This window comes from Morchella importuna (genome assembly GCF_003444635.1).
Source record: "Morchella importuna strain M04M26 chromosome Unknown Morimp01GS006, whole genome shotgun sequence".
In the NCBI taxonomy this organism is placed as follows: domain Eukaryota; kingdom Fungi; phylum Ascomycota; class Pezizomycetes; order Pezizales; family Morchellaceae; genus Morchella; species Morchella importuna.
The window spans coordinates 873,877-988,858 of NW_025763403.1; the positions used below are offsets into that span (position 1 = coordinate 873,877).

Below are 114,982 nucleotides of genomic sequence, written 5' to 3' on the forward strand. Positions count from 1 at the left end.
CACTCATGTAGTTATCACCGAAAATACTACATGTAGTATCCACCCCAAATTACAATTCAAAGCCCACGCCATATATTCCCCCAACCCAGAAGCAAAACGCACCGAACAACTACCCCCTTAGCTTCTCCTCTCTAGACCTTAGCATAGAGTAGAGTAGAAAAACCCGCCTATATACAAGCAGGATACATACACCAGGTCTCACTACAAATTAAAGTATCCAATACAATACAGTAGTATAATATGGTCGGAACGTCACATACACGCAGTGTGCTACCACTTGTATTTAGATACGTATAATTTTACTCATATCCACCGTACTTGATTAATTTGGAATGGCAAACGATATGCTACTATCGATAAGATTATCAGTATATAAAGGAAAATCACTAACTACTAAGTAGTGCTCGCTACAAATCAAAATTGTTTTTTCAATCCTCAAATCAACAAATCACTTACTCTCTGGGCGTAGAATATACATGTAGACACACCCACATATAAACTAGTAGTATCGATACTTAAGCCCCCCCCCCCCCCCCAGCCCTGCTGTGCCTAAGCCAAAAAACAAAAGCCACTAACCAACTAACCCCCACCAACTCCATACCCCAGCCTAGTGCCATTCCTACTGCACCCCTCCCTCCCAACCCAAACCAAACCAAGAACAAAAAAGAAGGACCTCCGATGCGGGGAATCGAACCCCGATCTGCTCGGTGAAAGCGAGCGATGCTAACCGTTACACCACATCGGATGTGCTGGTTGTTGAACTTTGGTCCTACCTAAGGCAATGGGGGGGATGATGATGGTGGTGGTTGGAAATGATCGCTGTGCAACATTTCACGTCAACGCTGTCTGGGAGTCATATGGCACTGGCAATCAAACGGGGGACTGAGTTTTAGTTGCGTAGTTCCGAGACATCACTCGTCCCGACAAGGGCAGATTTCCCTTCAAAATCAATAGAAATATATACTTGGACTTAAGTAGCACTAACAAGTAATATATACTGATCCCCATGCAAAAGACCGAATATAGCCACTTTAAGTAGTAAATTTTTCCATCCATACCACATCATATATATGCCCATAGATCATAGTACCTTTCAAAAATCGAATATAGAACCAATAGCGCACATGCAGTGTGGTCCACGAGGACGAGCGTCCTTGTGTCCTTGCCTCGAGGACAGGTCCTCGATGACACGCAAGGACAGTGGTCCAAAAGGACAAGGAACCTCGAGGACAATATCTGACCTCGCCTCGAGGACTTCCAAGGACAATTCTTGGCTATAATACACACTTAATATGCCCTAATCGGATGAGGTCATGAATAAAGTATACCTTCATTTTGAGAAATATCACCATTTTGGTTTACCGGATCATCGCTTTATCGTCCTCGAGGACACCCCCAAACCTCGCCTCGAGCGTCCTCGTGGACCACACTACGCACATGGAGATAAAAAGTACTGTTATCTAAAGACGATCTATAACTTAATTCTCCCTTAAACTCATAATGCTCAAAAAATCATAGCACAGGTTTTCCTCTCCGCCCAAGATACGCGCCACTCCCGTTGCTGAAGCAAACATCCCAACAACAACCCCATCCGCAATTCCGCCCGACTCAAGCAAGTAACCCCGCCAGAGCACGAAGTAATATCCGTCCAAATTTATCGATAGCCGTAAAATCCACGCCACTGTTGATCTTGCTAGAAACACGGTTAAGCGCGATATACCGGTAAGGCCCGTAAAACAACGCCCTAACAAAACTCACACCCCCCTTTAAGACCGCAGTGTAAAGTAGGGTGTACTCAGGGTCATCGCGAACTATCAAACCTGGAACCTTTTCAAGCAACAAAAGACTATCGCCGGATTCCCCCCAGAAGCTATTAGACTACCTAATACACTGAGTCCTCCCGCCATTGCGCTGTAATCAGTACCATTTTCAAGTAACAATGCGACAATTTCTTTGTCCTGTCCCGCTAATGCCGCGTGAAGGGGTATCCATCCATCTGCATCTTGTGCTAATGGATTAGCACCTTGTATGAGCAGTAAAGAGACTACTCTAGCGTGACGATTCTCTACTGCTAAGTGGAGCACACCCGTTCCTCTGGCGGCCCGATCCAGGATATCAGCACCGTTTGCAATCAGAAGATCAATAATCTCCTCGTGGCCAGCTGCCGATGCAACATGTATTGCGCTGAGTCCGTGTTCATTGGCAACCGATATAGTACTGGGGTCCTCTTCTAAAAGACGGCGGGCTGCAGCATGATGCCCCCAAGCACATGCTAACTGCAGTGGTATGTTTTGCATATATCTACCTTGTAGTTCGTTGTACCACTGAATTGCTCCTGGTTTCTTAAGAAAATTAAGTAGGATATCAACTGTCGAGCTCTCTTCGTAATTTTTTAGGTGGGAATCCATGTATCGTGCTGGGTATCCCGAAAAAGGATGTAACTGGAACATATCCGTGGGTTTGTCCAGTTGTGCAAAATCAAGCGATAGGAACGTAAGGCACCCCGCTGCTAAAAGATATTCCGCTTCATTGTCAAGGATGATCCGATTCCGCAATAGGTACTCTTGAACAGTGTAATGAGCCAATCCCAGAGTTTTACTGTTCTGGTCAATTATTACTAGACTGGCGCATACATCAAGTAATGTTGACACGTCCGGTAAATCGGTCTCGTCAATGTAGTCCTGATCTAACTCTATAGATACAGCCTCTTACAGTTCATTGATTATAAGAATTCTTCTAGCCTTCACGAGCCATGAAAGGGTTTTCATAGCTAGTTGATTGCAAACTCTCGGTTGTTTGCGGATTCGATCCATGACTCGGTCATAAGTAGGGTCCAATGGCCTCTCCCTGGATGATGCGCTATTGAGATTCGAAAGTTCAGACAGAATCTGCTTCAAGGTTGTCTGCTGGCATATGTGCTCGATATGGAAGCGTACAAGGAGAAACCTTCATAGGATCAAGGTCAGTTGAGGAAAGGTGATCATTGTCACATCTATGATATATGTACTTACATCCCCTTGGCGCAATCTGTAAGCTCAGAGATTATCTTTTCTTCACAACCCTCTTTCCGCACCAGGCGCCTCGCACGTGGATTGTCTTCGATCTTCTGCCGGATATACACTCCGATATCTTCTACTTGGGCTAAAATTTCCAGCTTTACAGCATTTTCAAAAGAAAGTTGAATATCTTCTGGGTATGGCCGACTTGTTATGAATAGACTGAGCCCATCCTCTTTGAGCCTGTGAAATAAAGGCAAGAGGCCCTTCCTCTGATACTTCTGATCGCATTCGTCCAATGCATCAAAGACTAAGAACGTTCGTCTAAAACGACTAGAAACTTCGATAAATGCTGAATATACATCTTCAAAGCTTGGATTATCCTGTTTGGGATAATGGGTATCATACAGCAGTTCGAGGGCTGCTGGCAAGTGATCCATTTGGCGGGCGAGTTGTCTAACAAGGCTGCGGAGAATGTCAATTGGTCTTTGCTGGTCTCTCTCGACGTATTCGAAATATATGTACGATACCCCGTAATTCCCGCCTGATTTCTGAGTCTTTAGATAGTCGATTATTGAAGAGCTGTGGATAAATGTCATCCAACTAGACTTCTTGAATAACTAGAAACCAAAATGATAACCTCGACAGAGTCTAGGGGGAGAAGTACACCTTGGTAGATATTAATTACCAAACCAAACCGCACTACTCTCAGGCCACGAGAGGCCGTTGATCTCATCACATATCTCTCATGATAAATTTAGACCAAATTGGAGATATGAGAAATTCATCAATACCTTATAAATGTTTTTCCTGCACCAGCTACCCAACGTGTTTGTGGTTAGTTCTACTTTGACCCGAAGTTAATAAAAACCATAATGACTCGAACATACGAATTCCATAGCCCCAAAGCATCAAATAATCAGGCTGATCTTTGAACCAATTTTTTGAATTCTGCTGTCCCAAAAATCCAACCCGTCGTGTGTTTTTGTCTCCTTCCACTAATTTCGACATGTTTTTGGTCGAAGTTTCCGGGATATAGCCAATTAAGTATCTTGTTTCGCTTTTCCGCTAAGAATCGGTCGATGGATTAGCCCAAAGGGAGTTTCAAATTTTTGAATTATTCGACAGGAGTGTACCTACCAGTCAACATTCTATCCACATGAGAGGTCAGCACCGATGATTCGTTCCGGAGCTCGTGCATAATTTGGTTCGTATCTCGGACGCATCCGTCAATAGTTCTTGATAAGGCACTAACTTATACATGCCTATCAGCGAGACATATAAACTCCTCGGAATAAGATTTAACCCACAAATGATCCGTTGTCAGCGCTAAATTGAACAAGCTCTTATACCGTTCTATACTATCAATATATTGAAGGGTTTCTTTCTCCTTGAGCGGCCACAAAAGATACTTCACCATTCCCCGCAGCCCCAGTTTAGGTTCCAATTTCCCCTGTAGTGTTTTTAGTTCCAATGCGCATCGTGGAAGCGGTCCATTTTGGTCATTAAGTCTCTGTAGTGCTGTGGGCTGAAGTAATATGTCGTCACGAGCATGATCCCGTAAGACGAGAAGAACTTGGGCGAGGGAATGGAGCTCATCCACGAGCTTTCGGAGTTCGTTCGATACATCCCTAACCCCTCCCAGGTAGTTATAACCAAGAGAAACCAAGCTTCCGGTAATTTTAACAACTCCAATGATACTCGCTGCAAGACCTATGGCTTCTGCCATGACTCTGGGTGGTTCCCGGCAAGATCGATGTTAGGAAACGGGGTGGAAAGAAGGTGCTGATATAGAGACAAATACCTAGAGTACCTACATACACATAGAGTACTAGGGTGCGAAAAGTGATCAGAATCTGATAAGACAAATACATGTATTCACCGCAACATTCACTTATCAGATTCTGATCACTTACCCTCAACACCCGGTACTTGTATGGTGCGCGAGTCAAAAGTCGGGGCGGGTTGCGAGGTATTAGGTACTAAAATGAAGTACCAATCATATACTTCCACCTCATACCCCGCCCTGGCTTTTGACTTTTAACAGTAAAGGTGACACTCACTCGTGCAGACCAGCCAGCCGCGCATAAACCTGGTGTTCGTTTCGGCCGATTGCTGTTGACCTTTTCTGTGGTGCGCGACTGACTGAGTGTTCACGCGCGGTATTTTAAAACAGTAGTGTTTAAGGTTCCGTCTGGAAGCCACCCAAATCATGGTTGCAAGCCCCAAATCATGACCACTAAAACCCACACCACAGCCATCCCCAAAACGCCATCCAAGGTGACTGTTTGGATACCCAAACCGTAATTTGACCAAATTTTGATTTGCACTACTCAAAATATAATTGATGGGGATTGCGGTTGCGACGCTGCCGTTCCTCCAGACAGAACCTAAAAAGTCAAAAATATTTTTTGTTGCTCCGATGCGGGGAATCGAACCCCGATCTGCTCGGTGAAAGCGAGCGATGCTAACCGTTACACCACATCGGATACTGTGGTCTTAAACACTTTTAATGATATTTGAATATTTTAGCACATCTGACTGCAACAATTCACGGGATATCACTCGAGTTACATTATATCAACTAAACCCCTTCGAGTTCTTATTTTATTCTATCAAACATACTAATCGAGCGAGAAGCGATGGGAGATGAATATATCAACCTCAAAGGAATGTTCTTTGTAAAGTAGGAATTAGATAAAATGCCACTTTAGCCTACGTACTCTCGTCTCGTGCCCATCACTACATGTATGTACATAGCTACAGATGTAGACATTAGCATTCTTATGGTAGTAGATCCTCCACATATAGTTTATATAGATTGATTTGTTGAAACGCCGAAATTTACTTCACGCCTGTCCCACAGCTCCTCGAGTATTTTCTATGTACCTTGTATATGTACGTACTGAGTGTGAAGATGTATTTGCAATGTCATGCGTAGTAATTCGTTTCGTATTCCATGATAAAACAAGCGCCTGAACGAAGCAGAAAAAAAGACTTGGAATCAGGTGTCCCTGAGTGAGATATAAATGCAATGTATCAATATGCCTTACAATCTTTGTGCTACACAAAGAAAACCCACAATTCAAGACCTCTCCTCCCCTCGATCGGACCACAGCTTGCGGTACCATCAATCCACCACCAGGTATGTTCATTGCGCCCTCCAAATTGCCGATTCCGACCAGCATACCGCACCAACTTAGCCGCTCTTGCACAACGCGAAAAACAGCAGCTCCAGAGTCTCCGCCGGCACAAAATGGTTTATCTCCGATCGGCAAGATGAGTTCGAGCTTTGCTGGCCGTGAAAAGCTGCTTGGACGTGTGGAATTCGGGGCACCCCTCAAAAATCCTTCTCCACGTTGATACATATAAAAGCATGTACCATTCACTATTCCTCCAGTTATTCCTGTTGATGCTCCATCCTTACCAACGGTTTCACCCCCTCTCACACATGTGTTTGGCTCCAATCCTTCTTTTACCTTAGAGCCTCTCTTCATATTAAGAACTTTGGCGATTCCGTACGAATCAAGTTCACAGCAAGAGCCGTTTGCGCCTATCCAGCCATCTTTCATCTTTACCACTGCCCAATCCTCCACCCAACCACTGGGATCCGCACCAACTCCATACGCAGCGACACTGTTGAACCCGACTGGTCACTTTTATCCTCTGAATTGACCGCAATATGGCCTGCGGTTAAGCAATATCCAAATCCAGCGTCTGATGTAGGTTTCACAAATATCCCAACGCTCCCTCTTTCATTGGCCCCCGTTCTGCTGATATTGGAACCATGTACTAATGGTTTTTCCACGCTATGGTGAATAGGTCGAGGTATCCTGCATAAAGAGTGGACCCTTTCATCTCTTTCAAAGATCTCTGTCAAGTCCAAACCACCGGACAATCGCCCGTTCGCTCCCCCGCTGTGTTCCCACGTCACCAATATAACCTTTGGCCGTAAGGATTGGTTTCTCCGGATCCATACACCATATATCGAAAATCTCATCAAAGACTACGAGGACTACCCTGATGGCAAGGGCCGAAGAGAAGCCAATATCCACCACCGTGATACCGATAAAAGAAGGGCCAGCCCTCTCGGGGAATTTTTGATTCTCGATTTGCCACTTCACCGCCTGGAAATCTGGATCCGTCGTTTTGTCTTCTGTAATTGGTAAGAATCGTGGTATCCATTCTACCGTACAGCCTCCTTGGAAAGGAAATGGATCTTGGACCTTGACTGGTTTGATTTCGTAAGACGACCAGATGCTAGGTGTAGGTTCGGGTTTTAAAACACTAACAACAACACCACATGCTTGATTAGATTACCAGAGTATAAACCATCTGACCAGTAGAGGTATCCGGGGGGGAGTGGAGGTTTTCGTCGCTACCTTGCGCCCGTTAAAACATGATCTATTACTAAAAGACTTCTAAAGTAGATATGTCCTTTTTTAAAATCGCACAAAAACCTCTTCACACCTCTTAAGGAGCGAACAGACCGCGTCTCGATAATCTTGCGAAGCATTGAATATAACACCGGAGGCCAGTTTCGAGGGATCATATTGTGATATGAGTACTTTCGCCAGAGAGAAAACCGTCGAGCAAAATTGAGCGCCTTCGGATATCGATTTTAAGAATTCCATCGGCTGCGTGTAAAAATGATCCATATCCGGTTGACTCAAGTCCGGCGGAGGAGAAATGCGAGAGAGTGATTTCTTTGCTGCTTCGCCTATGCGGTGCCAGGTTGCGGCCATGTCGCGATTCCAGATCTGAACACTGAAGACGGGTGAATAAGGTTGCGAGTTGGCTTCCACGAACTCCCAGTAGCTATATTCTCTAGATATTCTCAGAGGCGGCATTTATAGGTTTGCACGTGCTTTCGCGGTTTAGCGAGTGACTCTCTAATGATGCAATCTAGATCTAGGGCATCAGCGGCCGAGGAGCCCTCGTCGGGAATAGTATCCAGATAATAAGCTTAATTTTGTGGCCAAGCGAGCGAAACTAAACCCCCCGATAAGCCAGGGAAAATCTCATTTGCCTCCCTTGAAGTCATGATTCATGCTGGGTAAAGGCTCGACTGTGGGTACAGGGTGGAACCTTAACAACGGTACATAATTGGGAACCGAAAGCGCGGTTATGTACGGGGCCGTGATCTCGTGATTTAAAATAGACGAATGTGAAGTCTCTGTCGGAGCTAGCCATTATCCACTGTAAACAAACACCCATGGGCCTATCATCCCTGATTTTCTTAATCTCAGATCAGCTTTGGAGAGGATGAACATGGTGGGGCACCGAGTTCTACTTACGACTATCTTCACAACCACTGCTTCCTGCTCATCGCAAAACACACTGGGAGAAAAAAGATCTCTACCTTTTATTCACTGTATTTCCGATCGGTCAATGTTAACCATCCTTTAGGGCATAGCTGTTTCTATGAGATAGGTTATGCTTATTATTGGATGGTCCGATCGGGGTGGCGAATGGTTCCGTAGATAACACAACTCTTAAGCTTATGATATCGTGTCAGAAGCAAGAAAAAGAGCTGCGCTTCAGTGTAGGGGAAGGAGCAATTCATGAAAAAGCCTAGTAAATAATGAGTGCGATGGGGGATATCAATGAAGTTGGCGGCGAAAATGTTAGGGATTCTCTGAAGCTGTATTGAGGGAAGAAGTGATGAGAACAAGTGCGAGGAGGTGGGGAGTACATTTTAAAATATAGCCCATACCTTCCTATGTGACACCACTGGGGTTGGAGTTTTCTGGATCCCTATCGCTTGTTAATAGTTGTTCAACGTCTTCTCCGGGCCTCCGGTGTGCATTTACAATATCCATTGGAAATGAAATTAAACTCAGGTCGAATTATAGTATGCAGGTTTATCCAATTGCCAATCTCCAGAGTTTGTAAGCATATAGCTGAGGATCTTTTTCTGATTAACTATACGTACAGACAGTAATCATACGAAGACAAAAATCTATCCCCTGGGAACTAACGCTGTGTTCATTCCTCAATAGCAAACTTAGTTGAGTATATAGTTACAACAAATTACAGTAAAGCAGGTCCCACGCTTTCAACGTATACCTACAAGTATCCTAGCGGCATTGAGATAGAAAACTCGATGCCAATCTCTTTCTTCAGCACCCCACCCAGCGTGGACCCATCCCTCGTCGAAATCCATTTATAGTTTATCGGGTCCCAGTCGAATCTATTAGGGCCAGTAATAGGTGATGAGATCCATATCTGCCGGTTCGGGGGCTGTTTATTGATCACATATGTTCCCTGCGGCAGTGTAATAGTAAGGACCCCGGCCTAGTAATTCAAGTTTGTTAGCTAAGTTTTTCGGAGGAGCAGAGGGAGAACAAACGCTGTACTCAACGTCCACATCTGTACGTTTCTCTGCAATCGCTTCAACACTCTCGAGAATACCTTCGAGTGTGCCCTCTGAGACCTTGTGGAAGTCTTCGAGGGAGAAACCACCCTTATTGTATGCAACAGCCTGTGTTTGCGAGAATGCCCGTTTGGCGGCGACGATCCCGGGGGCACGCGCTGGAACGATGAACCATTGAGAGGGGTTTGCGATGATTCGAGGCTGCTGTCGCAGCATAAGCCTGCGGAATGTAGTTCGGATCATTGGTGCGTGTGTGTGGTATTTTGAACTGGATGGGGTTGGAAATGTGAAGCTCTGTCGATAGGCTTGGCGGTGAGGCTTCGGGGTTACGGGATGTGCCGTTACAGGGTTCTAGGCATCGAAGATGACGAAAGGTTTGAACTTCGTGTATTATTGATCATGGATCAGTATTGACTTTGTGCAAAATTGCTCACATATATCGTCGTACAAAATTTGATAAGAAGATTGAAGGCTAACTCGACGCCCGAATTAAATAGAGTCTTCAGCACAGATAGGAATTTTCTTCCAGCACAAAATCAGGGCATAATAGCTTTTTTATTTGCGCATAATTCCTCGCATGCATAATTAAAGCCCGTGCATGCAATTCACATAGTTAGCTACATGTAGCTAACTATAATGCAATCTATAAAATGCCTTACATAAATCCTACAGCTATAGCGTGACCTCAAGTAGCTCAAGGAAAGCGCTATCAACCCCCCTCGAAATAAAACGCCTCGATTATCCATTCAGCCCATACAGACTCGACAAAGTCAAATGAATCAGTCATTTAGTACGTATAGACGCATATATATATATGCATGCATGTGCCAGCTTGAACTATTTTCTCTGGCACCATCCGCCAACGAGAGCAACTAAAACGGCGGATTATTTATCCACCACATCCACATATAGGAAGAATAGTGTTCTATCCCCTTACTCTCTCCAAAACACGCAATAAGTAAATCCAAATGATCGTGATTTGGACGATCCGATTTAGAATATACATCCAAGTCCAGTAATATCTTCTGCATCAGCGCGTCCGCCGAGGATCTTGTCATCCTATACGCCTCATTCAAATCAGCCATAGGCAAAGTATAGTTGTGTCTTTTCTCCCATATACTCAAGCCTTGGCCCTCACTGGCCTTAGTTACGGTCTCAAGTATCGATGGCCATGAGCGGATGTGGGCACAAAGATCTAAGAGCCCTTGCGCTCTTTGTAGTTAGTGACGGGTAGGGAGATATCCAGGTGTTCAATAGCATTGTTGAAGTCTTTTCTCATCCAGTAAAGGTCCCTTTTGAGGGATGTCACATCCATGTCATTCCAGGTCCATCCTTTCTCTACAGTGATATTGGCAGTATAACTCTCGGGCATCTTGGCCATGGGAATTGAAAGCCCCGAAGAGTTAAAAAGTCAATGGCTTTTCTCGTAACCGTAGTACAGTGGGCTAGAATTGCCTAGACTTTATAGTTAACTAAATGCGTACGAGAAACATCTAAGCATACATATTAAACCCTCACCACTTACTAGTACGTATCTCGAGCCCCGTTTAATTTCTTGGTGTAATGAACAGCTATGTATATTGGATGCAAAGTTTGTATCAATAAGGGATCGAAGCTAGGGTAGTGAAAGGTGTAGAAGTAACGGTACATCGGCCTGTGGTGTGCGACGGATAATTAACATGAGCTTGATTACAGCTGGCCTCATGAGCATTTTCATATAATATACATGTAGCTACAGATGTGTAACAGTTACCACTATCGAATTCGAAGTACGTACTCCATTCGTCCGTATACTGGGAATTAGGTGGTTCTAGGAACGAGTTTATATTTATAGATAAAACGCCTGATTAATTAGAGTCGTGTACTACTTCTCTAGATCTAGACTATGAAAAACAAACAGCTTGTGCTGCATGCTTTCGGTTCACTCTTTCTCCACTCATGTTATCACGATCACATTCAATAAAAACCTAATGTGTGTGGTTCAAGAGACCGTGTACTGCATGCATACATATATGTGCATGTACTTAGAATTTTGGCTCCCAATGTTTTTGGCACATGTATTATCTGTCTCAACCTATCTCTTACGTACTCGCGCTGTCGGATTGAGGCCGCTCAGACAAAAAGGCAATTGATCTGAATACTGCAAAAACATGAGCTCTTAGTTGTTGCCAGATCACTCGCCACAGTTCTTTGAGCGGCTTCGAACCGGCCGCGCGAGTACAATTGTAAATACATGTAGCTACATATATATACATATACATATCCTAGTAGATCATCATATGTATTATAACCCACTATAGACACTACACCTCAGACATAAATCATTTTTCGTAATACATATATGTACTTAAGACGACCTTAAACAGAGAATGAGGTTAATAGATGGAGACGTTTGGCGCGCTTCCCATTATGAGCCTTTCGTACGAATATCAGCAAGTAGGTACTCCCCGGTGTGATTTGTGGAAATTTTCGAGCTCCGCACTGAATTCACAATCTGACTATCCTCCAGCATTAGTGGCTGGTAATTACCACACTAAAATCAATGCGATCATCACGAATCACTCGTATCTGTTTCAGAGCGTCGTCATATTGTTCCCAGCGAAGGTAGTTCGTTTGGAGATCACCGGCCATCACTCGTGGCTTGGTATTAGGACAGGGTTAATTGATTGACATTCGTTTCGACAACCAACTCTGCCAACTCTTATTTATTCATGTGTATATTTGCATTCTCTACATACACATGGCACCAATGGTCATCAGCTTACTCAACGCCGCCCGCCTGCAGATATCTAGAGTAAAGATGCAGTGCCTTTTGCCCCGGACTAATGCAGAACTTTAAGCAGGCTGGATTTTTCGCGAGTCGGGTTGCGAATAACCGATAGATTCGATGCAGGAACTAGGTATATATCTCCTATCGGCGGATTTATGTAAACCATAATTCACAACTCCCGAAAATCTCAAACCTAATAACTAATCAAGGTTCTACTGACGAAAACTGTCGTGATGTGCCGCATTTAATTGATTATCAATATGCAGTGATCTTTGCTGCACTCCGCGCACGAGATGCATGCATTACAAACCCTACTAGGGAGCACCTCGAATTGAAGCCTTGAGATCAAGAACTTACGTCCTGGTCTAACAGCCGCTCAAACAACCGTCATACACCTTAGTACTCAGACCTATAAGAACTACCCGTGTCCCCTCCCATTCGCAAGTTCGTTGGGCCCTCCATTCACCACACAATGCTACACCTTCTCTCTATCCTAGCACTCACCGGAATTTCAACCGCTTCCGCCGCCTCCACTTGTAAATCCTACCCCAATACGCCCTCTTGGCCATCGCGAGCAAAGTGGGACTCCCTAAACAGTACCGTCTCCGGCCGCTTGATCGCTGCCATTCCACCGGCTGCGTCGTGTCATAAGAAGTTTAAGAATACTTCTACCTATGACCCCGTTAAATGTGAGCTTGTAACAGCAAATTGGGGAGAGCAGGATTCATCGTAAGTATTTCCCTGCAATTTACCAAAGTGTCTGATTCATAGCATTAACTTGAAGGGTCTCCACCCCGTGGTCAGGTTCAATCATCCAGTAGGGGTGCTTTGGGACTTCTGGACGAATATAACCTGTTTACCGACCACGAATCCGGAGGAGAGATGCTCCCTAGGGACATATCCAGAGTATGTGATTAATGCGACGACTGTAGAAGATGTGCAAGCTGGAGTGAACTTTGCGAGGTTAAATAACGTTAGACTGTGAGTGCAATTAATGGGATCTGAGAGTCAATTTATCTCAATAGAAGCTAAATTTTCCGCTTGGTGATAGGGTTATTAAGAATACAGGGTAGGTTGCAATTGTTCATAGGCTTGAATTGTTTGAAAAGACCTGCGTTGACATGTTATAGCCATGATTTCATGGGGAAGTCAACTGGTGCAGGCTCTCTTAGTATCTGGACTCACCATTTCAAGGAAATCGAGATCATTGATTCCTACTCTGACCCCTCTACAACCTATAATGGTAGCGCAGTAACTCTCGGGTCTGGTTGGCAAACAGCCAGTATCTATAATGCCCTGGATGTGGTTGGGAAGGTCATTGTTGGGGGCGAATGCGCTGTATGATTACAGTACCCTTCGCAGCTTCTGCCCAGACTACTAATTTTTCTTAGGGCGTTGGTTTCTCTGGAGGCTATATCCAAGGCGGCGGTCACGGTCCTCTGTCCCCTCTCCATGGAATGGCCGTAGACAATGTCCTCCAATTCAAGTTGGTAACTGCAGATGGTCTGTATAAAACTGCCGACGCCCACAACAATTCTGATCTCTTCTGGGCGCTACGTGGTGGTGGTGGCTCGTCCTGGGGTGTTGTGACCTCTGTCACCGTGAAAACCTTCCCTACTCCAATGGTCTCTGGTGCTGTAATAGAGCTCCACTACGATAAGACTACACCAGAAATCTTTTGGGAAGGCATTAATATTTTCCACTCCTTCGCACCACAATACGCCGAAGCCGGTATATACGGTTACTACGAAATTAATGCGAATTCATTCCTCTTGAAACCGCTTCTGGCAACGGGAAAGACGACGTCCGAACTTACTGAAATCCTTTCTCCTCTATTCACCTCTCTCGATACCCTCGGCGTACCATACACCGCAACCATAACCACCTATCCCACATTTCTCTCCGGCTACAATTCCCTCTTCGACGGTGAAGCTGCTGGCCTAAATATGTTCACAAGCTCTCGTCTCATTCTTCATGAGCACGTAATAGCTAACCATACGGCGGTAACGCAAGCCTTCCGTTTAACCACAGAGGCTGGATTAGGTATAATCGGTCACCTTGTAGCGCCCGGACAGTTTGGAGGGGTGCTAGAGGAGACATCAGTAAACCCCATTTGGAAAACGGGATTGTTGCTGCCGTTATATAATCACTTTTGGCTGGGTAACGAGACGGATAGCGACTTCTTGGAGGGTTTGGATCTGATTGCAGATGTTGACGCGGCTTTTAAAGAGGTGTCGCCAGGGTCAGGAACTTATGTAAATGAGGTCTGTAGTGAAATTCTCGTTCTTCCATGGGGAGTGCTGATGCTGATTACCATTGATTCTCCACTAGGCAAATGCATATGACCCGGATTGGGCAAAAGAGTACTATGGAGCCTCGTATGAGCGATTGTTGCGTATCAAAAAGAATGTGGATCCTCACGGTGTCTTTTATGCGAGAACGGCGGTTGGGAGTGAACTCTGGGCTGAGGCGAATGGAAGGCTGTGTAGAGCGTAGAGGCGTTCCATGGAGTTTGATATAACTATCTAGCGTTAAATCTATCTGCCAGCCTTTTCGAATTCAGCTACAACAATTCTCCATTCATAAATATTTAAACATTCTACGAGTTAGTTAGAACCGTGAGTGTACTGACATGAATATGCGCATACATTACCACACATATCAAAAAGTTCGGGATATTGCAGACTTTTTCTAGGGTGGTCCGTCGTTCACGGGCAATATGTCGAGCCAACCCATTAGTGGAGTGTGTTTAGGTGATATCTATTGGTGCTCTGCTTTGATTTATGGGGTGGCCAACACGTTCCGGTAGTGGTTTGGATATTGAATATTCACACTTGAAGTTCGCCTGTCTGCTACTGTGCTTTGATATGATTGATGGATGATAGAAAGATCGGGGAAGAAATAGTCTCGTACCCAGCCCGTTACTTGCAGCAAGCTGCCCAAACGGGTTGGGACGAGCCTAGGGAAGAAATGACGGGGGAGGTATAATGGATCCGCTAGGCTAGCGTGCAGCGTACATGTAGTCTTCTACATGTACATGTATGTACATGGTATATTGAATCTTGTCTCACAGGGGGGCTCAATTCCAACTGCACACACCACTTGTTCTCGATCGCCCTATAACACAACTCTCACAACTCACTAACCTCTACTTCTCACTTAAGTTGGAATCGTCAGTCCACTATTGATAAAACCGTACCTCTCCAACCTCCACAAAGCTTAAGTTCGAGCCCGCCATACCCCCCCCCAAACTCCTTTCTCAGTAGTGGAACCGCCTCTCAAAGAGAACTTTGTTTCCATATGATTTCATTTTCTCGAGACAAGTAATGACCTAATGGTCTCAGTGCAAGGACTGTGGGATGAGGATGGTTTCGGTGAGTATGCTGGTCATTCAGAATACTTATACTTGAATAAATGTTTTCGATTACTTGAACGAGGATCATATATGCTGTCTGATACTGCGCAAAACATCCTTTAGAGACTAGGTGCGAGTGATAGCGTGTGATTCGCATACCTCATTACATGTGATGAGGGCTTGTGATTGGCATACGCCTATCAGCTACATCTAATTCAAATTTATCCTAACCACCTACGGGGCTATAGGTAGGTTAACACCGCTTTGGGCCCTCAAACCCTGCGGAGACATGCCTACAGATATACACTTAAGTCCTTGTGAGTACATAAGTAAACTACTAAACACAAAAAGACAGACGAGTAGATACTTGTACATGTAGTCAAACTTTTGAATATTAATTTTGACACCGGACTATATTTGAATCATAGGCGCGCTCAACTGATACTTTAGACTAAATACATGTAGGATGGGAGAATGACTTACTCAAGAAGCCAAGAGAAAAGGAAATACGGCGCAGAGATAACAACGTCTTGTTAAGTGCCATCATGTGCGTTAACGTTCTTATACATCGTTTACCTCAGAAAAAGTTGGAGTGACTTCAGCTTTTCATACATACGACTCATACCTTGATCAACCACATGCAAAACATGTCTAAGCAGCATGATCTACAGAGGGTCTAACTAGGTTCTCAGCTCAGTCGTCATGCCGAACACTCTTCCAACGGCAGCAAAGATTCCCGGATTATTAGCTAAGCCTTCGACTGTACCCCTGCATTGGACCAAAGCTGTGGGTTTGAAATAAGTCTTCTTGGGATTTGCTGCCGATAGGCTACATGATTGTGCTATACCCGCGGCGGATAGGTGTTTGGAGTTGCGAGGCCATTCCCTGCCACGTGTGGCCCCATCATTTCCCCAAATGTTTGGTTTAAACGCGTGTGGTGTTACTGCCGTAAACCTCATTAGCTATACATTGTGGTACAGTACTTCATTCCTTATCGTCAGCCAGAGTTATTGGTCAGGAAGCAACGTCACGGTGTCAGGGTACTTAGCTGTTGGTCGTTTCCATCCATCATCTCCCCTAACTCTGGTTTAGCTGGTCCACTGAAGAGGCTTCGTTCTTGACATGACCCCACTATCCACAACCCCCTCCCCCGCAAACATATGTATATCTACATAGTTGACACTGTATTACTTTGATCACGGACCAGGCGAACGTGCGCGCGCCGAACGAGGAACTCGGGTACAGCTGATGCTAGCCCTAACCCTGACCGGACGCGGCCTTCGCATGAATCCTAAACCTCTGAAAGGTTGGTTTGGGATTTATCGAGCCTTAGTTATTATGGTCCAACCGCACTGGCGGTATTGGTGTTTGAGGTGGAAATGACACTGTAATATCTGTGTATGGTATATTACACGTAAATTATATCCCAAGAGCCTCATCTCGGAGAACCAGGTCTCCCATCCCATGATTTATAATGGACCGCCTTCGCACGAACAGGTCAAGCTCACGCGCTGATTTGTGACTGTACGCAGAGTCTATGACCATGTAGTTAAAACATCGTCATGATAGGACTGTATGTAGGTACACGAGTCGTACCGTGCAAAGTCAGCGGATCACGAACGCTCACTCGTGACACCCGTTACAACAACCCCTGGCAGGGATGGAAGACGAGCTTAAGATAAGTCCCTGGTTGATAAGACACCAGGACCACCACAACCCCAAATCGTCCAGTCATGTCGCGAGAACTGACCCCCAACGATTGATAGTTACACCACCACCACCACCACCACCACCATAACAAAACAAAAAAAAGAGATGCCTTGCTTTACAGATCTCATACAACAATCTGATTCGAGTCTTCCGTGGCACACTCGGGAAACCACACAGGGGAAGAGACCGGATATTGCGCACCACAAAGAAAAAGCCAAATTACTCGTGCTGATCATTTCGCCATAGTGTCCGAGCGCAGGAACCGTACTAACCAGAGGTATGGTAGCGGAGAAACCCCTCATAGGTAAGTGAATAATAGCATTATTATATTGCCATGTAGTTACCGGTGCTATGCGAAAAGGTACTGGTCAAGCCCGCCGAGGTATATATCCTACTGGGCCCTGAGTTTTGAATGAATTGGTACCTTGCCCCTTTTTTTACTTTTTTTTCCTTCTCATTCCCCCAGGAGGGAGGAGGGGTTAATGTTGTCCCTTCCTGGGTAAGGTCTGTCAACGAAGGGACATGCTAGCACCACCATGGGGCATCCAGTGCCTCAGGGTCCATCACCAACGCTCACGCGTGGGTTGATCCACTGATCAATTTCCACCCAGGGTCAAGTGCCGTAGAAAGAGAAAAAAATTGTAGACTACCCTTCTAGATATGCTACGAGTACCTAGTTTTGGGAGTTTTGGGGTGTGGTTATCAGTCAGTGTCACGGATGGACTAGCTGAAGTAGAGTAGAATATTATATACAGTGACCCACGGACGCGCTCTTCCTCCTGGTGTCTGTCTGTCTGTCTGCCTGCCTGTCTGTCTGTCTTCCTTCGAATCCTTTCCACTTGCCTTCTTCTCTTCCTTCTCTTTCCCCCTCATCCTATCGATTCCCCACCTGCTCACTCACCCCTTCTCATCGATCGTTTGCAGCTCTCTTGTTCCTTTCCCGCACATACCCGAAAGTTTTAGAACAAACGAACACGGCGGGGTGCAGCATTTAAGCAAGCAAGCAATCGATTCGGTTACGTTTCCGTCGCAAGGCTGCAAGTCACCATCTACACGAAGCATCGAGCCGGATAGATAAAACCTCATCTGTCCCCTCTTCATTCCCCCAATTGACATTATCACGACTAGCTATTTTACAAACCCATCACCAAATAATTTCATCATCATGTCCGGAACAGAAGAACAGAGCTCCACCAGGTTCACCTACAGGCCAACCTCGTATGTTTCCCCTCCACAGAAACATATCCCCCCCCCCTCTCCCCCGAGAACCTCCTTTCTAACACCACTGGAATAGGACAATCGCGCGGTCCTTCTCAGAGCAGCTGAACGACGCGTTTTTGATCGATGACAGCCTTGACAAGCTCGCCTCCACCGTTGAGCAAAAGTACTTTGCCCCCCCCCCCCCCCCAATGTTTCACACCGCTACCCCTGAACGCCGATCTCTAACGTTCGTCAACAGGAAGCAATCCGTCACTTTCCAGTCCTCAGAGCTGAAGCTCCTCGAGGAGTCTATTCGTCGCGCTGAGGCCCTCCTTGAAGAGAAGAAGAACAGGCTCTCGCAGCAGTTCCCCGGCAGTGTTCCCCGAGCTCTACCAGCCCCAACCCCAGGAAGGCAAGACCCCAATCCCGACCTACGACAGCAACGGGAATGAAAACAGTGCCAGTGGTACCGAGGAACCGCCGGCAAGGGCTGCCCCTAAGCCTCCAAGTGCTGACGGGTTCGTAGTAGTGCAGAAGACACCGAGTATGCTGAGTTCGACGGAGGGGAAGCGGTTCGATGAGCAGTACAAGGGACGACCGCGCCCTCCTGTGCCAACTGAGAGCTAGTCAACATGAGCTGCAGCTAATTTGGTTAATATTACTTTTCTTTTTTTATTTTATTATTTCTTTCTTTTGAGTTTAAAGACGCGGGCGCGGTGCGCGTCTAAAGCTTCCTAGATTTATCCCCTCCGCTTGTTTGCTTATTATGGTGTTCCTTTACTTCGGGTTGTATTTTTCTTTCTTTCTTGATTGTGGGGTCCGTTGGAACTGCATGTTATGGAGGAGAAAGAGAAGGGTTTTAGATTGACGGACTGACGGACTGGACTGGACTGGCGTAGTTAAGGATATTGGTAGATTGTGATGTGATGGGTGAAGGGTAGAAGGTCTCTTTTTTATAAGATAGCGATTTTTAACTCTGTTTCTGGAGGGGAGTTCGGTCCTGTTCTCATCCTCAATGTTTTTCCTTTTCATATTATTCTTTCTGCCTTCCACCCACCACTCTATGTTCCTTGGATGTTATCACACAAATACATGTAGGCACGGCACAATGCGGCTTTGATAACAACATGAATATTCTAAACAAGAAAAAAAGACATGATATCATTGATATGTAGGACAAGTGAATATTTCCCACCGATCTGACCCCATTGAAAAGGAAGCGCCGGAACTATGCATAAAATGTCGCGATATTCTCTCCCCTGGCGCTCAAATGAATGAGCAACCCCATACAGCCCGTCGAGTGTGTTGGGACAGCATGGGGGACGTGGGGAGGTAACAGTGATAAGAGAAAAAGAGAGAAAAGTAGCAGTCACCACCCCCTCTGATACCTCTATCAAAAAAAATGAAGGAAAAAACCAACAAGAAAACACCGGATGAAGTCAAAACCCACCATCACCACCGGTTAATACCCCAAACGGATAATACAATTCCACCCCCCCCCCCCCCGGCTACCACTTCAGATTAATACATACAAAAACCAAAAAAAAAAAAAAAAAAAACTTACCCACAAACCAGCACAAAAAAAAGCACCAGCACCTTCGGAACCGGACATGTTTTTCGGCTCGGACCCCGGTCACAGGATCAGCCCCAATTACGGACCGGTCTCTCTCATTGTAGCGGCGGGTTGGGCGCGCGCGCGAAAACAGGTGAGAATGTAAGAGAATTTTTTTTTTTTTTCAAATTTTTTTTTTCTTTCTGTCCTTCAGGTCGGTTGTTTTGAAGAGAGACTCGGACTGGAACGGGGGTGCTGGACGTGACCTGGGTCCGAGCGAACATGGGGGGGCCAGAACTGCTGTTGTGTGTTTTTTTGGTTGTTGAGAGGGGGAGAGGGAGAGGGAGAGGGAGAGGGGGAAGGAGTCTGCTTTTATCGTAGTATCATGGGGAGGAGGAGGATGGGGAAGACGGAGGAGGATGGGGAGGACGGGGGAGGATGGGGGGAACTCCGAGGGGAGGATGGGGGAACTCCGAGGGGAGGATGGGGGAACTCCGAGGGGAGGATGGGGGAACTCCGAGGGGAGGATGGGGGACTCCGAGGGGAGGGAACAAAGGATTAAGGGATTGGGGGATGGAGAGGGGAAATGGAAGAGAGGAGAGAGATGATGGTTGCAGACAGATGAGAGCCCCGAGTAAGAGCCAAGGAATGAAAGGCACCATGACAAAGCCCTGCGCCCCAGTGCCACTGCCACTGCCACACCACTAGCCACATGAGCAGTCACCAGGCTTAGGGCGAACTGATTAGGGCAATCTTACTGAGCCCACCCACACAAATCAGACCTCAACCAGCTGCTGGGGGGCACGATACTCACAAAAAAAAAAGAGAATACTGCTTCAACAAACCAAACCCCACCGCCCCATCCTCAATCGACAGTATCCAAAATGGTAAGCTCTAACGCCATCACCAACTTTGACGAAATTGGAGCTTTTTTGCTAATTCCGAGCTTTTGATCGAAAAAACAGCCGTTCACCAAGGTCGTCAAGAACCGTGCGTACTACTCACGCTACCAGACAAAGTACCGTCGTAGACGTGAGGGAAAGACCGATTACTATGCCCGTAAGAGGTTGATCACCCAGGCGAAGAACAAGTACAATGCGCCCAAGTACAGGCTCGTTGTCCGCTTCACCAACAAAGACGTACGTTTTTTTCCCCCCGAGATTTCCAGACCAGAAATTCGAGATACAGGAAGAAAAAAAACAGGAGAGCTGATTGTGTGGGGGAATCTTTGTTGGGGAATATAGATCATCATGCAGATCATCTCCTCCGAGATTGTCGGTGACAAGGTCCTAGCCGCCGCCTACTCGCACGAGCTCCCCCGCTACGGCATCAAGCACGGTCTCACCAACTGGGCCGCCGCCTACGCCACCGGTCTCCTCCTCGCCCGCCGCACGCTCACCAAGCTCGGCCTGAACGAGGAGTTCGAGGGTGTTGCCGAGGCCGACGGCGAGTACAAGCTCACCGAGGAGTCTGAGGAGGGCCGCCGCCCCTTCAAGGCCGTTCTCGATGTCGGTCTTAAGAGGACCTCCACTGGTGCCCGTGTTTTCGGTGCCATGAAGGGTGCCAGCGATGGTGGAATCCACATCCCCCACTCGGAGTCTAGGTTCCCTGGATTCGACATTGAGACCAAGGAGTTGGAGGCTGAGGTGCTGAGGAAGTACATCTTTGGCGGTCACGTTGCCGAGTACATGGAGACTCTTGCCGACGATGATGAGGAGCGCTACAAGTCCCAGTTCCAGCAGTACTTGGATGACGGTATCGAAGGTATGACTTCCCCCCCGGAGTTTAGTTCGAAAAAAAAAAAAACCCCACCCGTTCTTCAGGGTGGGTTTTGTGTCCCAACCACCGCACTAACGTAATGCACCCGCAGCCGATGGTCTCGAGGAGATGTACCAGGAGGCCCACTCCAAGATCCGCGAGAACCCCAACCTCGAGGACCCCGACAACAAGGACTCCAAGGGCAAGGACTACTGGAAGGGCGAGTCCAACAAGTACCGTCTCCGCAAGATCTCCCGCGAGGAGAGGCGGAAGAACGTCGAGAAGAAGATTGCCGAGAAGTCATCATAGATTTCTTGTCTTTCTTCTTCTTTGGGGTAATTGCGGGGGTTCTTTTTTTTTTCTAAAAAAATTTAACGGGTTTTTCATTTTTTTTTCTCGCTCTTTTTTTCTCCAATATTTCTTTTTCTTCTTCTCTTCCCTGATCCCCTTCTTCTACACTGTGGTTTTTGCGTGTGATGTGTGTGTGTGTGTTGATATTTGCACCCTACCATACCGTACCTACCGTTAAAGGCTCCAAAGAAAGAAATAACAGACCGCATACCCCGGGGAACCAATAATACCGCCTCGACTACGTCATTGCCAGATCTGGAATTTGACATTGCTCTGCTGTGCGATACAATGTTGGTTCTCTCTTTCTCCCATCCATCATTTCCCACCCAGTGAAACCTATGGGGGGAGCGCAGGGATTATGGCGCTCCTGTGATAATCTGCATCTTGCTATGCATGGTACTGTGGTGCGGGTTCTCGTAGCTGTTACTTTTGCCAGAAGGACGAGTTATTGTTATTATAATTGCCAATGGACAAGCGTTGTTTTGATTGCTGTTTTCGTCTTGTAACTGCTACCAACCTATGCCATAAGAAAAGAATTGTTTGCGAGATAAGCAAAAGAGGACGCCTGCTAAATGTCGGTATCCTGAAATCTACTTTTTCCATATCTTGCCCCCAGATTCCGTCTGTGAATATCTTGTTTTTGTCCCCAGCTTCCCTTCTTCTTCCCAGGAATCGAGCTGGGGACAAGACAAACAAAACCCCTTAACCACCCCCCTACGGTATCGCTGCTAGAGTAGAGTAGAGAGGAGGTGCGGGGACACAACGTAGGTACCCCGCAATGCCGCGCTAAAACAGACCCCAGCATCTGATTGGCCTGTCTGCTGGCGGACCGCCGATTGGACGAGATACAAGCGGCTAGCTAAGGCAGCAGCTCAGTTCAGGGTTGCGGGTGGATTATGCTTTTCAGCTTAGGTTGGCTGTGACCGTCGCGAGGGCTGGCGATGGGGGTTTAAGCTCGCTGGTCCTGGCCCACAGCGTGTCCAGGAGATGAGGACTGACTGGCAGCTGGACCTGCGGTGATTACTTTGCTACATGCGCAGTAACCTTCACAATCGACCGCACATGCGTGTAACTACATACAATAACCAACAACAGGTGGACAGGCTTGGATACGGTTCTCCAGAGTACAAGTAGATAAACATCCGAGACCCCTTCAAGGTCGATCGATTAAATAGCAAAAAAAAAAAAAAAAACTTATACCCGCGCATAAGCATATATACGTGTATCTTGTGCTGTTTCCCGGCATCACAAGACCCGGCCGAATCACAACCTCTCACTCGCACCCCAGCTCCGCCGGCCCACCATGGTCAACAGACAGTCGGACGGACAGATCCCCGCAAACTAACCCAGGGTCTACGCACCAATCCACGAATCCCCACGCCCCTGATCTCTATCCACTCTTCACAAACCCGCCCCAATTGCACCCCACCCAGCGCCCTCCCTGTAAATAGCAGTAATTCCTAGTGATATGATATTCCCATTCCATTGAAAGTCCCTCTCGATATATACACACAAAAAAACACAAAAACAAAAACAAAAAGTTCTCCGAAAGAAAAAAAAACAAACAAACCCATGACCATAACCATGCCCAACGCCCATTAACGCCGGCATCCCTCCCCCCTCCCTCCCTCCCTCCTTCCCGCGCTCTTCCGCCAGCTATCCCCGTTCCTGCCTCTTCGCCAAATCCCACGCCCCACAACCGCATCCTCGATCGGTCGGTCCAGGATTGCGGAATGTGGCACAGACCCGGCTGATCCCACAGACACTACCTACCCTAACCCTGATGATCCACAGCCCCCGCCCCTTTTAGCAAAAAGTGCAGAAGTAGCTTGGAGGGGGGAAAAAAAAAGTGCATATCGGTCGTGAGGTGGTGAGAAAAAAAAATTTGCGCGCATGTGTCGTTGTATCGTATTCGTTGGATGTTGTTTTTCGTTGCTTTGGGGGGGGGGGGGGGAGGAGGATGAGGATGAGTGGTATATATGTGTATATGACGAATTGTAGCGATAGTAGTAAAAATGAAATGAGAAGAGGTTCGTTCCGTATGGTGAAGATGTAGTAGTAGTAGTGGTAGTGGTACATAGCTGTAGCTGCCCACTCCCGTAATGACAATATGTTCCTACCCGCCTACATATGCCTCCAATCAACACACCAGCCTCCCTCCTCATACCACCCCCCCCCCCCCCCCCTCCCTCTCACCACCGCAACCGCCGCCAAAAGACCAGAGATCAACACGTACCCACAATGTAACCGCTCTGCAACCGCTCCCAGCCCTACGCTACCCCATCTACGGATTACACCCGCACTTCAAGCACTCCACGCAGCAGCTCTCGCAGCACTCAAAGCAACCCGTAAAGACCGCAAGGTACTCTCCGCAGCAGACAAAGATTGCGCCGCAGCAGGTGTTGAAGAAGCTCGTGCAGTCGGCGTTGGTGGCTGCGGGGCCGAGGTTCCAGCGCGCGGAGGAACTGGTGCCTCTGGGCTCCTCGTCCTCTGAGGTGGACGAGGTGGCGTCCATGGGTGGGGGGTTGGTGTAGCCGGACATTGTGCGTGAGGGTGTGAAGGGAGGAGAGGGAGGAGAGGGAGGAGGAGGAGGGGGGGGGGGGGGGTGCCTGTTTATAAATTCTAGGGAGTGAGGGAATGGGCGAGTGAGAGTGAGTGAGAGAGTGAGAGAAGAAGTGAATGAATGAGTGAGTGAGTGATCAGGTGTAAGGTGGGACGCCAGTAAGAGCTATTATACTGGTATAAGCACAAGCTACATACTTTGCTAGCATGGCATGCATACCGCTGTCTCATATTTCTAAAATTACATACAGCAAAAAAGCTTCACTCGCATGCCCAGCCGGCTAGCCAATTAGAGTACACACTCTAGAGAATGTAGAGTAGAGTACCCTGGCTGCAATAAACATCACGAATGAGGCTGAGATCCCACGCTGCACAGTCTGCACTGCACTGCGCTGCACTGCACCGTCTGCAGTGTGCAGGTTTCGAGTGAGATTCCGAATTCCAAGCAGTGGGTCGAGTAGAGTGGAGAGTGAGAGACTCGCAGTGAGAGTGAGAGACTCGAGTGAGAGTGAGAGAGACTCGAGTGACCTCAGCCAACCAACCCGGTTGGCACTCTCTTTTCTCCTTCCTCTGCAACACCTTACCTCTTCACGTTAGTAAGCCGATGTGTAGCTTCCCTGTCCTTAGTCACTCACTCCCCACGCCTCTTTAAAACAATTTTTTTCATGTTTCAACAACCCCACCGAACAGACAGACAGACAGCTCTCGAGATCTCTCTCTCTCTCTCTCTCTCTCTCTCATCATCACCCAACAACACAACACACTACCACACAAACCACCATGGCGGAGTCTATCTACGACCAGATCGAGATCGAGGACATGACCTTTGACCCAGCACTGCAGATCTACCACTACCCGTGCCCGTGCGGCGACCGCTTCGAGATCTCGATCGATGACCTGCGCGACGGCGAGAATGTCGCCGTCTGTCCCAGCTGCTCGCTCATGATTGAGGTTATCTTTGAGCCGGTTTGTCCCCCTTCTTCCCTCTATATCTCTTTCGACGGGGTTTTGCTAATACCATCCATCCGTCCAATAGGAGGACCTACCACCACCTGAGGGGATGATGGAGGCGGCCGGGAAGGGCGTTGCTATTGTAGTTTGAGCATGAGGATAGCTTGGTATTTTTTTTATTTTTGGTTTTTGGTTTTAGGCTTCTATGGAGTTTTTCGGGAGAAGGAAAAGAAAAATGGGTTTTGTTTGATCGATCGCCTGGGTTTTCCTTTTTGATGTAGGTAGCTATGTAGGTAGGATAAGCTTATAATAGCCCTCGGTTTACATATTGACTTGCATATAGAGAGTATTGTAGCCAGGGCTGCACTTCTGGATCATTCCGCACTTACATAAAAACTCTCGTAGCACTGCTGCGCCTTCGCGTAGGTAGGTTTAGAGTTTTTTTTTTTTTGATAGAGTACTTGTACTGCCCTGGCCCCCACGGTCAGCGCTAACCACTACTGCGGTGTTTGTTTGTCAGCCTATGAGCATTTAGAGTAGAGCTTCACGTGTGCAATTAGCCGGTTGATTGTGGCTGCGCGTGCAGTTTGTGGGTGTTGTTACATTTTTTTTTCGGTCGTGAGATCATTGGCGGGGCCGGCGGTTTAGTATTAGGTATTACCTACAGAGTCTGGTAGAATTATTGCGAAAGTCAGAACTAAAAGAGTGGGCTTCTTGGTCCGTGCTCACTGCAGAAATTCCTTTAAGGGCCAATAGGACTATCCGGTCACGGAAAACCCACTTTCGCAATAATTCTACCAGACTCTGTAGTGGGTTCTACTGGAAGAAAGAGGACCCGCTACCACCAGCCAAGAGCATAAAGTCTCGAAATCTTGAAGCAAATCAGACTTACTCGTTGCTAGTAGCTATTAGAGTACCTATATACAGCTTCCCTAGTAAATAGACGAAACTGGCCCAGAGACGAATTAACGGGGATGCTCATATATCAGTCCTCTAACCACTCCGCCAGCCAGTGGAGCCTCGGCCCGATCGAAAGCCTCAGACGCCATCATTGGCATAAAAGCTTATCCACCACCAACCCCACCCCACCTAGATAAGCACCCGTCACATGCACACAAAACCTACTCTACCCCAGACCCAATCCTAAGCCCTTAACGTTCCCTCCCAGACAGCCGCAGTTTCACGATCCCGCGCTACCGGGAGAGTTTAATCTCTTTCTGGGGTAAACTGGGGTGGTGGCGGTGGTGATGAGTGGACCCTGGCTATGGGTAGGGCAGGGTGTTCGGTTCGGTTCGTCCAGTACCGAGTTGAAGGGTGGGCGGCATGTGGTGGTTATGTATGGTCCCCGAACAGCTTATACCTGCAGCTAGCTAGCGGAGAGGGAGCTGGCCCGCGGTTGTGCAGTGGGGCTGTAGCATATGTTTGTATGTATGTAGCTAGACGCCCTACTGCCACCCAGTGATAACGGCCGTTGGAGGAGATGGTCACACTTGTGTTGAGTGTAGAGTAGAGTGCAATTTCTATTTCCATCTACATGTATCTATCAGGCGCTTTTTGCACTGGCCGAACAGGGTCTTGGCGGGGCAAAAGAAACACGAGTGATGCCCTATGAGGAACGGTCATCGATATGTCGGCTTACATGGGAATTCCAAATGCTGTGTTTCGGGGGACCTGTACGTCGGATTAATGATTCTTCTGTTGAGGTTGGTTTTTTTTTTGTTGGTGATATGGTTGTTCATGCGGGATGAAGCATGAGTTGGGTGATGAGGTTGAAAGATGATTGATGGATTGGAAAGTCTGCACGAGTGGGAGGTTTGCAAGCTTTGGAGGGTTGGTCTCAGATATAGCTACTTATCCTGTGTGATAGTCAGTCAGTATTTGAAAGACTGGATTACATACCATAGAGCTACATGTAGCGTATCAAAGGGACATTTCCACTCCTCTTCTCTCCGCACGGATGACTTGTAAAAAAAACAACTCTTCTGCATCTCCTCCACTCATTTTCAAGATCCTAAGAACTAACCCCCCATTCATCCCGAAACCGGAATCTAGCACAGGCTGAAACCAGCCAAGGTCCCACTACCAGCCCTATAAACGAATCTGGGGGCCGGGGGCGTTTGTGTCAAGATCAGACATTGTATTCAAGACACTCTTCCGCCGCGAGCATTCGATCCATCTCTAACCCACCCATCCATCTGGCGCCGCCAGAACCACGATGCATGATCTCATCCCGCCCGCCGTCCGTAGCGTGCCACGCGCTCACATCCGAAACCAACAAGGGCCTTCTTCTTTCAGGGTTAGGGTTGGACTGGACTGGGGGGGGGCCAAAAAAAGAACAGCAACGCTTCAATGTTACAGACCTCTTCGGAGGTGTATGCAGATGCGGCTCCACGATGACACTAGTTAGCTTCGTGGGCGGCGATTGTTTGGCTTGAATCTTGAAACAGGAGCGCGGCAGGGGGGGGGGGGGGGGAGGATTCCCACTATGCAGGTACAACAGCTAGCTAGACTTGCCTAGGATGATACCCCATAGTCTCGAGCTGGGCAACGAGGATGATCGATGATCGATGATGAGATGATGAGCTAGGTCGGTCTCTGTTTATTTCGGTTCATGTGATTTTGTGCCTGTAAACATACTGAAGTGGCAGCTGTGCAGCGATAAGTACGTGTATTTTCCCGTACTTCCTAGGTCAATGGCAAACCTACACAGGCCAGCAGCGAGTGAACGGGCCAGGACAAATGGTGCAAGTTAGATATCCTGCATTTAAACGATTACTTAAAAAAGCATGATTCTATCTTTTTTTTTTTCACCTGTTGGACTTTTCTACTTTGTTTTTTGTGAAGAATAAATTAATTGCATAAACCAGTTCACCATTGACCCAGAAAGGGTTATCTGCAGGTATGTACTCTACTCTATCAGTGCACCAAAACGGAAGACAAGGAACACTTATTACCCAGCGGATAATCACCATCTGTTGAATGTTCTCGTTAAGCGCCTGCCGTTGATTCGCCTGTTATTTGTGGAAAACCCGACAGACCACCACCTCAGCTAAAGTAGCTAAAGTAGTCGAAACAGATGCCCCAGCCCGCCCACAGTTTGCTATTGGCTATCTTTATATGATTGCTGGGGAGGCCGCCACTTTCTGCGCTTAAGGGGTAATAAAAGAAGAAGATGAAGAGAGCGATAGAAAAGATATAAGCTCTGCCTCCTTCATACTTACTTACTTTTGCTCTAGAACGTGTGTTTTTCATGTGAGTGCGTGCAGGTACCGGGTAAGATTTTTTTGGTGTGCCTGTAACTGCTCCCTGGTCCCTCCTGGTCCTTTATACTTAGTTTAATTCTCTTCCTTTAATTTCTTCTCTTCTCCGTTCGATATCGAGAATTTATATACACCACATTACTTGCTGCTGGACAGAAGACACCAATTTCACACAACATAATGAGTCAACGCACACGATCGGCATCAGCAGCGGCGGCCCACGCGGCCATGGAAGCCACAACCGCAACAACAACATCATCACCAAACCCTCAAGGAGTCGCGGAGCTCGAGATGGAGAAAGTGAGGGCTGTCGGAGATCTGTAATTACACACCCCTACTTGCTCACAAAGGAGAAGAAGAAAGTAACTAATTAAATACTTACCTCGTTGTAGAGAGCTCGAATACGTAGCATGGAGCTTGCCAAAAACCGAGCCGGGCGAGAAGCGGGGGCGGACAAAAAGCGCAGTGATAACACCACTGGCACTGTTTGAGCCCGGATCCTACTTCTTGAAGTCTTCTGGTGGATCCGAGAGTTCATGGTGTATGTGCGCCCGGGGGAAATTAAACTCAGAGGAGAGAATAGAATCAACAGAATGCTGACACCAGTTCCGCAACACAGTGAAGAAGCGTTGCTCCCAATTCCACAGTACCCTCTCAACCCGCTGCGTTCGCGATATTAAGCGCGACTTCTCCTGGAAGCTCTACGGCACATGCTGCAACCCGGACACCGGCGCCGAATCCCACTTTGTGCGCATCAAGTTCCTCACAGCAGCCGCCGATGAGTCTTTCTCCGCCATTATCGATTTGCTCAATGCCCTCGCCGCAAAACGGTTTCTCCAGTCCTCGCGCAAAGAAAAGGTGCATCCATTCGGCATCGGCTTCGACTGCGGCGTCCAAAAGTCAAAGGAGCGCCTTTACATCATTTCGAACTGTGCCAAACAAACGCCCTACCTGCGCCGCGTCGCTGTCGACTTTGAGGTCCTCATTGACAACGAGTGGAAGCGCCTCGATGCAACCGTCGACAGGATCGGCTTCGCGACATATAAGAGCGCGCCCAAGTCATCCGTTCTCGCCGCTAGTACGCTCGACGCAATCAGCTTTAAGGACGATGCATACCTGCGCTTCGCGCGGGTGACGCTGCGCTTCGGCGAACAAGCGGAGCGGACAGTGCTTGATATTGGTCGCGGCTTTGAACCAGCTCTCGTATATGGAAAGACCTCGACCATACTCACCATGAACCGCGCCCGAGTGAGAACTTGTGAAGGTAGTAAGGTATCCGTGCCCGTGCGGAGTCAGGTACGGCTGGTATTCACAGACATGAAGGAGAGTCGGAGCCGCAGCGGGACCTTTCGTCGGAATTCGGGGGGAAAGCACAGCGCGTCGGAAGCAGAGAAGGTACTAGCGCTACTGAAGAAGACGGTTGCGCTGGCGGGGGTAAATACGTTGGGGCTTGAGGACGACCTGGAGGATGATGCCATCTTCCAAATGAATATCCAGCGCTTGGTCACAGAGCCCGGATATGCGATCCGCGAGAAGGGAGAGGCACAGGCGGCGAGGATGAACTTGAGTAATCACTTCAAGAACTCGACACTGTTTCTTGTGCCGTGCTATGAGTCGAATGGTGTGAACTTGATCCTACAGAGCAGGAACGGGGAATATGTTCTGCGGCAGTACAGTGAGTACCGCCCTGTCCCTCACCCTCCCATACCTGATATCATACTGACATATAGCTCTGCAGTTAACGGCCCCGTCCGCTTCATCGGCTCCATAACATCAAACTGCTTCGCGGGCCCCAAGTTCAGCACGCTCGTCAAACACCAGCATGAATACTCAGGCATGGGAAAGGTCACCTACATGTTCGAAACCCAGGAAACCGACGCCACAAGCCTCGTCGAGATCCTCGTCTCGATAATCGAGAAACTGCACATGTTCCACACCACCGTCACCTCCTCCACACCAAACCACGTACCCTCCCTCCCCCCATCACTCCCGCGCATCCCCGCAATCCCCAGCATCCACCTCAGCCGCGCCGGCACAGTAGCAACCACACGAAACAACAGCACCCGCAAACCCCCGGCCCCGTCAGAGATCAGCATACCCCCAATACCAGTCCTTGCCCGAAGTGCGCAGCCGCCGCCGCCGGTTTCGGAACCAGAGCAGCCCGCACAGGCGCCGCAACCAGTATATAAAGTCCCCCGAAAGCCCGTCCCGACATCAGCACACTCGCGCAGCGTCTCGAGCAGCACATCAGGCAGTACATTAGGAAGCACATCAGTGGGCACATCAGGAAGCACCTCAATCACCTCAAGCAGCTCGCAGCCAGTCCGCACACTCGCGCCACAGCGCGATCCGTCCGCGCTCCCCGGGGGAAGGGTGTACGAGCTGCGGGCAGCGACACTCAAAAAAGTCATCACCACAGCGGGGCTGCAGGGAACTGTGCAAGCGGTCAGTACTACAGGGAGAGTTAGGTGAAAAACTGGGAACTTGTAGGGAGCTAGGAAATCATTATTATTAAATAGGAGCCTTTACACGCAGTCTGCCACTGCTTTTTTTTTTTTTATGTTTAATGCTTGGGACTTGGGACTCGTTTTTTTTCTTCTTTTCTTTTGTTTGGCTTGGTTTGGTTTGAGTGGTGAGGGAGAAAATGGGGATGGGATATTGGCGCCTACATTGTATCATATTGGCTGGCTAGATAGCTGGTACTTTCTTCCTCGTGCAGGATAGAACTACGTTCAATAAACGAGTTGACTCGGAATATTATTTTGTGTAATAGCTTCCCATGATTCCACCACTGCAGCAGCACGCCCCCCAAATGAATTGCAAACTTTAAGTAAATAGAAATAGAAGTGGCGAAACAGATAACCGAAAAAGTTGTCTCATCCTCATTTTTATTTGCCATTCACTGCAAAAGAAAAATAAAGGTGTGAAACTCCGATGCGGGGAATCGAACCCCGATCTGCTCGGTGAAAGCGAGCGATGCTAACCGTTACACCACATCGGATTGGTGTTCTGTACTATTTTTAAATATTTGTTCTCAATTCTACACTAGCACTGTAAGGATCGTTGATTACGTGATTCATCATAGGATATCACTCGGTTTCTACAGTCTGCCGCGATCCCCCCCCCCAAGGGCAAGGAACGACAACTGAGAAGCGAGTTATAATATTATGGTATGCTTGGAATTCTCGTCTTGTATAAGGTGAGCGAGCCACTGAGTTGATGGTTGACACCGGTAAAATGAATGACTTTTGGTCTGTCCATGGCCCAAGATAACGAAAGGTTAGCATGTTTAACGTAGATCACCAACTCATATGTGTACGTCTTCCGAATATTTCACAACGTACTTTTGTGGAGATTGGACTTTATGGGAGCCTCGTGCATTGTCTCAACTTGATATACATAGGGATCCCTTAGTCAGTCAGATACATATCGTGATGGAATTTCAGTTTGCTGCGGGAGGTCTCGGTTCCATTAAACTCCGCTCTCGTCAGTGATAGTGGGGAGAGCTTGCGCGAGAAAGCGAGGTTGTGTGCTTTCCAGAGACCGCACTAGCGCACTAGTGGATAAACGTGTAATGTTGGGACTTGGAAAAAGTTTATCTGGCTCTGAGCCCAACCTCACTTCCCGTGCGGACGAACCGACTACACCACATCATACCCCTCATTTTTTTTTTTTTTTAACCGACTAACACGAGTTTCTCACCAACTCATCGTCTCTAGACTCATGCCCTCCTCACATTCGATTGATGAGAGCCGCATCACCTCACTGCTGAATACACGCTCACCGCTTTCTACAGCAGGATGTCCTCACGACCTGGGGGAGAGGTCAACCGATACCGCGCTCTGAGGGTGGATATGGGCCACCACGCGCACAGCATGAACTATACAACTCGCAAGAAACGACAAGAGGCCACTGGCAGCTGGCTGTTCATCGGCTCCCTTGGCTGCTAGGTACAAGTCCCAACTGAGACCAATACCACCTCTCTACTCAATACTTGAAGGTTTCTCTCCCACAGAGGGGCAAGACCAGCGCACACGCATGTCCACATACTATCGCAGCATACCGCCCATTCAAAAGCTTCACGATGCCCAATTACAACCCAACTCGGGATGTCTCAAACCTCACACCCACTAGTAGTAGTGGTTCGTCGCCGCAACCAATGAGATCAGCGGACAGGGTCAACGCTAATCCCGACATGGCCACCTCTACTAATTCTCGGCACGTTTCTTGGCAAACTGAAAATTTTACCACCTCCATCCCATGCGAGAAAGGCTTCTTCGATGGTTTTCTCCTGCAGAGTGCTTACATGAAAACTTAACCTGAGTCATGCTGGCCTTAAGCATATTTCGGTCTTGTTTGGCTGGGAGATCATTCCATTATGCTCAAGACCGGCCGGCTATCAATATCAAGGACTTCATCCAGGGAGGCCTAATACCACAAATTCACAGCTGCCACTCTCCTTGTCTAGCCTCTCTGCGCCCCACTTTTCTCTCAAGGCTCACCACCCGCACTAGAACCCACATTGGCACCACACCCGGCCCTTTCCACAATGATAAATTCCTTGCAAGCCTCTCTCACCAACGGTCGCATGGCCCAATGGCAAGGCGCTTGACTACGATTAATATCCGAAATCAAGAGATTCCAGGTTCGACCCCTGGTGCGATCATTCAAGACCTCAAACCAATCATCCACAAGCATATGCGGATACCTCATATTTTTGGGGCGCCCGGGATTTACTTTTGGTCTCTGGGGCTCTGTTTTGTTTGAGTCAGTCACGCTGGAAATATACCTATTCTAATCTAGGACAATTATGTATGCACATGCGGGTATGTACACCATAGGCGGGACTGTGCATGAGGTTGGGCGGCAATGCAGGAACCCGCGCGGGAGTTTATCTAAGATCCGAACTGTGAAGGAGAAAGATCGTTTGACATGACTGGCCTAGGAGCTGTTGCACAGAACGGTAAAAAAAAAGGAAGATCGATCATTTCATGTCTCAATAAGGTATGTCCTAATCGGCGGGCGGGTACACACATGTACGGACATGAGCGCAATCTAGATGATGGTGCCGCAAACCCAAACCTAATCTTTGTTATAGATACAATACAGTATCAGTGCGACACAATATCAAACTATAAGGAGCGTAGCCTGCTGTTGGGGACCTAGGCATTATAACTGGTCCCGACAGTCACAAGGAACAAAAAAAAATTTAAAAAACTCAGATGATCTTTGTAATATTTTCACGTCAGATCAAACTATATACAACAAAATAAAGGTCTTTTCTCCTAGCTACCACCAACTACCTCCCAGTCCACGCTCCGCTCTGCCAGTACGCGCACCTCGTCTTATCCATATCTGGATCGTTGATTGTCGAGTATCCCGAAATGTTCACATCCAAAACCTTCACAGTATCGCCAGCATTCGTCACTGGGAAGGTTGCTGTCGGCGGGACTGACCCAGACTCCTTGTAGGTGTTTGGGTCTCCACTCCTCACGAAGCTTGTGATGTAGCTCTGGAATCCCGTCGCCAAGTTCTTTTGTGTAACGAAATCAAGGTCAAAATCAACCTGCAGAACCTGCCCGATGTTCAGATCGCTCCTCCAGAACGCAAGGATCAGATCAAAGCCATGAATTCCCGGGGGGACTGAGAATTGGTATCCCCATGATTTGGTTGGGAATGCTTGTGCAAGATAACGGAAGTTGCAAGTTACAACCCATTCGCCGATAATGGCGCTGAGACGGGCATAGTTGGTAAGGAACGTGCCAAAAAGACTGGGTTCGGGATAGAGTGTCTCGAGATCGGCCAGGTTCTGGGTAGTCGCGTTGGGGAAATTGTCTTTGAGAAGTGCATCGATCTGGCTATTAAGGATCTTTGTAGGGTCTGCGAATAAGAATCCTTCGTTGCTTGTGTGGCCGAGCATGATGGTAACATCCTTATAATAATTACCGGACGCCAGTTCAATCCCAGGTAGGTCCCTGACAAAATCATTATCCACTGCGGGACCATACCCGAATGTCCCGTAAGGAGAGTCATAAACCGTCGCGACATTCGCGGCTTGCAGGACGTCTGATGATACTGTACGCAGACATGCAAGACCAAGACCTTTACATCCAGCCTTGACTTCGAAAGTCTGATACTGTTTTTCAAGACGGCCAGGATCATAGAGTGGCTCAAAGGCCGGGGACATCAAGATTGCACGCTTGAACTGCGGGGTGAGAGTTCCGCCTTGGGCAGTGAGATGGTGCATGATTGAGCCGGCACCGGCAGATTCTCCCATAGCGGTGACTGCTGTCTTGTCACCTCCAAGGAGGGAAATATAGTCTTGGACCCATTGAAGTGCTGCCCTCTGATCCCAAAATGCAGCGTTTGGAGTACCTTGGGACTCCATGGTTGGTCCATTGAGAAATCCGAATGCACCGAGCTTTAGACAGAACGTCGTATCAGTCAAAATAGTCATGCTTAACTGAACAGATATTCAACTTACTCTGTAATTCGGTGCTACATAGATCAAGTTATTTCCGCTAGCCTTTAGGAACGGATTTCCATCGTAGAGAAAGAAGGATTTCGACCCCAATACTATCAATAAGCAATTAGTGATACATTTTTCCCAATTCTGGATTGAATTATCATTGTCGGGTAAACTAACCATATCCTCCACCAAAAATCCAAAATAGAATAGGCAGGTCTTTGACTTCTCCCCTCACAGCCGCGCCAGGAACCTGGATATCAAGGAATAAACAATCTTCCGATGCTGGTTCAAGAGATTGCAAGATCGGGTATGCAACTACACGGCTATATTAGAATATACAACATCAAAACCGACTACACTTCAACCACCCGGTGAACAAATTACATACCAAATAGCTGCTGCGGAGCTGCTTGCATACACTGATATCCTACTGTTCCATCTTGAACACCGCTCTGGGTCAATGGTGCGGCGGGTTTAGCCCACCGCAAGTTCCCGACAGGAGGAGCGGCGAACCGGATGTTCTTGAAGGTGTAATACTAAAATACAAACATGAGTATTCCAAAGAAGAACGAGATGTTCAAAAACTTACATCGTCCGTAACATCATATGAATACGCCTTATATGTCGCATATGGCAACGTCAATTCCGGCAACCCATCTGTGGACGAAAATGCGATTCCTAGGGATAAAGGAGCAGCAAGAACGCTGGGTAGCAATCCCGCCAGGAAGAAAAGTGCACCACGCATCTTGAGATAAGAAGCTATGAGGAGTGTAGCGAGGATATTGAGACTGCTCTATCCTTCGAGAAGCTGATTTTGAAAGGGAGATACAGCTGAATATATATATTCCCCCTTTTGATAGAGGGCGCAACTAAACGTCTTTTTTTTTTTTTTTTTATTATTATTATTACTGGGGGATATCTTCCAAAGATTTGGTTTAGTGATTATTCCTCTGGTAACGCACGGATATTTCATGGATGTTTAGCTCCGCTCGGCGGTCTGCTTGCGGGGTAGTTCGAAGAGGGCTTTTTTCTGGAGCGGATTTCGCTTTCGGCTTGATAGTTCCGAAGGAATTAGAAAGGGGGAAGCGGAAGATGAGGTGACCCTGACAGTAGCTCAATTGCTGCAGATTTCAATCAATGCGTTCCAGATTTGGGCGCGCGCTGTGGCTGTGTGCGGGCTCTATTGGTGATAGTGGGGGGGTGAATTCTACCCGGAGGAAGATGCTGAGAACGACCAGGCAAGGGCTTCATCCCAAGCATTTCATCCTCTTCCAAATTACACCCTATCTGGTCAGGTGGACGGCTGTAAATCCTTTAAATTGCAGATGCATACTGGGTAAAAAGTAAGAAAGGCAAGTACAGTTATTTTTGGCGGGCCGGGGGAGATTGAATTTGTGGGGTACCTTGTAGGTGCCAAAGACGGAAGTGTTTCTCTCGGTGTTGAGATCATGGCCAGTCAAAACATTCGACATCTGAAAGGGTCTCAGCTGGCTTGTGATGCCGAAAGGATACCTTTATAAGTGGTAAGGAGGGGTATCTTTTCTTTTTCTTTTCTTTGTTCAACACCCTCTCTTTTTCCCAAAAGTATTACGGGTGCGTAATAGTGCAGAGAGAGCTTCGCGCCCTAACAGGGGTAATGGGGAACCATGTGGGGAGAAAGTAGATTAATGGATGAACCGGAAACTAATCCGATATCCGGGGTAAAGCTTTGTACAACGTCGAGCACCGTATCTGCAGCATCTGGAAATGATTTTATACACACTTGTACCGTTCGGGGCGACCGAAGGAACTTGCCGGCGTAGATGCACCGCATTCGATGAGATGTTGCTTACTGCATAACGCGGGCAAGGCAAGGGATGGCTAAAATTCTATCCGTCGCTGTTGACAGGGCTGTTAGCTATGTGTGGCAACCAAGTGGCTGCAGCGTAAGCTGTCAGAACGGTCGATCGACAGGAACATTCAGGAACGAGAAGCTGAGACACTGGACGTTCAAATAAGATGTGGCGAGTCCCGCTTGTAGCGAAAAGCAAAAAAAAAAAAAAAAAAAAAAAGACGAGATTGAGAATTAAAACAAAAACATCATACTCAATCAAGAGCTTCACGGGGGAGCGCTCTTTCTCCACCTCCAATTGCATCGACGTCACATCGATATGGCTATAATGAACAGAATAATACTATAAGACTTCAAGGTTAATATCAGAGTACTTAGGGCGCCATCTTGCGTCGTGTTACCTGCATGCGGCAAGGCTTTCTCGCTTATTTGAGTAAATCTGTCGGTAATCGTGCCCAAGGCTACCTTCTAAAAACCAAAAGGTGGACACGGAGTAATTTTGGACCGTGAGATATGTTTTGCTTGGTCTGCGCCTGTGCACCCAAACCAGAGTCTATACGAGTGAGCTTCTATCGTGAGTCCCCCGCAGCTGAGCAGAATAAAAGGCCGAGAAGACATGTGAAAAACTGCGACTGCATATATTTGTTTCTGTCACTGGGTTTCATTCGAGCTTACTAGTGGTCAGTGTGATTGCACCCCACTTTGCGCCTCCATCGAGTGATTATCCGTGAAAACACCTCCACAACGTTAGCATGTCAGCTCAGCTCAGATATAAGGCTTTATGTGCCTACAGGAATTAACCTATAATTTGGAATGTCGTTATCTCAGCGCGGGGCCGGCACTAGGTGCGAATAACCAGCTTACTAGATGTAAAGGGCAGAAAGTAAAATACCGCAGTGATTCGGATAGATGGCCAGTCACACAAGATGTTGAAATTGCCCTTTCAAGCCAATCTGAGGAGAGATTCTTAGGGGCATATTCAGGACAAATAACCAAATACGGGAGACATCCATCTATTAGAATGCTGCGGCGCCTCACTGAAAACTATTAACCACTACCCATAGGAGAAAAACTTTAGATATGGGTACACTCACCCTCGCATCTGTCGCCTTTAAACACACCTCGTACGATTAAGGCTACAATTGCACAATTTCTCCAGTGAAAGCAAATTGAAGGTAGGGGTATTTCGATGCGAATAGCAGCCATTCGTCCGGACGACTTAAGGCTGAATTATATGGTGAGCGAATGTGTTGTGATTCTAGCATCTCGGAGGTGCCGACAAAATATGGAAGGGTTGTGAGTCTACGATATCGAAACTTATGTGAGGCACTAAACCAGTAATCGAAGCTAAATGGAGGGACACCTCCTAAGGCCACCCTGCACCTCAAATTTTTAGGTAAAAACTCGGAGAGATGTATCTAGATACACATATATAAAGTGGGCTCCCTCGATTTTTCTTGGGATTGAAAATTTTCTCAATTGAGCTCTTCATTTGGAAGTTAACAATTGCTCGTGTTTGTAAAGCTTTAATAAAGCCGGACGTCCAAACAAAGGATGTATAGTTGTACACCATGCCACAATTTCAGATCGAGCGTAGCCACTGTATCACCACCCGACTGGGCCATGGGGTCGGTACATCTAAGTATGTATTGACCCTCAAACCCAGTCTTTTCGTCCGAATTGAAGTTGATTAAGTTTGAGTTTTAACTTCTGATTATGCCTCAACCCGGAGGTTGACAGCTAGCCCTATATAAATACAAAAAAAAAAAGCCACGAGTTTCTAAACCATCAACCCTTCTACTCACACAATCCAGTCTACAGAAACATGTGGTTTGTATCTTCACCCTTGCACGTCATCCTAACGTATAAGGTGCCCACGATATACAGGGTTAGGGTTACTTGTTATTAACACCATGCTTCTCAACAAGAGGTCAGGCGACAATATCCCATCCCAAGAACATTCTGTGTACTTATCTGAAAACATAAAGTTTATTTGCTCGACGGTCATAAGAAATTTTCTTGTATAATTGCTTGGATCTGATTGGACATGAGGTTGAGTCATAGAACTCAGTTGCGGTATTACAATGAATGACCACTAGAAGATCAATATCGTTAAGTGATGGCTTGTGAGCTGCTCTGGTGTGAGGTAACTGGTTTTGCGCTAGGGGTGACCTTTGGCCGTGCGTGACTAAGGAAGTAAAACTATGCCGTGAAATTTGCTTAAGGATGAGGTTTGAGTATATATGTTAGATGGAAATACAATCTTTCGGGGGACTTTGAGGAATGATTATCAGGAGGAGTAATACTTATATGGAGAATCTGAAGGAAAGGGATTACTCGCATCTTCTGTCCCCTTCTTATATTTGAACGGGCTCAACAATCATATTTATACTACATACAAGCTAAATAATTCGTAGCAGGCAATGTTTGGAAGTTTCTCATGTGCTAGCTCGGCATGATTCGATCATACTTGTATTTGGTTATGTCTTGAGGTTCATCTGTAAACTTGGGAATGCAATGGAGTATCTTGTGTCATTTTCGATACCATGGGCAGGGGCCCATAAAACATAATATTGTTGAATTTTAACCCGTTGGCAGCAGTCTAAAACGGCGGTTACAAGGTTAAAAACTCCATTTCAATGACCTTCTTGTTAGGCGTTGACCTTTGAAAACTCCGTTTTGTCTTGTTCCCGAACGGGCCCTATGTTATACCATTTGATGCTTCGTTAAAAGTTTGAGAAACTAAGTGGCGTCACTAACAGTCAACAACTGATCATTAAGCACTGCTAATACTAAAAGCAAAACAAAAGCTCCTTCACCCATACTTGTGTTAATTAGGGAAATTTCTCATATTCATTTAATGCATTATAGTTACTTAGATCATAACGACAGAACTATATACAAAATAAGTACTTTACAAAAGGAACGAGAGGTGTATCCAGTACAACATGCCTTGAAACATGGAATAGTGTAAGAACTTGTAGCAGAGTGGAATGTTAAGAAAGAAACCAAATTCCGAACCAGAACACATGGAAACAAAATAACAGTGGACATTTGCTACGCCCTGCGTCAAGTGTTATCCAAGAGAAAAAGAGAGAGAGAGAAAGAGAGAGAGAGAGAGAGAGAGAGAGAGAGAGAGAGAGAGAGAGAGAGAGAGAGATAGAAAGTAGAAAAACTGAAAGAAATATAAAATGACATGTCCACCTGTGGACGAAGGAGAGGGCAAACCAAGCCGGCTCGACAAGGGCCCATCTGTGTATTCTGACAGAATGATCTATTTCACCATCTTGCAACCCATCCTCAGCTGTCAGGATCTGAATTATCGATATTATCCAGGTCCAAAATCCTCTCCATCACTGCCATTCTGTCTGGTCCAAATGAGGCATCCTCGAAATCAAAGTACGAGTTACCGTCCTCATCGATAGGTCGGGTATGGTAGCGCGGTTGAGGGTTATGCCAACTCATCTCTGCAGTGTTGTGAGCAGAGGTATGATGGGCCGATATGTTGCCTAGGTTGTTTTGCTGACCGCCAGTAGTATAGATCGTATCTGGCGTAGTTACGAACTCTGATTCTAAGATAGTTTGAACGAACCTTTGATCAGGAGTCTTGTTGTAGGAAGATCTGCCTGGCATTGAAAGATCTGCATCGTGAGGCCCACCGCCTTGTCCGTTGTTCGCCCACATTTGAGTCTCTAGCTCCCCTTCAGATCCAAACATGAACATATTAGCAAGTTCTGGATTATTACCGTGGAACTGGCTATTGCTGCTCGAGGAGTTGGCTTGGTGTGGATTATGAAGCCCGGGGTAAGTGTTCACTGTTGCGTGCCCAGCGTCCCGAAGACGGGGATCCACATTATCCATTCCTAATTGCTCTTGGGCGACAAACTCCTCCCCGAAATGCTCAGGTGAGACTTCTACCTGGACATTAAACTGCTGTAACTTCTTGAAATGCTGGTACTGCTGCTTCTGGCGCTTCCCGCTCTGGAGCTGCTTTGCACGTTTTGGGTCCACGCCAACCATTGGCGGGGGCTGCACCTGCGTAGTGGCCCGAAGAAGTGTATGAGTAGAGACTGGGGGAACAAAAACACCTTGAGAAGAGGTGGCACCAACGGTGGCCACGGCCTTCCCTTTTCCCTTTCCCAGTGACCTTTTTGGAGCGGTAGAAGAACTGGCCGTAGCAGTGGCTTTTCTTCTCTTTGCAGCAGATCTTGTGTTCGTACTTGGTGTTTCTGCTTCCGGGGCGGGTGTTTCTTCTTCATCCATAGATTCATCTTCAATTTCGGAAACAGCACGCTTGCTTTTATTGCCTTTGGCAGCACCGCGGAGTGCACGAGACTTTGATGGAGGGTCGACACCATGTTTAATGAAGAATTCTTGGGCACGACGAGCAGCAAGTTCACGATTGTCAAGCTTTTTCTTAGCGTTGTTTTTTTGATTGTCGGCAAATCTCTGTAAGAGGATATCAGGTTAAGAGCAGTTGGAGTTGGTTAGGGCGAGATTAGAAGGAAAGAAACTTACAAGTTCCATCATGTGGGGGTTTAAGAGAACGTCCTCATAGGTGGATGGGCGAGACATAAAATAGATAGTTCCCTTGCAGTTCTGTTTATTTGAGCAAGGCTTAATTAGCAAGGAGTAGAGTTTATTATGATCTACCCGCCATTGTTAATCAGAAAACTTACTTTTAGTAGGCTGACAAGACTGTTATATCTGTCCACATAGCGGAACCCTTCCACAAAGTCACGACCTTGATGAAGATCATTCAAATGTTTCTATACCCGTATCAGCCGGTATTGTCACTGGAAAAAGCGAGCTTATATTAAGGGGTGCATACAAACAAACTAACAGACAGATGCCAAAAATCCTTATCGGTCATTGAATGCCAGTGGTCTCTATATGGTTTCGTATCAAAGTAATCCAGGACATCGGTATTGTTCTTCATGGCAACGAACATTTCAAGGGTCATCCCTTCAGCGTCTGGGACCTTTCCTCTCGCCTGTTTTGGGATGTCCCATGGGCCTGGATTCGCGGGGTCTGTCGTAGCAGCGACTATTTTTGCGAGAACATGGTTGTAGCGGCGAATTTCCTTCTTTCCTTTGGAGGATTTTTCGGGGTTTTGTTCCACTAACCCACCAGAGCTCATGTCAAAACAACCGGCGAGCTGGCCCATGCCCATAACAAACTCCCAGAATTGCTAATAGAATTAGGAACAGCGCCCTTGAAGAGGTTAAAAGGACACAAGGGGTGGATGGGAAGCTTACATCAAGTAATAAATCATTTTGATCATCCAAAGCCTGCAATGCCTGGAAATCGAGCGTTTTCCCTTCCCTACTGGCGTCGAGCGAGGTATCAACCTTACTGTGATTTTTGTAGACTTCGCGAAACGCAGCGTAAAGTTCTACGAAATCGGCCTGAGACCCGTAGTTATTGGCGTCTATCCATGTACTGAAGTGGTTTCGGAAGAGGTAGATGAGCATGGGGTCGAAGAGCGAAATTTTGGTCGCTTTGAGGAAGTTGACAGGAGGCATCTCGGTGAGGACAGGTGTGGGAAGCGCGGCGACTTCCATTGTGGCAGACCTCGTCACGGACGGCATCGTTGGTGAATGGATGGTCAGTGTGTTATAAAATCGTTATGTAAAAGCTGTCGAGATGACGGGAAGTTGGATAAGGAGGAGTTGTGTGGCGGAGACGATTGTTCGGAAATAGAATTCGAGGAAGCTGCGGGAAGTAGAGGTAGAGCCAAACGATGGTGGTGCGAGGTTAGGTTAGGGTCCGAGTTGCGCGCTGGCGTTTGGGACCTTCTTGATGAGAAAAGGTTCTTTCGATGGTGTTGCAATGGTGATGATGGAGGAGAAATAGAAAAACAGAAGCAGAGTGAGAAGAGGGAGGATTTAAGCAAACACAGCCAGGGTATTGCCGGTATTCAATGGGGGTCAAACGCCTATTGAGCTTAGTGGGGCATAGACTGGTGGTGGTGGTAAGGGGCTCCATCGTGAGCCATTAAGGTACATGTAACTTTTATTCAATTGGGCAAAGTCACTTAGCTGAGCAAACCCATTCAATTTGCGAGCGTTGAGGGTGCAAGTCTGCATGTGTATAGAATGGGGAAACAAAGTTTACACGAGTGAGAAGTTATGACTGATCTAGTTTCACAGGAGCACAAGGTGGGGGGAGAAGTGGCTTGACTTCGTAATATGGGCAGTCATTTATACTTCGAAATGTGTGGTGGACGGGGTTCGGAGCTTTGATACATGTGTTCAGGGATTCAACAAGGACATTTTTTTTTTTAAATATAACCCATCCTCACCCAGTCAGATTTAGTCTTGACCTCGAGCTCGACAGAGATAACATTGCTACATCATGCGGGCCATTCCAAAGACGAGCTACATGTAGTAGATTACCCTTTTAACTTTATGTATACTTTACATGTGGCCCCATGTGTGGCCGGAGTCAGGTGCAGACATCCGAATCATTCAGTGGATCTATAGAGTTATAAGGCCAGTATAAAGTAACTCCCCGAAACTACATGTACTTATGACTGATGATAACTTTGATCAATTGATTGTAGCAAGCGATACCAATATGTATTTAATCGAACTCTTGTTTTGATCTACATGTAGGTACACGCAGCGCCCCATGAGGACTTTTGCTCAAGAAAGTTTCAATTATATAATACCGCGGTCCATGCCATACATTGGTGAGATCGCTGCTGTGTTTAGTAACGTTCATGAACTCACTTTTTATTATGATTTTTTGTTTGTAAGATAATCCAGTATTTTTCACTGATGTATGTACTGCAGCCGCAGTACATCTTATTGGCAACCATCAAGTCGCACCAAACTCGAGATTATCATTGGAACGAAGCCCGATCACACCAACAAGTAACTTGTAATAGCCTCAGCAAAAATGAACTATGTGCATATGAAGTAGCTACGCTATACACCCGGAAGCCAGTTTTTGACAATAACTACATTGTAGTTTTAGCCGTGTGTAGTTTTAGCCGTGGGTAGCTCTAGGGAAAATGCGTAGCCGCAAGTACATATTGTACTGTATGTACAGCGCCATGCCATAAGTCATGGGAAGGCGCGAGGTCGCAATGCCTGAACACAAAATCTTTCACCACCACCAATGGCGCCCAGAGACCATGTACCCCACCAGACAACTAGGAGGGAATGACCAGCCTCCCTGCTGTGGCAAAAAACCGGAGTCTTACAACTCTGGTTGGAGGAGAATAGGGTAGATGTTCTGGAGGACTGGCTTGCCTATTCCATCCCATTGAACATGTTTGGGTACACCTCAAGAAACTTTACCATCAACAGTACCCCCATTTGGCATATGGTACTAGATCACCTTAAGTATTAAAGCCCCTCGTGGAGGAAGGTCTAATTCATTGCTGGGAACTGTTACCTGATGATTTATTTGGTAGCTAGTTGAGAGCATGCCTAGGAGAATAGAGCTGTTATAAAGGCAAGGGGTTGGTATACAAGATATTAAATGTCAAATTATTTTTATTTAGCTACTATTGAATAACTATATAAAAAACCAGCTCTCCAAAGGATCAATTGTGGTTGCTGGGTGGGTAGTCGTGGTGGCCCGGGAGGTTGCTACGCCGCGCCTTCCCATGATTTATGGCCTAGAACTATACATACAGTAGCCTCTCGACATATAAAGATACGGTCGGGACCAAAAATCTGTGCTGAATATATTCTTATAAGGCGAGTATCACTATAAGAAGTAAGGAGATACTGGTAAAAGATATTTCGGCACCACTGATTGCTATCAGTATAACGAGAGCATTACTATGAAGTATACGTATCTATAACGAGAATCGACTGTACATACATGTACTTTCTGGTAACAATTATATGTACTATACTCTAAGCTTTACAGTACCAAAAAAGCAGGTGAACCCAGTACCACACCTAGTAGAATACTGCAAGGCTACGGTATTGCTACGGTATTGCTACAGCTCTACAGTATAATCGATTTAATTCGGAAGTTTGCACAATTCCGTACTAGTACAGCACCTAGTACATATTCCCCTTTTTGGTACTGTATCTAATATACATGTATATCTACATATTATGTAAGTACATGTACCTACATGATTAATTGGGAATCGGGCAGCTGGAATGGAAGCAGGTGATAGGGCTGAGATGCACCTTCTTTTGGTGCAAGTGGTTACAAATATGCTATTGGTTCACTCGACTACCACCACACTCCACTTTTGGATCTTCAGGTATCACTCGACCCCAGTAGAATAGACTTCATTAATTAGGGGATTCTGACGAATGAAGTGAGTTTTCCCAAAATTCGGTATTAATCATAAAACCTTCTGGACCTCAAAGCATAATACATTATTTTAGTTTAATAGAAAGGCCTGCAGTTTGTCCTATTATTAAAAGTCTCTAAGAAAAGCTCAAACAGGAAGTAGGAACTTAATTTTGATACTCAAGTACTCAACGGTATTAATAACCACATGTCGGTTGTTTTGGCGAGGTGTCTTCTTTTGTGTCTATCCATGAGGATCGCGACATCTTGGCATCTTAGTCATCGCCAAACTTCAACCTCACCTCCCGAAAGCTTGCCTCGTCATTCACCTACCGCCTCAAAGATCCACCCCCCACGCGTCATTTTCGCTCGTCGCCTATCGAAAATTCGTATTTGTCGCGTCTTCCGCTACCATTTCGATACCCACTTTACGCGTTTGTGACCCGGAAGGTCCCCGCGAGCCACCCCAGAAACCCCCGTCCATGAGCACCCCAGCACTTGAGATTACTGCCTACACGCCGCTGGAGACGTTATTGCTGTTTTACAACCTATCGACACATGGTATACACCCGACATCCTTTTCGCTGATCTCAAATATCTTGGTCAGAAACCCACTCGTCAAGAATGGGGACACATTCGACAGGAACAGGCTAGCGCCGGACGCGTTGAAGGAGTTCTATCTGTTACAATTGAGGGAAGCTGAGCTGGAACTTGGGAGTGGTGGAGATGGACAACCTAACGGTGATGGGGGTAGACAAGGCTCTCCAGCTACGTCACGGAAAAAGAAGGCTAAAACACCTCCGGCAGCTCTATCAAACCCCGACAAGACTGGTGTAGTCAAGATCTTGACGTCACGACTATACGAGAAATACCGAAACACTGTTTTTCAGCAGATACGTGATGATGAGAGGAGGTATGCAGAATTGGACCGGGACTTTAACGATATCTCGGCGGGATTATGGGATGAACGGTTACTGCGTGAAAACGCTGTCAAGGCAAGGAGTAGAAGTAGCTCAACGACGCCAAAGAGCTCTAAACAAAAGAGAGTCAGCTCTTCTCCAGGTTCGGACAGGCGGAATCCTACACCCAGTGTTAGTCCTATCGCTGAGGCGAGAGATGAACCATTGGCGACGAAGGTATCAGTAGAAGTCTCCCCGCGAGCATTGCCAGCTGCGCGAACACCCACTGCCCAGCACGCTGTCCCTCAGCTTGCAACTCAAAAAAGTCCTCAGCTTAAGTCTTCGTTACCACTACGCCCAAATAATCATTCCGGGAAACCAGAGCAGCAGAATACACCAAGAAATGCCACAGATCGCCCACCTCGGAATGTGCCGGCATCTACGCCTTTATCACAGCAATCACCGCCTCCCCATACCCAAGATCAAGAAGGGCAGAAAGAGAGCTACATGCCCCTTGCTCAAACCAAGCGCGATGTAATGAAAGTAGCTTCAACACCACCAAAGACCCAACCGACCGCGGTTTGGTCGAATCAAACTATTCAAACTGCATCTCCATCCCCGCGACAGACCCAAGCACATAGAGCCTTAGCTGCGCCTATTCCCTCTCCCCAAGTGCCACAAAAGATGGAAGCTGTTCCACCACCTCCTCCCTCGAGTACATCTTCGCCTATTGCTCCGCCATTATCACGTCCAGGTGTTAAAATTGAAGCACCAGTTCCTCCGCCAACAAGAACGCCCTTTCCTCCAATCACTCCAAGACCTATACAAGGCCCTTATCCACAACCACAGAATACACCCTCAAGACCATCCAGCGTTCCAGGTTCAGGGCAAGGTCCTCAAGGGTTAACTGGGTTGCAACAACTGGCAGATGTCGCAGATACACGATGGCAACAACAACACACGCCTCCGTTTGTGCAGCACGGAGCACCTCCGGGTCAACATATTGTGTATTCGTCGCCAGGGCAACCAGTTTCATATGGCCCAGCGCCTATCTCTCCCAGTGTTCAACAGGGCCATAGAACACCGACACCTTCAACCCCCGGGGCCACCGCGGGGTTTGGTGTTCTTTTCCCTACTCCGTTACCTACCACACCAGCCCCCCCAGTTCAACAGTACCCCCCACAGTTTTCTCCTCAGAATCAGGCAAGGCAAGCTGGCGTTCAGACACCCAACTTTCAGCACTATAACCCTCATGTAGCAGCACAGCAGCAGCAGCAGAGCTTTGAACAAGCCCCACCGGTACCTTCACCAACTGTCCAAAGAATCGCTCCGCGCCCTCCTCCTCTAGCTCCTCCCGCCCCTCCGCCACAGGTTCCAGCAACATCACAACAATCTAATCCGATATCCCCTTCAAAGACACGCCCTCCACCAATTGTAACCTCTACAGGCTCTGCAGATATACCGCCCTTCTCCCATTCGCCGGGGCACAAAGGAGAGCCTGGATCACCAATACCTCCACGGCCTGATGAAATCTCTCCTATTAGTACGCCCTCGCGCTCTCCTCCTCCGCCCCCCGAATCCCCAAAATTAGCTGTGAGCGTTGAGAAACCCCGTGGCAAAAAGCGTCTTTTCCAGGACGATGGAAAAAGTCCCCAAGAGAGACGGAAATCCGGCGGGAGCAAAGAAAATACTAAACAAGCGCGAGCAGATCGGGCGAAAGAAGACAAACCAGCACCCAAAAGGCAAAAGAAGCACGAAAAGACGCCTGCAAAGAGTCCAGTCGCCAGGAGAGGTTCAGTGGTTGAAAAAGAAGTGGGAGTTGTTTTAGCGGTTCCGGAAAGCAAAGTTAAAGATGAAGAGGCAGACGTTACAGAAATTGAGAGTGATGCGCCGGTCAGCATCGTTGACGAAGAAGAAAAGCCTCAAAAGCCGAGGGGAAGAGGAAGGCCGCGAGGTAAAGCGAAGCCTCCTCCGCCACCCGAAGAACAAGTGGAACCCCCGGTGAAGGAAAAGCGCACAAAGAGAAAAAGAACAGAAGTAAACGCACCTACCCCACAAACAGTTGACGACGACGAGGAGGAAAGTGAGGCTGAGGCAGCTTCTGTCTCTCCGACACCGCAACGACGACATTTCCCAAAACTTGAAAAACAAGGCTCGAATATGACAAATTCTGTACCCTCTCCATCACCACTCACAGTTTCGATTGGCCAGCAGCCTCTTGTTGTTGCGACGAAGAAGTTTTTGCAACTCAGCGCACCGCTACTTGGTGATATTAGCAGCCATAAGTTTGCGAATTTGTTCTCCCATGCTGTCAACGAACGAATGGCACCTGGTTATAGGAATCTAGTATTTAGGCCTCAGGATCTAAAAAGTACATCGCCAAGTATTATTCCATGTATAAAATGTCAGTGTTAACAATCCGCTCGAACAGGTATCAAGGCCGCGGTCAAATCCGGCACGGCGGCTATTACCAATACATCGACAGGCACTCCGGCTATGACACCTACCACTGATTTTGCCGCCGCCACCCCTCCCGCAAGTTCTTCAACCTTTGCTACGCTGCCTGCAACAACCTTGAATACCCCTCCAAAAGGGATAGTCAACTCCGTGCAGCTTGAGAAGGAGCTCTTTAGGATGTTTGCAAACGCAATTATGTACAACAAGTCTACCACTGAGATTGGGAAAGAGACTGTCATAATGGCGAGAGATGTTGAAGGAATGGTTGATAACTTTAGAACTGCTGAAGAGGCTGGAATGAAGAAGGCTCTTGGCGCGGCAGCCACAGGTGGCGGGTTTGGTTCTGCGAGAAAGGGCGGGGTGAGGGATAGAGAGCGGGAGACCACTGTTGGCACTGCGGGAGATGAGGAGCAAAGTATCAGTGGTGATAAAGAAGATGGGGATGAAGATAGCGTCATGGGTGATACTGATGGGGCTTCAGAGAAGGGCAAAGGGAAGGCGATAGTGAAGCGCAAAAGGCTAAAGCGTTAGATGTTTTCCCCCTTGCTTTTCCATCCCTTTAATTTAGACCTACGAATTCCTTTTGCCTACTACTACTAGGGCTCGGGTTGGATAATCTTACGCTCCCTCCTTTGGAATGTCCTGATATGCCCCTTTCATCCTATCTTTTCAGCTATAATTATCCTATCAGTGTTATAATCTGAGTTTTAGGTACACAAATACCTTATATTTTCTTCTATGGCTGCGTCATCGGTAGTGGGTACTTGAAAAGAACATCTACCAGTTACATTTATCCCCCCTTTTTTTCATTTTATCTTTGGGTGTTACTGTTTTTGTATTTTCTTATTATTTTTTTCTTGGCAGGACGGATGGTAAGGGGATCGTTGTACTAGTACTGATACCGCATGATTTTTTCGATTTTTATTTTTTTCTTGCTGTTTTTTGGTGTTTATACTTGAACTTGCACGTCAAGAAGCTGTTCTAGAATACTGTATGTGGTACTGCGCCCAGGTCTCGGCGTGTAGGCAGCGGAGGGTATTGGCCTTGAGTAATGGATTATTTGAAGATGGTGGTATAATTCAGTTGGATGTGGGGGAGATATGCGGGAGGAGGGCGGCGGAAACAGCTACCTGCTTTCCAAATTTACAACCGATGAATGTATGATACTATGCGTGGCCACATGGTTTTGTGTGGAATCAACGCAAATATTGTATCACTACAGCGTATTATGAGGCACAGAGGGTCTTTGGCGCAACAGCCCTGTTGATATTGAGGCTATTGTGTTGTGAACAATCGCCAACCACGCCTGCTAGATGGTACAGATAAGATCCCATCCAAAACGCTTGCTTCAAAGGCGCACAAAGAAATATTTGGGAATCAAAATATAGAGAGGTACAGCTCGATAGGGTTTCTACGCTCTGCTCGGGTAAGTCATATCACTCCTTCATAGGTTCTCACTCGTCTATTGGCTTGGCTTACTAGTACGGTTTGAGACGTACATGCATGTACATGTAGTCCCGATTTCAAATTGTAATTAATACAGTTGGAGAGAGTTGCATCATGGCCGATAACTCGGCACCTCAGTCGGCCTAGTTGACTACGGTATTTGAATAAAATGCTACTGATATATATCATTACAAAAACTATCCACAATTGAAGTATTCATAGCCATCGGCGCCCCGATGATCTAGATTCTCTACAAAGCCTTTTTTTTTTTTTTTGTTTATTCCTGGTGTCTCTTGACGTGACAATTAGAATTGCCCAATCTATTTATACCCGTGTAACCACGCCAATTTCGGGGCCGCCTGCCAAGCACAATGCCTTTCAGGAAGGTTCCGCACATCGCATAACCCATAATTCCTTCTTCAAAATGGCTTAATTCAGCCCGATATTTATCGTGTAAGATAAAGCTGTCCACTTGACATGCCATAGAATTTCCGTGGGGAAGACCTCTGGAGATTTGATGACAGCCGTTCTGCATGATCGTTATGTAGCTAGCCTTGAATATTGGAGTTGATTCCTACAGAGATTTGCGCTGGAACTGAACCCGCGGAAATTTGGTAATGCAGGTCCCACCTCTTCGATCTATGTCTTGTTGAGCTTGCTTTTTTCACTCCCACAACAAACAAAGCCTAAATGCGTTTTTTTTCCTCAGCTGTGGGGGAGGAGGAGGTGGATTGTGTTTATAAAATACAATCCCATCGCCGGCTCATTACTGCATTTCTAGGATCTACAAAGTCGGATTACTTCCTATCAATTGACAGCAGCGATGTTTCGGTCGCTTTACATTTTCGTTCTAGTTTTGTGCTTTTCGCTCCAGCTGTATGCACAGACTAGTGAACCGACCATCTTCGTCGAAAGTATCAACCCTACCGCGACTGTGTACGGAGGAAATGTAGTTGGTACATCTAATCAGACGACTTTATGGGTATCGAGTACGCCTACACCAACGGGGATAGTTTTGACCACGACAACGATCACTAGGAGTGGATCTGAGGAAGGTATGTCAATTGAACCTGTCGATAACGATACCGATAACGATAACGATACTGATATGGATATTGAGGAATATCAGTTTCGATATTTGCGGTATCAGATACCACAAATTCAAAAAGTTCAATTACACCAATAGAAGAACTGAGCGCAACCAGTACCCCCGAGTCAGTATTCAACACCACTGTAATTCCAGTCACTACACTTGAAACCACGACTACAATCCCTCCACCCGGGCCCGCACAGATAATCACCGAGACTAGCACTAGTCTCCTTACGACCACCACCCTCTCACCAACTGCTTCAACTGCCACCCCAATACCCTCTCCCGAGAAGGCTTCTCGTAAATTGCCACCTGCAATGATCGCAGCTGTTTCTGGCGGCGGCGGCGCAGTCGTTCTCTCTCTTTTAGGTCTTGGGCTTTTTGTGTGGATCCGCCGTCGCCAGGTAGAGGAACCAGAGTTTATTCCTGAACCTGTAAGGTCGCCAAGGTCGCCGCCGGCGATAGTGATGTATGTGGAGAAGAGAGAAGATGGGGGGTATATTGATATTGAGAAGGAGGAAGGGGAGACAGGATGGGACATGGATCCGATGTATGTTGGGAACTATGGGAGAGGGCGCGTTTAGGTATGAGGCCTATCCGAAAAGGATGCTTTTGGGAAACGGGGGGAGAGGAGGAGATTAATAATGTTAATGGATTGTAATGATCGTAAGTGGTGACGGACCATTCTGTAGTTAAGGAGGCAGTAATATCGTTTTTAGAAAGTTATTTATCCTTGGCTAGCCAACTTTTGTATGCCTAAGTACTATAGCTGATATTTCAGAAAAGTAATAACTATAGCTACCTGAAATGATTGACAGGGAAATAAATAATGGAAAACGCCTATTAAAATTATGAGTTAGCCTTATTTAGTAGGGAGCCGAATCATAATGTATGATGCAACATACCTGATCTTGGCACTTATTGACCTTTACTTGATTGGCCAAGAAGGCCAGACTCTTTGAAAGCTGTCAAATTGGCAGAGAAGTAATATTGCGGTAAAAGCCCGAGATATTACAGATGATTTGTGCTAGGAAAAAATGATTGTGAATTGATGGGATATATTTGTTTTCGCCGGGTATCTACGTCGGAGGCGCCGGCCGGGTTTGCACAGTTCATGCCATACCTGAGTGCGAACAATGATGTCTATTGTGCTGAGCTGTCAGAGAGCGTACGTATTTTTTTTTTTAAAAAAAAAAGAGGCAGAAATAGAAAAAGGCGATAGAAACATAATCACAAGAACCTAGACAATTTATATAGCTATGCCCTGTAAGGCCAGGCAAAAAAAGGTAATATTAAAAATTAAGCAACCCGTACTTTGATTTCAAGCCACCTCTACAAGTGATGGCTCAAAACCATTAATAGCCAGCTCTAAGGTCAACTATAAACTCCGCACAAAAAGAAATGTCAAATACCCACCCCAGTAGTGGAAGCTCATAGAGTGGACAGGCATAAAGGTCTACCTAATCATCTCCCCACCGTCCTTCTCGATGCCCTCCAAGCCTTCAAGGATATCACTCCCACCCAGTACACCTCTCCACCCTAATACCCCTCTTCTTGTTTCACTCCATACCTCGTGGAAGCGTACCGTCTCATCGCTAGCAGCGACGACAATACAGCCCTCGCTCTTTGGCCTATTCCTTCCAGGCCATCTAGGGAAACCGATGTTTCTACCGATGACACCAAATTCTTCCCTCAAAATATCGGCATCATCATTCCCGCTCTCAGTCCGCCCCATGTTCGATGCGTTTGTTGTAGCAGTGTCGCTGGCGAAGCTCGAGGGAGAGTCGTTGGGACCTCCAGGATATGCCACTGCGTACAGAGCTCTCATATCCTCTTGCCAAGGTATCTGCACAACTTGTTTACATTCTGGCCAGCTAAATACTGCAATCCTTATAGGATGATCAGGATTGGCATAGCCAAATGTTGCGGCGATTTCACGATGGTTGACAGACCACAACAAGGAGGTGACTTGGGCAGAAACGTTGATTGTTGCAAGTGCTGCACCGGAAAATGTGTGAAAGAAATGAATACAGCGATCGTTAGAGCCCCCGCCTACAAGCCTTGAGTATTAGGATATTTCTATTGTCTTAGAAAGGAGTAAACATACCAGTTGCAATCAAGCTCTTCTGCCAGGGACAAAATGCAATTGCCTTCACAGCAGCTCCATGCAACCACTTGTACTTTTCTCCGCCCTCAATCATATTTTCTCCTCCCGATGAATCTCGACGCCTATTCACAACCTCAGATGTATCGAATAAACAGGCCGCATTATCATTTCCACCAGTGGCAAACTGCTCACCATCTCCACTCCAAGCTAACCCGCAGATTTGCTGAGAGTGTACTACAATCCTCTTCAATAGGGTGATTGTTGCATTAGAGACCCTTTGACCCAGTTGTTCCCGCTTCCCATTCCACTGAATCGAGTAGTAATACACATTTCCAAACTCGTCACCCACAAGAAGCTCCTCAGTCTCTATTATTGCAGACGAGGGACGAGAACGATCTCCTGTACCATAGGGCTGAAAAAATGCCAACGGGCGATGAGAAAGCACTGGCTTCCAAGCCAAACAAGCAACTCCTGCGTTGTGAGGACGTTCAATCCTCGGAGTAAGCTCAATTGGATTCCACAAGCTAAGAGAACCATCAATTCTACCAATAGCAAGAATGTTATTTCCGCCTTGTGAACTTGAGAATGCAAGAGAGGTCACATGAGATGTAGACCATGGCTCAAAAGGACGAGCGCCTCCGGCTTCAGTCCAACTATACACATCACTATGAAGGCCTACAGCCAATGAGTGGGTGTGTGGTGAGTAAGCAATAAGGGAACAATAGTAATCGTCACGCAGACCTGGAGCATCTAGAACTCGGAATGGGGTAGTGGGTACAGTTCGTTTCTGGGCCTTACGGCAGGGGGAGCTTTGTGGCGTAGAGTCGCCTGTAAGGTTAAATTTAGAGAAAGTTTTCAAATAGACAGTAGGAATGACTCTTACGACTTCCAGCATCCAAAACATCATCCCAGAGCAAATCACTCAAGTTCTCACTCCGTGGACTCCCTAGAACGCCCCCTTTCCTGACCATCCCATCCTTTCTAGGCTCGTTTTCTCGAGTGAAGCTAAGTACTCGGGCACTTCTATCCACACCGAGTGCGGCAGAGAGTCTCCTCTCGTGTTTCTCCATTTCAGCTTCGGGAGTGGCCTTGTCACCGAATACATTGATGTGGACCTCTCTCCCCCTAGGAATGGGCTCCTGCCCTCTTGGTGCAGCACCGATACCTATCCCGAATATACCCACAGCACCAGCACTGATACGTCTGTTAATACCAGGTCGGAAAGGATTTGAAGATCCGGGACTAATTCTCACTGACGCAGATATATTTCTTGTATCGGGGGAAGCACTGCGACCTCTTACTGCTGTACCAACACTCCGACGTAGAAGTCTTTCCTCACTTGATAATAGATGGGCTGGACAATTCATGCGAAAACTTTGAATATTTGCCCGACTTGGAATAAACCTATCTGGAGACCTCCCAGACTGCCTAGAATTAGAACTGGACCTAGACCTAGTACGTCCGTTTCCAGGAGTCAAGAAAGGTGAAGTTAAATGGGACGAGGTGTAAGAAAATCTCATCTGCGAAAGAACATCAGCGGGAGAGGGAGAAGGATTATCTGCTCCATGAGGCGAAGCAGGGAGCGGGATATGGTTGTAGAGAAAAGAATCGTTCCTTCTCCTTCCTGTAGGGAGATTTAGAGATGTAGCTGGAGGATTTATTCGGGTGGACCTCGATGGTGGAGGGGTGAGTGTAGCTGGTAAATTGGTGGTAACTGGCGTTGACGGGACTGAGGGCATTTTGAACTCGAGTGATGTGAACCCTTATCGTTATCGTGATAGTACCACTCTCAAGAGCTAGTCAAGCTGTAGTTACTATTCCTGATGACTGTGATGTAGGGTTTAATCGACAGAGGGTTAAAGAATAGTATGAATGAATCTTCTTGTTCACGAATTAAAGATTTCTGTGTAAAAGAAGAGGATTGGTAGGTCTTGATTGGCTCGCCTGCAAAATGGTTTTGTCACACATGAGATGTCACATGCCTGGCTCGGTGTTGTCCCTTCAACCATGTGCGACGTAGGCACTTGCAATCCTTTCCTGGCCATAATAATATTAAAATGCCAAATTAGATAGATCTAGTGATAGTACCCTGGATGAAGCTAAGAGCAACTGGAATTGAAAGTCATCACGAACATTCAAATCAGCTGCTCAACTATGTCAATTTAACTCTCTTGGTAATCACCCTTCAATCAAGATTGTGTCAAAAGAGATAGATGTATGCAGTGAAAGGCTTTAGTTGAAATGTACAGATATCTTAATTACATGTACTTAATTGGCATCGAAATAATGGTATTGGTAATATCTAATGACATTTGTATCTCTACCTATTAGATTATGCCGAACCTATCAAGCAACACACATGTACATGTATGTACCTACATATAGTTGTACTTTAGGTCCCGGAAACATTAAAAATCCCAAGCCCAGGAATAGACACTCGTGTCAGCCATTTACCATCTGTGGCGAGCATTTTACACCGATTTAGGGTCAGTTTATTGTTGTATCCGACGCAGAATCATTAGGAGATTATGCCCGCGGTTCAGGAAGATTCAGATTAATGTTCATAAGGCGGTTTTATGATATGGCTCCAAAATGGGTGCAGAGAAATGCTTTCCACAACGCTGACGGGCCAGGCCGACGGGAAACTATTGATATCTATATAGCTTTAACCCTGACTCTACTCGAGTACTCATGCGTTTATTAAATGGTCGGAATTCCTAGTAGTGATTTGGTTGCAATGATATCCGCCCATTTAATGAACGCCTGAGTAGTGAATCTTGACAATGCCACAACACTACCACATACTTAACCACGTTAAAATACTATTCTCACAATTCCATATTGATATTGCGGTATCACTTTTGCCCTCATTTCTGGATATTCGGAGGAGATAGCATACCATATAGTTGGCACAGGCAGTTTCTGAGTGCAAGCGGTCTTCAAATCAGTATCATCATGTAGTGTCGGATAAAATCCTTCCCGGAGGTCCGCCACCAATAGGGCAAGCGTATCTGTACATGTACCCAAAAAATGTTTACTCTTCTGAATGCTATTGCGGCGCTATTGCGGGCAACTTCTTCGCTTGGAGATGAGACTTTCATTGCGTTGTCTGTGAGGTAAGCCCTAAAGCCAACCTATTGACCCAAGCCCCACTGGTGTTACTTTAACAAAGATCGATGATTTCACATTGTAGGAAACCCTAGAGTGCCATCCAGCTGTATAACCGACATGTTTTCGAGTTGAGGAACTCTAAATACCGCCATAACTCGAGAAGTTAGCTAGCTTCCAGGGGTCAGGTTTGCTTACATGACGCTATTCAATCAACCACTTGAGCAATATGTAATCCCTGGCCGGTGATGGTATTTCTAGTGCAACTCTTATTGTACGACTTCGGTGACGCATTACCATATCCAAGGCTATACTGAGCACATGCATGGGGTATGTGGATAAGCTTTTTGGCATGAACCTGAGAACGCTGTTTATTCGTTCGCTGGCTATTCCATTCAGCAAACCGCGTATCTCTAGATTCAACGTTATTGCGACTAGGTATTCGATACTCATTTAGGTACAAAAATTATTCCCCTTCATCCCCTTCATGTTCACCAAGCTAGATGATGGCTAATGCTATCAGGATTATAATTCACCTCTCGAATTCGCTATGGCTCTACGACCTCTTAGTTCGTGCGATTGATAACGTCTCTAAGCATTTCAACTTATCTATACAAGAATCTCGCTGGATAGACGGTCTGGCTTTGTATGCCCTACTGTTTAGTAATTAAGCATGCTCTCTCTATTCTTTAGAGTACATAGAGGCACTACAGGCAAGGCTGACCGCGCGGTGATAGTATCTATCGATTAACTTGGCAGCTAGGCGGTGACAATGCCGAAATCCGAGACCCAGCCTCGAAACCCACAGGGATATGTGCGCCTCCTGGCCCGTGGCTGTATCCTTGAACTTCAAGATATAACCTAGTCTCGTACCCAGCCCGTTACTTGCAGCAAGCTGCGGAAGCATGGAAGTAGACCGGTTGGGGACGAGCCTAGATGTAGCCTTAATTTTCAGTATTCGTTACACAAAGCCCTCTGGCCTTTAGTAACATAGATAGGGAGATATAGCTGTAGGTAGGGTAGCTATGTGATACTTTAGGACTTCAATACCCCATGTGAATTCCGTTTGACGTAAAAATGACATTTTTTTATCCTTCGCATACTCGTTCTATACTTTTTCTTACCCTCATCTGTGTTTCTTCGGTCGCAGCTGAAGATGCTGGGGATGAATTCTCAAATAATCTTTTTAGTGACTTGGCACCACTGCTCACTCTCTTTGGAGAGCAAGTTGCAAAGCAGTTTCTTGGGCAGTCGATGGGATGGGCGGATAACCTGATATTTTCTATGGCGCCATTAGGTATATATTCATTTGGCGCCCAGAGTCCTATACGTAGACACTAGCTTATATCAATCCAGGAATTATCACAGCAGTTGTAGCAGCTATCCGAGTTGGTGGACCGAGTTCGTAACACACATACCGTTTTTCCCAATATTTAACAAATGAATACTAAAGTTTCGCAGCTTGGCTACGGGCGATTATTGGTCGAGCCAAGGAAAGTCAGGGAGTGGCCGAGTTAGAACTCATGTCCTCAACCTCTGCGAGTGTCTGTGAACTATGGAACGGTCAAACTGTTGTCCGGGTTCTTGGATCTCCAGAGATAATCGAGCTAGTGTTCCTTGAGAAAGATCCTAGAGTCCAGGATCAAAACCCATCGACTGATGCCCCCTCGGTAGACGTCTATTCCTTCGAAGAGAGCAAATCATGCCCGTCGGAGTTCAGTCCTTTATATTGTCAAAAGCGGAAACGTCGTCACATTAGTAGTGATCATGGATACAGTAATGAATACGAACTACTTGCCATGCCATCGCCAGATATGGCCATGGATGGGTCTGCAGATGTCGAGGACCGAATTCCGAATCCATGCGCGCCAAACATTTCTCTTAATGCCCGAGGTGAGACTGCTAGCCAGAATGAATTATGGTCAGTAGCAATATTGGGAACTATTATTCAATCTGCTGTCATCGCATATTGGAGTTTAATCACAAAATATGAACCATGGCTTGCCACGGACAAATTTTTAAAAGGAGGGAGACCTACCCCACAGTATGCGTTTCCGATGACTACCGTCGGTACAGTTGCGGTTGTTATGGGGATGTTAATATGTTCCCACGTCGTTGATGCTGCTAGCGTGGAGGAGAAATGGAAGGCGAAGGAGGACGAAGAAGGGAAGGTGAGGTTCGCGTGGCTGCAGAGGGGACAGATAGTGAATGATGAGCATTTCGACTCGTATGCAATATTTTGTCTAAACGACAAGCAAACTATTATGACATCACGGGTAAAGAAGGATCTGAAGGGATTTCAGTCGTTAGTTTTGCTTGGTACCGTTATTAGCATATCGGGTTTTGTTGCTCAGTTTATGGGTCTTAGAGGTAATTTTGAAAGATCTTGTCCTTTTATATTAACTATCTGATATCTGATTAAGGGTGAATTTAGGGATGCATTGGTCGGCCACAATTGCACAGTTAGTTGCAACTGCAGTGATGTCCACTCTAAGAGCAGTTATCCGTCGACATCTTACTCGGAATCCAGCCGCCAAGAAAATCACCAAAAAGTAAACTCTATCGACAAAACCTTTTTATATATATATACACTTACTTACGTGTTTTAGTTTTGAGCTTGACTGTATGGCACGTGAGATTACTAAATGCGAACGATTCTCAATTCCAACCGGACTGCTTGAGGGCCTGAAATTCGCACCACTCGACCCTCTAATTCCAATACCAGATGGTCCTGGAAAGAGGTTAATTGAGACACGTGAAAAACTGAGAGGTATATCTGGATGGACTTCAAACTTTCACAAGGAAATGTCGGCCCTTTGCGACGCCATCGAACGAACTATGGAATACATATCAGATCCTAGCAATCGGATGACACAGGTCGAGAAATTTAAATCTGTTCCAGAACCTCCAAACGGAGCTCCCTCGTTAATCCAACGCGAACTAGATTTGGCAGAGTTCAAATGGCCTTTGGTAGTGGGTGTAAAGGGAGTTGGGCAAGATTCAGAAACCTTTGAAAAAACCGAGCTCCATCTGAGGCGGCGGAAGCCCAGAGAAGCAGGGGAGTTATGGGGAAAGTGGAAAGTTGATCGCTCCAGGATAGAAGCTGTATACTCTTTATGCATGCTTGATTTTCATGAACTACAAAGTAAAGATAGAAGAGGCCATAGCCACAGAGACCGTGAAGATTTCGAGTCGCAAGACAGCACACTACGGATATTAGGATTTAGCGGTAGCGATATAAGCCTTCCTTATGCCCGAAGTTTATACGACTGGTGGATAGCAAGGGAAACAAAATGTATCGAGGTTAAAAATACTACCGACGGAGCCAAGGAGAACGATATTCCTCACTTCCGAGTTATAGGAAACATTTCGGCCCCTCTCGATGGCAGTGACGGCATGCTCGCGGTTGTTACAAATACTCCTCTCGAAAAACTATGTGCTCAGCATATATTTTCGGTATTCCTTTCGTCAGCTTCGGAACTTATTTCGTCGATGCCAGGAAAGATGGCGGTCAGGAGATACAACAAACGAACCGTCGGAACCTTTGGGATTACACATAGCTCGGTAGATAAAATTGCCCAAATTGTTCAGGAAGTCGGCTTAGCAAACTTAGAGGAATCTTATATGACCATTATCCCACCTCTTTCTGGAAAGCTCCCGTCCATCACCGAAGCTCAACGCGATATCTTAAGTATTGCACGATATGACGGAAACCCGGCGATACAAGAAGAATTAAAAAACGACATGTTTTTCTGGCTTTCTTATACATGCCACATCACAGCAAGATCTCATACCAGAACTCGAAAAGACCTTACCAGTTACATGCAAGCTGCCAATGCCTACTTTAAAGCTGCTAAAGCCTGCGTCGAAATTCTTGGCAAGCGTGATCCTCGGGCTCGAATCGCGGTCAGAGAATTGTTACGAGCAGTCAAGATTGTGGTTTTCAAAGCAGAATCCCTTCAATTCTCCCTTCCGGAGGATGATCTTCCAGAACTAAGGGCATGGTACCTTAATATCCACCAATGGCTGCAGAAATCGCTCTCTCGTATGCCGCAAGTCACAGCCCCATTCAATATCGCACTTTTAAAGATTGTGGAATTACACCGAGATGTACTTGGACGCTGGGCTATAAGTAGCGACAGTAATCTGGGTGAACAATACTTCGTAGCCGCCCCAACACTACAGGACTGGGACATGGAACAGAAACATCTCAAGCAGACTCGGGAACATTTGGAGACAAATGTCATGGCAAATTATGATCATAAGCAATGGTCCGAGGCACTATCAATTGCGTTAAACAAAGGTTTAGATGCTGTTACGGAACTGTTATTGGAAAGTATACCTGATGCAATAACTTTGGACGTTTCAATGGGCTACAACAGCACGGAGTTGCTCTCTTATTCGGGCCCAAGCACCACATTAGACGGGGGTAAATGCCTTCTGGGCGAGTTCGCGATGCGTTCTGCCTCGTATACATTTAATATCGATTCTATAGATGAAAATGGACAAACAGCATTATGCCGTGCCGCATATTCCAATCATTATCACACTGCCGAGGCCCTTTTGGAAACCCACGGCGCAGATATCGACAAGAAAGATGAAAGCGAAAGATCACCAATATTTGCAGCAGCAGTTTTAGGCCATCACAATATATTTCGGCTTCTATATGAACGAGGGGCCGACATAAACGCCCATTATGAGCATGGAAATACTTGCCTACACGCCATTGCCAGCAAAGATTACTTAAATCTTCTCGATATCGTTCTCGATTCAGGACAAGGTGTGCGAAGAATCGAAATCGATTCTACCAATGATTTTGGCGAAACACCTCTCCATTTTGCAGCAAGGGAAGGATACTTGAAGATGGTCAATTCGCTTCTCGATATGGGGGCATCTGCAGATAAAGCAAATAATATCGGCCAGACACCACTCACATATGCCGCTGCTTCCGGACGCGTACCCGTGATAAACGCTCTAAAAGCACGAGGAGCAAGTCTCAACACTATCGACAAACATGGCTCAAGCATCGTCCAGACCGCAACACTTTACGGACATACGTACACAGTAGGAGAGCTACTCGATCAAGGGGTGCCACCTCAATGGGGATGCGTCCAAACAGCAGCCAACTTAGGGAATGATGGAATCGTCGAACTTGTGTTAGGCCACCTACTTTTACCTAAGCCTCTTCGACCGATAACGGAGCTTCCCCAGCAGAAGTTTTCCAAACTATTCAAGACCAAAGAATACGCAGAATTCCTCCAGCAACCAACACGGAGCTCGCTTCTCCGTATTGCTGTTAGAAGAAGATTGAGTCTGGATCGGATCAAGTTTTTCCTCGACTTGGATGCGGACCCCTGCCACCAAGACGGAGAAAACAATTCAGCACTTAGCTTGGCGGTCGAACAAGGGAATCGAGATCTAATATTCCTTTTACTTGCCAACTTGTCACCTATCATTATTTCCCAAGATATTAGAGAACCCTTACGTATTGCGATCGAGCAAGGAGATGAAAAAACACTGGATATATTGCTTCAAGTCGGGCCAGTAGAGGATAACGATCTTATTGTTCTCAGCACACGACTAGGAAATGGCTCCATCAGCGACAAGCTTTTTTCCCTCGGACTGCGTCTTGAAAGACAAAATGTCCTGGAGTTGTTGCGTTTTTCTGTAGTTAAAGGATTTACTGAAACGTTCTGGTTATTGAGACGTTTAGTTCCTGAGCTACCTGAAATAGCAAAACAGGAAGCTACATTGCATCTAGCAGCTGAGATGGGAAAAGACAATATTGTTTCAGCTCTGCTATCGATTGGTGTGAACGTCAATTTACGATCCCATGAATGGACCGCCCTCCAAGTTGCCGCTAAAGCCGGTCATCTTAGTACTGTTAAATTGTTAATCCAGTCTGGAGCGTGGATAAACTTCAAGAATCTATACCAATGGACTGCTCTCCCATTGGCACGGGCTCGAGGGTTCAGCGAAATCGAAGCATATATCAACTCTTTAGACCGCACAGATCCAAGCCTCAACTGGGACAATAGTAACGAGAGTCTTAGAAATCCTGGGGCTGAAGAGGATTATGATATAAATGACCCATGGAACAATATTTTTGAGTTGGATACCGGGCCATACATTGTACACGATCAACAGGCAGAACTGTCCCTTCAACTGTCTAGCGCTGTGGATGCATACCTAATGCAGAAGTTTGAGATGCCACTTATTGATGACGCCAGGAGCCGTTCTAATCAATTGATTCGTTCTTCCCGTGTGCCCATTGGGCTTGTACGTTTCCCCCTATCCTGGCTCCAGTTCTGCATGGCGCTAATAGATCAATTTTTAGACCGATGAGCCCGTGAACGGGCCAAATGCTCCTTCTTCGGATTCCTCAGATACAACCCTGGTCAATATTTCATCTGGAACGCCCCCACCTGTATAGTTTTCAGACTGGTACTGCCTGCCTTGAACGATATTTCCGCGCCGGCAAACGTTGAATACAATATATGTAAGATGAAACATTTCCACTCTTTCGACAAAGTTGTCGATTATTCAGTGGCTAACATACTTCTTCACACGTGCACAGATTTATTTCTCTCTGCTATACGTGTTCTAATTTACCGTCTTCTGGACGTTTTATATGCACCTTGTTTTAAAAAACAATACTCTACTCTAAACCGGATCGGAGAAACGTCAGATGACCTTTGTAATTAATTTTAAATAAACAAAGAAAGTTTCTCAAAAAGATGTTGGAAGGCGGAAAGTGATGCATGACAATGGACCTTTTTGGAGATTTGTTCAAAGTGTAGGAGAATGTCATAACATAGGAACTCTGAGAGCGGGAACTCTTGGTTTCCGATAGTCCACATGGCGTTTCTTCATAAGCCCTTGAATTGTTTTGGTTACCGATAAGGGCGCTGGGCGAAACGATTTTTCGTCAGTTGAAGCCACCTTCGTTTTAACCAGATCTCCTAGCATCACTCTACGAAAGAGCCCCCCAAACAACCTCTTGGACGGTCACTCCTTCTTCTGCTAAGCAATACTTTTCCTATCCATAAATGTCAACTAGTGACTAGAAGAAGGCTTAGAGGGAGTGCCCTAACTAAACTACATTTGTAGACGCAATAACCCACTTTTAGCTTAGCTCATGATCATTTATCGCGTTAGTGCGTCCGAGTGAGATCATATGATATCACTCGCTTTCTATAAACGCATTCTAACGGCATTCATCATGGCTCGAGGAGGCGTCGATAAAGCTTTCTTGTTTCTATTATTTCCTTTACTCTATCATGGGAATACATATCTTGATATGCTTTACATGCGTGGGGCGTAAATGACGATGCGAAAACGCCCAGCACAGAAATAAATGGCACAAAATGATAATTCTCATTGGTAAGCGCACTCATACGCGCGTGGTAGAGAAGCTAATTAATCAAGTGATATATATATATTATATATATATATCATGCTATATAAACCTTTTAGACCACATTACTTCAGATAGATGTCATAGTGATTACACGATGCGCTAGCTCAAATATTTCGCTAGGCACTGCGGAATTGGATATTGCGTCGTTGCTCATTCCGTGGTGTTTTCTATACGGGTATAAATATGTGCGGCTCCCCCACTCGTACCCTCAATTGAACTTCGTTTTAAATTTCTCTAGTCGGATCAGTATCATTTCTGCTCTGTGCTGTTTTTACAGGCTCAGTACTAGTTAGTTGTCTTGATTAAGGCTACCGGCAGCTTCGGGGGGGGTGTTTTATGGTCTCTGTCGTGTCGCGCCCGTTAATACGTACTGACGCTTAATTCTTCTTCTTCGTAAGATCTTCTCAGTTCGGAAATGACGATAATATTATCGCCCCTGTTAATACGTTAATCAATACTGGTACCGAGCCTTCAAGTCCGACGTGACACAAGCTGCGTCGGTGAGTTACACAGCAGGCCATCCAGTTACCCTGCCCAACAACACAATTTTCTCCAATCCGCAGAGCCTCCTCCAAAATCTCAAGTCTCAAAAACTCACCCACAAACCTCACAAGAAACACCAGAAACAACCCAACCATGCCCTCCACACACGACAAGGAAAAGCCATGGGACACCGAAGACATCGACAAATGGAAGGTCCGTCAATTGCTCCCCCTCCCCCTCCCCCTCCCCCTCCCCCACTCCCCCACCACCCCCAGTCCCTACCAATCCCCATCCCAATCCCCCAAGCTAAGAAATAACCTCTCACCTTCGTCCCACTACTCCTACAGATTGACGAATTCAAACCCGACGACAACAAAGCCGGCTCCTTCGCCGAAGAATCCTCCTTCGCCACGCTCTTCCCCAAATACCGCGAAGTGTACCTGCGCGAAGCCTGGCCACTCGTGACACGGGCGCTCGAGAAGCACCAGGTCGCATGCACGCTCGATCTCGTCGAGGGGTCCATGACGGTGCGCACGACGCGCAAGACGTACGACCCCGCGGCGATCCTGAAGGCGCGGGACCTGATCAAGCTTCTCGCGCGGTCGGTGCCGTTCCCGCAGGCGGTCAAGATCCTGGAGGACGGCGTGGCGGCGGACATCATCAAGGTCGGCAACCTGGTGGGCAACAAGCAGCGCTTTGTGAAGCGCAGGCAGAGGATATTGGGGCCGAATGGGAGCACGCTGAAGGCGCTGGAGCTGCTGACGGGGTGCTATATCCTCGTGCAGGGGAATACGGTGGCGGCGATGGGGGGGTATAAGGGGTTGAAGGAGGTGAGGAGGGTGGTGGAGGATTGTATGAAGAATATACATCCCATATACCACATCAAGGTTTGTTTTTCTTCTGGGCGTAGTTGGGCCTCCCGCGGCTCTGTGGGAGTGCGCAGGACTGGGCTAACGATGGTATGCTGCTGCTAGGAACTCATGATTAAGCGGGAGCTGCAGAAGGATCCAGAGCTCGTCAACGAGTCCTGGGACCGCTTCCTCCCGCACTTCAAGAAGCGCAACCTCAGCAAGCGCCGCAAGCCCCACAAGATCACCGACAAGACCAAGAAAGTCTACACCGTAAGCCTACCCTCTCTCCCTGCACACCTCCCTCCCTCCTTCCTCTCACTAACACATGTAAACAGGCCTTCCCCCCCGCGCCCGAAAAGTCAAAGATCGACCTACAGATCGAGTCCGGCGAGTACTTCCTCAGCAAGCAGAGCAAGGAGCGCGCCGCGCGCGAGGAGCGCGAAGCAAAGCGCCGCGAGAAGAAGGAGGAGAAGCAGAAGGAGCGCGAAAAGGACTTTGTGCCGCCTGTGGAGGCGGGCGATGACAGCGAGAAGGCGAAGAAGAAGAAGGAGAAGAGTAAGAAGCATGAGGGCGAGACGAAGGAGGAGAGGAAGGCGAGGAAGGAGGAGAAGAGGAGGAGGAAGGAGGAGAAGGCGGCGAGGAAGGCTGCCAAGGCGGCGGGGGAGAGTGGTGATGAGTAGAGGGATAGTAAGTAGGCGGGTGTAGGATAGTGGAGGGGGACTGGGATGGGATGGAATGGGATGGGATGGGATGGGATGGGATGGGATGGGAGCCGTGGGGACTGCTGCTGTAGATGGACGTATATAGTAATGCATCTGTACCAACTGGTTGTGTTTTGTGAGATTGGTGGTGGGGGGTGTCTTGTGACGGTGGTGGGGGTGGGGTCATCTTTTTTTTTATATTTCTTATTCTTGTGTAATATATCCGAATCAAAAGTTATCTTGCTAGTAATATGGGGTTTTTTTTTGTCCTCTACACTACAAGTTCAATCGAAAAGGGGTTTTAATCAATTGTAGAAACGAAAACCCGTTAATCACCGCGTTAGTATTAATGAATTAAACAAAAAATCAAAAAATCACCCCGTTAGTCGAATGTCATCAACGAGTGATACCTTGTGAAGAAAAACATCTCTCTCAATCATAACTGCTGTTACCTTACTAGATAGGTATGTAGCAAGTGGACCTGCTAAAATCATAATCCCAAGTTTTAATATCACTATTTTGGTCTCGCCATGAAGCGTCCTCATTTTATATTAAGTCTTTTTTAAAAAATCTTTTTCTCCTTGGCCAGCGCCAGGTTGGCTCACACTGGAAATGCAGGACCAATTGCGGTGACATACATACTTGTTGGGAGATAGCGCCCATGACTCTCATGTTGGAAAGCCTCTCAGCCTATTGATGGTATATGTTTTAACCAGGTCGTAGAACAGCCTCCTGCGCTGGCCAGTGTTGCAGGAGGAGATAGTCGGTCTGGGCGTTACCACTCCCGCTCTAAATATGCATGTACATACATAGATACGAGCAATATCTCCCGTGCGTACAAGATAGCCAGTGTGCAGTTTTATAATAGCTCTGTAACTATATGACAAGCCACTTTATCTAGCTCCAGTTATTCTGTAGAACCCTCTGAGCATTGATCAGCGACATTCATGGATTATCACTCGCTACACTGTTCCCCCCCCTCCTTGACTTAAGCCGAGGCTTTCAGATATTTGTAGGAAGGGATTTTTTGGATTTGATCACACCCGCGCCGCGGAATGGAGACGCATTGAAAAATGGGAAGTTCGTCTTCTTTATATACTCTCCCTGGATTATTATCTTATACACAGGGGGTGGGGGGGGTGTCAAAAGTCACCATCACTCTCATCCACTGTCTAGAGTATACGGCCCAGTCCAATTGCAAACACAACCCGCCCGATTAAAAATCTGCCAGATGATCATTGACCCTCTTACACACACTCTCTCTCTAGAATAACTAGCTAGAAAACGTCATCCCGGCAAGAAACGATCTTAATTTGGTTCACAGAGTAATAATATTGATGACTCCTTTTTAATTTTTTTTTCACAAAGGAAAAATAAAAAGGAAAAGAGAAGAAAGAAAAAAAAAAAGAAGAGGAATAGGAAATAAAAAAAAATGTAAAATAGATACACCAGCCACATATAACACAAGAAAAGAACAGAAAAGAGAAAAGAAACTTGCAGCCAGCAGCGGGCCGGAACAGCGGGGAAGAAGGCCTAGGGGTATAACCGTCGAAACGAAAAAAGAAGAGAAGAAACACTAGAAGATATAAAAAAAAGCCCACCCTCGTCCCCAATCTGCAATAATAATAATAATAATACCCGAACCCCCCCAAAGATCCCCGCTGAGCATGATTCAAAGAAGAGAAATGGACAAAGAAGAGATAAGATACATCCTGTCAGCGCAGCACGCGCGCGCTGAATAAACTTAGGGCGAAAGCTGGGTTTTCCCCCAGAGAGCACCCACTAACAAAAGAGATAGAGAGAGAAACAAATGAAATTGAGATCGATAGGAGGGAGGAGTGATCGGGGTATAAGAGAAGAAGAAGTAGAGAAGAGGAGATAAAACAAGGAAAGAAGGTTCTTGTTGCAGTTAGCCTAGTCAGCATAGTAAGTAGTTGGTCCCATAACATAAGAAAAACAAACAAAAACGAAAAAACAAATCGCAAAGACGCAAAGACGCAAAGAAAAAACAGCCCCCAAAGTTAACAGCGATAATGATATGTATATAATAAAAACAAAACAAAAAAACAGAACGGAAAACGACAAAAAAAAAAAAAAGACACCCCAATCAATAAACACCCGTACCAATAAACACAAAATAAACCCCCCGACCTCCTTTTGATCCCTGCATATCCGTTCCCTTCCCTTCCTTCTATCCATAAGTCCTGTCTATCAAGAAAAGAGAGAGAGCATGATTTGAACCGAATAAACTAACTACCTAGCCAGGACCCACCACTACTCCTCCTCAGCCACACTCCCCACCTCACTGACGCTCTCCCCAAACTTTGGATTCCCCTTCACATCACCCTTACTCCCCTTCCCCCTCAGCTTCAACATACTAAAGCGCTTCTTCACACTCCCCACCCCACGCTCCATCGAGTTCACCACGCCACTCCCGCTACTCCTCGGCGGCCGCGTGCTGCTCGTACTCGGCCGCCCCTTCCCACCGGGGCTCGACTCCACATCACACTGCTCATCCAGCGAGTCCGCCGTCGGCCTCCGCCTGCGCAGCGACTTACTCCTGTTCCTCCCCCTGCTCGTGCTCGTGTTGCGCGTCGACACCGACTCGCTCCTTGTCCTGCTGCGCGGCTCCTCCGGGATCGGCGGCGCCTTGGTGTAGTGGTATGTGCCGTTGCCGTTCATGGCTCCACCGGTTGTGGCGGTAGCGGTGACGCTCGCGACAATGCCGTCGCCCTTGCCGTGCCCGCCGCCAAAGATCATGCTGGCGAGGCGGCCGCGGTGCGTGCTGCCGACGACGCTGACGGCGTCCACGCTGACCGAGTCGACGCTCATGGTGTCGGCGTCTAGGAGGGTTGTTTGCAGCTGTGGGAGGGAGAAGGGGAGTGGCATGCCGTGGGAGGGGTTGGAGAGTGGGGTGGGGCGCTTGTGGTGCTGTTTGAGTGGTATTGGGGTCGGTGTTGAGGGCGAGTGGAGGGGTGCTTTCCATTGGCCGGGGCTGATTGGGGGTTTGATCTGGAGCGGGGGTGGTGCGAGGGCTGCGAGTTCACGCTTGTAGTTCTTCTCAAAGACTGTAATACCACGATGTCAGTATATAAACCCACCTCTGGCCCCGGAAATGATCAGATCAGCAACTTACATCGCAACAGCCCTTCATGCAAACCCTTCCCACCGCCTTGAGCACCTCCTCCGGACGCACCAACTAGCCGCCCATGCACCGCCAAACACTTCTTCAGCGTCGCCACATAATCCAGCATCGCCATCCTCAGCGCATTCCTCAGCGCAGGATCCACACTATCATCACCCAACAGCTCCCTATAGGAACTCACGCCGCCATCCACCTCGCCTGTCAAAATCATACTGAGCTGCGCCACTCCTCCGGCCCCATCACCACCGGCACTTCCAGTCCCGCTCTTAATCTCCGCGAAGCGCCTCTCCACCATACTCAGCTCCTTCGCCTTCATCATCACAGCCTGGATCGCATTCTCGACGGGCCCCACAGTGCACGTGGCCACGCCCACAATCTCGCTGCGCCGCAGTATCGTCGGGAAGCGCTCGGACGTGTTGTAGATTGTCTTCTCCGTCCACATGCCCACGCGGCCCGCGGCGCTGCTCGACAGCGGCACCGCAAAGCTAAAGCTCCTTGGCCGCCGCTGCAGCAGGAACTCGCGCGTGTTGGGCGGGACCTTGCAGCGCTGGAACACGGGGTGGCCGATGTCGTGTTCGGGCTCGACGGAGGTGATGTGGATGAACTGGCCCTCGACGGAGTCGATCGCGACGCTGCTTACAATCTTTGCGGCCGGGTGCTGCATCTGGATGCGGTCTGTGAACGCATCGAGACCCTCCCAGTGGTTGCCTTGTACAATAAACTGCCTATCCCGCAGCCCAAGTGGGAATCCAAGACCCAGATACGCAACCCTGAAGAATCTTGGATTGTATCCCTCGCCAGCCCCTTGTAGAATGTCTTCGTGGATCTTTGCCATAGCACGATGGCACTTGCCCAGCTTTGCATAGTCGTAGAGCACATTCTCGTACTGGTCTGCAAGCTCCTTGTAAGTATCCAGCGCATTCTCCCACGAGTACCCGTCCTCAAAATGCTTGATCATCTCCAGGAACAGCGCCTCCCTCCTCTCAAATGCAGTCTGCTCCGGGAAGGGTGGGTCGATGAGCGCAGGAACCTTCTCGTTTGTGTCCCATGCGTACAGGTCAGCATGTAGCTTTAGTGAGAGCCCAGCTTCTACGTAGTTTTGAGCGTCGAGCTGTATGATGACGAGCTGGTGAACGTAGCGGATAAACATATCCTCCTTCCGCATATCCTTCAGGAACTCCATCAACCGCAGTGTATCCATGATATGGTACGCCTCACCCAGCGGGGTGTTATGCACCGCCACCAGAAGGTCCAGGAACTCATCGATCGTGTGCAGCAGCGAGTGGACCTTGACTGTCAGTGGATCATCTGGGATTCGCGATAATGGCTGAAACAGATCAATCAAGTCGGCGATAAACAGCTTCTGCGTAATACTTTCCGTGAGGCGTTTCGACTTGAACAACCTATCCAGACTCTATTTTGCGGAACACGCGCATTAGCTTCTCACCGCATCACAAACTATCACTCGCACCATACTCACATCAATCATTTCCGCCTGAATCACGCTCAAATCCTGGCTCAGCGTCCACTCCGACACCACCATCGTCTGCAACACCTCCACCGCAACACTCCTCAGCCCTTCATGCACGCTCAAGCACAGCTCCACGATCGGCGCAACAAGCCCCGGCACATACTGCACCTGGTACCCGCCCATCTTCTCAATGCCGAAGCGCCTGCGATCCTCATCGCTCGTCTCCCAGCCAATACTCTCCCACGTCCGCCTCAGAAGATCCGCGCCCTGCTCCCGCACATCGCCAGCAACTTTCCACACCGCCCGGCGCTTCTGCTCCGGGAAGGTCTCGAGCGCCAACGCGTCCGAGCCCACGAGCGTCAGCAGCGTGTTAAAGAACCCTTGCCACAGCTCCGTGTTGAATCGTTCCGCATCGTCCGGATCAGGCAAAAACGTGTCCACCAGCACCCCCGCCAGCGTCTCAAGCGTCCGCAGCGTAGAGCGGTGCTGGTAGATGTGCACGCTCAGCCAGCTCTCCGGGAACGCCTCGCACGACAGGATGCTCAGATGCACCTGCAGATCGTCCATCAAGAACTTTGCCAGCTCCTCCTCCGAAAGGTCGAGATGCAGGCCCGTGGGGATGCTCGACACGGCTGCCAGTATCGCCGCAAGCTCGATCAGCGCCTCGTCGAACACAGGTCTGTCGGGGATGTTCTTCGTCGGGAATGGATACGTCCTTGGAAACAGCAGCGAGAACGTCTCTCTCTCGTGGCGGCCCGTGGCCTGGATGGCGCAGTACGAGTCAATGATCTTCGGGATATACTCCGAGACCTCCTCGCCGAGCTCCTCAACCTGGCATGCAAGCACGCTACAACACAGCCGCACCTGGTCCCTCCACTGCCTGCTCACGTCGTCCGTCGTCCCCCAGTGCGGCGCAAGCCACCTCACGGTGTTCAGCGTCAGTGCCCGCCGGTCCTCGGGCATGGAGAAGAGCTGCGAGCGCGAGTAGTTGATGATCAGCACGAGTTTGAACAGGATCAGCTTCCCCTTGACATCCGCACACGCATCCATAAAGTCGATAGCGAGCAGTAGGATCTCCTCGCGCGTCATCATTGTCGTCGCCAGCTCCGGCAGCCACAGATGGAAGTGCTGCACGGCGAGCGTCTGCGAGCCAACTAGCATGGGTGCGTTGTTGCGCATGAGGTTTTCCAGCAGCTTGAAGATGCCGTGGAGCTCTTTGATGAAGCCGCTGTTACCGTTGAGGCCGAGTCCTGCCTCTTTCGCGAGCTGCTTTTCCCGTGCCTTGACGATGAAGCGGAAGACGTGGCGGCCGACCTTGAAGGTGCTGCGGAGCCGGCGGGAGCTCTCGCTGTTTGTGGGGTCTTGGAGGAGGCGGGCGAAGGAGCGGAGGAGGCAGGGCCCGGAGAGGGGATAGTCGAAGTGCTGCTCGGCGTACTCGTCCACCATGGGCTCGAGGTGGAAGCGGCGGTCATAGACAATACCCAGCACTGTGATCAGGGCATTAAACACCAGGTCCTCGACCTCGTTCTCCTTTGCATACTCTACGAGCACGCCAAACAATGCGTCAAACACTTCCTTTAACAGCTTCACCACTTCCATCTCGGGCACAAAGACCATCTTCTTGAGCACAGCTACAACCTCTTCCTGCTTCATATTCTTCCACTGCAGCAGGCTCAGCACAACATCGTCTTGAGAAAATTTAGTACTACACAGATACGTCTTGACCTTTATTGAGCTTGCTACCCCACCCATACTTAGTGCCGCCGCCCAACCCTCATCCCCGGGAGTCCATGGCTGCGAAAGATATCCATTACCGCCGCCTGAACTGGTGCTAATCGGCGAGCTCGTCCAGTCATCATACTTATGCAGCAGCAGCGAGTACTCTCCATCTCTCAGGAACGCCTCCTGCTCCCACAGCGGTAGCCATGCCAGCGCAGTAGGCGCATTCGGCACCCCACTGACCGTCATAAATACGTGTGCGTTTGGCACGTCCTCATCCTCAAGCACAAGCTTGATTGTCTCGTTCCAACTCTCCTCGCGGTTGACAACGACACTCTTCCAGACCGTGAGGGGGGTGTATTGCTGGCGGCGAAGATGCAGTCCTTGATCTGCTCGCCGTTGGGGCGGCGCACTTCGAGTGATACTTGGAGAGAGTTGAAATAGCTCGCAGGTGGAAGCGCGCAGCTGCCTAATTTCGGGTGAAGGAGCATGCCATGTCGGGGAAGCACCGCGCTGTCTAACGTTACATAGATGTCGCTCCTTGGCCTCGTCGGTGCCCCTGAAAATCCGATTTTTTGCGCGCAGTTGATGTTATGGAGTAGTGTCGGCGTGTTCTTTACTAGCACATCTGCATCCGCCGCTGCGAATGTGCGAAGATATAGATGCAAACGGTCCGCACGGGCAGATTTCTCACTAGAGGTGCGCATGTCAGCTTCTTTTTTCTTCACTTCAATCATTGACGCTCCTGCTGCTACTAACTATTTCCCGGTCTTTGACTCGATTACGTCCTTGATAAGACGGTCCCAGTCCTCATTGTCATGGTTGGAGGAGTTACTGTTATCTCTCTTTCTACCTCCGCTGCCGCTTCGGTCGCTGCTAGCATCGTTCTTCTCGCCCGTCGGACCGCCGCTGCCTGCTGATGAGGATGTAGGTGTTGATCCGGCGGAGCCAGTGGGGACATAGATCCGCATTACCTGCTCCGTGCCCTGATCCTGCTTTACAAACTTGCCAACATCGAGGACGCCGACTCCCAAAGCCTTCTTGAACGAGAATCTCCGAGGCAATGCCGGGATCGGGGGTGCATCTGTCATGATCGGAGACGTGATGGGTGACATATTCTCATCATTAGTATGCCTCCTCTGCGCCACCACCGGCGAGGCCTCCAGAACTCCGCCGAGCTCCCTCTGTCCCTTCTCGCCGGTCTTTGGCCGTGGGTTCGGCCGCGGGTTAAATAGCACGCTGACTCGGCCTTTCAGCTTCTTGTCCTCTTTCGACGGAGATACGGTCGACGTGCTGATTGTGTGTGCCGCCTTGATCCCCTGCGTATTCTCAAATCCATTGCCCTTATTCTGGAGCTGAGGCCCCGGGGGAGAAACCACCGTGACAGTCGTGAATACCCTGACCACCAAAAACACATCCTCCGCAGCGTCCTTCGAGCTCAAATCAGTAAATAACGTCTGCATCCTCCCGAGCTGGCCGTCGGTTGGGACTCCCCCGGGACCCAGCTCTATCATGAAGCTCTCCGACACCGGCACATTCGCCTTCGTAGCCAGGTAGAACACCAGCGTGACAGGCTCCGTAGTAATGCCCACAAACGACTTATGCTCCAACAGCAAGTGGTGCAGCGCGACTCCGTCGTTCGCGTGTGCGGGCGGCGCATCCAAAAGTGACATCTGCGACTGCAGGCTTGTAATCTCGACGCTGCTGTCATCGCCGGTTAGTATCCTCCCCGACGCCGGATCTCGCACTATGATTTCCCTCGAGAGGATCTTATTCCCCTTTACGAGCGCCCACACGGTGCGCTCCCGCGTTGCCACAAGCTCGCTCTTTGTCAGCACGCCATGGAGCAGCTGCCGCCTGCTCAGGTCCAGCGTATGGATCAATCCCGAGATCTCGTCCAGCAGCGGGTACTGCCTATTTAGGAGTAGCTCATGCAGATTCGCCGCATGCCACTCTCTCAGGCAGGACGCAATCTCATCCACCAATGGCTCGCTCTCAAAGCTCGACGTCTCATCGCCAACCTTCAGCATCGGCACCGGAGCCGCAGGGCGCGGCCGATCCCTGTCCCGCCGCGGCGGGAGCGTCATGGCCGACTGCCGATTCGTCGGCGTCGACACGGACTGTTTCCGCCGTCGCGACTTGCCCGACATTGTCCTCGCCACGCCGCTCTTCCCCTCCTCTTTCTGGCGGCGTGCGCCCGGCGGGGCGGGGAGCGAGTGTCCGTTGACCTCCATGCCGTCGCTGTAGTACCTGAACCCCGTGCTCCCGTCCACCGTGCCCTCCTGGTCGTACTCATACTCGTCGTCGTCGTCTTCGTTGTCGTTGTCGTCTTCGAGCTCCCGACTGCCCCTCGCACTCTGTTGGTGGTGGTGGTGGTGCTGCTGCTGTTGGTGGTGGTCCTCCCCCATTGCGTCCTCGGGCAGGATGGGCACCTCCGTGGTCAGATACTCCTTTATGTCGACGCAGGCCGCTGGGAAGATGCCGCTGAAGACGCGGGCCTCGAGCGTCGCACCCTTGCTGCTGGTCAGGCCCGCCAGGAGCGACGGTGGCGCGACGAGGTAGCCCCGGTACCATTGGGAGTTTGAGCACGACTCGATGATGTAGAGCTCGTCGCCGAGCTCGAGGGGGAGGTCGTCGCGTGTGCTGGGGTTGAAGGGGTGTATGGCGATGGCAAAGGCGATGCGTGGGAGGGGGACCACGGCATTGTGGGCTTTTTGAGGTGGGTTTAGGGGGGCCCAGTAGAGTGGTAGTGGGTGAGGTGAAGTGAGGTGAAGTTTGGTTGGTTCGAGGGGGGGGAGGGAGATGAGTGACGTTGGTCGAGGTGAGTGTGTTTCCTCTGTCACTTTCTCTCTCTCTTCTTCTTTTTCTTCTTCTTCTTCTCGTGAGATATTTGCTATCGCAGGTAGGCGATGGATTGGAGTGTAGACATGCAGTATTGTTGGTAGTAGTATCTCGTAGTAGCACGTAGCAGCAGTAGTAGTAGTGATGGTGGAATGTAGCAGCAGTACAGCACCGTATCTTCGGGAATCCCAGAAGAAAGAAAGCAAAAAAATAAAAAAAAAGGGAGAAACGAGAGGAAGAAGGAAAAAAATGAAAATTGTGGGGAAAACGAGAGGCGTCCAGGGGGGGGGAGGGGGGGGGGGATGCGGTTTTAGTCTTTTTTTAGGAGAGAGCGAGAGAGAGAGATGAGAAAGTTGAGAAGGTGAGAAGGTCAAGTCGATAGGTTGAGATTGATAGTCTGATGTATGATGTATGTATGTAGTTAGTTTAGCAACAGCAGCTCCTGTAATTTACTTAATTGCAAGGTAAGATTGAACAAATGCTGCTAGTATAAGCTACTAGGGGAGACCAAGTGAGTGGGTGACAAGACGAGTGATCGGGGAAGGAAGCTGCTGTTTGCTGCTGTCAATTGCAAGCCGGTAGGAGAATTAGAGGAAAGGGAAGGGAAAAAAAGGAAAGAAAGAGAGAAAAAAAACTTAGAAAGAGAAAGAACAAAACTCTCCCAAACCTCCTCCCAATGCTATGTGGGAATAAGTGTCAATTGTGAAAGGAGTTGCGAAAGGGATTGAGGGGGCAGAGACACGGACGATCACTACCTGTTCTATCAAACAAATTCCACACCATCGACTTCTAAGACTTCTATTCTTCTCTACTATTCGCCCTGCCCAACCACCCCCCAATAGGCCCCTATGCAGTAACATAACATAAACTACGATCAAAGAACCATCATGAAGATCTCTCTCTCTTTCTTTCTCTCGTACTCTCTCACACTCTACAGTAGTACTCTACCACCCTGATCTTCCGTTTCAATTAAATCCCAACCAACCAACCAGCGCACTACTACTACATACTTAATAACTAGGGGTGTGCCAACTCGCGACCGCGAGTTATTGGATTATGGGTATCAAATAATTATGGAAGGCCTTCGATGGGGGCCTTCGGCCCCCCCATTCCACCTCCTCTGTTTAATTCTCCCTCTAGAATTATGAGAGGCCTTCGGCCCCCGTCCTCCTCCTCTCGAGTGTTCAGTACTTTGATGTGTCATGCTTACTAAACACCCATGTCGGTGTCGACCAATCAGACCGCAACGAATTAAGAAAAAGTGTATTCTAGTACATAGTAGACTGCACCACTTCCTACACTTTTTTTTCTTCTACCACTCACTCCACTACACAACTCCCCCCCCCCCCCCTCGATCCCCACGCTCCCTCCAAAACTCTTCAATCTCGATTGAACGGCTACTCACTCCCAAGCACAAAGACACCGGCACCTTCCAGTCCAAGGCCCGTGCAAGCAGCAGCAAGAAAGCCGCTGCCTCCAGAGTAGGTACTAAAAAAGCACGGGGATCTCCAGTTGACCAAAACCGCCGAGTTGCAGGGCTTGCAGCAGTGCAACAAGCAAATCAACTGAAAAAGTTAATGATTATTTAATAGCAGCCTCCCCCATATTACTCTATTCTGCACCTCTCTCTCCGCTCCGTAAAGAGTTTCAAGTATGTAGGTAGGTAGGGAGGGTATTTAGGGCAAGCATAACCTCCCCCACCGTTATCATGCTGTACCCACTGCCCGGGGCCACACTTTCTTTTCCCACGTCCCTCCCGAGTCCATGTTCAGAATCTCTTCTCTTCGCGCGTCGCGGGGGTCAAAGCGCCGGTGTCTGTCTGCGTTGCATCCCTGCAGATACATAGAATGGATGGCAACCGAACCAACCACACGCCCCCATTTGCAAGGTTGCGAACGGGCCACGCCTCTCTCCAACATGATGAAAAGCACGAGAGCAGAGCAGAAAAGAAAAAAGAATTGCTTGTCAGGGACGATGGCTGAGACACAACGCGGGTTGGAAACGAAACAAAAAAATATTTGGAGAAGGACAAGAAACGGGCGAAAAGCTAGGTAGGACGGTGGCTCCTATTTATGCACCTGCACACATACACACCCGTGACATTAGCGACGGGAGGGAAGGGACCTGGGAAGAAGGCCCCGTGGAGATTGATGCTTGAGCTCCTCTACATACATGTATCAGTAGACAGCCCAGAGGCACAGGTAAACCGTAAACAGGCAAAGGGAGGGTACGGGTACATGTATGTACGTCGTTTCGTTCTCACGGTAGATACTGAGAAACACCCACCCGAACACACCTCCTTCCTCTTCCCCGTGCAACCCGAGCGAGCCCTTCCCTTCACGGCCATGCAGGTTGTTTCGTTTCCCATCCATATCTCCGCCGCAATTGAACAATCCTCGACCGCAATCTCCAGCAAAAATGTATCCCGGGTGCTTATCTTTTTTATTAACACTTTTCTCTGGGGTGCATAATTTACTTTAGATAGCCCTGCCTGCCCTCTCTCTCTGCCTCAAGTTGATTACCAGAAAATCTCGCTCCAGAACCAGAGCCGGGGGGGGGGGGGGGCGGTGAAGAAGGTGAGGTAGAGTAGGTAGAAAAGAGATCTTATCTAATCAATCTAATCAGTACGCTCGACAGGGCAAATTAAGCAATCTTGTTCCTAGAACCGGGAAAATCGGCCCGAGCGTTGAAGGGGAGGGGGGGGAGGGGAAGGGTTCAGTGAGATGAACAATGGTACCGAGATGAGCGGGAGGGCTTCGAGAAGGTGTGGTCTGCATGTTGTTCCTGCATATATCAATTCATCACCAAGTCATCAGAATAGATTCACCTCCCCATGTCTGTTGTAAGGATTTGGAGGGGGCGGAGGGAGGAAAATACCAATCACGGGATACAACTCTGTAGGCTGTATGTAACTGTTATTCCCATCATGTCTAATATATGCTGCTGTATGTACTGAGTTCGGGGCGCTTATCTTAGCGGGAATTATATCTCGTCGTTGGCATAGTAATCACTCGGATCAAGAGCCGAAGTAAGACTAGAATCACGGCGCGTCACTCGGTTCTAGAGATTCCGGAAAGTGGTGATGGTCGTCCAATCTTAACGCCATCGTTTATAGCAGAGGTTGTACTCCAGATAGATGTCTTAGATTGACGGCTGTTTTTGGTGTCGGTATCGATAAGTGAGGAGGGGGCCGGGGAAAGCTATATATAAAATCCAAATCCAAATCCAAATCCAAATTATATAGAGTTACAAGAACGGCAGAGAGAGATTACGCAACACGTCACAACTTAGTGCACCACAAGCCAAACCAGAGCTGAATAGATTGCAAATTGCAGTGGAAGGTGTTTGAGATTGATTAATTGATCAATTGAACAGGTTCCATTTGATTGAGAAGGCCCGGTAGTCTGGCCAGCAGAGCACTTCGGGTCGTCGTGGATCGTAGGGCAGACAGACAGTCCCTCCGCCAGGCGCTGCATGCAGCCCAATTGAGCACTCCCTCCTCGTCTTCTCACTCACCCACTCCCGACACTTCGTCTCTCCACGGGCATGTCCCAAAGCCACGAACCGTCATCAATCGCGGCTCGACATCATCCTCCAATATCACGGATGATCTTTCATTCTCTGCAACCCCATGTAAATACTTACTCTACTAATGTCTAGTCCGATTTCAAATCGGCCCGTTCGGTTTCAAATCGAAGTGGGCGATATTCTTCTCTACTCCCACGACCACCAAATCTCCTCGGATCCTTTGCCCGTATGCAAAACATCCGTGTCACGTTGCTCAAGTTCTTCTGATATATTCCGCGGATGCATATGCCTTGCTTGAGTCCCCAGCATAAGAACACTACATACAGACTTTGATTTGTTGAATATCACATCTAGACTTGAACTGTTCCTCGCCGTGTCCGTAATTAAGCAGTGAATAATAGTTCACCAGATAATCACTGCAGGGCCTTGCAATTGGTGTACACAGCCAGACTTCTCCGGCGGCTTTTCCGGCCAGTACAAGCGCTTTCTGGCCGTTTTGATTTCTGTGCAGGCTGTAAGCTCGTCAGACGGCATATCAGTGCTCTATAAAATGTTTACCTAATACTTTCTAAGTCTCCATTCCGATATATACCAAATCCAAAAGGATACCATAGAAGAACCAGCCGTGTCCTCTATTGGCATTCAATACGAAAGCCTATATACCTAGAGCCCCTACTCTTGGTAGTTCTAGAGTATATCATACAATCCGATAAGGGCGGGTACTTCCGTATCACATCAGGTGAGTCTCTTCTACTCCCGATAACAGCCGTCCCAGCGTATGGAGTAGTAAGGGTTCATATCACTTTCTCTGAATCAATCGTGGTATGTATGACATAGTAGGCGGCTCAGGTACGCGTATGTCGGGATGATCACCGAAGCGATATTAATGGATCATGATATATCACTCGATCACGTACAGTAGAAGAAATGTTCTTATTAATTTACTTATTGTGCGCAACCGAAGAAATGATGAATACAGGTACTTAGTGTGGCGATGAGGAGCAGTAAACACAATTTGTTCAACCTTTTCCTCTCTCAAAAAAAAAAAGATTAAAAAAAAGTTCCCAACCCTCATCCCCTGCGGCGGGGTTTCAGGCTGGTAATCTTTGTCCTCGGCATGGGTTGAACGCGCGCGTTCAAGACACAGCAGGCATAGAGACACTGGCTCACATGCCGCTGGGCTATTCAACCCATATGTTTAGGATGGTTTCTGTGATAGCTTTGAGGGCATACGTGGGACTGTTAGCGTAAACCTTAAATACGCGGTACCAGGTCGACGTGAGAGAGAAGGGCTAAGCTAACCCACCCAGCGGGGATACAAGTATATCGCGGTCGAGCTGCCTCTAGTATCAATCAAATGCAGCCTCCTTTAGAACATCTTTAGTAATTAGCACTCATGCACGTCTCAAGCTCCCCCGGAGGTCCTCAAGGCTTCGACAACATCTATGGAAATCCAAATTGAGCTTGAAGTTACAACGCCATGAATCTCGCTTCACGCGGAATAATAACATAGAGGTCAAATTTAAGAAATTCCTTCCTATAGATGTCTGAAAACCTCGGCTTTAGTCGTGGAGGGGAGACAGTGTATCAAGTGATACTTAATTCATGACCTTCACTGGTCAATATTTAGAAGGTTCTACAGAATAATTGCGAGCTAATTAACGTAGCATATCCTATCTATCATATAAGTCTATGCAGCTATTATCAGACCGCATACTGACTTTCTCTTACGAGAGATATCGTGCCTACATGCAGGGCACAACGATACCATGACCGGGGGAGTGAAACGACTATATCCCCACGATTCGAACCCTTAATTCTACCAAGTAGAAGTTATTATCACGATATATATATAGCTGCCTGGCTCCGTGTTTTAGTTGGTCGGCGAGTGAATTTCCGTAGTAATCCTGCCCCAATTACAATGAGCTAGAGTTGGTAGTTTAGCAGCTAGGGCCGACCGGCGTTTCCGCTCTCGACTACTCCAAAGTGCGAAAAAAAAGGTTTAAGGATATATGTGTAGTGCTTTATAGACAATCTGCAGTTTTGGTTTTTGATAGAGGGACTGTCAATGATACGGCTGTTTACGAGAGGTCTGGGGGATGCTTGGCAGCCCAGGGTCCGCAGCTGTCAATGATCACATGGCTACAAACGTCACTTTAAGGTCTCTCTCCCATCAATCCTCGCCGTGAATACCTCGAATCTACAACTTCACGGCCAGCAATCAGCAATCAACACACCCCACTCTCCAAACCCCCATCTCCACATCCAGCTACCAAACCCCCACCATGCTCTACTCCTTCGGCTCCAACAGCGCCGGCCAACTCTCCCTCACGCACCACTCCGACACGCCCATGCCCACGCCCTGCACCTCCACCACCCCCCTCCCCACTACACCCCCCACCGCCATCGTCTCCGGCGGAAACCACACCCTCCTCCTCTTCCCCACCGGCGCCGCCTTCGCCTCCGGCGACAACACCCACGCGCAATGCTGCCACCCCCCTCCTCCACCACCCCACAGTTCACCTCCTTCCACCCCATCCCACCCCCGCCAACCAACCACTACACCCTCGCCTCCGCAGGCTGGACCTTCACCGTCCTCGCAACCCCCACAGACGTCTACGTCTCCGGCCACGGCCCCAAAGGCGAGCTCGGCCTCGGGCCTGCCGTCACCTCTGCGACGCTGCAGCGGCTCCCAGACTTCCCGCCGGCGGGGACGCGGGTGGTGGCGCTGGCGTCGGGGATGGCGCATACGCTCGCCGTGCTGGACAGCGGGGATGTGTACGGGTGGGGCGCGGGGCGGAAGGGGCAGCTCGGGGCGCCGGCCGCCGCAGCGGTGGATGTGCCGCGGAGGGTGGATGTGGGCTGGGAGGTTGATCTAGCGGCGTGCGGGCGGGAGTTCAGCGTCTTGCTGTCGCGCGCGGGTGAGGGTGGTGTGCGGAGGGTGGCGGTGCTGGGGGGCGACAAGTATGGGCTGCGCGAGGGGCTGGGGAAGGAGCTTGTTAGTGTTGTGGGCATGCAGGCGGGATGGGGGGCGTGGTGGTGCGGTTTGAGGGGGGGTGGTGAGGGGGTGGGGGAGGGATGATAGGGGGCAGTTGCCGCCGCGGGGGTTGGTGGTGGAGGCGGTAGCGGTGGGGAGTGAGCATGGGGTTGCGGTGGTGGAGGGGGGAGTGGTGGCGTGGGGGTGGGGGGAGCATGGGAATTGTGGGGTGGGCGGGGATGTGGCGGGGGGGACGGTGAGGGGGTGGCGGTGCCGGGGGTGAGGGGGAGGGTGAGGGCGGTGGGGGCGGGGTGTGCGACGAGTTGGGTGTGGGTTGAGGAGGAGGGGGTGGAGGATGGTTAGAGTTGTTAGTAGTTCGAGGTAGAATAATGTTATATAGAGGTCCAGTATTTCCTTTTGTAATTTGGTTCTGGGGCTTTGTTTGTGTTGTAGGGTTTAACTAATATACTTCAAGTACTGGTTCGTAGCTTATCTTTTATCATTGTATTGGATATTTGTTGACTTCAATTGCGGCCAGAGCACTTAAATGTAGTCGTGCAGGCGCAGGACCGAGTACAGGTACTATATCTGCTAGTAATATTTATGATTATCTGACAATCAAGACATGTTCTAAATAATATTAACTATTGGGATGTCCGTCAGTCGTAAGAGCTTCGGTATGACAGCAGCTCGCCTTTACTGTCCTATACATCGAGTCTTGAAATCCAAGGGTTAAGTGTTCCGCTCCATCTTAGCACACCAAGGTTAAATACTATTCCTCACACGATACCAACAAGGGCGAGCGGTCTAACGGTTTAGACCCCGGCGTCGGGTGAGACACTGTGTGTTCCAACCCAGGACCGCGAGGTCTTGGGTTCGAACCTTGAAGGAGTGGGGGTAGTGACGGGCCGCCGTCGCAGTACAGCGGTGGGTATTAAGCCATCGGACGGCCTAGCCACAATTTTGCCTGCAAACGCGTATTTTGGTGGCGTTCTGTCTGATCACTTATTATCCACCGCTGTACCTTTTGTTCTTTTTTTTTTTTTTTTTTACTCCGTGGTAGATTCAGAGAGAAATAATGCTCGAATAGCTGTCAAATACTATCATAAACCAGAACCAACAGCTCTTAACTCACACCTACCTTACCGTCGAAACGCATACAATTTTGAGCCTTATTCAGTCGGCTTATCCAGATCGTAGGCTCATAATAGCCTTATGAATCCAATAAGGTTCAAATAAGTATTATTTAAGCATGTTTTAAGGATGAAATAAGGCTTAAAAAAGGATTTTTGTACTGATAAAGCTATTGTGAGCCTATGTTCTGGATAAGCCGACTGAATAAGGCTTAAAATTGTATGCGTTTCGACGGTAAGGTATGCACGGTCCCAAGAGCATCTCGAAATCATTGACACCTCTGCAAAACTAGGGCATAGGGTTGTTTGTGACAGGTACCCTTGCAACATTGGCAGACACAACCCGCACGATAAATTTCTCACATCCAACCTCACTTCTTCTCTCCCCACCACCATTTCTTTTCGTCACTGCACAATAACGTCAACGGTCAACAACGGCGCCGCCATCGAATACATCATCATCATCATCATCCTACCGACTAAATAAAAATGCATAGGTAAGAATCTCTCTCCACCATGTGCCTTCCTCTTTCATGAGTTCTTTGTGTGTAGTGGTGGTGGCCGCTGGCCCCCCACGATGATGAGAAACAAATTATCAATTTTACAGTTATCCCTGTCTGAAAAAGCGACTATGTATAGCCGTAATCTGTTGATTTTTTAACTTCTGAGATACCCTCCTCCTTCCTTCTTACTCTTTCCTCGCTTTTCTTTTCTTGCAAAAAGATGTCGTCAGGAATGTTTAGTTAACAGAGACTTCTTGATAGATAGATATAGGGTGCCCTGTAGCAACGATAATGCGATGACGGGTCGAGCCCCCGCAGCCTGCCTGGCCCGGCCGAGCCTGGGAGATGTAAGCGCCAGTTTCTCTGGTGCCTGCCTGCCCGGCCGCGGAACGTGTGTTTACGTCTTCCAGGCTTGGGGGGGGGGGGGGGGAGGTTCTGGGTTTGCTGCGGCGCGGGGGGGGGGGGTTAGCATTGGTGAAGGTAATTTATTTTCCCATTTTTTCCATTTTTTTTTTTTTTTGCACTTTTCTTTTTTTTTCCAACCACTTCCTTTCCTTGCGCGCGTTTTCCGTGATGAATTTTATCCATGATAGGGACATCCTATGCCCCTTTCAGGGGCAGGTGATGAATAAACACGAATCAAAGATAGTAAACCCTCTGACAAGACGCCGAACATTGCCTGTTTTATGCCTGCTTCTCTCTGCAAAGAAACTTTTTGTTGGTTGGGGGCTTGTGCTGACTGGTGATAGATTTTTATAGATACCACAACGAAGAATACTAACACCACCGCCTACAGTACTACTAACAACGGTTAGTCCCCCCCCTTCTTTTTCTTTCTTTCCCCAAGCACAAGCACAAACACCAGCACAAGCACAATGTCCCAATCCCCCTAGATGATGATAAATTTCCTACATTCGCAGTTTCCTCGGTAGCATACACTAGAACCCATTGAGTATGCCGGTGACCGCTGCAAGACCTTTCTTGGAAGTCTGATCCTAAACATTAACACGCTTTGTTTAAACGCTTTTAGATGTTGTGGAGATGATGTTGGCTAACGCGCGCTTTGCGGGTTGGTTTTTTAGACTGGGTGTGCTTTCTAGGTTTTTGAGTTCCCTTTTTCTTCGTCTTGAGGGGGTTGGGAGTAGAGATGGGTTTAGGAGAAATAAAATAAATATTATTTGAAAAGATATATATTTTGGTGCTTGTGCGTGTGCGTTAAGTGATGTGTGATGATGTGTTGTGAACTGTGTAGAGAACCAGCTAGAGAAACTGCCCAGTATTTCCCTCAGCGCATACCTGCCCCCGTGAATACTGAATAGTACCACGCCCATATAAAACGAATTCTTAGTCTTCCGGTGACAACAAATTCGCATCCACGCACAGAACTTGGTTGCAGCAAATACCCCCCGTACATACATATCTAGAAAAAAATTCCGTTTACACACGCAGGTATGTACATACATGCATGTAGCATGAAGACCCTGAAACTGGCCCTCTGGTAAAGCAGAGTTACTCAACGGTGGCCTGAATCCGTGTTGTAGGTACTCTACCGGTTGGTTCAAGATATACTTGGCTAATGCACAGCTGCCGTACAGATAGACAGCAACCACTCATCTCATCAGAGAAACTACTGAGCCTTATACTATACTCTTGCGCTAACTCACCCTCATAATACTACAGTTCGAAAGAACGAAAACGCAGGTGTAGTATACAAATATAGTCGATCAACGAGCCTGACGAGCACCATGTCTCACGAATCCGAGGCTATCCAAAAAGCTCGACAATAATAATATAAAGAAAACAGTAGTAGTATCATTAATTCAAGTATGAACACACCCTCCCTGCCCACTTCACCCAAAAGCCGGATTTCTATATCATGTCTCTTTCTGGTGGCGGTTCCTTACCAACCAACCCCTTATTCACAACGCTGGGCAGATCTAGAAGATTAACCCGTTTTTTGATCATTGGCATGGCCAGTGTGGACCACACCACGAAAGTTGGGCCTCCACTGCTAGATAGATAAAGACACGGTGCCGGAGAAACGTTTCGACTAACCAGGCATTTTGAGGGGCCTAAAAAAAACCCCAACACTACTGCAATCGGGCTAATGTGCAGAGCGCTATCAGCTACGGCCCTTATTCTTTCTCTCCAATTACAGGTGTACTTACTCAATGTCGGTACCAGCCAATCAATGCCTAGCGTCAACACGCGAGTGATAGTTCATGAGGGCCATTGCCTGCGTATGCTATTCAGAATAAGTAACGTGCATAGATTTGAACAGCTTCTTCCACAGCAACGACTCTGTAACATGGCCATAATTGTCTTCCCGTCGTTGTCGATGGTTTTATATGGTACCTGCTGGAAATGGGGTCACGGGGGGGCCAGTTTGATGGAAGTTTAACGTCCGGCAAATAAAGTATTGGATGGCATATGTCGACAAAACGATATAGAACGGTGTTGCTTGGTATATCCGCAATAAATGACAGGCTACGCTGGATATTTCTTCCCGAGGCGATTCCACCTTCCCCTTAGTTCCCTAATCCTCATATCCAACCCCAAAAGCTCCGTCAAATCCGTTCACTACAATCCAGCAAGCAAGCAAGCAAGAGAAAAAACCATAAAACCCTTTGTTCCTATATAAGCATTAATGAGAAAAGTTGAGGAAACCCGCTCGAACCATTCGCCAGCTGCTGTCCCGAGGAAAGCAATTATCCTTGATTCCCCAAACAAAAAAAATACCAAACCACTGGCACCGAATTTTATTGCAACTTTTTACATAGTTTATTGAAAAAAAATCCCCCGTCCCAATAGTAGTAGAGCGCAAAATCCGGCACCAAGAAGAAGCTTTGGCCCCCCCCGCATACCCTCGAAAGAAATAGAAATAGAGAGAGTTTAACGGTAAGATTCTGCACATTCACGTCAGCCTCGCCTTCCCATCCACAGCCACAACACAACCGCCGTTCCTGCTGGAGATACGTACTCTGGTATCTTGCTCTGGCACCTGGACCTCCGAACTTCTTGGGCTCGCATCGTCTGTTGTCGGCAACGAGCAGCGAACGGTCGTAGGCAATCAATTGCTGCTTGATCTGGTTCTTTGAGTGCTCATCGACGAACTTCTGGTAGTAGGCGACGATGGACTTGGCGATGGCCTGACGGATGGCATAGATCTGGGAAGTGTGACCTCCTCCGGTGACGCGGACACGGATGTCGACGTTGGCGAACTTTTCGAGACCGACGACGAGGAGGGGCTCGTAGACCTTGAAGCGGAGGATCTCGGGCTTGACAAGGTTGATGGGGGATCCGTTAACCTTGACGAGTCCACGACCGGCCTGTGTGCTCGGGGAGCAATCAGTTAGCTATGTGTTCGAGTGGAGACTTTGCTGATTTGTAGCTTCTGCTTCTTGTGCTATTCGGGCGGCGGGCAGATATGTACCTTGCAGTGGGCGACGGCGGTAGCTAACGATATCGAAAAACGAAGGGTCAGCACTTCAATCTACAACCCAAACCCCCAATAATTTCAGGCCCCTCCACCAAGGATAATTCCATCAATATTTCGACGTACCGGTCTTCTTCTTGCCGAAGCATTGAACGGATTGAGGGACGGGTGAGGCCATTTTTTTCGTCTATTTGGTTTTCTTCGTGGGTTATCGATAGAGCGGGGGTGGGCTTGTCGTCTTTCGTTGTCGGTAGAAATTTGGTAGGGCGTAATTTTCGTGATGATTGAAGCTACGTTCGTCTGGGTTGTGTGTGAAGCAACAGCCTGGGTTGTAAAAAGCAGTCGTATGAGTTTAGGGCTGCACCCTGGACATGGATGCTTTGGGGGTTACCCTGATTTGGCGGCTCTTTTCAAAAGTTTGACATAGCGATTAAACGACCTCCCTCTAGTACGGGGGAATTGAATCTGGAAAGCTTGACTCCTTGGTAGGTGTAATGTTGAATATTACAATTCGTCCCTTTAACTATTTTTAGCTTCATGTGTAGCTAATACTTGCTCACCCCGCCTCCATAGACACCCATCTACACGGAAACCCGCTCGGCAGAATGTCGTTCTTCAAAATCACACTCATCCGCTCCGGCATCGGTATGACGGAGCGCCAAAACGGCGTCCTCAAATCTCTCGGTCTGCGCAAGAGAATGAAGACTGTTTACCACCCAGTCACCCCCCAGACCGCCGGTATGATCATGAAGGTTAAGGAATTGCTCACTGTGTCAGAGGTCGACACGCCATTGACGCAGAAGGAGATCCATGAAAAGAGACGGCCACCAAAGGGTTTCATTGTCGAGAATCCTTTGAGGCCTGAGGCGACTGCAGAATAAAGAAGTTTGGCTAGGTTGGTTGCGGTGTGAGTTCCTGGACCAGGTGCGCTAGGAAATTTGGCTTTTTGTATCATACTTGTGGGATGGTTAATTTTTTTTTTCTTATTTAGAAGCTTTTGCCCGTAGTGAGTTTTCTGGGAACAGAAATATGTCTTTGAATCCAGGTATATCCCTGCTACCAACTTCTACAGATCTCCACAGCTTCTTTTTTAAAAAGGGTTCTGCGTAGCTGCCGAATCAAGCTTGCCAGTTCTGCCGAGTTGATTGTGGAGATGACGGAAGTGATGGCGCTTGCTAAAGGCCAGAATTATGTACATACCTGTCTGGAAGGTATCCCGCTGTGCCTGTCCATCAGCTTGGACTTGTAAAGAGCGCGACGCAACGCAATGCTACGGTGAAACTCTCGGCGGGAGCAAATCCTTAAAACTGCAAACAACTGCAAATATAATGCATGTTATGCTATTAGAAACATGATGATTTTGATCTGGGAGAGTACTTAGTTGTGAGGCAGTCGTGGGGCCCGGGCCTGTACCGCCGAAATGGAGGCTACCCAAAAAACCCAGTTTATCCTTTGAAGACATTATGAGCAACACCACTTGTGCATAGTAAGGTTTTACAAGTACGGGATGAGTACGAGACTAAGGTTTTTTTAAACCGTATTAGTACCTACGTATCTGGGTAATATATGGATGTGATTGTGCCTTGGGAGGCAGGTGCTCTTGGCGGTTTGTCGTTATCGAGTGACCACATATGATGGGTAGAATCATGCGTGATCACTCGAATGAGTGAGGGCAGTGCTAGTGTTGGATATTTGGCATTTCGAGGGATACCCGCCACTGCCATGTCGACACTTATCCAATTAGACCTGTGACTGGAGAGCTAGTTTGACTATTCATCGAGATAAGACCCCAGTATTTAACTATCTCGTCCTACTTTTTCTGTTATTTATACTCAAGTTTCTAAACCAGGGTTTCAAGGTGAGCATGAGTAATAAACTTTAATTGCACTACCTTGTAACTTCTATCAACACATGTCACAAATATAGCAATACCATACAAACAAAAGAACTCCATTCTCCATACATGCAGTTGCTAACAATAGAAGTAGTACACAATCTATCTAAACCTCCGCAGCTATCCACGAACAAACCTAAGCCTCGCCTTTTTGACTGGAATACCAGCCAATGCATCGCTTGCAGCGTTCTCACCAAAAAAGGGGACATCTCCAAAATCGCCGTTGCCGTTGCCGCCGTCTCCGGCTCCACCATTGCCTCCGTCTCCGGCTCCACCATTGCCTCCATCACCGTTGTTATTGTTACCACCACCTCCCGCACCATCTCCAGCACCAGCATCGCCTTCTGCATTGCCGCCGTTATTTCCACCATTTCCACCATTTCCACCATTTCCACCATTTCCACCATTTCCACCATCTCCACCATCTCCACCATCTCCACCACCCCCATTATTATTACCTCCATCCTCACCATTTCCACCACCGCCACCACCGCCACCACCCCCATTATTATTACCTCCATCACCACCAGCATTACCATCACCATCAGCATTACCATCACCAGCATTACCGTTACCAGCGTTACCGTTATCAGCATTACCGTTACCACCATCAGCGTTACCAGCGCCATTGCCAGTATCGCCATTACCAGCATTGCCATCACCAGCATTGCCGTTACCACCACCGCCACCTCCCTGACCACCTTCAACAACTCGAAACTAAACATAGAATATACCGTTAGAAACAGCTCTCAACGCATGTAAAAAGACCTTAGAGTTATTTAACAAAGAGAAACCCACCTTTGTACAATCATCCTGCGCACCTCTTTCAAACACCGGGCTGATAACTGCCTGATGATTACTCGACGAAGTGATGGTACAAAGCCTATAAAACCCCGCCGGCAGCCCTTCAACACCGCTCGAGGCCGTCAAAAGACCATTCCCATCACCGGCGTCGTTGATGCCCTTGAAGAACTCAAAGACATCGGCAGGAGGTGGTGTTGTGGGCGTGAATGAGTCGCCAAGTGACTGTATTGTTACGTGAGTGTGACCAATGGTGATACCTGCTCCATTAAGCTGTTGGGGAGAGGTATAGTAGTTTGTTGTTGGATCTGATGTGATGGGTTAGCCGTTGGAAGCATTTAGCTGAGCAATTGGAATTACGTACTGACGAAAGAGCCGGCTTCGAGGTTGTTGACCTTGACGACGATGTTGAATTCCTGGCCGGCAGGAATGGAAGACCCTTCTTCGGGACTGAGGATTATCACAGAGACCTTGATCCAAAATATATCAGCTACGAAGTAACGAAAAATATCGAAGCCTTAAAAACTAGTTGTATCACTCACCATCTTATCCGCCGCGGGAATATCCCCCATCGGGATAGGGTTGCAGCTTCCACCCTGGACCTGAAGACCATTACTTATAGTCTTCCCCGTGCAGAAGTTGATGAAATTCGCATCATCTCTGTACCGCAGAATACTTATATCAGCCGAGGTCACTTCATTTAAACTGTAGGACAATTTACGTCTCTGATGGTGTAAAGCCACCGTCGGCACCATCGGCCTGACTAGCCGTTTGAACGTTTGCTTCTAGTAATAGCAGTTCGTCTGCGTTGCCTTGATTTTGGCCCCCATCCCCGCCTCCACCTCCATCTCCATCTCCATCTCCACCTCCGCCTCCACCCCCGCCCCCGTTGCCGCCACGGTTCCTACCACCACCACCACCTCGCTGGGAGTAACCTTGCGATGCTAGAAGCGCTACAGCAAAGAGGAGCCTCTGGAGAATTGGCTGTGGTTTCATGATTATTTCTTTGTGGAAAATTCGTATATAACCAAATATTAAGAATATAGATATCGCAAAATCTGTAACGAAAAAAGAAAAGTCGCCGGCGACAGACTAGAAGGAACTTGATGGTGATAGTACAAGAAAAACTTCTCACAAACCATCTCCAGAATACCAGAGTTATATACACATTTTCCAGACAGCAAAAATCTTCGTTCTCCTTTCTTTGCCATAAACCCCCTCTCCTGAATGGATGGCTGAAGAAGCCAAGATTTAAGGTTTTTCTCAGACTGCGTCAAACAGCAACGGCGCTTCGGCCGCCAGCCAGTAACTCTTCTACTCTTGTTCCGACCTCCACCTTCCAGGCGCAGGAGGCTCTCACAAACAAGCTTAAGACATTTATGCATGCACCAAAGATAAAATTCAATGGGTGGAGAAGCGCTTAGTTACAACCTTTTGTTTTGTGATGTCTGTTGTTTGTGGTTACAGAGTTGGATCGAACTGATACTACACGGCATGACTGATCGGCTGTAGCTAGGTTAAGCTTAATTCTACAAGTTAGAAGGGTCAAATCTTCTAACAAACCTTATTTTAGCCCAAAACAGATTTTTAGTTAGAGTACTTGTTTTGCCAAGTATTTGGGAGTCTGGTTGTTTGTAGTCATCTAACTGTTGCCGTTTCAAAATCGGTTAGCCTACCGGCTGGGAGCGGGCGGGCATCTTAGATAATTGGTAGGGGGTTGTAGCCTCAAGTATCATACCTACACAAACTCGACTCCCAGGATCATCGCTCGGCGAAGTCAGTCTTGCACTCTCCCCATCCCCTACGAGCATCGCTGCTCAACGCTCGGCGGTATCATAATCCAATGTGTCCCCTCCCTGAAAAAAGCCTTCTTTCAGGCTGTGAACTGCATGTTACTTGAAACACGCCTATATTACAAGAAGTTTCTCCACCAAACGTTAGTGGTGGTCCTCGGGCTTACACCACGACCTCCGAGGGGGAGTGAAGCTAGGTAGGTTAGTAGAGGTTACAGTACAGGATGATCCTGCAAGGGGGTCGGCTGTTGAAACTTCATCGATCATCACGAGCTGCTGTTGTATACTCGATCAAACCCTGTCAGCTCGCTGTAATCCCGAGACTCCCATTTATCCAAGTTGAAATTCAATCTAGGGATTGCCCAGGGGGAGCATTTTTTTTGCTTAACCATATATTGAATATTGTACCTATCTGTACGTACTCTATCTAACCACAGCTAGGTATGCCAGCGGGCGTGGGATGGGGTGATTGGAAAGTGCAGGTTCCAGAAGTAGTCTGCGCGATCAATAGGACGTATCAGATATGCTGCAGAGGCGCTGTGCCCGAAGATGGGCGGCAGAGGGTTTGGTGGGATGAATATGTAGCCTTGGCGCACATCCTTAAGGCCCGTCCATGTGCACATTCACATCTCTCATGATAATGGAAAAAAATATCCAAAAGTTACATGTTTTACAATTATAGACAGAATTGTAATCGATAATGAGAATTCACCCCAGCATATAGGCCATAATCCAACTTTTATAAATTATGAGAGCGAAGCACATCATTTATTGGGGGAGGCGGGTATGAGATAAAATGCATCGTAGTAGACTCCTCTTGTACAGAAGTAGCTCTAGTTTGGTGCAAAAATAAAAATCATTCTATAACAAATCATTGAACATAACGCGTAACAATGTCTTGAGCTTCGTCGCCGCCATAATCATCATTGTTGGCTAGTATAATACGGTGCCAACATGCAAATAGTAACTAGTGGTAAGAGGAAATAAAAACTATAGGACAAAAGAATAAAAACAGACGCTCCAACCTTGCTTTTTCTCAGGGTAAAGGGATTCATATGGACGGAGAGGTAATATAAAGAGCTACAAAGGAGATGATCCAGCAGCTTCCGGGCAGCAGTCTACAGAAACCACGAGCCTGTTAACAATATTGGAGCTGAGAATGCAACGAAACCGAGAGATGTTTAGTCTCCAAGAGCCTTCTTGAGATCGTTCCACCTATTCTTCAATAGGTCGTAATCCTCGTTGATCTATACACGTTATTTTGATTAGTAAATTTTTATCTTAATATCGACTAGGGAACTGTTACCGTCGCCAATTGCATCTTAGTGCTGACCAGTTCTTTCTCCATTTCCATCATATTCTCCTCCAGAGTTTGGTTTTCTGTGTGTACGGCCAAATTCTTTTCCATGAGAATACGCATCTCCTCCCGGAGTCGATCCTCGATTTCTTGAGGCTGCCTATCAAGTGACTCTTTCAACATTTCAACCTTCGCCCTGAGTTCTTCGTTTTCGTCCGCGAGCTGATCATTCAATACTTTGAGTTCTACCTCACTGCTGGCTATTCTGACGTACTCCCGGTTGAGCTCTTCATTCTGCTCTTCGAGTTTCTTAACCTTTAGCGTGGAGTTTAGGTTGGCTCGTTTTAATGTTTCCAGTTCTTGCTCGGCATCTCTCTTCACTCGAACTATCTCCTCCCACTCCCGTTCATAACGATCAAGAGTTCCCTGGGAGATTTTGATAGCACATGCGTCCTGTACCATGAGGTTGGCTCTGTATACCTCCTTTTCGCCACCATTCCCAAAGAATCCGGCTTCTTTGACGCTCGATGCGCTCGGCGTGACATCCAAGTAAACATCAAAAAGCCGCTCCTTCAGAAATGGTCCCAGATTATCAAACTCCATACCAAGTAGAGTGCTAGCATTCTTTCCCATCATCACAATTCCAAATTTCAGGATTGGCCCCTCTAGCCCTTCGCTGAAAAGGAGATCAAAAACTCTCAAAACCAACTGTAGTGGAAATTTGTAAGTGAAGAGTGTGAGAAACCATTGTGCAGCGTAAAGGGATGATTCAATCCCTTGGCGTTTGAGGTGGATAGCGAGCTTTGGTTCATAATCCTCCAAGATTCTGTCATACTGGAAAAGCCGAAGTTCAAGGCCCTTCATTTTATCTTGGAACATCGTGCGTAGTTTGTACTTATTCATAAGTTTGACAAAAATGCAAAATGCTTCCTCTTCAGTCATCTAAAATCATATTTTAGTAGCCGCAAATTCAGAGCCGATTAGAGAACTTACATTCAACAGAAGAACAGTGGCGATAAAAGTCATGCCTTGTGTATATCCTACTTCCGGATCGAAAAGCGCATAGGCCTTACAGACTCCCATAAGTGCCTTCTGATCAACTTTGTACTTTCCAAAGCTCGTTCTTTCACCAAGATCTCTTTTAATAACCTTCTCTAACTGAGCCACCGTCTTCCCCCACGTGCTTTTTACTCTGGGGTCTAACTTGGGGCTCGTAAGAGAGCCCAGTTTTGGAGATGACTGACTTGATGTGGGTGAGGGATCCCAAAGCCAATGGCTCCCAAAAATTGGTCGTGCATCTTCTGATGTTGCGGTCCCTGGCAGGGCAACGACGTCGCGGTACATGGCTTCTAGCTCTAGAGATTTGCTAGAAGCCATGCTTTGCCATATTGTTCCTCTAAGTGTCGGCGGAATTCCAGCCTGTACCGCTTGACTGAGCTCAGCGGGTTTTTCAGAAGCAACTTTGTCGGCATCGTCAACGATAGCTTGCCAGAGATCCCAATCAATTTCGTCCTCTTTTATTGAAGAAGCAGTGGCAGGGGCTGATCCAGGAGGAGGAGGAGTGTCTTCTTGAAGTGGTGTTGCAGGTGTACCACCAAATCCGATTGCAGAAAACATCGAACCCTTGCCCGTAGTATCTTTATCCTCATCGGCAGGCACAGGCATGCCCTCACGAGCCTCTCGTATTTTCTTAAAGTTTTCTCTTAGGTTCTGGGTCCCTCTAGCTACCTCATTCTCCCTTTCTTCTCTTTCGGATTCCAGGGCATGCAGCCATGACTCATTATTGCCTTGCATTGTAGGTGCATTAGAGGCAACAGAAGCCAAGGTGGCAATTGATGAAGCAGTAGCTCTTCTAGAATTGGATTGTGCTGAGCTCGAGGCGGCAGTAGCTGTAGTAGGAGTGCTAGGGCTAGAGCGAAGCCAACTGAATGGAGACCTCCTGACAGGAGGCGGAGGAGGTGGTGGTTGTGGGGTTGCTGCTGCTGGGGGTGTGGGAGGAAGCGGTGGCTGAGGTGGAGCAGAAAGTTTCCGGGGAGGAAGTACTGGGGTAGCTGCCTTGGAAGTGGTAGTTGAATTCTGGGAGCTGGCAGTTGATGATCTTGAAAATCTGTTTGTGATTGATTCTGCGATTGATTCGACTATCGAGGTGGGAGATGTAGATACAACTGGGGATGGTTCGGGGGCAGCAGACACTGTCTCTTTTGGTGGGGGGAGCTCATCAATGAGAGATACCTCATCGAGAGAGGAAGTTGATATACGCCGTTGACTGGTGGGTGATTTTGGCATACCAGCATCATTAACGGAGTCATTGATGGTTGTGGCAGGGGTGATGGACTGCTGGCTGTTTCGATTGTTGGTTGGAGGATTTGATACTGTCGGCGATACTGGGGGATCATCCTTAGAGGAGGTCGTGGAATGGAGGGACGATTGAGTGAGCCTGCGTGTCAAGACGCCCGGTACTGTAGACTCTGGAGCATCTGCAAATCCATCTTCAGAGCTAGTTTCCTGAAGTGGGAGAGTAAATGTGTCAGTACTCGTAGTACGAGAGGTGATGGTCTGAGACATGAAGAGATAATCAAGGAGATAATGTGAATCAAGGAGGAAGGGGAATTTTTGAAAGGGACAAAGATATCCAAAGACCAAGTAGACCAAGACTGTATCTATCTAGAAATTCAAGTACTTCGTATAGAATAGGGGGACACTAAGGTAGAATGGGAAGCTCATTAAACAGAACGGAAGAGAATGGGGATGCGAAAGAACCCTAGATAAGACTACTCGAGGAATGGAGGGGATTTTGAAATAATTATTAGGATATAGTATACCTCATCATCAGGTTTGTCCTCTTTGGTGACAGTTTCGTTATTTACATTCCCAGGATCAACCGAATTCATAGACTTGGTAGAAATGATAGAGTCTCTAGGGTTCTTCTTATCGTTCAGTTCTTCCGCGGTAGCGTTAGTAGAGCCAGTGACTTCCTCTTCTGCGTGTTTGTCGTCATTGGTGGGCATCTCGAGGACCCGTTGTTATTAGCAGTGTTTGTTTGTTATTGCTTCTTTCCGCGCAATCACAAGCGAGTTGCAGGAGGTGTGGAGGTAACAAGGCCAGTTTAACAACAGAGCAGCAGACCGATAGTATGTATCTTCACACCAGGAAGCCTCGCTTTGAAGCTCTAGGTACCTATCGTCTCGTGTTGAGCAACAAAGATCGTTGGGATGTTACTCAAACCGTTACTGTGCTGATTTCTTAAAAGGTGTCCACTGTCCACTCGGGCCCCTCCAAACAGCTGATTTCAAAAACTTTCAGCCGGAGATGCTCGAATAGAGAGTATGTGAGGACAATATATGACGGCCAGCCGGTAGAGGAGAGATTTAAATTAAGTCACGCTGAGCTGGAAACTGTTCGAGGGTGTGAAGCAAAGATGGTGGAGCAAAGTAAAGCACTCTCGTCAATTTATTTCGGGGCATGCTCAGCTATATATTCTGGCTACATTTGGCTGGGGAATCGGTGAGACAAGAAACGCGCGGTGGAAGGGCCAGGAAGGGGTAGAGCAGGGGCAGAATGAGGTTTAGTCATGATAACCGCTGCAGGTCGGGTCCGGGAAAGGGATGCGAGCCAAAACCATGCCGCTGACGGCTTTACCGTAGCTATGGTCGGAGCGTGCTGGCCAATGAAACGCCTGCAGGAGAAGGGCCAACAGGAGTAAGAAAAGAAGGCATTTTGATAAGAGCTGGCGTGATCGAGTTTTTTCAATTGTCTAGAGTAATCTACATGTGTAGGTGTACGACGTATGTTGCATGTATTCATGGTTAATCTAATATTATATCAAGAGCACAATTCATTGAGCACCTAGTTATTTGAGAATAAGTGATTTTTCAAGTATCTGCCATACCGAATGGTTAGGAAATAGACTACATTTTTTGGGGTTCTTTCTAGAACCTCAACAGTTCGGTGATCAAAGCTTAAGCGGCTAGATACAAGGGACTTTCCGTATTGAGACGCAGACGGAAGTACATACTATAGTCGTATGGACTATACATACAGCACCGTAGGTACGTATTCTACAAGATCTGCACAGACGGTTTATGTACTCGAGCACATCGTGTGCAGCAGGTTAGTATTATTGAAGAGGTTGGGGATGTTGTTGGCCAGCAAAAAGTGAGTTGGATGTCAACAGGAAGGTTCACAATTGACATAAGGCTACATGTAGTTACTCCATGGGTTCACGGTTGTTGCCTGAATCGTCATCCTAGTTACCCTACGCATAGCAACTACGCTCAATCCTCACTGCTGTTTCCCCTCCATCTATCTCCAATCAACACATCCCCCGCTCACCCCGCGCCCCTCATTCCGACTCCGTTTTGAAAGAATAGCTCAGCAACGTAGAGACTGCACTCTCTATCTGTTCTATTCTCTCACCAAAGAATAGCCATCCTCTTTTTCTCAAAGCCATCTCCCTGTCTCCAAATCCATTTTCTTATCGTGTGACGGATTTCTACTCACTACTAATCTACTACAGCTAGACTAGCAGTTTATATATTCTCTGTTGTACTTATCCCAAATCTTCGTTGCCCACAGAAGCTCGCGGAACATTTATTGGGTTGCTGGCACGGGGCCGACGTGACGTCGTGACGCAAGCGAGCGCAACAAACTTCCCTCCCAAAGTTTCATCATCCTCATCTCCCCACCACCGTCCGTTATCCATCACCGCAGGTTTCTACCAACATCGTATACAGTCCTTTGATCAACTGTTTTACTTCTCTTTCTTCCTCCCCCATCTCTCGATACTGTAAAGAATCAATAGCTTTTCCCTTGTGTTCTTATTACCACAAACTTCGCTATGCGGATAAAAAAGACCGCTACAGCCAAACATGAGGCAACTCTCGTAAGTCATCTATGGAATTTGAAGCTTTGAAATGGAATCTATCCTAGTATTTCCTTCTTGAAAGCATTCCTTTCAGCTCTTGAGCTTGTTGTTATCAAGCCTGAATTTGACCTGCTTACACCAATGACCTCATATCTCCAGTCCCCCTTCCTGCGAAGCTTTATCGCCAAAGCAACCTCTATTCCAGTGAATGAGCTTCTTCCATATCTCTCAACATTCCCTATACATTGGCCATTTCCTCGTGGTGACCTTTACCATTGGATTACGCTCCTGAATCGTTTCGATACCATTCTTGAAGAGCAAGTTCAAAAGTACAAACTCAAGGAGGGGCCACAGACAATACCATGGGAGCAAAGCGATGAAGAGCTTGTAGTGGGGGTTTTGACATTTAGCAGGATTTTGGTAGAAAATTGTGGTAACAGGAGTCTATACGGTAGTAGCGGGGTACGATTTCTAGACAATTCCCTTCACGCTTTTCTGATTCGTCACTAACTTGTAACTCTTGATAGCACATTAACGACATACTGCACACAACGTCTTTGGATGTAGTCGAGGCTTCGTTGCGGCTTGGATGCCGTCTTGCGCAACGGTACCATACCTCAAGAACTCGTGGCGCTAGCCAGTCAACGAATGCTGCTTTGTTGGCTTCACACTACAACATTAATCTCGAGCGGGTATCAAAGCTGGCAACGCCTTTCTTGAAAAGTGTTGCTATTGCCAGCACCCCGTCTGGGAAGAACGTCACCACAAAGGCCGTAGTACCAGTGTATGCAAATGACCTTACTAGACTCGCTCGGGACGAGAAGCCTCTGGACAGTGCGGAGGCGCTTGGGAGTAGTGGGAAAGGGAAAGGGAAAGCCACCGATACACGGGAAGCGAACTGGGAAGAATGGGGAGGAGCATGGGTCAGCTACTATGTCAACCCCACTGCACAAAAGACTCCAGCAGTCCCTGCAACAGGTGGGGTTTTTATTCCGAGAGAACCTGTTACACCAACCCCAATCCGTCGGTCGTCGTTACACCATTCACACACCCCTCATCAGCAGCAGGTTCCTTCGTCTCACCCTAGGAGACGCTCAAACGATGATTCTGTGGTTGACCCATCTGATCTAGCCTCTGTAGGCGGTATGCAGACCCTTGAAGTTCCCTATAGTAAAATACAGGCTGCGCCAAATCTTGAGGAGATACTCAAAACAACACTCCCTGAACTACCCGCCGATACTCACTATGATTTTCTCCACCGGCTTCGTGTCGCTTCAGCTCTTGCCGGATCGACAAAAACTCGAAGACAGATTCTAGGAATTCGAATTCTTGCATTGACAAACTTGGCTTACGTGTATTCTGAGACTCAATTCGCTTCCAAAATTTTGGCACCCGACCAGGATGAACCACGGAGATTTCAGCTAGTATATCAGCTTGCGGAGCTAGTACACACCGGGGATGGGAAGAGTGGGACAGGAAAAGGAAAAGAAATTCCCAGGTGGCTGCAGACACTCGCACTTGGTGGCCTTGAAGCTCTCGCGAGACACAAGAGCAAGACCGCTGATGTTTGCGCTGCTTTGAGTATCAATGTCAATCATGGTGTCCTCTTGTATGTCGTTAGGAAAGCTGTGGCAGACCTGGCAATCGAAAAATATGACGAGGAATATGATAAAGAGGCAGAGGAGTGGCGAGAGGCTCTATTTTCATTAGTGGGCTACTTGCCAACCACTGCTCATGCAGGTTCATTACTTGTCTCAGCTGGACTCATTCCTATTCTGGTAGAGCTTCTCCAACTTCGAACTAAAAAAGCTCTTAGGAGCATTCCTAAGGCGATCAGTTTTCTGGATCAGTTAATCTATAGTGTTCAGCACGCATTTCAGACCTTGGCTAATGCTAGAGGATTGGATGTCGTTGTCGATCTTGTTTCTGATGAAGTCAAAGCTGGAATTGAAGAAGCCAATGCGAATAAAGGGATTCCGGAGGAATACAGAACCACTCAGACCGATTTCAAGATCGGATACTATCGTCAACAGACATTAAAGATGGTATTCAAGTTTATGCAACATATGATGGCTCAATCCGGAGGAAATGCCGATAGATTACTCAGAAATTTAATTGATAGCCCAAAACTCCTTACCGCACTAAAGATTGTCATTGAGAAGGGCGCGATCTGGGGAAGTCATGTCTGGAGCACAGTGGTAGGTATGGTTAGTGCGTTTATACACAATGAGCCAACCAGCTATGCGGTTATCCATGAGGCCGGGCTGAGTCATGCTCTTCTGGAGTCAGTAACCGGAAAATCGGGATTGGCTGAAAAGGAAGCAAGACTAAAGAAAGAGGAAGAGGAACGGATAGCCAATGCATCCACAGCCGAGAGCTCAAGTGCTGGTGCGAACGCTGGGGGCGAGGAAGATGAAAGAATGGAGGAAGAGTCGACCGAAGGAGAATCTAGTGTTAAAGGAAAGTCTAAAGAGGAGGGAAAAACTGAGATGAAGAAAGAGCTTCCTCCAAGAGTTCACCCTCCAGCAGCCGGAATCATGACCTCCCCAGATGCCATTGGATCAATTCCTACAGCATTCGGTGCCATATGTCTCAACTCCTCCGGCTTGGCTTTGTTCCAGGCATCAGGTGCTTTGGAGACTTTCTTCGAAGTGTTTGAGAGCGCAGAACATGTTAAGAATATGACGGATAATGAACTTGGCAGTTTACTGGGAAGTCAATTTGATGAGCTGATTCGACACCATCCTGTTCTTCGGGAGAGTGTTATGAAGGTTACAATTGAGATGTTACAGAGAATTGAGGTACTAGGTAGGCGATTTGCTGAAGAGAAGGGAATGGGTGCAAAGGTCTGGATGGAGGATGGATACGGCGGGATGGTCGTTGCTGGAGGTAGGAAGGCATTGATTGGGGGGGGGGAGGTAGTCAAGTCTGAGGGGAGCTCGGCGGTCAACATTGCCGAAGGTTCAAGCAAATCACAGGGTAATGATGGAGACGACGTCGAGATGAGCGACGCTGATGCCATTGCGCCTACAGTTACTCTCGACGAGACAGAGCCCGACGGCGCGCCAAAAGGTGAAGTGGTCGCCTTGGCTGATATCTTTGATGAAGAAGCCGAGGATGCGGATAAAAACCAACCCTCTATTGCAAACTTCATCGACGTTGCAGCTAGGTTCCTGGAAGGCTTTTTGGCGAACACAAGCCAGACAAAAGACTTCATCAAGCGTGGTGGTTTAGATCTCATGCTTGACTTCTATACTGTTCCAAGTTTGCCTAGCGACTTCGCAACCAGCCAAGCAAATCTTATGATTGCCCGTGTCATGCAAATCTGCAGCGAAAATACTCCCACCACTACGATCGCCGCCACACTTAAGCATGCCCAGAAAGCCATAAAAGAATTGGAACCGTTGCTGAGACATAACAAAAAAGAAGGCTTCTTTGCACCGCTCACAAACCAGAAAGCTTCACCTCTCCCCCCACGCTTACAAGCAGGGGTTCCAGCCAATGATGATCATGGAACAGCGGAGCCAACAACCACACCTGGCGATGAGCTCGACCTCGTAACCGTTCAAAATATCAGATCCAACGGCACAAAACTCGTGAAAGACCTTGTAACTATCCATTCGCTTTGCTATCTCCTGCATGAATTATTCGGCACACCAGTATTTAATACACGCCTTACGTTGTCGTTGTTTCAATCAGCCGAGAATGAAACCTTGGTTCAACAACTGGGTGCTTTGCACAGAATGTGTGTTTGGGAAGAAATCCTTCTTCAAAAGACTATTCCAGATACGTGGAATGAAGCCACAAGAGTCAAGACTGCTGCCGGTATTGCTGCGGCTGCTGAAGAAGAAGCTGCTCTTCCAGCTGCTGTTGCATCTGCCTCTGCCGAAATCGCAGGCCAAGGTCCAAAATCACAGGATGAACAAAAGGAAGCTGAAAAGGCTGTGGTTGAGAAAGATGGCAAAACTCCATGGTTCCGGAATGTAAAAACAATTCGATTTTTGATTAGTCAGATTCCGTCAAGCATTACTCCATTTCTTCAAGGTAAAGTTCATGAATGAGCTTTTTTTTCCTTTTTTTTTTAGTTTACTATTGCTAAATGATATGTATTTTAGGTCTTGCGAGAGGCTTAGTCTCAAGGCGTAATCCAGATTTGATGCATAAACAACATGCTTTTAAGATCGCAGAGAATATCTCAGAAGCCATGTACGACCATTTGACATGGAAGAGATTAGGTATATTACTCCCCTGTGGTCAGTAAACGAATAAGAGTGCTGATTGAGTTGGTAGACACATGTGACTCGGTGACAGATAAATATGGTTACTGGATCGTAATGTTGGCTTCTATTACATCACTGTTACTTGAAGGTACAAACCCTACTATCTAGTAATCATAATTCCTCTTTGATCAACACGTTAGCTTACCATTTGGCAGAGAAAGGGACTGGACAAGTCATCACCACTACATTAATTACGTTCAAACAAAACGACGGGATCAAGGCGGTTACAGAAATACTCGAGACATTCTGGAATGAGGTTCAACTTTTACCCTCATTGAGCGATGCTGAACATATGGGTAAAGATGGTCAACAGAGGATGGCGCATGCGTATGGTGGCATCAAGATCATCTTATCACTATTTACCCACCTTGTTTCTAACAAGTCTGTCCTTGAATCGGCGCAAACCCAAGCGCTTCAAACCCGCGATCGCCCACCTGAGCCGAACCGGCCAGACCTTTGGAACGCTTATCAATTTCTTGTTGAGCTGAGAGCCAATATCCTTCCAGTTGTTAGAAGTATGTGGGACTCAGGTTCTATTGAGAAGGCGTCTGGTTCTATTGTTAAATCTGCTATTGAGATCCTCGGGATCGTGCTTAAAGCAGAGGGCGAGGGTAATGCATTTACGAAGAAGGATGTCGAGGCCAAGAAATTGACAAATACGATCTCTTGGAGGACTATGGAACCAAATGAAGAACGCATCAGACAGCTTGTTGAAATGGGGTTCGCACGCGAGCTTGTTATGTCCGCATTGTTGAGATGCAATTGGAATGTGACGCACGCTTCAGAATGGCTCACCTCTTTAAGAATTCAACCCCCAGGCCAGCGAGGGAGCCAGATCTCGGCATCAAGTTCCAGACCACACACAGCTGAATCAAACTCAAGCGATGAAGAGGAAGAGACAGATATTGATGCCAGGGATGAGTCGGTCTCTGAGACGCCTGCTACAGCTACGGAGGGCGAACAGTCTTCTGAAATCAATATACCACCACCACCGCCACCACCACCGGCCGCACCAGTCGATGATGCTGTAATGGCAATGAGTATCGAAGATCTTATTACTCCTAGCTTAGTGCCACCACCTCCTGCAGCGGCTGAGTCACAGTTAATTTCTCCAATCGCAGAGGCTTCATCTACCACAGCTGAAAAGGGCAAAGGAAAGGAGGGTCAAATATCAGAGCCGGTGACTATCACAGTTGAGGATTTGGATGCGCTTAGGTCTACGATCCGAGAAAGCCTTATCAATCGCTCACTTGACATTCTTCAAGTTCACCCCAACGTCACTTTTGAGCTTTCAGCACTGATCACAAACGGGTTTGGAAAGACAGCAGAGTCGGCCGAGATTCGCAAGGAGGTCGCAACAACTATTTTTCAATCTCTTATGTCGTTGCAAATGGATGATGATTTTCGCCCTCAGGGAAAAACTATTGCTTCAACTGCACATCTTCTTGGTCTTGTACTTCAAAGTCAGGACTTTTTCGACGCATGTTTGGAGGATCTTAAGGACAACATTCCAACTCTTGTAGGGTTTATCAAAATCTACCCTGGAGAGCCCGCACCCTGGGTCGCCAATATTCTTCTTGTAGTTGAGAAGGTGCTATCAGAATCTGCACAACCGCGTAGGGTTAATTTCACCCCGCCTGGTGAGCCAGAAACTGAAAACGTTGCTGAGCTCGATCCTTGCAATATCTCGGACGAAAATCAGTCTTCTCTCTTTGAGGCGATTATGTCAGTTATTCCTGAGGTTTCTAAGGACGAAGTTTTGCCTTTGGCCATCGTTCGTGTCCTTGTTCTTCTCACTAGGCGTAGGGATTTGGCCATCCGCATGACAGAGAATGGTTATTTGCAGCGATTATTCCATATGTTCCGCCGCCAGTCCGGGCTAAGTACAGAACGCATTCAATCTTCAATCATGCTGGTTCTTCGTCATATCATCGAAGACGTGGATATTCTTAAATCGATCATGAAAGCCGAGATTCGTTCTTGGTTCAACAGCAGAGGAACCCGTCAGATCGATACGCAGTCTTTTATTCGGCACAATCATTACCTTGTTCTCAGGGATCCAGAGGTTTTCGTGGAAGTTGTCAACGAACTTTGTAAATTGACGAGGTACGACCCGCACTTGAGGAGTCAGACAATTGCGATCAAAGATTCGTGGCGTTTGAACCCCTCTCAACCTTCTGCGGAAACCCCCAAACCTTCTGAAGGCGAATCCAAGGAAGGTGAATCCAGTAAAGATTCTGGAGATAAAGAGACTGTCGATAAACCAAAACCTGCTCCTGAGACTAAGCCTCCCGGGCTAAAGAAGCCTGATGGTGTTATCCACTTCTTGTTATCAGAGCTATTGGCATGCAAGGACATTGAAGATTCTATCCCGGTTACCCCCCCTCCCGTCAAGGAAGAGGCCCCACAAGCACAGGTGGATATTCAAATGGACAACACAGAACCTGCATCCGGGGTTGTCACCGAACAACAAACCTCACCAGCTGATCCGAAGAAGCCCGAGAAACCCGAGAAACCCGAGTTCAAGGCTGAGCAACACCCTACTTTCATCTATCGGTGTTTCATACTGCAGGCCTTGACGGAGTTGCTGTCCTGTTACAATCGCAGCAAGATCGAATTTATCAACTTCTCTCGCAAGGCAGCACCAAGAGAACCCATAACTCCTTCGAAGCCGAGATCAGCTATTCTTAACTACTTGTTGAACGACATAATCCCCCTGGGAACACTCCTTCACACCGAGGATATCGCTTACAAGAAAAGGGCCACAACTTCCCAATGGGCGATTCTAGCAATCGTTTCATTGTCTGCTCAAACTGGGGAAATTACGAATTCTGAAGACGAACCCAATCTCCTTTTTGTTAGGAAGTTTATTCTCGAAAGTGCCCTCAAAGCCTTCAAGGATGCGTCCTCATCAACAGAACTACTAGACACTAAATATTCTAGAATGATGAGCCTCACAGATCTCTTTTTCAGAATGTTGTCCGCGAGACCAAACCACAACCACGCACCAGGCGCAATTTCTTCCGAAAAGTCCTCGCAGCAGATTGCCAAAATCATGTTTGACAAAAATTTCATTGCTGCATTGACAAGTTCGCTCGCTGATATTGACCTTAACTTCCCATCTGCGAGGAGGGTCATTAAGTATATCTTGAGGCCACTAAAACTTCTTTCCAAGACTGCTACAGACCTCAACGAAAGCTCTAGCATTTCATCTTTGGGTGCAACTGACGAGGATGAGATTTCAACGGCCACCTCGGTTTCTGATATCGACGATATGAGGGAGGAAACTCCTGATCTATATAGAAATTCTACTCTTGGCATGTTCGAAGGGGGAGAAATGGCGGATGATGATCAGGATTCATACGACGAAGACGAGGATGATGATGATGAGATGTATGATGAAGAGATGGAAATGGAAGAAGATATGGAGGATGAAGGTGAAAGTGAAGTCAGCGACGAAGACGAAGATCACCAAGAAGATATGGATGTGAGTGGAGCTAATTACATGAGTATTTTTCCATTGGTTAATAGTGTACGTGTACAGGTTGAAATTGTTGTGCAAGAAGAGCATCATGACGATAGCGAGGACGAAGATGACGATGACCTCTCCGAAGATATGGATGAGGGTGAAGGAGTGGAAATTATTGATGAATTAGCTGAGGAGCACCAGGGTACCTACGGAAGCGGTGGTGAAGATGATTGGCAGTCGGAAGTCAGTGAGGATGATGATGGGGACGATGAAGAAATTATCACAGACAATCCTCTGGAAACAATTGTTCGTGCTCTCGGGGGGCCAGAAGAGGTTCCTGAGCCAGGTGATGAAGACCGGGACGATGGTTTCATCGATGATGAAGTTGAAGAAGAAGACGAGGACGAGGACGATGATGACTTGGATGAAGAGGAAGCCATGATACGCGAAGATTATGAAGATGATGAAGGTGCGTTCTCTGCTGTTCCGTGGGGTTGGGCGGAGGAAGCGGGTGAAGCTCCCATGATGGCTCGCGCACACCCGCGTGGCCACGGTGGATGGTATACTCTTGGTGGGCCTCCTCGCGACCCCCCGGTATTCAGTAAGCTTATCTCCTATTCTAAGATTTCGTGAGAAATTTACGCTGATTCTAGGTTTAGTGTCGAACGCTCGTACACACCGTTACATCGGCGCCACCCACGCACGCGCTGCCGACACTACAGATCAAAACCCTCTTTTGCAGCAAAATTCCAGTGAGCAAGGTGGTACTCGCCCCGCTCCTCATCGTAACCAGGAGTTCATGACAGATTGGGTCCAAGCTATCGATGGAATGCATGCGAACGCCGCTGGGGGACCAGGTGGTGCAGTTTCAATGATCAGCACACTAATGAGCCTTATGACACGTGCGGGCCAACCTGTTCCAGTCATGACCAATGGTGCAATTCAGTTCCAAGCACCTCTTCCTCATTTGGCTGGACACGGACATCATCATCATTTCGTTCCGCGTGAAATTCGATCGATGTTTACTGGGGGTAGACCTCAACCCGAGATTTCGCGACACCATCGTGAAGACCCCCAAACTGCAGTCAATAGCTTCATTCCTACCCTGACTACTGGACGCTGGACCGAAGAGTCCAAACTTTTGTTCGGCACGACTGCCCCTGATAGGGCTCAGAAAGTAGTTAATGCCATACTCGTCCTTCTTGTCCCGCCTGCCATTGAGGAAGAACGAGTTCGGAAGGAAAAAGAGGAGAAGGAACGGCAAGAGGCACTGAGATTGGCTGAGGAACAGAAAAAGAAAGAGGAGGAGGAGAGAATTGCCAGAGAAAAAGCTGAGGAAGAAGAAAGGCTTAAGAAAGAAGCAGAAGAGCGTGAAGCGGCAGAGCGAGCGGCTGCTGAGGCGGCGGCGGCTGCTGCTAACGAAGCGGAGACCGTTCGGGTCGAAGAAACGCCAAAGGTAGGGGATGCTATGGAAGGGGTTGAGACCGCAGAGAGCTCATCTGCTCCTGCCGTTGAAGGCGAAGCAGGCCCTTCGAATCCTCCGGCACCCCGTGCTACGGTGATGATTCGTGGGAGAGAGATGGATATCACTGGCATGGATATTGATCCCGGCTTCTTGGAGGCACTGCCGGACGAACTTAGAGAAGAGGTTCTTACTCAACACATCCGCGAGAGACGTGCCGCAGCAGCTACCAGTGACCAGCCCAGTGACATCAGCCGAGAGTTCCTCGAGGCATTGCCTGACGAGATTCGTGAAGAGCTCCTCCAGCAAGAAATGGCTGACCGTCGACGTCGCGAGCGAGAACATGCTCGAAATAGTAGACCTTCTCATCTTGGTGGGGCCGGCGGCGGTGGTGGTGGACCAGTAGATCTTGATCTCGCCAGCTTCCTTGCAACTCTCGAGCCTGGACTCCGCCAAACTGTACTGTTGGAACAAGATGATGAATCTCTAGCTCAACTTCCACAGGCAATCGCTGCAGAGGCCAATGCTCTTCGTGGCGACCGCAGGTTCAATCAGTTTGTCGAAATGCCCAGACCTGCCGGCGGTAGAGGAGTTGGAGGTATTCGTCACGAAGAGCCGAAGCCTGCTAAGAAACCTGTTCGCAAGAGTGTCGTTCAGTTGCTTGACAGAGCTGGTGTTGCCACATTACTCCGCCTCATGTTCATCCCTCAGGTCGGAAGTACCCGCATGACTCTACATGAGATTCTTCTAAATATCTGTGAGAATCGTCAAAACAGAGCGGAAGTTCTCAGCGTGCTTCTTTCGATCCTCGCGGACGGAAGTGCTGACATGGCCGCTGTTGAACGAAGCTTTGCCCAACTCTCTGTCAAAGCAAAACAAGCTGCAGTCACGAAACCCCCTCCAACACCCAGTCTTAAACGAACTGGTACAGGACCACTTGCTCAGACTAGCAGCGAAGTTTCGCCGCTCATGGTTGCTCAACAGTGCTTGGCCGCATTATTATTTTTGGTCAGCTATAATGAACATATTCCCTCTTACTTCTTGAACGAGCACGAAAATTCAAGTGGGTTGAAGAGGTCGACTAGTCGGAAAGGCAAAGCCAAGGAGGTCGTACCATCAAAAGCTAGCAAATATGCCCTCAATATCCTTCTGAATTTGTTGGACCGACCCCTCATTACAGAGAGCTCAAGTGTGATGGATCAGTTGTCAGTACTACTATCGGAAATTACCAGGCCGCTCACTATCCTTCTCAAGAAAGACAAGAAAAAGCCCGAAGAACCAAAAGCTGCGGAGCAAATTGCTGAGGGTGAACCTGCGGCTGCTGCTCCAGCGACCACGGCAGCAGATACCACCACAGTACCAACCACAGAAGGCGAAGGGCCAACGGAACCACCAAAAGAGGAGCAAGATAAGAAAGAGGAGTCAAAAGAGGATGACAAGCCCAAGAAACAGCGTACTTTGGTCCCTCCTGTTGTCCCGGAACCCTACCTCCGATTTGTTGTCAATATCTTAACAGCCCGTGAATGTTCAAGCAAGACCTTCAGAGAAACACTTGCAACCATGCAGAATCTTTCGGCAATCCCGGATGCGAAGGACGTTTTTGGAAAAGAGCTGATTCGCCAAGCAAAAGGACTCGGTGTCACAATATTATCCCATCTTGACGTCCTGGTAAATCAAATCAAGAGTGCAGAGAATGGCACCGAGATTCAAGGGTTGGCTCTATCAAATTTTTCGCCAGCCAGCTCTGAACAGGCAAAGCTTCTCCGAGTGCTCACTGCGCTTGATTACCTTTTCGACCCCAAAAGATCTGCCAAAGACAAAGAAGACAAGAAAGAGGGCGAGTCCAAAGACGATGAAAATAAAGCCGAAAAGGATATCCTTGCCAACCTTTATGAGAGCCTTTCCTTTGGACCTCTGTGGACCAAGCTCAGCGATTGTCTCTTAGCCATCCATGCACGGGAAGATATGTTACACGTCGCCACCATCCTCTTGCCGTTGATCGAGGCCTTGATGGTTGTTTGCAAGAACAGTGGATTGAAAGAGACGGTCCCAAGATACCACCGCGGCCAAACCCCGATGAGTCCCCAAGTTGAAACTGGAATGGAGAATTTGTTCTTCAAATTCACCGAGGACCACCGCAAAATCCTCAACCAAATGGTTCGTAACAATCCGAAATTGATGAGCGGGTCCTTTGCACTGTTGGTTCATAACCCCAAGGTCCTTGAGTTTGACAACAAGCGGAACTACTTCAACCGCCGCCTTCATTCTCGCAGCGGTGCTCGCGATCCTCATCCTACATTGCAACTCAGTGTTAGACGTGATCAAGTCTTCTTGGACTCGTACAAGTCAATGTATTACAAGACTGGTGATGAGATCAAATACGCCAAATTGAGCATCCGATTCCATGGAGAAGAGGGAGTTGACGCCGGTGGTGTCACAAGGGAGTGGTTTCAAGTCATGGCTAGGCAAATGTTCAACCCGGACTATGCTCTTTTTATTCCGGTTGCTTCTGATAGAACGACATTCCACCCAAGCCGTATGAGTGCTGTCAATCCTGAGCATCTTAGTTTCTTCAAATTTATCGGAAGAATCATCGGAAAGGCTTTGTACGAAGGACGTGTTCTCGATTGTCATTTCAGTAGGGCGGTCTATAAGGTATGTCCCTCAAATAATTATTTCAATATCTCATTTCTAACCATGAGAAATAGCGAATCCTTGGAAAGTCAGTATCTTTGAAGGACATGGAAACTCTTGACCTCGATTACTACAAATCTTTGCTTTGGATGCTTGATCATGATATTACTGACATCATCGTTGAAACTTTCTCGGTTGAGACCGATGATTTTGGCGACAAAAAGATCGTTGATTTGGTTCCAGATGGAAGAAATGTCCCTGTGACGGAGGAAAATAAGCATGAATACGTGAAGTTGATTGTCGAGTATAAACTTTTGACTAGTGTTCAGGAACAGATGGAACATTTCTTGATTGGTGAGTAACTACTCCAGAATCTGATAGAACAACCATTCTAACGCATGATTAGGTTTCCATGATATCGTCCCTGCTGAGCTGGTTTCTATTTTCAATGAACAAGAACTTGAACTTTTAATTTCCGGTTTGCCTGAGATCGATGTCGATGATTGGCGAAATAACACAGAGTATCACAACTATTCGGCCTCTTCTCCTCAAATCCAATGGTTCTGGCGTGCAGTACGATCCTTCGACAAGGAAGAACGCGCCAAGCTGCTCCAGTTCGTTACGGGCACCAGTAAAGTACCCCTCAACGGGTTCAAGGAACTTGAGGGCATGAACGGGTTTTCAAAGTTCAACATTCATAGGGACTATGGTAGCAAAGATCGTCTGCCTAGTTCACACACTTGTTTCAACCAAATTGATCTTCCAGAGTATGAGAGTTACGAGAATTTGAGACAAAATATGTTGACCGCAATCACACAGGGAGCAGAGTACGTATATCCGTTCTTAACAAGAAAAACAAACCGTTTTGCTAACATTATACATCAGGTACTTCGGTTTCGCGTAAGAGGTGTTTTCTACAAAAAATAAAGATTCTTTCTTTTTAGTCGGTGAGGAATATTTGTACAGAGGTTTCTGGAAAAGCGTATTTTTTTCTTTCTTTTTTCCTTTTGTTTTATGCAATTCTTTCTAAATGTATTCTTTTTGTCTGGGAAATGGTGTTTTGCAGATTCTGAGGCTTCCCTTGTTTCTCTTTTATTGTTTTTGCGCTGTATGCTGCAAAGGTTTGGGTGGCTTTGTTTTAGTTCTGTTTAGTTCCTCTCTTCTGCCAGCAGTGGTCTAAGCAGACAGCAACGGGTAGCTGGTGATCGAAGTGCAGATCGGTTGTCTTTGTTACTTAGTTATTGGTTTGTGAATTGATGATGTTAGCAGAAGTAGATCCTACAGCTAGTGCATTGAATTTTCGATCATCTACTAGCGATGCCGATTTTAATATAGATCATGTGACCCATTACTCTCTCAAAATCCTAAGCCTCCAACGCCAAGGCGGTAGTCACATGATCATTAAAGTAAAACCGGCACCCCTAGTACATGTATGTAGAACAGATTCATACTCTCTAAATGTACTTGTGTAGAGCAGGTACATTACCAGCGCAGCTGTAAAGTACCCTAAGAGCTAGTGCCTTATGTAGAGTAGTGCCTACAGTGGCTTTCCAATCCGCGACTGCCTCAAAACACGTAGGTAGGAGAAGACGCCTTCTAGGCACATGCAAGCAATATGAACGATATATGATTCTACAGCCTTCTTGGGTGCATCGATACGGTCGTTACGGGATGGATTCACGCGAGATATTGCGTAGATTGCATGACGCAACGCATGGAAAATGTCAGGGGTTCTATTTTCGTCCAGTCTTGGTGCGACAGTCTGGTACCCTAGAACCCAAAGACACTGACTGACATAGGTACGGGGAAAGGGAAAGGATCAAGGAAGCTGTTGAAGAGGGGAACTTGAGAGAGCATAGAGCCGACAGACAAATACATACATACTCTATCTAGGGAAAGAAAAGAATTTTGGATTCCTACAGCTGTATGTAAAGTAGTACAGGGTGATCCATGGCCGTTCCTGGGGTACAGGCACACAAAACATCAAGCACAAGCACAAGGAGGTTGTGGATATGCGGCTACATACACGTCCCACTCCGATCCATTTTCGCTCATCACCGAAAATTGATGGGTATGGAGCAATTGGGCCTCATCCCGAGGTCTTGTAGAGAAAGGCAGGGGGTTCCGGAGTACAGGAAGAATGTCACCAGTAGTATGAGCTACTTTACTTGCGCAGGTTGAGCAAGTTGATACTCTAGTGTAGCAGAATACTACTTAGAGCAATTGCATACCATTGACCCAATGACACAAAATTTACAGTCTTAAGGCTACCGGTATATACCGTTCATAAAGGATTCTAACAAGCAAGTGAGATTTGTTGTAGATCACTTGTCATCTATGAGCAGGGCCATCCGGTGCGGGTCTTATTTTCTGATACCTCCTGGTATGCTTATGTCGCCATAAGTTATCCACCTTGTCTTGTCGACCCTTGATTAATTTTTTTCTCCCCTTCTCTTTTTTTTTTTTTTTTTTTTTTTTTTTGCCTTCAACACCTAGGACCAGACTACAAGAAGTTAATGGCTAACAACAGAGTCTCGAATATCACTCGATAGAACGACCTTATAGCACGTTTGCGCTTTTCTCCTCCCCCCGTCGACAGTTTATCTCCCCTATAGCCCCTCCACTTGACGTCTGTGGTGGCCAACCGGGTTCTCGATCTTGAAACAAAACCTGTTGGTGTGAGGAAACGAAATGTCAGCCAATTCGATAAAGCTCCTGTCTGGCAACAGCCACCCTGAGCTCGCAAAGAAGGTCGCAGACAGGTATGTCCAATAATCCCACTGCTGTGTGAGCGCACCATGGAAAAAGGTTCCTCCATCGGCGGTGGTGGTGGTGGGGAGAAAAAAAACAACCACGAGATTGGACGAACTACCAGCCAAGCGGCAGCATCTGCTGTGAGCTGGTAACCAAACAATTTGTTTGAGTGTGACACTCACTGACTCTATCTTTGTCTGGCCTCAGGCTCGGGATAGAACTCACAAAGATCCTCGTCCTCCAGTACTCCAACCAAGAGACCTCCGTGACAATCGGCGAGTCGGTCCGCGACGAGGATGTGTTCATTCTGCAGTCCACGGCGCCGGGGGACATCAACGACGGGCTGATGGAACTGCTCATCATGATCAACGCGTGCAAGACGGCGAGCGCCCGACGCATCACGGCCGTCATCCCGAATTTCCCGTATGCGCGGCAGGACAAGAAGGATAAATCAAGAGCGCCGATTTCGGCAAAGCTGATTGCGAACATGCTGCAAACGGCGGGGTGCAATCATGTCATCACGATGGATTTGCATGCTAGTCAGATCCAGGGCTTTTTTAATGTGCCGGTTGATAAGTGAGCCTCTTTGACTGCCCTTCTTTTTTGTGTTCTAGAAATATTCGGAGGGGAAATTCCGCAGGTTGGCGGTGGTGGGGCAGCAGCGAGCTGTCAGATAAGATAACGGCATGGCGGAAGTGAAAGCTTGGTGTTGTGTGGGGGAATCTGGTGCGGGTGTTGAAGATTAATGAGTGTCTGCCGGATTCCCGGCATGAACTGTGAATGGCTATGTTTTTGTGGTGTATGGTCGCTAATGAGGAACCATCAAAACAGCCTGTACGCCGAACCTTCAATGCTCAGATACATTTACGAGAACTTCGACTACAAGAGCGCAGTTATCGTCTCCCCTGACGCCGGTGGTGCCAAACGGTTCAACCCCCAGCCAACGCTCCTCTCCCGCTCTACTAACATCCACGTTACAGTGCCACTGCTATCGCCGATCGTCTAGATCTCCCTTTCGCTCTCATCCACAAGGAACGATCGCGGCCCAATGAAGTCAGCAGGATGGTTCTTGTCGGCGACATCTCAGACCGCATTGCGATCTTAGTAGACGACATGGCAGACACTTGTGGAACTCTCGTCAAGGCTGCACAGACACTAAAGGCTAATGGCGCCAAAGAGGTGGTAGCAATTGTCACCCACGGGATCCTCTCTGGCAATGCCATCGAGGCCATCAATAAGAGCGAATTGACAAAGGTAGTGGTCACCAACACAGTGCCACATGCGGAGAAGAAAAAGAGGTGTCCGAGGCTTGAGACAATCGATATTGCGCCGACGGTGAGTAGTAGAACCAGGTCCCTCCCCTCTTGTCCTTCAGTACAGAAACCTAACAAACTTTCCAATGTAGCTTGCGGAGGCTTGCAGGAGAACACACAACGGTGAAAGTGTCTCCTTCCTCTTCAGCCATGCTCCTAGCTGATCTAGTTACATAAAATTGGTTTTTCCTTTTGGTGGTTTTTTCGTCCCTTTTCTTTTTTGGGTTATTTCGGTTTTCTTTTTTTATTGGAGAGAGAAAAAAATTATATATATATACATCAAAGTCGGTCATTATAATATGGCAGGACTAGCTAGACTGGGATAATTTGGGTTGGGTTATTATTGTACCAGTTTGACACTCACTGTCACGGGGTAAATACTTCTGCCTTTGCGCGTCCCCTTGTATCAAAGTACAAAAAAATTAAGCCTCAAAAGCTCAAAAGTCATGGGCGTCTAACCGACAGTGGGAATGGAACGGAACTTCCAATTCATATCTTCCAAGCAGTTCCACAAATAGCGGAAAACCCTATCAAACTGACGGCAGAATCAATAAAGAAAGCGCTTCTAGACATACAGCCGTACGGGATTCCCGGAAGCTTGTGTGGAGTGACAAGACAAGAGCAAACATCTCTTGAGAGTTGGCCTTTACCATTAACTACATGTACCCGCATTCTAGAAAAAATGCATGTTCTTAGGCAAAATCGGACCTCTTTGCTGATCGATCACTCCACGTGAGGGATATAAATAAGAAAAACACCACCAACACTACCCTGCCAGGGCGCCGGTTGAGATCATACCACAGCACTCGCACCCGTATCCGGGAATAAGCGCAAGTGGCATATCCAGGTTTCCACACGAAACGGATGATCTGACACGATCTACCGCCCGTGTTGGTTTGTGGGGCTTTTTCTTTTCTTTTTTTCCTTTGGTTTATTCTATTATTCAATGTACGACTTCGCTTATATTACCAGGGACGGTGGCGCGGGGTGGGGTGGCCTTATGTATCATATATGCGGGGAACGGGGGAGTTTGGGGCGGTCACGTTTTTGTAGTTACGCAGATTTTCATGTACGAATCATGGGGAAGAATATTTTTGATTATTATTTCTAGGCAGCTGATGTGTTACTCGCTGCCTGAAGAGAGACCTCGGGAATGAGTGTAACTATTCCCGGAGAGTGAGAGGTATAGACACATGACCATACGCAGCTCAAGGCGTAGTATGGTATTTCTATTGGATAAATGTCCTAGAATTCTGGTGTAAAAAGATAAGCAACTTTCTCCGCAAGGATCTGAAACGGAAATAGTGGCATAAGAAGGGGAGGTTCTCAAAGGATCAGACAGCAGTTGGTAACAATAAAGTCTCAACACAAAAAATTCAGAACAGGTCTGTGTGTGAATATTGTTTTTCATCATTTTGAGACTTCCCCTTGAGAGAAAAGTGGGGGAGAAGGAGGAAGTAAATAATAAGAAATAAAAGTATCTTACCTAAAATTGAAAGCCCGGTTGTCCTACATTATTGATCTTTTTCCAATAGTTAGTCTGGAGTGATGATTTTGGTTAAAGATATTTATTCTGATTTGAGTAAAAGATGAAATCTATTGAGGTGCCGCCTGCGGCAGTTTCTTGTCCCGAATTAAGGAAAACAGAGCTTGGTAATCCGGAGAGCAAAAAAATGAATATAGTCGATAGGATATAA

The 114,982-nt window shown here is 47.6% G+C and overlaps 23 protein-coding genes across 23 annotated transcripts; 14 read left to right on the top strand and 9 right to left on the bottom strand.

Moving 5' to 3' along the window:
- Window positions 1-2,893: 2,893 nt before the first annotated feature.
- Window positions 2,894-4,725, bottom strand: LAJ45_03047 (uncharacterized protein; the record flags this gene model as incomplete). Its single annotated transcript, XM_046112636.1, has 8 exons — window positions 2,894-2,946; window positions 3,012-3,027; window positions 3,527-3,578; window positions 3,791-3,815; window positions 3,887-3,925; window positions 3,996-4,064; window positions 4,137-4,246; window positions 4,307-4,725. The coding sequence occupies 8 exons, from the start codon at window positions 4,723-4,725 to the stop codon at window positions 2,894-2,896; spliced, it is 783 nt and encodes a 260-aa protein (XP_045974125.1).
- A 4,110-nt stretch (window positions 4,726-8,835) lies between these two features.
- LAJ45_03048 (uncharacterized protein) lies at window positions 8,836-9,615 on the bottom strand (the record flags this gene model as incomplete). Its single annotated transcript, XM_046112637.1, has 4 exons — window positions 8,836-8,876; window positions 8,932-8,990; window positions 9,070-9,293; window positions 9,349-9,615. The coding sequence occupies 4 exons, from the start codon at window positions 9,613-9,615 to the stop codon at window positions 8,836-8,838; spliced, it is 591 nt and encodes a 196-aa protein (XP_045974126.1).
- Window positions 9,616-12,614: 2,999 nt separating this feature from the next.
- On the top strand, window positions 12,615-14,638 carry LAJ45_03049 (uncharacterized protein; the record flags this gene model as incomplete). The annotated part of the gene is made up of 6 exons (XM_046112638.1): window positions 12,615-12,871; window positions 12,947-13,123; window positions 13,194-13,211; window positions 13,273-13,480; window positions 13,534-14,406; window positions 14,474-14,638. The coding sequence occupies 6 exons, from the start codon at window positions 12,615-12,617 to the stop codon at window positions 14,636-14,638; spliced, it is 1,698 nt and encodes a 565-aa protein (XP_045974127.1).
- Window positions 14,639-18,372: 3,734 nt separating this feature from the next.
- Window positions 18,373-18,859, top strand: LAJ45_03050 (uncharacterized protein; the record flags this gene model as incomplete). Its single annotated transcript, XM_046112639.1, has 3 exons — window positions 18,373-18,425; window positions 18,502-18,591; window positions 18,667-18,859. 3 exons carry the CDS (start codon window positions 18,373-18,375, stop codon window positions 18,857-18,859), a joined length of 336 nt encoding a protein of 111 aa, XP_045974128.1.
- Window positions 18,860-20,843: 1,984 nt separating this feature from the next.
- LAJ45_03051 (uncharacterized protein) lies at window positions 20,844-22,026 on the top strand (the record flags this gene model as incomplete). The annotated part of the gene is made up of 4 exons (XM_046112640.1): window positions 20,844-20,846; window positions 20,925-21,098; window positions 21,204-21,723; window positions 21,830-22,026. The coding sequence occupies 4 exons, from the start codon at window positions 20,844-20,846 to the stop codon at window positions 22,024-22,026; spliced, it is 894 nt and encodes a 297-aa protein (XP_045974129.1).
- A 2,144-nt stretch (window positions 22,027-24,170) lies between these two features.
- On the top strand, window positions 24,171-24,602 carry LAJ45_03052 (uncharacterized protein; the record flags this gene model as incomplete). The annotated part of the gene is made up of 1 exon (XM_046112641.1): window positions 24,171-24,602. One exon carries the CDS (start codon window positions 24,171-24,173, stop codon window positions 24,600-24,602), a length of 432 nt encoding a protein of 143 aa, XP_045974130.1.
- Window positions 24,603-25,410: 808 nt separating this feature from the next.
- LAJ45_03053 (uncharacterized protein) lies at window positions 25,411-25,732 on the top strand (the record flags this gene model as incomplete). Its single annotated transcript, XM_046112642.1, has 2 exons — window positions 25,411-25,596; window positions 25,667-25,732. 2 exons carry the CDS (start codon window positions 25,411-25,413, stop codon window positions 25,730-25,732), a joined length of 252 nt encoding a protein of 83 aa, XP_045974131.1.
- A 3,289-nt stretch (window positions 25,733-29,021) lies between these two features.
- On the top strand, window positions 29,022-31,313 carry LAJ45_03054 (uncharacterized protein; the record flags this gene model as incomplete). The annotated part of the gene is made up of 4 exons (XM_046112643.1): window positions 29,022-29,161; window positions 29,234-29,382; window positions 29,461-30,516; window positions 30,580-31,313. The coding sequence occupies 4 exons, from the start codon at window positions 29,022-29,024 to the stop codon at window positions 31,311-31,313; spliced, it is 2,079 nt and encodes a 692-aa protein (XP_045974132.1).
- A 2,827-nt stretch (window positions 31,314-34,140) lies between these two features.
- On the bottom strand, window positions 34,141-36,055 carry LAJ45_03055 (uncharacterized protein; the record flags this gene model as incomplete). Its single annotated transcript, XM_046112644.1, has 5 exons — window positions 34,141-35,262; window positions 35,326-35,417; window positions 35,488-35,625; window positions 35,699-35,846; window positions 35,900-36,055. The coding sequence occupies 5 exons, from the start codon at window positions 36,053-36,055 to the stop codon at window positions 34,141-34,143; spliced, it is 1,656 nt and encodes a 551-aa protein (XP_045974133.1).
- Window positions 36,056-40,441: 4,386 nt separating this feature from the next.
- LAJ45_03056 (uncharacterized protein) lies at window positions 40,442-42,732 on the bottom strand (the record flags this gene model as incomplete). The annotated part of the gene is made up of 5 exons (XM_046112645.1): window positions 40,442-41,590; window positions 41,660-41,740; window positions 41,821-41,910; window positions 41,985-42,332; window positions 42,400-42,732. 5 exons carry the CDS (start codon window positions 42,730-42,732, stop codon window positions 40,442-40,444), a joined length of 2,001 nt encoding a protein of 666 aa, XP_045974134.1.
- Window positions 42,733-45,891: 3,159 nt separating this feature from the next.
- LAJ45_03057 (uncharacterized protein) lies at window positions 45,892-49,296 on the top strand (the record flags this gene model as incomplete). The annotated part of the gene is made up of 3 exons (XM_046112646.1): window positions 45,892-46,159; window positions 46,217-48,679; window positions 48,740-49,296. The coding sequence occupies 3 exons, from the start codon at window positions 45,892-45,894 to the stop codon at window positions 49,294-49,296; spliced, it is 3,288 nt and encodes a 1,095-aa protein (XP_045974135.1).
- Window positions 49,297-51,034: 1,738 nt separating this feature from the next.
- LAJ45_03058 (uncharacterized protein) lies at window positions 51,035-51,885 on the top strand (the record flags this gene model as incomplete). Its single annotated transcript, XM_046112647.1, has 2 exons — window positions 51,035-51,266; window positions 51,341-51,885. The coding sequence occupies 2 exons, from the start codon at window positions 51,035-51,037 to the stop codon at window positions 51,883-51,885; spliced, it is 777 nt and encodes a 258-aa protein (XP_045974136.1).
- A 214-nt stretch (window positions 51,886-52,099) lies between these two features.
- On the bottom strand, window positions 52,100-55,147 carry LAJ45_03059 (uncharacterized protein; the record flags this gene model as incomplete). The annotated part of the gene is made up of 11 exons (XM_046112648.1): window positions 52,100-52,141; window positions 52,207-52,266; window positions 52,425-52,444; window positions 52,718-52,757; window positions 52,872-53,353; window positions 53,409-53,530; window positions 53,601-53,642; window positions 53,735-54,083; window positions 54,150-54,236; window positions 54,292-54,602; window positions 54,666-55,147. The coding sequence occupies 11 exons, from the start codon at window positions 55,145-55,147 to the stop codon at window positions 52,100-52,102; spliced, it is 2,037 nt and encodes a 678-aa protein (XP_045974137.1).
- A 1,694-nt stretch (window positions 55,148-56,841) lies between these two features.
- Window positions 56,842-62,949, top strand: LAJ45_03060 (uncharacterized protein; the record flags this gene model as incomplete). The annotated part of the gene is made up of 10 exons (XM_046112649.1): window positions 56,842-56,893; window positions 56,955-56,973; window positions 57,040-57,162; window positions 57,254-57,330; window positions 57,667-57,813; window positions 57,873-57,917; window positions 57,978-58,886; window positions 58,951-59,068; window positions 59,126-62,795; window positions 62,854-62,949. The coding sequence occupies 10 exons, from the start codon at window positions 56,842-56,844 to the stop codon at window positions 62,947-62,949; spliced, it is 5,256 nt and encodes a 1,751-aa protein (XP_045974138.1).
- Window positions 62,950-64,572: 1,623 nt separating this feature from the next.
- Window positions 64,573-65,950, top strand: LAJ45_03061 (uncharacterized protein; the record flags this gene model as incomplete). The annotated part of the gene is made up of 4 exons (XM_046112650.1): window positions 64,573-64,632; window positions 64,767-65,306; window positions 65,394-65,540; window positions 65,606-65,950. 4 exons carry the CDS (start codon window positions 64,573-64,575, stop codon window positions 65,948-65,950), a joined length of 1,092 nt encoding a protein of 363 aa, XP_045974139.1.
- Window positions 65,951-68,245: 2,295 nt separating this feature from the next.
- Window positions 68,246-75,010, bottom strand: LAJ45_03062 (uncharacterized protein; the record flags this gene model as incomplete). Its single annotated transcript, XM_046112651.1, has 6 exons — window positions 68,246-69,039; window positions 69,108-70,530; window positions 70,597-72,775; window positions 72,829-72,999; window positions 73,066-74,949; window positions 75,003-75,010. 6 exons carry the CDS (start codon window positions 75,008-75,010, stop codon window positions 68,246-68,248), a joined length of 6,459 nt encoding a protein of 2,152 aa, XP_045974140.1.
- Window positions 75,011-81,160: 6,150 nt separating this feature from the next.
- Window positions 81,161-82,199, top strand: LAJ45_03063 (uncharacterized protein; the record flags this gene model as incomplete). Its single annotated transcript, XM_046112652.1, has 3 exons — window positions 81,161-81,719; window positions 82,128-82,132; window positions 82,191-82,199. 3 exons carry the CDS (start codon window positions 81,161-81,163, stop codon window positions 82,197-82,199), a joined length of 573 nt encoding a protein of 190 aa, XP_045974141.1.
- Window positions 82,200-86,180: 3,981 nt separating this feature from the next.
- Window positions 86,181-86,902, bottom strand: LAJ45_03064 (uncharacterized protein; the record flags this gene model as incomplete). The annotated part of the gene is made up of 4 exons (XM_046112653.1): window positions 86,181-86,194; window positions 86,269-86,617; window positions 86,722-86,744; window positions 86,851-86,902. 4 exons carry the CDS (start codon window positions 86,900-86,902, stop codon window positions 86,181-86,183), a joined length of 438 nt encoding a protein of 145 aa, XP_045974142.1.
- Window positions 86,903-87,095: 193 nt separating this feature from the next.
- Window positions 87,096-87,763, top strand: LAJ45_03065 (uncharacterized protein; the record flags this gene model as incomplete). The annotated part of the gene is made up of 5 exons (XM_046112654.1): window positions 87,096-87,110; window positions 87,174-87,209; window positions 87,298-87,369; window positions 87,601-87,648; window positions 87,716-87,763. The coding sequence occupies 5 exons, from the start codon at window positions 87,096-87,098 to the stop codon at window positions 87,761-87,763; spliced, it is 219 nt and encodes a 72-aa protein (XP_045974143.1).
- A 975-nt stretch (window positions 87,764-88,738) lies between these two features.
- Window positions 88,739-90,415, bottom strand: LAJ45_03066 (uncharacterized protein; the record flags this gene model as incomplete). Its single annotated transcript, XM_046112655.1, has 5 exons — window positions 88,739-89,335; window positions 89,417-89,727; window positions 89,784-89,889; window positions 89,962-90,079; window positions 90,141-90,415. 5 exons carry the CDS (start codon window positions 90,413-90,415, stop codon window positions 88,739-88,741), a joined length of 1,407 nt encoding a protein of 468 aa, XP_045974144.1.
- A 1,978-nt stretch (window positions 90,416-92,393) lies between these two features.
- Window positions 92,394-95,517, bottom strand: LAJ45_03067 (uncharacterized protein; the record flags this gene model as incomplete). Its single annotated transcript, XM_046112656.1, has 4 exons — window positions 92,394-92,459; window positions 92,519-93,451; window positions 93,503-95,014; window positions 95,332-95,517. The coding sequence occupies 4 exons, from the start codon at window positions 95,515-95,517 to the stop codon at window positions 92,394-92,396; spliced, it is 2,697 nt and encodes an 898-aa protein (XP_045974145.1).
- A 1,829-nt stretch (window positions 95,518-97,346) lies between these two features.
- Window positions 97,347-110,122, top strand: LAJ45_03068 (uncharacterized protein; the record flags this gene model as incomplete). The annotated part of the gene is made up of 13 exons (XM_046112657.1): window positions 97,347-97,391; window positions 97,533-97,835; window positions 97,901-100,352; window positions 100,407-101,417; window positions 101,489-101,608; window positions 101,664-101,741; window positions 101,809-105,140; window positions 105,198-105,723; window positions 105,782-108,741; window positions 108,802-109,239; window positions 109,293-109,572; window positions 109,625-110,045; window positions 110,104-110,122. 13 exons carry the CDS (start codon window positions 97,347-97,349, stop codon window positions 110,120-110,122), a joined length of 11,985 nt encoding a protein of 3,994 aa, XP_045974146.1.
- Window positions 110,123-111,909: 1,787 nt separating this feature from the next.
- LAJ45_03069 (uncharacterized protein) lies at window positions 111,910-113,449 on the top strand (the record flags this gene model as incomplete). The annotated part of the gene is made up of 5 exons (XM_046112658.1): window positions 111,910-111,980; window positions 112,180-112,548; window positions 112,804-112,899; window positions 112,953-113,307; window positions 113,378-113,449. 5 exons carry the CDS (start codon window positions 111,910-111,912, stop codon window positions 113,447-113,449), a joined length of 963 nt encoding a protein of 320 aa, XP_045974147.1.
- Between the last annotated feature and the right edge of the window lie 1,533 nt (window positions 113,450-114,982).